Source organism: Watersipora subatra, chromosome 5, assembly GCF_963576615.1.
Source record: "Watersipora subatra chromosome 5, tzWatSuba1.1, whole genome shotgun sequence".
Classification (NCBI taxonomy): Eukaryota; Metazoa; Bryozoa; class Gymnolaemata; order Cheilostomatida; family Watersiporidae; genus Watersipora; species Watersipora subatra.
Genome location: NC_088712.1, coordinates 27,498,568 through 27,617,989, shown reverse-complemented (window position 1 = coordinate 27,617,989; position 119,422 = coordinate 27,498,568). Strand labels below are relative to the sequence as shown.

The following is a 119,422-nucleotide window of genomic DNA, read 5'->3' as shown; positions in this document are numbered from 1 at the left end:
CTAACTTCCTTAGACTGAATTAGGGAGAGTCTACATGGCTCACAATGCAACCTTTTAAGCAGTTTTCTGACAAGGCAACCAGATAAATATACAGCAATTTTACCAAGAACAGGATATAATGTAATGTTTAGCATTTTTTCGGGAAGCATAGTTTGTCTGTCAATAACATCTTCAAAATAATCTTCATTACCAACAGTTGGTGGCACTTAGGTAGTAGAAGCTTGTAACAATGCAGTGTCATCCATAGATATGACATTACCAGTAGCTCCTGGTGTAACACAACATCTTGTAACCAAGCGCCTAAAGATATGCTGGAACTGCTCTACTGATGGGCGGTTGTTCCAGTCTCCTGAAATAATAACAGCAATCTTTTGTTGCAATTGGAAATACAATGGAAATGGTGCTAAAATATGAACTGAATAATAATAATTTTTAAAAGAAAATTGTTAGGCAGTTAAGGTATCAGCCAAAATGTCTTCATTACAATTGAGCATACCAAGGAAATAGATTCATAGTCGAGCAATATCATGGTGTCCAGCAATATATAAATTGATTATATTTAGGTTTTGAAGCCCATTATCTTGAAGCTTGGTGATATCATTTTTGTATCATTCTCGATTGGCCCACTTGATCTATTTTGCTTGAAAGCAGCGTGTGGTCTGAAAAGCTATACCCAGCAGGTGAGATCACATACTGCAAAGCACAATATGTGCGTTTTCAGCTATACTTGGATGGGATGAATTAACAAGCACTGTACTACATACCACACCTCCGCACAGCATTATAGAACAACTCCAGATAGTCTTGTGAGAACTTGTACATCAGCAGGTAATCTAAATGACCAGGCTTCAGTAGCTTCTCAACAAAACCGAGCACTACATCAAGAGCACACACCAATCCAGTAATGCAAGCATGCCTACAAACAAACCATCAAAATATGTCAATACATAAACATTGCTCTTTTTTCACTGTGCATGAGGAATGCTCAAATAGTGGCCTGCAGTGACCCACTATCAAATTTAATGTGGCCCATCTTACAAAGTCTCAAAAAAATTACTTTTTGCACATATTTGGAATGCAACCCATTTTAGGCTGGTTTGTAAAGCTTTATGTCGAGTATTTCTCTATACAAATGGCGCACATAATCTGTATTCCATATTCACTAAAGACAACTAAACATAATTTGTTATTGACACATGGATGTAACTGTAAAATAATATAGTATATATAGTTATAGAAATACAATAATATTCTCAAACTTATATACAACTTCAGTTCGTATCATCATAAATCTTGTTGCCTGCCAAAATTCTCAAATATTAAGTACTGGCCCTCAATTAAGACATTTGGGCACTCTTGTAGTACATCAATATAAGTTAATGCAGGCTTATAACAATTATGCACTAATATCGCACCACGCTACATGATGCAGCTGCTAGTCTAGGAAACTAAAAAGCAGAACAAGACACACACTAAGATCATAAACTAGAAAAAGGAACAATAAACAAAGAATATTTAACCATAGAAACAAACTGAAATATTGTGAAAAAATAACAGATTATATCAGGTCACCAAACAGTAGATCATTATCAGAATATTACGTGTGCTCAATTCTGTTTCAATCAAAAATTTGAATTAGTATTTCAGTCTATTGTGACTATACCGAAGAAATAGAAATTGAACAGTAAAACAAACAACAATTTCAACAACAAAAATGTAGTACCGCCTAGTGTTGTATAAATGTGTATCATCCATCGTTCTCAAACTCATAAGATATGTCTTTGTGTCTAGTAAAAACAGAGTTAGACACTCCATACTAGACAACCGTATTATAGTCCGTTTATAGACACGACCTGCTACTGACCGACTATTGAGTATATCAAATAGTCAATCAACTTTCTGTAAAAACGAGAAACCACATTTACTTATGTTGACTGAATTTTAATATCTACAACTTATAATCTATATCTACAGTTATAAGTTAACCTACATTATTCCAGCTGTGATCACACTGCCAAGCATGGCATCAAAATTTCCAATAACAAGTCTTTGCAGTATCGACTCACACGCACTAACCTGAATGAACTCAACTGTGGCATCACAGTCCTGAAACTGTGGCAACTTCAACTCTTTCAGGATAATTAGGGAACCAGCCACTGATGCAGATAACGCCTGAGTAGCAAGAGCAACCTATATAAGTTATAAACACACAGATAAGCACACTAGCTAAGCTAAATCGGCTAACCAGCTGCTAGCAAGCTACTAACTAGCTACTACTAGCAAGCTACTACTAACCAACAGCTAGCAAGCTACTACTAACTAGCTGCTAGCAAGCTTCTAACCAGCTACTAGCAAGCTATAAATCAGCTACTAGCAAGCTTCTAACCAGCCACTAGCAAGCTTCTTCTAAACAGCTACTACTGTACTAGAGCTACTAATGCAGGAATAAAACGCTAAACTCACTTGTGAAATGATATGCCATTAACCCTTCGCGTTTCAGGGTTGTCGTAGTGGTAGCAATTAATGGCAAAACACTTCTTTCCAGCAGCTGAATGAGTTTTTTTCTTGGGATGACTATGATCCGCCATTTCCATAATTACAGTCGGAATCCCATGTAGCATTGTTCAAGATGGCACTCACAATGTCGCGCGGAAGTTCATTGGTTTAGATAGGCCAATGTGATTCCAGGAGTAGAATAATTCAGTGCGCAGCACCGTCTGCTCTGCATGCCCTATGTTCTGCCAAGCCCCTTGTCCCGCACAGGTTTTCTGCAAAAGAAAAGATAACTTCAAAGTTCAACTTCAGTTGTTGTTAGAGTAGATTTGCTGTATGGAAGTTTTAGCAAAAACAGATAGCAGTGACAGCATAGGAGAGATATGCAATATTGCAACAAACTGTTATATTTGACATCAGCCATGTACAATTAGACATGAATGGAATAACAAGCTAGATCACCATTGCAAATTTCATAACAGTGTCATAGGTGGATGTGGAGAAATTATGCGATGCGCAACTAATCCGAATCCACACACAACATCAGTGATGACATTGCTTTGGTAACTTATTCTAATTTGACTATGTTTAGTTTGTGCACTTTTGCTTAGCTTGTGGGAACTAACTTGATTCTAGTGAAAGTGTTAAGCTATTGTAAGCAATACTGATGTTTACCAGTAGAAGCTACTTCTTTATTCTACAAGTCAAACATTTAAATACACAGCTAACAAAATTCTAAAACAATAATATTAATGGTAATAGGTTAGAATAGCTAATGAAAGTTATACCTTTACTTGAACAGTCGTCCATGTTTGTTTGCTCAGTCCTGTATGGCTGTAAGTCTCGACAGTCAAACGAGAGTCTGGACGGTCCATAGGTAGAGAGTTTCAGTAGTTTGTTGTTTAGGATTGAGGTTTGTTGCTAAGGTAAGAATAATCGGTGAAAACTTGGTATCATCGACTGTGTCATTTGGTGTCATCAAAAGTTAGTTTTAGAAGTAGTAAGATTGTTGTATCTTGTTAGTAGGGTAAAAGTATACACAAACATTAAAGGCGTCGTATATCACCATAGACCATAGACCTATTAACTATTCTTAGTTAATAGGTCTATGCCTAAAACCATAGATCTATTAACTATACTTAGTTAATAGGTCTATGCCTAAAACAGAGAATTCAACATCCTCCATTTTCTGAAATGAAAAGTCTCAATTGATCGTGTTTACAGGTTTGGAGTAATGAACAACATTTCGCACATCAAATAGTCATTGCAGTAACGTGATGGTAACACATTTTGGTTAGACGATGTTAGCTTTGATCTAAAGCCAGAGGTGTTTCAGTTGGTGCTTTTTTAGATCTTTGCAATGCACCAGACATCCTTGAGATTTGGTCTGACATTAATGTTGGGACTCCGTTTATATTATCGCTGACTGCTCAAAGTACATCAGTTAGTCTATTACTAACTATTATTATTATTACTATTATTAGTTTATCATTTTTTATATTATTATCGTTTATGGTAGCCTACTGCTCGTCTTATCGGGTTTGAAATGTACTTGGTTTCTCTTAATCATGTTGGTTCCAGTTTCCACAAGATATGATCTTGATGTTGTGCGTTTCTCTACCACTTTTCCCAGAGCCTATTGTCCTTGCTATCCAGTCCCCATAAATAAATCTGAGTTGATAAGAGAACTTAGTTAATCTCGAGCAGTTTTGTCACACTGTTTTTTTTTTCCTGTGGTATTTTGTTCTGCTTTAGTTAACCTGTAACAAGCACAGGAGCTGATCTGAGATGGTCTTCCATGACTGGCATGCTAGTCATGGTGTCATGACTGAGTCATGGTGTCATGACTGAGTCATGGCATGACATCATGTCAGTCATGGTGTCATTCTGTGCCATTCACAGTGTCATGCTGAAATGACACCATGCCAGCCATGGTGTCATTCTGTGTCAATCACACTGTCATGTTGGAATGACACCATATCAGTCATGGTGTCATTCTGTGTCAATCACTGTCATGGTGGAATGACCCCATGTCAGTCATGGTGTCTTGATGCCTTTCATGGTGAGTCGATGTTTCCAGTAATCGGTGTTGCCCGATATATTAGTATGGAATGATAGACATCTTTGATGTAATGTTCACACTTCTTCAAGACCAACTAGATTGTCTAAACGTATTGCTCAGCCACACCATTTGTCTGTGGATAATATGGCCTTCAAGTATGAATGTAAAATGATCATTCTTTGACGAACTGCTGCATCTGATAATTATTGAAAAGCATTTTTCAGCCATAATAGAAATTGGCACTCCGTGAACAGTGAAGAAAAATTTAGTGCCATAATAACAACAGCAGTTGACTTTTCGTGAGCTTTCAAAGATCTGGAGAGTGTGTCATACAGCGGACAACAACAATGTAATTGATTTCTGTAAATTCCAGTATATTCATAGCTAAAAGGTTCCATGGTAGCTCAGGTAAATAGTGAGTGCATTGGGTTTCCTTTTGCTGGCGGTTACTGAAGATAGCACAAGTAGCACATGAACCCACTTTCAAAGAGATATCACAATTTATCCTAGAACAAAATACAGATCTGGCTGCATGATCCCAGCGTTTCTGTTTTCTTTGATGATCAGCATGAATCGTAAAGAAAATCTTTTCACTGTGAAAAGTATCACTAGCCTTATACCTAAATAATTTTTTCATCAAATTCTTGCTGCTCTGCAGAATCTATGTCAGTGAAAGCCCTAAACAGGGTATTAAACATGTATAGTAATTTGCCAGAAACGTACTGAACTTGGGATATATCAAATTTTGGCAGCCGTATTAAGAGTTGTTGCTGTCTGGGTGATACCTTGTGTAAAAGCTTGCTTTTGACAGACACAAGTGGTCTGTGAACAGTATACATGAATGAGCTGTTCATAGGTATAATTCTGAAATTTTTCTCATCCAAAAACAACTGCAAACAGCTTCATGTCTGTCAGAGGGTAGTTAGTTTCCGCAGAAGACAACTGGTTTTACCTTAGAGAAATGTAAATGGATGTTTGGAATATTTACATTCAAAAAAAGTGGTGATGACAATATGCGACAGTCTTCACTGTAAAATTTACAGATACGTATATGTACTAGTTGTCAGTTTTCCACGTTATAATTGAATTATCATTTGATTAATTTAATGAATTAAATTTAGTTCTCACTAGCCTGTTCACGTGTCCTTCTGAAACTGGAAATCTTTCAGAATTTTTTAATGTTTTCTATTTAAAATTACTTGCACTGGAGAGTCAAATATTTTCATGGGCTTTATTGGAGTATTTGTATTTGAAGGGAGTCAAATGTAGCAGTTTGACTGTACACTTTTAAGTTTGACTGTACACCTTTAGGTTTGACTGTATATCTTTAGGTTTGGCTGTACGGGTTTAGGTTTGACTGTACGGGTTTAGGTTTGACTGTATAGCTTTAGGTTTGCCTGTACATCTTTAGGTTTGACTGTATAGATTAGGTATTACTGTATAGCTTTGACTGTATAGCTTTAGGTTTGACTGTACACCTTTAGGTTTGACTGTATGCCTTTAGGTTTGACTGTACACCTTTAGGTTTGACTGTATAGCTTTAGGTTTCACGGTATAGCCTTAGGTTTGACTGTACATCTTTATGTAGGTTTGACTGTATAGCTTTAGGTTTGACTGTACACCTTCAGGTTCGGCTGTATAGCTTTAGGTTTGACTGTACATCTTTAGGTTTAACTGTATAGCTTTAGAGTTGGCTGTACGGGTTTAGGTTTGACTGTACGGGTTTAGGTTTGACTGCATAGCTTTAGGTTTGACCGTACATCTTTAGGTTTGACTTATACCTTTAGGTTTGACTGTATACCTTTAGGTTTCACGGTATAGCTTTAGGTTTGACTGTACATCTTCAAGTTCGACTGTATAGCTTTAGGTTTGACTGTACATCTTTATGTAGGTTTGACTGTACACCTTTAGGTTTGACTGTATACCTTTAGGTTGCACTGTAAATCTTTAGGTTTGACTGTATAGCTTTAGGTTTGACTGTATAGCTTTAGGTTTGAGTGTAGGACTTTAGGTTTGACTGTACATCTTTAGGTTTGACTGTAGATCTTTAGGTTTGACTGTATAGCTTTAGGTGCTAATCAGACAACAAATATACCTGTAAAAGAGTTTGTTGTTCAGTTTGCTAGCCGGTGTCTTGTAAGAAATAATGGTAACTGCACATGTGTTGTTATAACCCTGGCCCTATGGTAAGTGGATAAAAGTATCAACTTTCTATATTGACTTGTTGAGTGTGACATGAACAAGAAATCAACCAAAGAATTAGCAACAGATTGTAAAATGAAGTAGAGAGATCTGAGGCTATAAAGCATTAATGGTGAGGTGGCTTCTTGTGTGGGTCATGTTCGTGGTGTTCGTGGTGAGCATGCTCGTCAGCTTCAATTTGTTTTTTCCATGCCTCAACTTTCTCTCTCACATCTTCATAATGTTCCTTCAACTAGAGAGAAGATATTTTAGACATAAGAGCAGGACATAGGTTCTGTTGAAATTGTTAATATATTATATTATTACACAAGCCATATTCAATAACAATGCAGTTAAAAGACTAGAAAGAACCAACCATAAAAATCATTATTAAATTACACTTTAATAAAACTGGATTATTTATTACTATAAACCAGGGCTAACAATGCAATGTTAATCAATAAACAAATCAAATATCACTATGCAAAGCAAGAGTCCAGTCAAATGTCCCCACGCAACACATTCCATGTAGAATAATCAACAACACTATGCAAGGTATTAGGCTAATCCAATTTTCTCATATCAGGCAAAAGATCAATACAATTTCACCATGCAAGGCAGTAAACCAATCAAATTTCAACATGCTAGGCAATAGACCAATCCAATCTTCATTACATGATTTGTTTACATTAAAGGTTGACTTGCAAGAAAATTCACATTACAGTTATTTGATATCAAAAGATTCACCATGTCTTACTCTGTTGTGTTGTAGGTGCCAAATATGCGGAAATGTGATTACAAGCTCTTAAAAGCTCAAAAACGAACAGAAAATCGCAGCCACACGAGACCGCCGTAGTTTGGATTCTCTTTCCAAAACGGCTCATTGTGACATAACTGTGAAAAATGGTTTCTGTTTACACTTTCATGCAACCTTATTCGTCGAAATATTCTCACAAATACACTTCACGCATTCGATAAAACCATGTCTATTGTTCTTACGCGTCTGTTTTATCGTCATTGTAATGCTGTCACTTTTAGCAGTGATATCTTATAACTTGCCGTAAAAATTCATTTAATTTTCGTTTCTGAGCTTTTAAGAGCTTGTAATCACTTTTCCACACATTTGGCACCTACAACACAACAGAGTAAGACATGGTGAATCTTTTGATACCAAATAACTGTAATGTGAATTTTGTTGCAAGTCAACCTTTAAGCTCATGCTGCGTTCTAAAGCCCTAGTTGTCCTCTCTTGCTATTTACCATTTTATCAGCGTTGTGAAATTTGTCGTTCTCCGCCCTCGAGGGTCGCCCAGTTGGGTGACTGTCTCTCAACAGCTCCTCGGCTTCTCTGTACTTCTTTTCCAAGTCTTTCATGAACTGATGGACATCTGGTCTACCGGTTGGTCTCTTGGCAAACATGTCATCAAGAGCATTATTATAGCCCTGAACTTGTTTGTAAAATGGAGAACTAAAAGAGAAATAAACTTGAGAGACTCTGGTCAAATCTTTGAGTAATAAAATTAAAGATATGTGTAACATTAGGCAGTCTCAAGGGTAAATATACAAAAAATGACATACGAGTTTATGCTGATTTTTACTGGAAGAGTCATGGAGTTGTCATCTTTTTGATGCTTGTCCTTAGGAGCTTTCTTGTGTGGGTCACGTTCATGTTTCTCATGGTGTTCATGGGGCTCATGATGTTCAGGGTGTTCATGGGGTTCAGGGTGTTCGTGGTGTTCATGGTGAGCATGCTCGTCTGCTTCAACTTGTTTTTTCCATGCCTCAACTTTCTCTTTCACATCTTCATAATGTTCCTTCAACTAAAGAGACCCTTTATATATGTACAGTTCTGTTGTAATTACATTGCTCAAACTGTATTCAACAAGACAGTAAATAAAAGCTGGAAAAGGACCAATGCAATTTGTAGCAAAACTTCATCAACTAGAGACCTACAAGAGCTGGCTTATTTATAGCTTATAGCTATAAGCCAAGGGCAGTCATGTACAACATAATAGACCAATCAGATTTCACCATGCAAAGCAATAGACCAACCAAATTTCACCATGCAAAGCAATAGACCAACCAAATTTCACCATACAAAGCAATAGATCAACCCCATTTCACTATGCAAAGCAACAGACCAACCACATTTCACCAAGCAAAGCGATAGGCCATCTCCAATCCACCATTTAAGATGTTAAACATGTCTTGATAGTATAAGAATGAAAGACCAAAACTACGAAACTCACGTTGATATTTTTAAATGATTTGTACTAAATCACACTTGAGGTTTGCTCACTAACTCCTAAACATATAAAACATGAGAAATTGCCAACATTGCCAGCAACTCTTTATCTACATTTTACATCGAAATTTTATACTTATGGAATGACTTGCAGAATGAATTAATTTTGTAAATACATGTAAAGGTTTTACTGTATTTGAATAAATGCAGCCACAATATACGGTATTACATGCGGAATGATGATGATAAAGTGATTTATAGTGATTTAGTAAATTTATATCTTAGATAATATATAAATAGATAAATATACATGTATATATGTAAATATATGTATATATAATTATATATATTATATACATATATAGATAAAGTTATAGCCTATATAATATATAAATATATATAACCTATAGATTTACGGTAAATTTGGCTTGTAAATTAATCTGTATAGAAGACAAGTCCTTTAGTTTAAATATCAAACTTTTATCTTTATATACAAGATACATATGAAGACTTCTATAATGTATACCTTTTTTGCAAAAATGCTACATAAGTTCAAAGATTTATATAAAGTTTTCGCTATACATTTCATAGAAATTCTACATAAGGTAAAGCATCAATTCGTTGCGAATTTTAAAATCCGGTTTGATTAAGGAGAGCCCTACAATTAGCCTTAAAAATATCGCTCTTTCTCTTGCCACACTTGGGAAGAAAATTACGGATATGGGTACCTATTACATGTTTTTAAATTTATTTGAGACATGTACAGTATTTTTTCTCTTTCTATAGCAAAATGATGATGAGAAAATTTGAATTGAATTCAGATAAAAAGTGTGTGCTACCCTGAACTTAACGTCAAGCTGACGTAATTGTGGAGGCTAAACCAAGTGAAAGCGATGAAAGGAAAAAGGGGAAAGTTTTCATTAAAACCAATCATAACATATTTACTATACATCATTAAATTAAAAAGTTAGTTTTTTTATAGACTCTAAAGAGTGAGTTTGAGAAGATCTTGGAACAGAGGCTATTTACATACATTTTACGCTTCAATGAAAAAGTAAATACTAATAAATAAAATAAATAACAACAAAAAATTAATGTAAATGCTCTCAGAACAGATTAGTTATGTTATGAGGTGCCGACTGTAATGTTATGAGGTGCCGACTATAATGTTTAACCGTGTAAAGAAATACACCAATTAAAAGCCATGAACCAATCCAGTTTCACCGTTCTAAACAGCAGACCGATCCTATTTGACCATGCAAAGCAGAAGACCAAACAAACATCAATATGCAAAGCAATACACCCATCCAATTTCACTACCAAAGCGATAGATCTATCCAATTTCAACATACTAAGCAATAGACCAATCCAAACTCACCACGCAAAGAAACAGACCAATCCGATTTCACTATACAAGGTATCTAAGTTATACCATCTGTGTACTTATGCTCATGCTGTGTTCTAAAACCCTAGTTGTCCTCTCTTGCTAATTACCATTTTATCGGCATTGTGAAATTTGTCGTTCTCCGCCTTTGAGGGTCGTCCAGTTGGGTGACTGTCTCTCAACAGCTCCTTGGCTTCTCTGTACTTCTTCTCCAAGTCTTTCATGAACTGATGGACATCTGGTCTACCGGTTGGTCTTTTGGCAAACATGTCATCAAGAGCATTATTATAGCCCTGAACTTGTTTGTAAAATGGAGAACTAAAAGAGAAATAAACTTGAGAGACTCTGGTCAAATCTTTGAGTAATAAAATTAAAGATATGTGTAACATTAGGCAGTCTCAAGTGTAAATATACAAGAAATGACATACGAGTTTACGCTGATTTTTACTGGAAGAGTCATGGAGTTGTCATCCTTTTGATGCTTGTCCTTGGGAGCTTTCTTGTGTGGGTCATGTTCATGGGGTTCAGGGTGTTCATGGGGTTTATGTGGTTCAGGGTGTTTATGGGGTTCAGGGTGTTCGTGGTGTTCAGGGTGTTTATGGGGTTCATGGTGTTCAGGGTGTTCATGGTGAGCATGCTCGTCAGCTTCAACTTGTTTTTTCCATGCCTCAACTTTCTGTCTCACATCTTCATAATGTTCCTTCAACTAAAGAAAAGACCCTTTATATATGTACAGTTTTGTTGTAATTACATTGCTCAAACTGTATTCAACAAGACAGTGTAAATGACTGACAAGGCAATCATGAAATTCAGAGTTAAAATGTTGCCAATAGAAGCCTATGAGAGCTAGATTATTTATAATAACAAACCGGAGGTAGAATTATAAAAAATAATAAACCAATCAAATTTTACCAAGCAAGACAACAGACTAGAGTTGCCCCGATTTTGGTATCGGAATCGGTATCGGTGCCGATATGAGTGTCAAGTATCTGAATCGGTATCGACCGATCTTTTCTTAAAAAATCTGAACCTTCCGATACTTTTTACAGATCAACCATTTAGCAGAAAACTGTATTTTAGCCTGCTATACTAATAAAAAATCATCAGCTGTAAGCTTCTTACTTTTACTTAATGAATTTCAGGCCTGCCACACAATTTATTTCATGTCTATAGCCTGATCAACGCAGCGAAGGAAACTTTTTAGCCAGAACGTAAACAAAAAGTGTGGTATTTCCCAATTACAGCGATAGGGTTTATTGCAAGCAATCACAAACAAGATAACAAAAATGGGAAACAAGAACGCAGTGCAATATTTCTATTTACTAGCATTACGAAAGTAATTTAAACAGTCGACGCATAAAGTTATCTATCACTCTCTTGATCCTGACGATACAATGGATCGTTTGTATTGTACAAAAAACGGTAACCCCAGTGGCGTATCGGTATGTAGCCTGTCTTCCGACATCTGTTGCAAGGGAATCCCCCTTCAGTACGCTTGGCTACATTGATAATGATGGAAGAAAAGAGACGTCTTACTGAGATAATTGAATCACTAACGGTTTTTAAAAGAAACATTGATTTGCTCTAAACTTGTACAGGCACAGCAGTTCATCCAACAATAGAAGAGGGACTTCGTTATCACAGATAGAACTGTACCACTAACAGTAATTACCTTTATTTACAAATTACAAGAAACATGGACTGTTTTGTTACTACATGCACGGTATGTCAGTATGTGAATATGTATATATTTTTTTCCATAAATGCAAACAAATAAATACAATAATATTCATGTTTTCTTTGCATTATGTTTGTATTTGCATAATGAAATGAGCTACTATCTATGCAACACAAAAGATCTGAATCGGTATCTGAATCGGATTATTTTTCAATTAGGATCGGTATATCGGATCGGTATCTGAATCGGCTGGTGAATTTAGAATCGGGCATCTCTACAACAGACCAATCAATTTCACCATGCTAGCCAATATACCAATCTAAGTTCTACATACAAGACAACAGACTGACCCAATTTCACCATACAGGGCAACAGACCAATCCAACCTTTATTATATGACTAGCTGTGCTACCCGGCATTGCCCGGGTAATAAAAAATTCTTTGGACAGAAAATTGATTTGTATTTAACATATAACAACATTTGCCATTCTAACTTTTAAACTACATATTATGAGAAAAGTGTTTTGGGTAATTGAAATAATTTAAGAGAAGCTAAAAACAACTGCAAAGGTTTTCAAACTTTGCCAAGCAACTGTAACTTTTGAACTTCATATCATGAGAAAATGGTTTTGTGCAGGTTAAATAAATTAAAGAAAATAAAACGATTATCAAAAGGTTTAGATGTAAATGTGAAATAATTAGCAAGTAATAGCTAAATTAAGTCAGTTTTGCTACGATTCCAATAAATAATGATTTGGTAATGATACAATTAAAACGAACTGAAAAAACAAAATAAAAATCCTGAATACGTTGAATTAATAATAACAATTCTTGCATAGAAGTGTTTGTATATAAAAAAGGTTACTGTTCCACCAGAAGCTATCCATCAAAACTTTGAATAGGACAATACTGGTACCTCTCGATACTAGTCCGAATGTTAAAATGAGATATCGTATTGTCTTTTTCTGACCGAACGGAGAGAGAATGTCATGGCTTTTCCTAGGGAGATAATATAATTGTCCGCATAAGAAGAATTGGCCTTGACCCAAGATATAGTAATTGAACCTTACAAAAAATATTTCTTAACATGGGCATTGTAACGCGTGGGCGCAATGCTAAAATAATATTCGGTATACGATAACATCTTTGATAAATATGCCTTATATAGCTCAGTGGTAGAACGCCTGGATAACCAACTTGCGTTGCATTCGTCTTGAGTTCGAATAAATCAGTACGTGGAATTTTAATTGCAAGGTTTTAATAGCTATAGCTGGACACGCACACATACACACGAACAACTTTGAAAAATATATATATACTAGCTGCATTACCCGCCTAGAGGAGCAGATTCACGTGCAGCATAAGGTTTATTGAGAGTTGTCTTTCATACTGTAAAACAACTCCAAATATGCAGTCTACTGAAATTGTTGTCCTGAACAGAGAATGTATGCACATATACATGTCAATGTTGGGGAGAACAATGGAAATCTGCAATGTGTCTTACAGCTAGATGCGTGTAAAATCTAGTAAATATTCTAGATTCATGTGTCTAGATTCATGCATCCGTTCATACCCATCTACATGTATATTTGCAGTTGACGATCGCGCACTTCTGCCGCTGAGCCCCCGCCTCGGCTGACCAGTCTTTACCCGCCTCGCAGTTGACAATCGCGCTCTTGCACTCGCCTCGCAATCAATCGGTTTGCACTTGCAATCAATCGCCTTGCAATCAATCGGCCCACACCCGCCTCGCAATCAATCGGCCTGCGCGCCTCGCAATCAATCGCCTTGCACTCTCCTCGCAACCAATCGCCTCGCAATCAATCGCCTCGCAATCAATCGCCTCGCACTCGCCTTGCAAACACCTCCCACTCACCTGGCAATCAATCACCTTGCACTCGCAACCAATCGTCTCGCAACCAATCGCCTCGCAATCAATCGCCTAGCACTCAATCGCTTTGCAATCAATCGCCTCGCACTCGCCAACTCATTCATCCGGAAAGCTGCGCCTAGAGACTCTCGCTGTACTCGGGGCAAAAAAGGTCTCCCGCGCATCCCCGAGTGACGCCATGGCCCCAAGCCTAACTGTGCTACCCGGCTTTACCCGGGTAGTAAAATGGTCTTTGCACACAAAATTGATTTGTATTTAACATATGACAACATTTGCCATTCTAACTTTTGAACTACATATCATGAAAGAAGTGTTTTGTGTAGTTGAAATAAATCAAGAGAGAAATTAAAACAACTGTAAAGGTTTTCAAACTTTTTCAAACAACTACAACTTTCAAACTTCATATCATGAGGAAAAGGTTTTGTGCAGGACAACTGATTTAAAAATAAATAAAACAACTGTAAAGGTTTTCAAACCAATGTAAATTTAAAATTTCATAACTTTCAGCGACCTATATCTTTTGATAACGTATAGTGGAACCTCAGTTCTCGAACATAATCAGTTCCATAAGTTCAAGATCCGAAACAATTTTTCTCGTTAAAATAAAATAATGTAAATTTTAATCCACTTCAAGGCGAGAAAACCACTTCGGTAAAGTATATGTTAAACATTTTACACCATAAGCTGTACTTGTACCCGGGTAATAAAAAAGTCTTTGCACAGAAAATCTATTTGCATTTAACAAATATAACAACATTTGCCATTCTAACATTCAAACTACATAGGTATCATGAGAAAACATGATAGGTAACTTATCATGAGAAAAGTGTTTTGTGTAGTTGAAATAATTTAAGAGAAAATAAAAACAACTGTAACGTTTATCAAACTTTGTCAAACAACTGTAACTTTCAAACTTCATATCATGAGGAAAAGGTTTTCTGCCAGTCTAATGAATTAAAAAAATAAAACAATTGTAAAAGGGATTAGATGTAAATTTCAAATAATCAGCGAGCAATAGCTAAATTAAGTCGGTTTTGCAACAATTACAATAAAAGATGATACGGTAATGATACAATTAATACTAACAGAGAAAACAAAATAAAGTTCATGAATATGTTGAATTATTAATAGCAATTCTTGCATAGAGGTGTGTGTATAAAAAGTTACAGTTCCACCAACAGCTATCCATCAAAACTCTGAATACGACGATACCGGTACGACGATTTGTTATGTAAAAATAAAATATTGTAGTGTGTTTGTCTGATCGAAGGTGAGAGAATCTAGATGCTAGTGACCCTAACAGCGATTTAGCATTTGAACCTTAAGAAAAGCCAGAAATAGAGGTTCACAAAAACGGCATCGTGTTTCATAGAATTAATAAAATTTAATCGCCAATATCTAATATCGAAAGAGTCTATTGTCGATATCGTTTTGCTGAAAACAAATTAGCCCTAATACGTCGAGGACAAAAAAGCATCGCGTGTCATAAAGCTGAAAGAAAGCCATAGAGTTGAAATTATTACGTCATTTTTGTGTGAAAACGGCAAACGATGAATAGGTTATGTATAGAGGTGTGTATTAACCGTCGATACCCGTTAATGCGCCCTAGATACCTAGTAGCGGCCAATAGTCTGAAAAGTACGGTACGTTATAAGGCGGACACACACGCACGCACGCACACACACAACGATTGCCGTTTATATAGTAGATATAAATTGGTTTACTTATGCTAATGCTGTGTTATAACACCCTAGTTGTCCTCTCTTGCTATTTACCATTTTATCGGCGTTGTGGAATTTGTCATGCTCCGCCTTCGAGGGTCGTCCAGTAGGTCGACTGTCTTTCAACAACTCTTTGGCTTCTCTGTACTTCTTCTCCAAGTCTTTCATGAGCTGATGGACATCTGGTCTACCGGTTGGTCTCTTGGCAAACATGTCATCAAGAGCATTATTATAGCCCTGAACTTGTTTGTAAAATGGAGAGCTAAAAGAGAAAGAAACATGAGATACTCTGGTCAAATCTTTGAGTAATAAAATCAAAGATATGTATAACATTCGGCAGTCCCAGTGATAATATACAGAAAATTACATACGAGTTTACGCTGATTTTTACTGGAAGAGTCATGGAGTTGTCATCTTTTTGATGCTTGTCCTTAGGAGCTTTCTTGTGTGGGTCGTGTTCATGTTTCTCATGGTGTTCATGGTGTTCATGGGGTTCATGATGTTCAGGGTGTTTATGGGGTTCAGGGTGTTCATGGTGAGCATGCTCGTCCGCTTCAACTTGTTTTTTCCATGCCTCAACTTTCTCTCTCACATCTTCATAATGTTCCTTCAACTAGAGAGAAGACCCTTTATATATGTACAGTTCTGTTGTAATTACATTGCTCAAACTGTATTCAACAAGACAGTAAAATGACTGACAAAGCAATCATGAAATTCATGGTTAAAATGTTACCGACAGAAGCCTATGAGAGCTAGATTATTTATTATAACAAACCGGAATAGCACTATAAAAAAATAATAAACCAATTAAACTTTACCAAGCAAAGCAACAGACCAATCAATTTCACCATGCTAGCCAATATACCAATCTATCGTATATACTCAATTATAGGACACACTTTTTTGACCTGAAAATCAGCCTACATTTCACCTGCGTCTTATAATCGCAACATACCACGAGGGGCCATGTGTTTCTATGAAGCAGCACCGATTATCAGGCCACTGCTATACCGTATACCATGTATACGAGAGGGGAATGGACACTCGGTAGACGGAAGACAATCGCGGCGATTTTAACTGTTTTTAACTCCACTTATTGCTCGCAATATAAAAAGAATATCAGTAAGCCGGTCTTGACATTAAAGAATGATTTAATTCATTACTTTAAGACTATTTTTAATAAGCCTAGCTAGTAGTGAGCTGAAATTTGTTTTTTGACGTGTTGTCTCAAAAATCTGACATGTTTCTGTTTTCTTTTTGTTCACAGGTGTCAATTGCACTCGCGAGGTGGCAGCAGCGTCAATCACGGGGGACGCGTCATTTGATACTTGTGAGAGGGCGGAAGTGCAATTAAATTTCTTTGAAATTGATGATCAATAAAGGATTTTGACAACAATTGTTTTGAATTATTTTTTGTCAAAGACTAGTTGTGAGTTGCTAATCTTGATTTCAAGAGCTGCTAATTGTTTTGGAGCATCAGAAATCTTTTATCTTTACATCCATCAAAGATCTGTTGAGCGAGTACATTTTGCATTTTACGGAATTGTTCGTCGATCTGTTACTCTTTATTCCTATATAAAGCAAACTAATTTTACCATGAGATATCATTTCTTGATCAATTGTGACCAGAGTACCCAACAAGAATGTCTTCAGTCAACAAACGTAAGCGATCTTTAAAAGCGTTACAAGCGCTAAAACTTACCTGTCAGTCAGTCAACTGAGCCCTAAAAGTGAGAAAACAATCGATTGATCATGCGAAAATTTCACTTGTGAAGAGATTGATTGAAGTGCGTCCTATACTTGAATACATCCTATACCCTTTATTCTCAATAATTGGCTGAAATTTATGCTGCGTCTTATACTAAGGTGCGTCCTATAATTGAGTATATACGGTAAGTTCCCCATACAAGACAACAGACTGACCCAATTTTTCCATACAGGGCAATAGATCAATCCAACCTTTATTATACGACTAGCTGTGCTACCCGGCATTGCTCGGGTAATAAAAAAGTCTTTGCACAGAAAATTGATTTGTATTTAACATATAACAACATTTGCCAATCTAGCTTTCAAACTACATCTCATGAGAAAAGTGTTTTGTGCAGTTGAAATAATTAGAGTTTGAAACCTGTAAAGGTTTTCAAACTTTGTCAAACAACTGTAACTTCCAAATTTCATACCATGATGAATAAGTTTTGTGCTGGACAACTAAATTAAAAAAAACGACTATAAAAGGGTTTAGATGTAAATGTGAAATAATTAGCAAGTAATAGCTAAGTTGAGTCTGTTTTGCTACGATCACAATATGAGATGATTTGGTAATTATACAATTAATATGAACTGAGAAAACAAAATAAAAATTCTGAATACGTTGAATTAATAATAACAATTCTTGCATAGAAATGTTTGTGTATAAAAAAGGTTACTGTTCCACCAAAAGCTATCCATCAAAACTTTGAATACGACACACCTCTCGATACGGGTACGAATGCAAAAATGAGAGATCATACTGTCTTTGTCTGACCGAATGCAGAAAGAATGTCGAGGCTCTTCCTACAGAGATAACATAATTGTCCGCATGAGAAGAGTTGGCCTTGACACCAGATATAGTAATTGAACCTTACGAAAAATATTTCTTATCAGGGGCATCGTAGCGCGGAGCGCAATGCTAAAATACTTAGCGTGTGCATGCAGTATACAATAAAATCTTTGATAATACCGTACTATTCGGACTATTAGCCGCTACTTTTGTCTGATGATTTGAGCCATGCGGCTTATATAAGGGTGAGGCTAATCTGTGGCTTTTTATTTCACCGCTATGGCGCATTAACCAGAATCTCCTGTTAGTGTGCCTCTAGCGGTGAAAGAGAATACGAAACAATGCCTAACGGTACTGTTCCGTTAAACACTAGGTTAAAAAGCGTCGGTTAATACGAAACAGTGCCGTTAGGCACTGTTTCGTTTTAAACAGCAAAGTTGCTGCCGCGTTAAAAAGCACCGTCCTGAGTTCTGCGTCCTATACAAAGGTGCGGCCTATGTATTGTTTTATTTTTTTTTTTTCGAAAACAAAGCAGATGCGGCTTATATAGCGGTGCGGTTTATAGCCTGAAAAGTACGGTAGACCTTATATAGCTCCGTGGTAGAGCGCCTGGATAAAAAACTGGCAGTTGCATTTGTCATGAGTTCAAATCCATCAGAACGTGGAATTTTAATTCCAAGATTTTAATAGCTATAACTGAACACATACACAACCAATTTTGAAAAATTCATATATATATATACATGTATACTTGTTTACTTAAGCCAATGCTGTGTTATAAAACCCTAGTTGTCCTCTCTTGCTATTTACCATTTCATCGGCGTTGTGGAATATGTCATGCTCCGCCTTCGAGGGTCGTCCAGTAGGTCGACTGTCTTTCAACAACTCTTTGGCTTCTCTGTACTTCTTCTCCAAGTCTTTCATGAGCTGATGGACATCTGGTCTACCGGTTGGTCTCTTGGCAAACATGTCATCAAGAGCATTATTATAGCCCTGAACTTGTTTGTAAAATGGAGAGCTAAAAGAGAAATAAACATGAGAGATTCTGGTCAAATCTTTGAGTAATAAAATCAAAGATATTTATAACATTAGGCAGGCTCCATTGATAATATACAAGAGATGACATACGAGTTTATGCTGATTTTCACTGGAAGAGTCATGGAGTCGTCATGACCATGTTCATGATGCTTGTGGTGGTCGTGGGGGCTGCGCTTGTCAACATGATTATGTTTTCTCCATGCTTCAACTTTCTCTCTAACATCATCATAATGTTCCTTCAACTACAGACACAAATATTCCTTCTTTTGGAAAAAGTATATACATATTATATACATATATATTATATACATATATTATATATACAATATATATAATCTCGCGAACATGTCCAGTTTAAACTCATTTAGCTTGGCCAATTAAATTGCATCTTAGAATATGATGACTTTAAAAAGTTAAGCAAATGTGACAACACATTTCGTGAAACAAGTTATGGGTAGACAACTCCATTTCAATCAAACGTAATTCTTCATTAAGGAACTTTTAATATTTCGGTTTGCTCGCCATTGAGCAGAAAACTATGTAAAAAAAAGATATGAATTCCCTAGGGTTTTCCATATCTGAACTGTTTAAAATAGCTTGTGTAACCAAACAGTAGTTTAGGAAGTAAATTTTTACTATAATAAGTCATGCCTATTTGTCAATTTGAAGCTATGCTAAAAGTGATAGGAGAAAAAGAATGTACTGCACAAGAATCGAACCTGGATCTTCAGATTTTCGTGCTACTAACTGCACTACTCAGTTGCCTTGCTGTAATACAAGATAATTATGCAGATAGTTAATACACATGATGATGATGATATCTCATGGCACACGGGTCTGCCAGCGTACTAGTCTTATATAACCGTCGTAATACATATAAATCAGTGCTTCAAGCCAGCAGCGTTAACTGTATATTGACATGAACAATTAATATGATCAGTGAGGTATTTTAAAAATTAACAAAATTTATTACCTTTTCTGTTTAATTCAGTTTTGGTCAAATATATTTAAGAATGATAAAAGGGCCCAAAAAGTCTCAGCATTGCTTCCACTAATAAAAGTGACACAACTAACTTTTATACTTTCAATTTAGATGAAGTCAACTTTAAAAATTAACAGTTGGCAGTATTTCTTCAAAACCTATCAAGGCGGGGGAGACAAATCTAAATTCAATTTTAGCCAAGTTATTACTACATGTACTTGAAGATTCTAACAATTTTATCTTACACTCTCTCTAAAGCTATTCATGCCTATTCACATGTGGTTACAATGAATCCAATTATTTGGAGATATTGTGGAGCAAATAGATCAATACGATTGCTATTGATTATTTATTGTGCTGAATTGAGGCACTGCATGAGTAGGGGCGGTGTGACTGGAATTGTACAATTTAATATGATATGTTATAATTTACTAACATGGGGACAGCTGTGGCCTATTGGTTGAAAGTGATGTACCTGTGCGCTACGTGTTGGGGTTCACTTCCCAGTGAAAACAAAGAAAAACCACAGAAAGATATTGATAGTCCTAAGTTATAACTCACAGAGTTTAAAGGAGCAAATAGGCCTGCACATTCTAACACCAACTGCAACATTTAGTATCCTGAATTTTATTTTGATTTATACAAAATTTATTTACATATATTATGCAAGAAAATTATCCAAATAGTTTCTTTTCTAGGTATCAATACATTCATTAAAATCTTTGCTATATGTTGTGCAGATGCAGCCACAAAAGTTAAAAGGAAAAGTTGAAGATGAAAAACCTAAATTTAAATTTGATGTAAATTAAAATATAAAAAAGTTATAAAGGTCAAAGCTTGTAAATTTTAAAAATGTTATGCATGGCCTGCTTCATTAATATTACCAAAACAACCTACTGTTTTGTCAGCATCATGAAACATGTCATGCTTCTCCTTTGAGGGTCGTCCAGTTGGGTGACTGTCTCTCAAAAGCTCTTTGGCTTCTCTGTACTTCTTCTCCAAGTCTTTCATGAACTGATGGACATCTGGTCTACCGGTTGGTCTCTTGGCGAACATGTCATCGAGAGCATCCTTGAAACTCTGGACTTGTTTGTCATATGGAGAACTGAAAAAAGGGTCATTCTAAAAGATTTCCGATCAAAGCATCAAACAAAAACATGTGTAGCTTTAAATAAAGGACAAATGTAGCAACAGGCAGTATAACTGAGGAAATGACATACGAAGTCTCTTTCTCATCAGTTTTAGAATGTTTAGTGTGCTCATCTTCGGGGTGCTTCTTATGCAGGTCATGTTCCTTTTGGGGATCTTGGTGACTGTGGGAACCGTGGTGTTCATGGTGAGCATGCTCGTCCGCTTCAACTTGTTTTTTCCATGCCTCGACTTTCTCTTTCACATCTTCATAATGCTCCTTCAACTAGAGATAAGACCCTTTATATATGTACAGTTCTGTTGTAATTACATTGCTCAAACTGTATTCAACAAGACAGTAAAATAATTTGACCCTAGTAAAATAAACTATGTAAAGTTGAGTGATGAACTCTTGTTGACTTTGACCTTGCGTATAAAGAACGCTGATACATTGCAAATTCAGATAAGTATATCTCTATAGTACTAATAAGTAACATCCGAGTTCAGATAACTACATTTGTATATACTATATCTCATTTTTAAAACATTGCTGCTTGTAAGGAAATGTGAAAAAATCATGACTTGAAAACAAAATAATAAATAAAAGAATAAGAACAATAACCAATAATTAATCTTTCTCAGATGTCAAGGTTTGACTCTGCTCAACAATGAATCAGAATACTTGATGCAAACCTGATCCAATGATACCTAAACACATGTGCATTTAACAGCATAACATTTAATAGACAAAATTACCTCACTATATTTTACACAAACATATGCAACTTTGGTAACTTGTGTTCTTCAATTAAAATAAAAGTTAACTTAGAATTGATTTAAAATTTGAACATAAAATAGTTTAATACTCCAGAATCACTTACCCTATTGCCTGATATAAACATATAATGTACGTATGTTCAGTTGTAAACATGTCAGTATGTTCAGCTGTGAACATGTCTGTATGTTCAGTTGTAAACATGTCAGTATGTTCAGTAGTTAACATGTCTGTATGTTCAGTTGTAAACATGTCTATATGTTCAGTTGTAAACATGCCTATATGTTCGGTTGTAAACATGTTGGTATGTTCAGTTGTAAACATGTTGGTATGTTCGGCTGTAAACATGTTGGTATGTTCGGTCGTAAACATGTCTGTATGTTCAGCAGAAAACAAGTCTGTGAGATCAGCTGTTAACATGTCATTACGTTCAGTTGTTATGCTCTGAAACCCAACCGGGAGGAATTTACTATTAGCATGACGTAATGTACCAGCCTATCCGCATCATGGAATATGTCATGCTTTGCCTTCAATGGTCGTCCAGTAGGTCGTCCAGTAGGTCGTCCAGTAGGTCGTCCAGTAGGTCGACTATTCTTCAACATCTCTTTGGCTTCTCTGTACTTCTTCTCCATGTCTTTCATGAACTGATGGACATCTGGTCTACCGGTTGGTCTCTTGGCAAACATGTCATCGAGAGCATCATTGAAGCTCTGAATTTGTTTGGCAAAGGGAGAGCTGAATCGATAAGCACATAAGATACTTCACAATCATTTCAAGGTCAAGGTCATTTCAAGTTGATCCCTTGCCCAAATTTACTCTCTTAATAGTCAGATATAAGTCAGCGTGTTAACTGAAATTTGCAGAAAATGACTTTAGACCAGAAATGTCATTACACAGTGTGGGCTCAATTTACTGCAACCTCTTTATTTGCAAATGGAGCATAATAATTCTGCATGGGAGTTACAATATCGCTTTTCCAATCCATCAATTTTTTTACGTCATCAAACCGTCATCAACCGAACGAGCACACATGCGCTCGTTCACGAAAAAGTTGCCATATTTGTAGAAAACGATCGTTATTCTTTTATTTAATAGTACTTTTTGGTGTTGTTTGAATACTATAATAAAAGAATTGCAAACAGAAACATCATTTTCAAAATCTCATTGCAAAAGCTTCGTGTTTTTAATGATAAAATTGTCCATAAAGATGGCCTCACATAAAATGATGTCACAAAAAAACGAAGCCGTTTTTAACGGGTAAAACAAAGAAATTTAAAAGTGATTTTCCTGTCTCAAGTCGACTATAACTACAATACTTTGTGAAATATAAGTGGAAATGAGACTGACAGACAGAACTTAAAACAGTTGGCAGCAAGCCATTGGTGCTGCCTACTGGTGCTACAGTCAATTGACCAATAGCAGAATTGTGAATGGTAACCGGTAATTTTTCTTTATTAGTCACATGACCATGTGTTAACCACATGACCATGTGTTAATCACATGACCATGTATTAGTCATATAAGCATATATTACTCACATTACCCTATGGTAGCCAGATGACCATAAATTAGTCACGTGACCATGTATTAGGCACACACCTAATTTAATTTGAGCGAATGTTGTCTTACAAACAAATACTTTTTAAAAGAAAAACATGCTCAGAGACTACTTGGTGTTGCTATTAGCAACATATTCTATTAGCATTTTATCATGAATTTGATTGAGTAAAAATTGAGCCAGTCATGTTGTATCACACCTCACAGTATTGCCAGTATCACACTTTAACTTGCAGTGCCACTTCCTAACGATTTTAGCTGACAAACTGCTCCTCAAATAGCCTAACGCAAACCGGTCATTACTTAAGAATTTTCCTCGCTTCAAGCTAGAAAAAGCATCAATTCTTAAACTGCAAGCATGAGTGGCAGCAGCTTTTGTGTTGGAAAGTGAGTCGGAGAGGCGAGTCAGAGAGGTGAGTCAGGAGGTGAGTCGGAGAGGTGAGTCGGAGAGGTGAGTCAGAGAGTTGAATCGGAGAGGTGAGTCGCAGAGTTGAATCGGAGAGGTGAGTAGGAGAAATGAGTCGGAGAGGCGAGTCGGGAGGTGAGTCGCAGAGTTGAATCGGAGAGGTGAGTAGGAGAGGTGAGTCGGAGAGGTGAGTAGGAGAGGTGAGTCGCAGAGGTGAGTTAGAGCAAACAAAAACCTACCTTACAACTTTCCCTTTATCCGTTTCATGTCTGGCCCACACCTGTAAGCAGACTAATGGTATAAAACGTTCGCTAAAAAATCTGCTAGCTGGTCTTCCATTTCAGAAAATATTGTTGCAGAGTTTTGATGTCAATTGATCCAAGTAATATTTGAAATAGTTGGGCTGACACAAAATCATACATGCGGGTATATGCTATGCATGCTACATACACTCTGCCCTTTACAGTAGGCAGGTCTAGTAGTTTAAAAGCAATAAAATCCTATTGTTTCGTAATAAAAATGCTAACACGCTGTTTACAGTAATACGAAAATTGACAAAATGCTTTTAACGTATAGTTTCATAGAAGGTATTTGCATTAGCTCAAAAAATAGTAACCAAATACGGTGAGAGACTAGAAGTTATCTCTTCTTTGCAAAATGAAAAGGAAATAACTACTAATTTAATCGACAAAACAATTTGTAGGATATTACTAGTTGAATGCTCGGCGTTGCACGGGTAATAAAAAAACAGCTTATAAACAGTGGCAGGTAATTTAGGTGCCATTAGCTAATTCAGTCAGCTAGTATATGTATTGCTAAACATACCAATAAGAGCCGTGAAAGCAAGCTTTCGTTATGTTGCGCATAACACAGCGTCGTTATGCTTATTTTAACGCATGTAACGACTATCTGCCAATGAATCCATTGTATCCTGTGTAGCTTAATTGGTAAGATTGCCACCTTGTGGATGGGAGGTTCCGAGATCAAATATTCTGTGATGCAGATTTTTTATTGATAAAGTTCAATCACGATAGCTGGACAAGCGCACGACGGACTTTCAGATGTACGGTAAAACTTTTAATTGCCCGCCACCATGAAAGAAGGGTTAAAAAATAGAGTGCCACCCTTTAATTGATTGCCACCTCCATTTGACCGACACCTTTGCATTGATCTTTACAAACCCTTAAGAGCACATGATCAGTAGAAAAAGGTTCACAAAAACATACTAATAATGACTCAGTTACATCAATAACAATAAATAAATAATAATAATTGGTTCTTTCGTTGTTTTTGTTCGTATCGAAGTCTGTTTTGCATCTCTAAAACTTTTAGGCTTTTTTGTTAAAATTTTGAAAGCAACACCATAAAAATAATCAATAACTATATCAGGCTAATAGTAATTCCTTGTTTAAAGCGGCCCTTGATACTTGGACGAATGTGAAAAATAGTTTACGTTGATGATGATCTATGAACAACTAGTTTTAGGCTTAAAGTTGTACTTGGCGCCAATGGGACTGAAAGTTTATTATTATTTGTGTAAAATGTAAAGCCTAGAAATTTCGCTCGGCTAAAAAAATTGTTTGGACATTAATATCAACCAGTTCAGCTGCGCGAAAAAGGAGTTGAAGTCAGAAGACATTGTGGAAGGTATTAAACAGCCAGAATATGATTGTTCCATTGAATGCAGCAATCATAATAAACCTGGCAGAGCAAATGATGCAATTATTTTTGTTTCTGCATGTATTATAAGCATAGTTCAATTATGTCACTTGTCTTTGAATATATATTGTAGCATTTAATAGATTACCATTATACAACTTATAAAATTTGCAGATTTATAACATATTATTTGAAGCATTCTTGCATTTATCTTAACTCAGCTTACAATGGATCGACATATACATAACACCTCTTCCATCGCACATAAAAAGCCAGTTGTGGCTGCAAACTGCAGTGAACATATCAATAAGTGTAATGAGCTTTTATGCAACGTTGTTAAATATAATTATAAAATTAAAATATGCCTTCAAATTGAGGATGAAACAAAAAAGTAAAAAGCTCCAATAAATTGCAAAGCATGGCACAGGCTATAATATAATCACAGATTAATTGAGAGTAATAGATAAAGGTAAAGATATTTATCGGCTTCCAAATGCATATTTAATCACAGATCTTTGACAAGTTCGGGATAAGTTAACAGATTTATTGCATCCAAAAGAGTAATGACGCTCTAACCAAAGGAAAGTTCAAAACATAAAGGTTTAAATTCAGCTTCCTAAAAATTCTGACGAGCTATTTGAAAAATACAATGCCAGCTTCTATGTAAACGCCACCTCCATTTGACCGCCACTATAGGGAAAGGGTTAAAACAGATTGCCATGGCATTCAAATAGAAGTTTTATGGTAGATTTATAATTGAATAAATTTGCTGATGAGCTCGGTAAAAAGAGCAGGCAGCATTCAACTGTCAGAAAGTTCAAGCCCACAAATACCAAATGCTGTAATTTACATTTTAGACCTACCAGAGACACAGCCACGCAGGCAGTTAGGAGCAGCAGCTTCATGTTTAGACGAAGTTGGTAGGCAGGCGATGTAGGGCTCTTATATAGCCTGGTAAATGGAGCCAATGAGAAATAACATCTGTAGTTTTATCACAGACTCAACGGAATCCAATCTGAACAGCTCCATCTTGAAGCTGCTAAATTGAAATCAACCTTGAATTTGTTCTTTAATGAATTTCTTGAGCATGGTTGATACATCTGTGAATGAGTGGACAACTCCTACATAGATATTAAAACCTCATCACATACAGAATCTTAGCATTCAAGTCATGGAAATTTGCTGGTGTTTCTTTGTGCATGCTGCCAATAGCGGCAGCACTTTTTCTAGTTTGAGTTATGAAACCAAGTAGGAATAGTCAAGAGTTGACTGTTGTAGTACGCTGTTTGATTCTGTGTGTCCAGGTGTAAAATCTTGGAATCAAGAATCCGTATCGCAAAAGGCTTGATCTCGGAACCTCCCGTTCCCTAAATGATATGCTAAGCCATTATGCTACGCAAGATTGATAGATCCACAGGGCAATATATGTCATTTTATACTTGGTCTCATGGCTCTTAGTACGTTTAGAAATCATTATAGGTTACTAGCTTACACAAATTAGCCATTGGCAATGTGCCAGGCTACTACATTACCTGTCACTGTTTATAAGCTGACTTTTTAATACCTGTGCAATGCTATTAATTTCGCTAGTTGAGAATAACACAGATATTGAACAGTAGTTAGGAATTCAACTGGTTGAAGAGGTCAATAACGCCTGAACCAGTGCTTGTGATGTATCCAGAGAGGGTATACCAACCATAGCGCACAAGGCAAGCAAACAAAACTACATGTTTTATGTAACGTATGGCGTATCTTATCGAAGAGCTTGTCATGTGTTATTGACAGATGGTCTTACTCCCGCAGTGCTGACTTTGGTGGGCGGCAGCGTACAAATAGCCAACATAATTTGGATGGTCAGCTGCTAGGAAGCACACGCTACTGATATAAAGTAGCCAATAACAGGGACAGTTAGTCCCAGTTGAAGACATCTACTATGTGTGTGCAACTGTATAGCGGACGTTAGTTTGGCCAATCACAAGTTACTTTAGTAACTTGTGCTTGGTCAAGTTACTTTAGTAGTTAAGTTTTCATTTTTTTCATTTAAACAATATTGTAACTACATTTATGTTTTTGTTTAATTTTTACTAATTGATGCAATAAAACACATAATGGGAAACAGCAATATTTAAAGTAATGCATCATTATACAATACTAAAATGTGACAGATGGAACTGCTGTGACAGCAACAGGTCTTCACTGAGCAACGGGGTGTATGGTGTTGTTCGTCATTGTACTACCATGGTCATACTGCTATCAGATAATCACGAAGACCGATACAACCTGGATCATGGGTCGGATTTCCAGCGACTAAACTGTCAACACTAGTACAGTGGCTCCTAGCTGGGGAATGAAACTGGGCATTCTGTAAGAATAAACTAAAATAATTGACAATAAGGCTGGCTAGATTTCCCAAAAAGTGTGCACTCAAAGCATGTTTGGTAAATACCAGTGATATTTACCGATATTCACCATCCTGGGAAAATGGTGTTTAGTAGAACAAAGGTGGGAAAAAGTATCAATACTTAGTTTGCAAAAAGAAAATTTAGCTATAACTATAGTTTGCTGAATTGAATGCATTAAAAAGTTATGGTTTATAAAACAATTTTATAACGTATTTCCAGTAATAATATGCATATGTTGCAACAAATGTAAGTGCAACATATATATACAAATATATACCAAGTGTTTAGTCATCCTCAATGCTTATCTTTTCCAATTCTTCCAGTGGCCAGCCTTGTCCTGACATAGCTATGGTATACTCAATACTCAGCTATACTTGATGAGGCGAAAGTTGAGTTAAAAATGAGAAGGTTTGACCAGTGCTAAACAAGCTCAGTAACAGCAACTGAGTAAAGACCATTTTATCATAATATAAAAAAATACTATGATCTATTGTGATGAGCAGACTAGCATTTCTACCTAGCTAATCTCTGAGTTGTTAATCCTTTCTGGTCCTGGATAAATTGTATTTCATCTCACAAATTAAGCTGGCCTATTGAGTGATACACATCAGCGTCTTTACCTGACTCAAGACGATTATTACATTGTCTTAGAAATAACTACAAGTATTAAGCTAAACTGAGCGTATTTACATGTAGATATGTTCACTCATTAATAAAGTCTCAGACCAAGAGGAATTCGCAGACTATGGTTCAATCTGTTAACTTCTTAATAATCCACTAAATTGGGCCCAAGCCAGTATTTTCCGACAACATCTCTTTTCTGGTAGCAATAAACTCCACGCAAGAATTAAATTGCTGGCAATTATTTAAAATAATTAACTAATTCGCAATATAATTACAATTTTTTTACTTTTTTCTCACTTATTACCAATTTTCCCTATTTTAACCACTTTTTTTCCACTTATTCCTGAATTTTTCTGCTGCCCTGAGAAGTGTTTTTCTTGTCCAAAATGCCAACCCGGACTCAGAGGCGAGAATAGATAAACTCATCAACCAGCCGCTGCAGCAGATCAAAGATGCCGGTATGTTTAGACCTGTTCCTGCCCGCTGGATTACATCTCTGTACTGCTGATCTGAGAGAGAGACTTTAGACCTGTTCCTGCCCGCTGGATTACATCTCTGTACTGCTGATCTGAGAGAGAGACTCAAGTAAGGCAAAAGCTGGTGTTTATTAATATCTTTTGTATGTAGTTTTATGGAAATGACACAAATCAATGATATCGTACTGGCTCGACCGATGCCTGGCCTAAAAAAGTTCCGAGCTGTGGTACTCCCCCTCCAGTTCCAATACAAAGATGTAGCTAAGTATAACATGAAGTTGAAGGAACTGGACACAAACAGATGGTAATAGACGATGGAAAACTGAGCTGCATGGGAAGTCAGTGATTAAGCCTAAACCATGAGACAGTCATTGTCGAAATGACTGTCTCTCAGAAATGACTGTCTCTCTCTCTCTGAGAGCGAGAGAGAGACGCTGTCATGCAAAACAATTCCAGGGGGTTCTCAAATCGCAACATTAATTTGTTCTTACGACATGGTGTTACCACAATTTTGGTGTAAGTCGGAATACCATTAACAAATTACTCTAAATGTACAGCACTGTAATAAGATGTAACAAATAATATGAACAGTACTTTATTAGAAAAAGGAAACATTTCCTTACCACACGAATTATACAAATATGGTGGCACAAAATATGGAACCGCCTCAAATTTGTGTTACATAGCAATGAATTGTGAGTTGCATTCGTTTTTTTTATAATCAACAATTTAGATAACTATAGAAAATTATATATCATTTGAATCATCGAAACGTTGGCTTTTTGATGGAATTAATTTAGAGCCACATCTTATATTTTATAAAAATATTATTGGAGACTTACTGAACCGTTGTCATTTCTATTAAATAGCGTCTGAACAAAATTCATAAAACAAATTTTTCTTATCTTCAACAATGCATTTATTGTGAATAAAACTAAAGATAGGTTTTGATGGCCTTGAAAAGAGCTGTTTTGGTCCTTGAGATGAACAATACTTTGTCAATCACTGCTCGGCAGCGCCTGAATAGTGAATACTAACAAGATGGCGGAGAAGCTGGAATAGTAGAGCAATAATGAAGGTCAAAAAATAAAGACACATACAAAAGAGAGAATCGGAGGGTACAACCGAAATGGCGCATCACTGAAACTGATTGACACGACTGAAACTTAGTGACAAGCACAACAGTCGTTGAGGGAGAAACAAGTTGGCAATTGTTTCCGTTGCTCAAGACATAAATGACGTTAGACAAAATGACGCTTGATATCGATCGAAACCTCGAAACAGCGTAGATCGGCAGTAATGTAACCCAAGCACTTTCTGCATTTTAATTGCTCAACAACCACTAGACTTCTAGAGTTGGCCCATGCTGCTGAGAGCTTGAATATAACTCATAAATAGTAAGAAGCCAATGTTGTGGACTGAATGACTAGTATCAGTGAAGTAGACCTTTAGAGAAGAGGGCATAAAGTCTGTTGGTAAACTGGTACCTATTTCTTTTATTCCAATTTGCAATAAAAGTAACCATGGTTCATGGCAACAATTTTTGACCATATCAAAAAATTGTTATTTATAGCAATGACCTGTTGTCGATAGCAACAAACCACTGTTCATAGCAGCAAACCGTTGAGCATAGCAACAAACTGTTGTCTATAGCAACCAATTACTGTTCATAGCGTCCAACTGGTGTTCAGTGAGAGTCACAGTTACTAGTGAGAATGAGATGATACTGACAACAACTTGGCCTACTTGCCAGCAACCAGGTCTTTGTTGGAGAAGTCTTGTTTCCATACATACTCAGGTGCATAGCCTTGAATCTGGCACGACTTCTTGCATGTGTAGATGATGAGAGTTCCCCAGTCTAAACTATTCACACTAGTGTCTACATTTAGATAACTGAGGCACTGGGACATGACCTGCAGAACAAATCAGAGACATGTATAATGTATATTGCTAGATAACATCATAGGTCTGATGTCTGTTTATGAATAATAGATCATATTCTGATCAGATGATTTTGAGTGAGGATAAAACCTTGACAGAATAAGATGCAATAAACGTAGCTTTCTGAGTACTTAAAATCTAGATACTCATGGAAACCACACTCTGAACAGGAAATACTACTGTCACAACTCTGAACAGGAAATACTACTGTCACAACTCGGAACAGGAAATACTACTGTCACAACTCGGAACAGGAAATACTACTGTCACAACTCGGAACAGGAAATACTACTGTCACAACTCTGAACAGGAAATACTACTGTCACAACTCGGAACAGAAAATACTACTGTCACAACTCTGAACAGGAAATACTACTGTCACAACTCGGAACAGGAAATACTACTGTCACAACTCTGAACAGGAAATACTACTGTCACAACTCGGAACAGGAAATACTATTGTCACAACTCTGAACAGGAAATACTATTGTCACAACTCTGAACAGGAAATACTACTGTCACAACTCTGAACAGGAAATACTACTGTCACAACTCTGAACAGGAAATACTATTGTCACAACTAAAACAGGAAATACTATTGTCACAACTCAAAACAAGAAGTACTACTGTCACAACTCCGAACAGGAAATACTACTGCCACAATTCAGAACAGGAAATACTACTGTCACAGCTCTAGACAGGAAATACTGCTGATTCAACATAAGACAGGAAACACTGCTTACCTGAAACTCAAACTCTCGTTCTCCTCCGCAGGAATTGCAAGCTGGGATATCGAGAGGAGGTTTGCCTTCATCCGATACAAGCAGAGGTTTACCTCCTTTTTCATATCGGACAATCTGTCTCAACATACCCGTAATAATACAGTTTATGCTTGACTAGCAACCGACTCAAATGAATTTTTCAATATGCAACGTTAAGCTTGCGCAAATAATATTTCTCGACATGCAAAGTAATTTCCCACATACGGAGTCACATAATTTCTTGAAAATACTGTAAATCGGAACATATTTAGGCTACACAATTCTCTCTCATATAGTTTGGTCCTACAATGTTTAAATAATACTGGCCAGGCCTGTCAACTTCATTGAAAAAAGTTGACTGAAAAAAAAACACATCTGAAAGCTGAGAAAGCGGAGACACTGACCAGGTCAATTACAAAAATGTCACAAATATACAAAAAAAGTTGAATGAGATTCAAATAGACAATTTAGACTAGTTCCATATCTCTATCGGTGCATCTAACTAGACCCTCAATCTCTTCTATGGCCTAGGCCAGGGGACAGCAACCTGCGGCTCCGGAGCCGCATGCGGCTCTTTCATCCCCTCGCTGCGGCTCCCTCTGACTTACGACTTTTTATCTTTTTTACCATATGCCAAGTAATTCATAAAAATATAGAAGTTTTACCACTAGATTTTGTAATATAATTTAAAAATTGGTAATTATGATGATAAATCACACATTGTCGCTTGCTATGCGTCATTATTTATGTTAAATTATTATTAGTACCTTTTCACATGATCGTCACATGGCTTTAACTTTAAAATAAAAGTACAGAAAAAAGTACTACCGGATTAGCGCAGAGTGCCAAATCGCTATGAGATACCGTCTGATATTATGTCAACGAACTGGGTTAAACAATTAGAAATCTAGTGAGGCTGGCCAGCCACTTACGTCTGCAAATCGTCAACAACACTACTGACAAACAACAACAGTATTACAGGTAGTACACCATATAATAATTTATGCGCCAAAACCTGCCAAAATCTTTTTTTATGCATAAGTGTAATTCTGTTTTGTCAGCAGTTAAATCATTATACATGCCACACCTTTTCGTTTTATGATGTAAACATGGTATAAAAAAATCCAAAGCTAAACATAAAAGTTAAATATAGTATTTTTTAAATTGAAAATATCACTAGAAATTCCCCTGTCATACAGCCCACGACCTGATAATGGAATAAAGGATAATGGAAAAAAGAAATGGCAGTGCTGGTTGTTAAAAAAGTAGTTGTCAAAAAGTATGTTTTACAACAAAAAATCACACCTAATCACACAAAAAATCACATCTAATCTACTACTATCTTAAACCGATGTTTTACAACAATAAATAACACCTAATCACACAAAAAATCACACCATCAAATCATCATCTACTATTATCTCAAACCTATGTTTTACAACAATAAAATAAATATTAATTGAAGCTGTAGGCCTAACCTACTGTAATGTATGTAATTTAACAACAACCATAAGGAAATATGTTTATTATAACTCTGAAATGCAAAATTAGAAGTAAAATGACAAGCTACTGTGCACTATACACAATTTGAAAGTTGGTTGTGTTGAATGTAGAATGGTTTTGATAGCGATCTTTAACAGAAAGCAAGTATGAGCATTCACGTGTCTGGAAGTTTTCTGCAAACTGAAGCAAAATAAAAAAAATGTTCTTGTCATAAAGGGGCGTTGTAGTTCGGCCCTAGTTTGTACATAAGTTGTAAATAATTTCGGCTAATGTCTTAAATAATTTAATGAAACCTCCGGTAATTGGACAAAAAAACATAGGCTGATAAACTGTGTACCACAATTTCGTACCTGTAAATCGGTCTATGTCTCAAATGGTCTACCTTTATCCTACACCTCAAACGGTCTACCTTTATTACAGAAACCTTCGGATAAACTCGATTAATTATTCTTATAATTAAATCTAACAAAAATATTAGAAACCTTAGCAAGTAAACAATGCCATAGACTGGTGAAATGAGCACGTTTTTCTCGTGAAATGCGCACTGCTAAATAGTTCTACTATCTGTCGCACGGCTTTATTGGCCTACCGTAGGCAGGTCTTAACTATTATTAAACCAAGTTTTCCAAGCGTTTTGTGGCGATTTTTGGCCGAATTAATCTGTCTATTTATGTATAATCCGATCAGATGGGTAAGTTTTAAGATACTGTCGACACTTTTCAAAGACTTGGTAATATATTTAAATAGGTTTATATGTGTTTTGTATCGTTATTATACTTTAACGACTACACAGAAAAATGGTTAAATTTGTTGATGAGATTTCGGTACAAGGTTTTGCGATGTTGTTGATGAATAATTTTCATGAGTTGTGTGCACATGCATTTATCATAAAAACTCTCCAACATTCGCTCCGCTTGTTTGGTCGTGGGAAAAGGGGTTCGTGGCTCCCACTGCATTCTTATACGTAGAAAACGGGTCAAAATGGCTCTTTGAGTGAAAAAGGTTGCCGACCCCTGGCCTAGGCTATACTTAAATTTCCCAGCCTCTAAGGCAGAGTGACAGCCTAAACGTGTTTGTGTTAATTATTACTTTATTTATCTTTTTACAGATAATTTAATTTATATAGTTTCATATCTTACTTTGTTTTACAGCTATAAGTAATTGAGTAGTTGTTGTAAGATATTTTGGGCTGTGGAACAAATCAAATAAGATATATTCTTAAAGGTTGACTTGCAACAAAATTCACATTACAGTTATTTGGTATCAAAAGATTCACAAAGTCTTACTCTGTTGTGTTGTAGGTGCCAAATACGTGAAAATGTGATTACAAGCTCTTAAAAGCTCAAAAACAAAAAGCTGCCGTAGATTGGTATCTCTTTATTTCTCTGACATAGTCATGAAATTTATTTATTGTCTTGTCACGTGATGTTCTCACGTGAATTGAAAGGCCAATAAAAGGCTTAATATAAAACTTATCGTAGCACTAGTTTATGACAAACACTTCGGGTTTTCCGAAGACCCCGTATCAAATATAGATGCTCGCTACTTTACAGTTTTATTTTGGTTTGGTCTAATCGGCAAGTCGTAATCTGATCATGTGAGCCAATACTTCGCAAATAATTTCTGCAGTACTTTTCGATTATCACAAATGACCAACAGGCTCGTCATGATTATCAGACAATGATATGTACTCCTTCGAGCTAAGGTTAAAAAGTTTAACGATTTATTACGGTAAGTTAAAAGATATCAGTACTAAAAGTGACAGCATTGCAATGACGATAAAATAGACGCGCAAGAACAATAGACATGGTTTTATTGAATGCCTGAACTACATTTGTAAAAATATTTCGACGAATGAGATTGCATGAAAGCGTAAACAGAAACCATCCTGTAACAACTACGTCTCATTTGAGCCATTTTGGAAAGCGAATCCAAACTACGGCGGACTCGTGTGGCTGCGATTAACTGTTCGTTTTTTAGCTTTTAAGAGCTTGTAATCACATTCCCATATATTTGGCACCTACAACACAACAGAGTAAGACATGGTGAATCTTTTCATATCAAATAACTGTAATGTGAATTTTGTTGCAAGTCAACCTTTAAAAGAATACTGGCTCCATTGTATGACATTGGGTAGCTTTATGAGTTTTGCTTCATATGTTGTGACATATGAAGCAAATGTTGGAAAGAATTAGTTTTGTATGTCGAAGTTTGAATATGAAATAAATTGTAAAGACATGTGAAATTCAAATAGAGCTATTCTCATTTATGCTAGGAAAATGATTGAAAAACGGATCTTCTGATGAGCAAATGTAAAATTATGAAATTGGCAAAAAAAAGCTGAAATGGCTAAGAATTACAGCGTTAGGGAAAGATGGATTTTCAAGGTTGTTTTTGACAAATTAAATACAGTAGACACTCCTATAACGCAAATTCCATATAAAGTTTAAAATTTATGTGAAGTTTTTGCTTCTTACTACATATACAATTCCATATAACGCAAAGCGTCAAACCGAGCGAGTTCTCAAATTCGATTTGAATGTTAACCTATCTCGCTGTACTTGCAGAAGAAAAAATGAAATGCGTGAAGCGTTACATCTAATATATATACAACTTTCGCAACATTCTAATTCGTCGTAATAAATCGTCAAATGTGTCGACAAAACATAGAATAGGGTAGCTGCGCATAACTACAAAGGTTATCGATTAGTGCAGGTCATACAGCGCCGGTCTACCAGTCTTAATGTCACGAGTTGAAGTACTGTCGAACGTTTTCTTTTGTGCTAACTCTGACCCCTAGGTACAGATAGACGATGAACAGGTAGTACTGCTTTTCTATAGTAAGAATATTTTGTTATTTTGCATTATTGTAGACATATAAAGTATTTGTTTTTAGTTTTACTTTGCGGAATACACTTTGCAGTTTAGAAAAATTAAGCAAATTGTTGTAAATGAACATCGAAGATATGAGCTCTCCATCGACTTATTGCACAATGACTGCAATCATTTATATTTACCGCAATCGGTCTATAAAACCAGTGAGATTGATTGAAAAAGAAGAAAAGTTGTCAAGGCAAACCAATAATACTGCAGTTATGAATGATAGAAATTAAAAATATAAGTCTAGTTTTTCCTTTTTTACGGCCATAAGGGTGAGTTTGGAAAGACCTTAGAATGGATTAGACAATTTACATGTATTTTACTGTTTTCAAAATGTAAAATCTCTATAACATTAATGTTCCTGGAATGGATTATTTACATTATAGGAACGCCTACTGTATAAGATTTTCTAGTCAAATCGGAGTCAGTCATCAACTCATGTGTTTCGACTCAATCTGATAATTCCAACTCTGCTTATATTCTATCAACCCAGGTACAGTGCACCCTCGGGATATGATTTTGATCCGTTCCAGGGTTGGCATCGTATGATGAAAAAATCGTATGAAAAAGTATAGAAACTATAGTAATAATATAATGCAAACATCCCCTGGTAAAAATAATCAAAATTTTACATATAAGTGTTGCACATATTAACAATTAGTAACAAAATAGTATGCTAACCTTAGTAACTATACATGTAGTTACCTACAGTAACTTTAGTGTATTTATTGGTTACAATCTGCATTAAAATGTAACATTACAGACGCACGTATGACATAGACTTTGAATTCACCTTTATCGAATTAAGCTTACTAATTAATGAGCTCAGCACACACGCACGCACACACTTGAAACCAAGTTTTAGTATGTATTTTTAACTAATTTTCTTGATTTCCAATTTGATGTCACTAGAATTTTATCACTTATCAGTTTCTGGCTTCGTTTTCACTATAACTTTTAGTTGACCTCATTAAAATCTTTTTCAACCTAATTTGACAAAGCCAAGCGATGCAGTTCTCGAAAGCGGCCTTAAGCTAAAAAAAGTTGTTTATTCCTGACCCTTTGTTTGAAGGGATCGCAACTCCAACTTTGCTACCGGTTTTAAAGAGAAAATTTTACCACTTTTAGGCCCTCACAAGCGAAAATTTCCAGGAAGACAGCTTTCCAGTTGGTGCAGAGAGTGCTCGAAACCAACTTGGTGCAATGTAGAAAATTGCCTACATGATCACTTATTGAGGATGTTTGCTGGTGCACTGTAAATGCAGGTGCAATGCAGACAATTGCTAGATTGCTTATAAAAAGATCCAGACAATGTTGTAGTTTTCCATGGAATGTGCACAAGAATGACCTGAATGAATAATGGCTTTCTTCTTTTTGACAATTTGAATGTACAGTGGAACCGTGGTTCTCGAAGGCTTCAGTTTTCGACCAACTCGATGTTCGATAAAAAAATTTAAGATTTGTTCTTTTCGGATCTCGAACATAAATTCGGTTTTCGACCAAACCGGAGCATGCGCTTTGGAATTAAACGTTCGGAACAGCTCCGGAAACAGCATGGAAATACTCGTTACCATAAGTTATGCCTGATAAATCCTTTACAAAAAGAAAAGAACTATCTGGGACGACGTCTCCTTTACCGAAAAGATTTGCTAGAGAGACAACTCCTCCAGTCGAGTTACGCTTCAAATCCTCCTCCAAAACCCTAAATTGTTTTAGAGGACGATTCTTCTTCAAAGACGTGAAGTAAACATGCTGTTTATATTTTCTTTATCACACAATTTTTGACTTTTAATGTGCATTTTTTGCTGTTTCAATATCAATTTCTGCAATTTCTGGTATTGTATTTTAACCTTTAATGTTTTTGATGTTTTACGAGCAAAAGTGTATAAGTGTATAATTTTTGTTTTCTTTTTCCGCCATAATAGGTAGAAAATCTTTTATTAAAATTAAACATGATCTATATCTACCTGTTTTGATTTATAGTATGCAGAATACAGACAGTTTATAGTGTCAAATGTTAAAAAAATACTTTACGGAAGTTGTTTTCTCGACTTGGAACGGATTAAAATTTACATACACTAATTCTAAAGGGAATAATTGTTTCGGATCTCGAACAACTTGGTTTTCGAACTACCTTCTGAAACGAACTATGTCCGAGAGCCAAGGATCGGCTGTACATAATGAGCACACTGACAGCCAAATTTGAATTCGGGCGAAAATTTTGTTGAATTAGTATTGCGAAATAGGATTTGTATGGCGAGGGGGGAAAAATCGTCATGGTTAAATTCAAAATACAAAAAAATCGTATAGCAGGAAAATCGTAAACTGAGGGTGCACTGTATTTCAACTCCATCTAATGACTTCATCCAAACTTACACTCTCTCAACTCATGTACCGTAAAACCTCTAATTGAACGCCACCTCTATTTGACTGCCACTATAGGGAAAAGGTTAAAAAATAAGAGCGCCATGACATTCAATTCGAATGGTTTTACCGTACTTTAATGTAATTTGATGACTACAACGCAACCTAAGCCTATATCTTTAGATTCAATTCATTCGGATACGAAAGTTAGTTAATTGGACCCAAATCAATATAGAACTCTGATCAAAACTTTGTAGGCCAATGATCATGGATGGAGTAGGTTCTCATTTAGCTATAAAATATGTTATCTGGTATAAAACTAATACTAAATTATCGGAATAAAATCAGACAGAATGTGAGAGGATTTGGTTGAACCTTGGAAGTGTGTGACAATTGACAATACCTGATCTGGGTTGTCAGCTATTCGTTCTCGAAATGCCATGAACATTTTATCTGCTACTTGGACTTCACCAGCCGCCTCCCAGTCAGAAGAGCTCTCACGCTTACCTTCCGATTTTTGAGCGAGGTAACGCTGTAATAAAAAGACAAACACACTTTTTGACTTTATTGATCCACACCGACTGCGATGGTCTACTCTCGACTCTGTGAGATTGCTGATGATGGCAATCGATTCGCTCTTTGGTACACAAAATAATCTTAATGACACACAAATGCAATATTTTTGAAATCTACCGAATAACTTACCCTTGCACACAATGGCAGAGAGTAGAGTAAGATATGACAGCATGTTTTCAGATTCTAATTGAAATTAATTGATGTGTTCACACAAGTCTGTTAAAGGTCTTATAGTGCATGTAGAATGTAACTTAGGACATCTGGTTGGTTGTCAGAATAATTATATTAAAACAATATTGACCAGGTTTTAAGATTAGCAACAAATGTCAAAGGACAATTATAGCCCAAAATGTTTCCAAAGTTAGCTACAGCAAAAGGAGAATATTCACGGGTATGAAAGATCAGCAGATACTAAATATTAACTAGTGTCAAAGGTTAGCAGACATTGAATATGTCTAAGTGTCAAAGGACAGCAGAAGTGGAGTATTACTAAATGTCAAAGGTCGGCAGACGTTGAATAGGTGAAAGTGTTAATGGTCAGCAGACGTTAAATATTAGTAAGTGTCAAAGGTCAGCAGACATTGAATATTAGTAGGTGTCAAAGGTTAGCAGACATTGAAAATTAGTAAGTGTCAAAGGTCAGCAGACGTGGAATATTAGTAACTGTCAAAGGTCAGCAGACGTGGAATATTAGTAACTGTCACAGGTCAGCAGACGTTGAATATTAGTAAGTGTCAAAGGCCAGCAGACGTTAAATATTAGTGTCAAAGGTCAGCAAACGGTAAATATTAGTAAGTGTCAAAGGTCAGCAGACGTGGAATATTAGTAACTGTCAAAGGTCAGCAGACATGGAATATTAGTAACTGTCAAAGGTCAGCAGACGTGGAATATTAGTAACTGTCAAAGGTCAGCAAACATTGAATATTAGTAACTGTCAAAAGTCAGCAAACATTGAATATTAGTAAGTGTCAAAGGTCAGCAGATGTTGAATATTAATAATTAGCAAAGGTCAGCAGACATTGAATATTAGTAAGTGTCAAAGGTAAAAAATATAGTTCCTATCTAATGTCCTGGAGCCGAGGTATATGGTAAATTTTCTGCTGTCAAAAATCAGCTGCTGTTGAATATATGTGTCAAAGATCGGCAGTCCTTGAATATTAGTGTCAAAGATCAGCAGACATATTAGTAAATGACAAAGGTCAGCAGACTTCAAACAGCGATGATCTGACTAATCTTACTTTATATTCAGCCAATGCCTCTTCTTCAGACTTGGGCTTGCGATCAGAGATGTCTTCAACATCCATAACAATTTCATACTCCTTGAAGAAATATGATCCCAGTGTATCATCACTGCCTAAAAATTAATATATTGCAACCACAACAACAAACTACTAATAAAACCATTTCCAGTTGTTTTTGTTGCAAGGTTGTAAAATGAGTAAACACCATTAAAAATAGTAAGTAGTTAAGTTGAAATGACGAAAAATAAAAATTAAATACCGTTAACGATGCGTATATATTTTGATGATCACATGAATATCAGTGTCAGTGTGCATAGTATAGTAAAATGCAGTGTGTTGATTTATGGTGACTTATAACTAAACAAACTACTGATTTTGTTTACAATTTTCAAGAAAGGCTAACATACTTTGTTGAGAAATATCTAACGATCACAACGCACAAAACAAAAATGCTTTGCTAAACTCCTCAATATGCCAATTCTGTAGCTCACTTAATATAAAAAGTTAAACAGCTGAAGATATAGATATGTAATAATAGTTACTCGTATTATTAGACCAAATTAACATTTCTGACTTTCACGATTGTTTACCAGAACAAAAGTGTTTTTTACATAGTATGCAAGCCCACAAACCAACCCCTAAAAACTTCTGTTTATAAAAAATATCATTCTAAAAATACACAGAAAGCTGGACATACACGCAACAACTTGCAAAACCAATTTAAAAATGCATCAATTCATGTTAATGCGCCAGTTTCCTACGACTTATAAAAATATGCTTATAAGGGAAGGCGGGGCAAGTTGGGTCAAAATCACATTTATGCAAAATATGACTAAAGTAGAAACTCTAGGATTGAACAACTTTTCCAACTATAAATAGGTTAGTGTGTGTTCTATTCTACTGTACATGCACAATGGTTAATCCTCGGTCAAACTGACAAAATACTCATTTGAAGATTGATGGCGTCTGACCAAACTCACCCCAAGTTGGGCCAATCAGTGGGACAAGTTAGATAAATCAATGAGGCAAGTTGGGTCAATCGATGGGGCAAGTTGGGTCAGTTGATGGGGCAAATGAAGTCTGTCGATGGGGCAAGTTGGGTCAGTCGATGGGGCAAGTTGGGCCAGTCGATGGGGCAAGTTGAGTCAGTTGATGGGGCAAGTTGGGTCAGTCGATGGGGCAAGTTGGGTCAGTCGATGGGGCAATATGGGTCAATCGATGGGGCAAGTTGGGTCAAACAATGGGGCAAGTTGGGTCAGTCGATGGGGCAAGTTGGGTCAGTTGATGGGGCAAGTTGGGTCAGTCGATGTGGCAAGTTGGGTCAGTCGATGGAGCAAGTTGGGTCAGTCGATGGGGCAAATTGGGTCAGTCAATGGGGCAAGTTGGGTCAGTTGATGGGGCAAGTTGGGTCAGTCGATGTGGCAAGTTGGGTCAGTCGATGGGGCAAGTTGGGTCAGTCGATGGGGCAAATTGGGTCAGTCGATGGGGCAAGTTGGGTCAGTCGATGGGGCAAGTTGGGTCAGTCGATGGGACAAGTAGGGTCAGTTGATGGGGCAAGTTGGGTCAGTCAATAGGGCAAGTTGGGTCAGTCGATGGGGCAAATTGGGTCAATCAATGGGGCAAGTTGGGTCAAACAATGGGGCAAGTTGGGTCAGTCGATGGGGCAAGTTGGGTCAGTCGATGGGGCAAATTGGGTCAGTCGATGGGGCAAGTTGGGTCAGTGTAAAAGTATTCAAGAGTAGTTTTATGACACATTAAAACTTCACAACGACATTTTATTCAAATTTACACTTGAAAATATTTTTCACACTTTTAATTATCATGTGCATGTACATACATATGTAATATTATGCATAAGTAATATTAACACAAAACCTTAGAGCATATCTTTGTCAAGTGTAAAAACCATTATTAGCGTAATTCTACACAAATGTTCTACATATCTACAAGCATCTTGTCACAACAGCTGACACTTCCTAGCATTTTGGTAATTATTACTGTTGAAAGTGGGGCACCTAGTACTCTAACGATCTGGTTGGGATCTACTAGCGAGATGGTTTCTAGTTTAGGTTTGCTGTTCGATTCTTCAGGGGGTCTTTTTGTAAAAACCTACCAGCAAATTGAATCCCTCACCTCCTGTTACTATTCCAAAAAATGAAATTTGTGTTTTTCAGCAAACTACTAAAAGGAACTTTCCTATCTCCCCTTCTTCATTATAAGTCTCCGATGCTGGTGAACCACTGTCTGAACCAATCAAGCAGTCTGTCAAGATGGTATTTTTATTTGACCTTAAAGATGAAACTATTCAAATTTTTTTATTTTTTCCGTTTTACTCAACATTTTCTTAGTTAACGTTATCGGGAGTATCTGTTAGTGTTGCAGTCTTAGCTCTCTTTCTTATTTTTGCTTTTCTATGCTTTTTTATGTAGTGCCTTTGGTTTCAAAGATTTCAACTGTTGAGCGTGAAGCCTATATCGAGTGTATTAAAACTTTTTGTCTATAGGCCAATATAATTGTTAAGACTACAGTTTATTACCTTTTAGCGATGTCACCAAAAGTACAAGATCGATAAAAGCTGATGGGGCAAGCTGGGGTCAGTGACCCATCTTGCCCCGCCAAGGTTGAGCAACTTGTGCTAGGTGAGCAAGGTTGTGCTAAATGTTCCTTACTGAGTAATGGTAAAAAATGATCTTGGCCTAAGATGTTCTCAGTGACCTAACAAAAGAAAACAAACATGACAAGCAACTTCAGATATGTGGCACGGCCCAACTTGCTCACAGCCAAACTTGCCCCACTTTCACCTATGCTAAATAATCAGAAAAATAATAAAACAAATATAACTTTTTACTGTTGTTAACAAATAACAATAGACCGAATCACACAATATTAGTTTATATGCATGTATGCTAACACCTCTGATAGAAAAACAAATTTTGTCGATATATGGGAGCTTCATCACTAATAGCTGATGATTCCGGATAATTCATAGCGGATATTGAGGCCTGTTTCTAGACAAGTCAGAATTTATTTTAGTTGAATTTAGAATTTGTTTCAGTAGCATAGCATTCCAATAGCATAATGTTGCCTTTTATTTCTTTCACAACGGTGAGCGCCAAAATCATAGGTGATTGTACTCATGACATAAAACGAAACAAGTACATGAACTCTATTTGTATTCCATCTTTAACAATTGCCTACACTTGAGCACTCATTATGAGGCCTCAGAACATTGTAAAAAGTTGTTTTGGTCTATTTCTTTGTATGTCTGCATGAATCGGTATCGGTATCGGTATAAATAGATCCTGCAGATATTCATATGAATATATTGTGCAGGCCTCAAGTTTGTACAATCAAAAGTATAGACTAAAATTACAACCTCAAAAACAAAAAATAATAAAGCTTATTGTATGACATATATATCTCCGAGTTTCATATCTCGTATAGTTCTCGGAAGGAAGCTATTATGGTACTTGTTGTTATTTGCGGTTAAATTCATGGGCTGCGAGGCACGCTGACTTCTAGTGGTACAATGATCTTCATTTTTATTTTTACTAAAAAGCTCAGGAAACTTGTGTGATATTGCTCCTGGAGACTCGGAACAGGCGTCTCTGATCATTTTATATAACAAACATTTACGCAAGTTGGTTCTACGTTCCTCTAACGTCTCCAGGTTCATGTCTTTAATTAAGCCAGTTACACCAATATCGCGACCTTTAACATTGCAAATAAATCTTACAGCCTTTCTCTGAACCGCCTCAACCTGGTCAACCTCGTATCTCTTGTACGGGTCCCACACCTGGCATCCATACTCCAAAATAGGTCTAATAAAGGATTTATATGCAAGTAGTTTGAGAGCTTTAGGTGCACTAGATATAGATCTCCTTAAAAATCCTAGCATTTGACTGGCCTTTTTAACTTTGCAATCGATGTGATACTGCCACGAAAGGTCACTAGATAGCCACACTCCCAAGTATAGTGAATGGGTTTCAAACTGTAACAAACTTCCATTTAAAAAATATGGCAACTGGTCGTCAGAACATGCAGAACCTGAAAAACACATCACCTTACACTTTTCAATATTAAATTCTAGCTTCCACCTCTGAGACCAATCGAAGACAGCGTTTATGCTATTCTGAAAGTCGACAACAGTAAAGGAATTATCAATTGAGGCATAAACTATAGTGTCGTCCGCAAACAAACTAATATTACAATCAACACATTCAGACAAATCATTAATATACAACAAAAACAATCTAGGCCCCAAGACAGAACCCTGGGTTACCCCACTTGTAACACAACGACTCTCACTATTTACCCCTTTTATCGTAACTCTTTGAGTTCGCCCGGTTAAAAAATGTTTAATCCAGTCAATATCATGATCACCACAATATCGAGTACTTACTAAATTCACCTTGAGGAGGATTGGCGCATTTGTTTTTGTGATCAGTTTTCCAGTGCAATGCTTGGTGAGCTTTAGAACAATATGAGTAAAGCTTGCATTCACCACAAAGTTTAGTAGCCTTGCAAGAACAAACATGACAGACTTTTCCAGACAAAGGTCTTTTTGGAGAAAACGACGGATCAAAAGTGTCATAATTAGGAGGCTTGTAACTATAATAAGGATTAGTTCTTGGCAACTGGCTTCTGAAACATTTGATGGCTCGACTATTGCAAGATTCTTTTGCACAGACAAACATAAATAAAGATCTGTGAAACGTTTGCGAGACAGTTTCATCGCAATCATCTTCTTCCTCAGACCCAGGAGAGTACAGTTGCAATAAAAATTTAGATGTTGTCTGACAGCCGTGACATTTAAGTTCTTCATAACCAGGCAAACAATCGAACGAAAGCCATGCTGGAGCACCACCTAATTTTGAAGGAAAGTATTGACTATATAGCCGCCAGATTTGCGGGCAGGATTCCGCAAACCCTAAATCCATGTTTCACATTTACCGGAAAAGCGCTCGATTAATTTATATATTAAAATACTTGCATCGCTAGGTTTATACCTTTGATTCGGAAAATGTCGGAGCGTTCTTGATTAAGCCGGTGTTATCCTCATCAGTAGCTGACAGAACCGAGATTAGTTGACCCGCCTCTTTGTAATCGGGTGCAATCGTGAAGACGTATAAAAGCTGTAATATTACCGATTTTAGCTGTCGGATTGTTGCGAGACGCCGCCATTTTGTAAGGGTGTGCTCATAACGCGGCAGTGTTCGTCTAGTCGAGCTGGGGTTTACTGGAATGTCGTTGTTGTTGTTCATGAATTAAATTTACTATTAAAAACTCAACGGATTTTTTTTTCATTTGTTAAAGTTCAAGATATAAAAAAAATTTGAGCAACAGTTATAATGGTGCGACATTGCAGCGCACAAGGCTGTTTGAATACTAAAAGCAAATGCCCAGATAAATCTTTTCACAGGTGAGCAGAATGTAATCTGCTTTTTAATTTATGTATAGCACTATCAATACATATTTATATCAAACGTAAGCAACAGATTGAACGCTGTTGTAACACAATTATAAGCTTTAACACTTTACTTTTAACGGTTCAATTTAGGATAGAGTCCCTAGACCACCCAGAGGTGGAAGTGGAGACCATCAAACTCGTACAAGTATCAACTAAAATATTTGCATATCTCTGGTTGTTTTTACGAGGGCCAGGACACTCATCATTAAAACACTGCTCAATAAAATCATTTAGTTCTTTGAATGGTTTTCAGACTGCATTACGTTATGAAAGGATTTGACGCTCTGATTGTTCTTATGATTCTGTAATGAATCAAGTCCCAAAAATTCCTTCTCTGAGTAACACCCTCCCTCTCCTTCAGACCACTAACAAAACGAGCAGCCTTGTTTTGTATCATTTAAAGTAATTGAATAAGAGATTTCAGGCTGGTGTCACACACCTTTGATTCAAATTCCTTTAAGTCGAAAAAGAGTTTTATGCGCCAGCAGCTTTATTTTAGGTGATGCTGTTGAAAGATTACGTCTGAGCATGCCCATAACCTGCACGGCTTCTGAGTGTTTTTTATAGATGTGCTCACTCCAGTTAAATCACTAGTTATTAAAACTCTTAAAGGCTTGATACTATTACTACGATTTAAAACTACATTGTTCAGTTTATACTGTACACTACGAAAATCAACAATCTTTGAAGTTCCAAAAATTATAACAGAACACTTAGATGTATTACAAAACATTTCCCATTTTTTCAGCCCGCTTTTCCAAAATATTCCAATCTTCTTGAAAGACTTCAACAGAAGTGGCACTGGTAACTGGATGATGCAACAATGCATCATCGCCATATAGGCGAATAGTTGAAGTCAGAGATTGACTAATGACATTAATACACAGTAAAAAGAGCGCGAGGCCAAGGGCCGACCTTTGAGGAACGCTCGAGGTTACTGCTTTAACTTGTGAAAAAGAACTGTTTAAAACCACCCTCTTTGTTCTATCTGTCAAAAAATCTAAATTCCATGAAAAATTATCATTTGTAAAACCATATCCTAAAAGTTTATCCATCAAAAGTGCATGGGACACACTTTATCGAACGCTTTTAAAAAATCTAAAACGATTGCTTGCACACACTCTTCTTTGTCATCTTCCCTTAAGATAGACTGTGTGGTAGTGAATAGTTGACTGGTGCACGACAGTCCGCGTCTAAAACCGTGCTGTTGAGGTAAGAGTATGTCATTTAACTCTGAACTAATATGATGTCGAATGATCTGTTTAAAAAATTTTGAGTAAATACAAGTTAAAGACACAGGCCGATAGATACCAGCTGCTTGCTTACTACCGGATTTAAATATTGGAGCTACATTAGCTTGTTTCAATTGCGGGGGAAACCTACCCAGTGAATACCTCTAGTGAATACTGAAATATTAGTGTTAAAACCGATGAAATTTCATCAATAGCCGGAAAAAATATCTTTTTTGGAGCCTATCCGGCCTAGGTGCTTTCCCAGGTGCTTACCTAATTAACTTCTTGACTCCATCTCTGGTTATTTTGATTGCAGATTTATTAAACAAGGGATAAGGATTACAGTCTTGTCTCAGACCAAAACGCTGCGTGTTTTTGGTCTGAGACAAAAAAATCAAATGAGTTGAATACCAAAATGGTTATTCAACTCATTTGCCATGTCCTCGGACTCCTCCAAAATTTTTCCTGTGGTTTTTGCCTGTCTTGACCTTTCAAAATCGATAAAACATTTGCTGTTTCCCTCAGACAAAGGAGTAAAAAATATGTTTAGTTTAGTTATGTAGTGATTATGTAATTTTTAAGTTTGTTTGGGTATTTTTCTAAAACAATAATATTTTTGGAGATCTAACTCATTTCCAGACTTTCTGTATTTGTTATACAACTTTGTTTGCCTGTTTACAAGTTGCCTTGCAATTTAATTAAACCAGAAAGGCTCACCGCTTGGTCCCTGCTTAATTGTCGTGTTTGGGACTCGCTTTTCAATAGCTAACACCATGCTGTGTAAGAGAACATTTCACACATTATCAATGTCCTCCCACCATCAATCAAGGCCCTGATCTGACTTTCTGTTTTTCTAAGATCATTGTTATTTCTTCTTTTTCAGCCCGATTATATAGCTTAACTAAAATTTATGTAATTTCATCCTGAAAGGTTGGCTTGCAATAAAATTCACATTCCAGTTATTTGGTATCAAAAGATTCGCCATGTCTTACTCTGTTGTGTTGTAGGTGCCAAATATGTGGAAATGTGATTAAAAGCTCAAAATCAAAAAGCCGACGTAGATTGGAATCTCTTTATTTCTCTGACGTAGTCATGAAATTTATTTATTGTCTTGTCACGTGATGTTCTCACGTGAATTGAAAGGCTAATAAAAAGCTTAATATAAAACTTATCGAAGCACTAGTTTATGACAAGCACTTAAGGTTTTTCCGAAGACCCCTTATCAAATATAGATGCTCGCTACTTTACAGTTTTGTTTTGGTCCAATCGGCAAGTCGTAATCTGATCATGTGACCCAATACTTCGCAAATAATTTCTGCAGTACTTTTCGATTATCACGAATGACCAACAGGCTCGTCATGATTATTAGACAATGACATGTACTCCTTCAAGGTAAGGCTGAAAAATTAAAGGAATCTTTACGGTAAGTTATAGTATATCACTGCTAAAAGTGACAGCATTACGATGACGATAAAACAGACGCCTAAGAACAATAGACATGGTTTTATTGAATGCGTGAAGTATATTTGTGAAAATATTTCGACGAATAAGGTTGCATGAAAGTGTAAACAGAAACCAGCTCTCACAACTACGTCACATTTGAACCGTTTTGGAAAGAGAATCCAAACTACGGCGGTCTCGTGTGGCTGCGATTTTATGTTCATTTTTGAGCTTTTAAGAGCTTATAATCACCTTTCCATATATTTTGCACCTACAACACAACAGAGTAAGACATGGTGAATCTTTTGATATCAAATAACTGTAATGTGAATTTTGTTGCAAGTCAACCTTTAACAAGTCGAGGCTTAGTGTTAGTTCTTTAATCAAGTCTAAGTTCCAACTCAATCATGTAGTGATCACTTAAACCCCGACTAATAACCATAGGAGACAAATCATTACTTACAAAATTAATAAAAATCAAATCTAGTGTGTTACCCTTAACGTGAATTGGATGAGATACCAACTGATGAAATCCAAATTCATTGAAACAGTCCAAAAGGTTTTGATGCAGATGTTTGTTTTTGCCAGAAACGTTCACCAAAGCATCCGATTCCCACTCAATATCCGGCATGTTAAAGTCACCGGTGACATATATATTAGCATTTCGATATCTCTGTGTGAGCTTTGACAAAAACTCACTCAAAGGCTCAACAGCTAAATGAAATCCACTTGCTGGAATATATATACAGAACATTATTATGTGGGTGACCAGTCCTGCACTGCTTGGGAATAAAAGTAGCAACAACTTCTGAAGGAACATTTCAAAATCCCTCAAAACTCACTGTAGAGTGTCAAAATTGATTTGAGATCACTATTAGTACATCACCTCCATGCAAGTCCCTATCATTTCTATATATATATCAAAGTCCATCTTTTACAGAGACATCTAGATGAGTTTTAGTCACACAGAAATAAAAAGATTTGACATTGCCATTAACTCAATAATTTTACCTCTTTTTGATCGAAGGTTTGCCAGCAGCTATCTATGAGTTACATAATTATTTTTACTATTTGTCCCTTTACTATTTTGTATACATCCGTTGAATTTTCCTCTCTGGTCTTTTTCAACTCTGTTCGTAGCCGAAAATCCGCTTCCTTTGCTCTTTGTTGAGGTCAGGTTTAGCAAAAATTCCCTTTATTCTCTGACTGCTAATTCTTTAAAGAATGTCCCATTTTTCCTCTCTCACTTCAGTGCATAATTTTAAAGGCCTTGGGAATGTTTTTCCATGCTTATCCGTTTTAAGATTGTCTCTTTTACCCAGCCGGTATAAGCCTGAGCAGTCGGTATAAGCCTCGGTTGGCAACTTTAGCCTGAAGATGGCAGCTATTCATGATTTCCTGCACTTTATCTATGGTTTCTTGCTTAGTATTGTTTTCTGCCATGTCATAAATAATCAGATTCTTATCTCTTATTTGTTTTTGCTCAGTCTGTTTTATTGTTTTTTTTAACTGCTCCAGCCAAGACCGTAGAATTTCTTTCAATGTTCTTTACTGCCATTGCACTGAATTTTCGATGGATTCAAATTTTGGATCAATCATTACTGAAACCATGGACTTTATTTAGTCGAGACTCCTTTCAATACGATCTAATTGGTTGTGTGCAGTAGAACTAGATTAATTACATATTTTACAGGCCAATCTTACACCCTTAGTTTCAAGTCGATATATAGTACCTGCCTCGTCCTTAGTCAAATCTACACATTTGAGATGATACCACTGCTGACAAAAGTCACACAGGATAAAGCTATCGACCTTATCTTTGAAAGAGACATTACAATGCCCACAAGGCACAGCAATGTCTTTATCACTATTAGCAGCACTTTGTAAACTGCCACTCTGTTTTCTAACATTACCCTGAGCCCCCTTAGGTGTTCCTGCTCCCGACCTACTATTTTTATTTGCTTTACTAGCAAAACGTCCACTCGCCATACTCCTAAGAAACTTTTAAGTTTATATAAAAAACTAAGGTAAAACCAGGGACTTTAAATAAAATCAGGTAAAAAGTTTCTACTCAGAGTCTGTAAGAATAAAATACTCACAGCAGCCCCTTAAGCGACTGAGCTGCCCAACTCCCAACAAAATAAAATGACACTATTCAGTTTAGAAAAAAAAATAAAATGTTGTTTCTAAACTGAATTTAAAATAAAACTAATTTAAATAAAAGTAAAACTAATAAAATGTCTCACTCCGTGTCTAGGAATAAAAACACTCAGAGCAGCGCCTGAAGCGGCCGAGCTGCCCAAATATCAATAAAATAAGATTATTTTGTTATGTTAATGTGAAACAAACAATTAAGTCAAGAGATAATATAGATAAAGAAAGGAAAGTTTAAGAAAATGTCTAAAAATATAAAAGAGGGTACTGTAAATTGAGAGCACTAGCAGAAACACGTCCGCAATGGTCGAACAATAGAATCAGAAAAAAGAGTGAGCAAGTAAGGGAGGTCAAAAACGACGCAATGGTATATGGGAGTCTATAAACGCAATAACTAATAGGCTAATACAAGTAGCAATGCATTTGAATTATACAACACAATTATGTTGTGTACTGCCCGGACTACTGATATGCGTTCTCAACAGCTGTAGTCTCATGCATTTGATCTTCTGGAGCTTATTTGGAAATTTTCCTGTTTCAGGATGTTCCAAATTTTTATAGGCCCAAACGTACATTTCAACTTCAAACCTTCAATTTGTTATCAGATATTTATACTATCTGGATCTATTTTGAGAGATCTATCTTGGCTTTTGTTTTTTCTAGTTGATTGCAGCCGCCAAGAGGTTATCTAAAATATATTATATATCTATTAAAGAACAGCATTGAAAAAAGCCCCTTTCTCTGTTTGACTCTGAATAATTTGGTACTGAAGAATTTTGAAAAAGTTCCTTTTTTTTAAATTTTTTGAAAAAAAAAATTCAGCTATTATTTAAAAAAAAGAGAAAAATGTTGGGTTTTCAAAATTATGTTTCTCAACTAGCTCACTTCAACATACCTGAAGTAATAATCAATATGTATGCCGCTTGTTACTATATGTTCACCGGTGGCTGATGGACATAGAAATGTGTACATGTATTTCCTTATCCCACTATTTGTCAAGAAATTTCTGTCAGTTTAGTCAACATGTTTTAGGCATTGTATTGGTTACTTGATTTCGTTTTACGTGCCATTTTCTTTTATGATCTTTCCCAGCCTAGTCGCATGTGATCTCAAAGCTAAATACCATTGTGCCCTTTTTGTACCAGTGGTTCAGCACAGTTTCTGATATTTCAGGTGTTTTTATTGCCACACAGCAAAAACCGGTTTAGTTTGGATAATTCATTTTTTCGTGTCTCACAACTTTGTGACCATTGCAAGTTTTCCAGTCACTTGTTGAGAAATCTATATATATCTTTATATATATATATAAATTGTTTCCTCACCCCAGTTAACCGGTATGGGTGGTAGTTTCTGCTCTAACTCGGGTCTCCTACCAGAGACCTGGGAGTTTGAGCACTCGCCTCAAGATCTTAGCTGTTCCCAGTAGCGCACTTTTCTGCAACTCAACTGAGTTGATTGCTGTTGGTATCCGGGCAAGCCACATTTTATGTGCCGGTGTTATTGCACCCAGTGCCCCAATGACTACTAGGATTACAGTTGTTCTTACATCCCAGCATTTTTCAATCTCTTCTCCAAGAGGGAGATATTTCTCTATCTTTTCTTTTTCTTTGCTGGCTATATTGTAGTCATTGGGTACTGCTAAATCTATTATAGTAGCTCTCTTGTTCTCTTTGTCCACCACCACTATATCTGGTTGGTTTGCCAGGACATGCTTGTCAGTCCGGATGTAGAAGTCCCAGAGGATCTTAGCGGGTCATTTTCATTGACCTTACCAGGAGCTTCCCACCAGTGATGTGGTTTATTAAGGCCATATTCGTCACATAGACTATTATACACAACACCTGCAACATGATTATGCCGCTCAGTGTATGCGTTTCCTGCTAGCTGCTTGCATCCACTGATGATGTGTTGGATGGTCTCAGGTGCATCTTTGCGCAGTCTGCATCTAGGATCGTCTCTAGTGTGATAGATTTTTGTCTGGAGTTGCCTTGTCGGGATCACTTGCTCCTGGGCTGCCATGATTAGCGACTCTGTATTGGTCGTTAGGTTTCCTTTGTTCAGCCACATATATGTCAGGTGAAGATCGCCAACCTTAGATATTTGTCGGTGGTAAGCACCATGAAGAGGTTTCGTGTGCCAGTCAATTTCCTCATCATCAGGGCGAAGGTCCATTGTAAGAGCAGCCGATTGAAATTCAGCTAGCATATAAATATATATATATCTATATATATATATATATATATATATATATATATATATATATATATATATATATATATATATATATATATATATATATATATATATATATATATATATATATATATATATATATATATATATATATATATATATATATATATAGTGCAGTCTCAACCATTATCTGTATATATATATATATCTAGGTTTGTCTCTAGTTCCAGCAATTAATGTCTTTTGTCAACCCAAATATTTTCAATGGCAAGCGCAGATCTAATAATACACTAATAGTTCAAGTGCAAAACATGTTCCTTTCCAACAGTGGACAAAAACAAAGTGCCATCACCTAACCACTAACTCGTTTTGACGTGTTCTACTATTTGCATGATGTCTTGTTTTAGTTTGTCACTGTGAACAATTATGCAAAAACTTACAATAATATTTTTTTCTGAATGTATTTTTTTCTTCATAATTTTTCTACTTGACAAACAAAAGTCACCATTCAAATTATGACTCTTTTTTCATACATGAGAGACACAGACAATAGGACATCAGACACAGTAAAAAGTTCTGACTCATTCTTCTCAGCTTTATATATTTTAGGCCTAATACTAAAGATAAGGTTAAAACCCTGGGATGTTATTTCATTAAAAAAGTTGCAAAGCGAAAATAGCTTACCTTCCAATGACAGAGAGAGAGAAGAATTACCTTACTAAATATTTGTTTTCTTACTGTGTGACCTTCTTAGGTTTCCACTGGGTAATGACAGCATTCTGCAGAAGTGGGTTGCAGTTTTAGGAAGAAAGAACTTCGTGGCCACCAAGACATCCTACATCTGCTCTGATCACTTTACTGAGTCAGACTTTCAAGTGCGGCCGGAAGCCTCTCATCGTATGATCAAAGCTCATGCCGTTCCATCAATATTTCTGTCATTGGACGATGTGCGGGTACAATTATCTGTTGCTATTGTATATTGTTACGCTAATAAACTATAATATGTTGATATATTTAGTTATTATATTGTTATGCTAATAAACTATAATATGTTGGTATATTTAGTTATTATATTGTTATGCTAGTAAACTATAATATGTTAGTATATTTAGTTATTATATTGTTACACTAGTAAACTATAATATGTTGGTATATTTAGTTATTATATTGTTATGCTAATAAACTATAATATGTTGGTATATTTAGTTATTATATTGTTATGCTAGTAAACTATAATATGTTGGTATATTTAGTTATTATATTGTTACACTAGTAAACTATAATATGTTGGTATATTTAGTTATTATATTGTTACACTAGTAAACTATAATATGTTGGTATATTTAGTTATTATATTGTTACACTAGTAAACTATAATATGTTGGTATATTTAGTTATTATATTGCTATGCTAATAAACTATAATATGTTGGTATATTTAGTTATTATATTGTTACGCTAATAAACTGTAATATGTTGGTATATTTAGCTATTATATTGTTATGCTAATAAACTATAATATGTTGGTATGTTTAGTTATTATATTGTTATGCTAATAAACTATAATATGTTGGTATATTTAGTTATTATATTGTTACGTTAGTAAACTATAATATCTTGGTATATTTAGTTATTATATTGTTACACTAGTAAACTATAATATGTCGATACATTTAGCTATTTTCTTCCAGGCAGACTGGAAGAGATTAGCCACAGAGAATGCTGAACCTGCTGCAGGAACAAGATCAAAGGATGTTTCTCCTGAGTTTGCATCATCTCAAGCTGCTCTCTGTGAGTGTCTAGTGTCTCTACCAGTTTTTGAATGATCTCATTAGGTTTTTGAATGATGTCATTAGGTTTTCGAATGATGTCATTAAGTTACATCTTTCCATGTTTGTTTCTTAGACTTTAATGAGATTCTTGATTGCCCCTTTTGCGGTTATCAGGTTGTTCACCTCTGAGTCGTGTTACGCGTACGATTTAAAATTGATGCTGAGCTAAATATCCCCATTTGTTTGATTTATTCAGCTGCTTCTGTTTGTTTTTGTCTTCTTTCCAATCACTTGCAATTTTTTTTAACTTTTGCTAGAGTTTTTACTATATAATTAGTTGAACAACATGCAATTATTTGGTAGGTCTATTTGTTGCGCTTTATTGGTCAGCTCAGTTTGTTACTCTTTGTTTTATCTATTAGCTCCTTGCAAGCTTCTTTTCTCAGTCATCTTTCAGCTGTATCACTTTGCTCTGTATCCAATAGCAAAGTTTTTTGTAATGGACAGAACTGGATTTTGAATCTGTCCCACACATAGCTCTTCGGTGCGCTGATCGGTTCTGAAATGATGTCTCATGATGAGGTATTGCAGACTCTCATCGCGCTTGCAACTATGTTTATATTTTCTCACAACATCTCTTTGGGAGCATTCGTTTTTATCAAAAAGTATTCTGTTATGTCAATGCGAAGAGAAATGCAAAGGCGTTATATTTTGCAGAGACCTGCAAAATATAACACCTTTGCAGGTAAATTCTCTCCAGTAAAAGTTGTTAATGTTTATTGATTTTGCTTTTATGGTAATATGTAATTTTTCATCATATTTACTTGCATTGTCTGTATGTATACATGAGTCCTTCTTTCTGTAATTATATGCATAGGATTGTGGGTTACGTTCCCGACTAGGGACTTTAGTTGGAGAAATTATTTCTTGTTGGTGTACGAATTTAGCTGACTATTTTTGTTGAGCTAGTCCATGCTGTATCATGTCATTTGGAATGATGAGATTGCTGCATTCTGTAAAAATAATTACATGAGCAATATATTAATCAAAAAGTTTCTAGCCTTTTTGTACTTTCTAAAATACAACTTTTGATGAGCAATGCTATTATACCAATTACATTGCCCAATTGGTAATTACATTACCAATTGGGCAATGTAATCGCCCAATTGATATATTGTATCAATTGGTAATTACATTACCAATTGATACAATATATCTATGTGTATATGCGTGCTGGGTAACAGGCTGAGCAGCAACACCATTTGGAAGTTTTAGTCGCAGAAGGTAGACAAGCGAATTTTATTTCCTAATAATATATTACGCTACTATAAGGGGGCGTGTTCCTGTTGCAGCTGATTGCCCAGTTATCGTTGAGTTGTCACTCGTTTCTCTTAGTCTTAGCGCCCAATTGGCTAATAACAAGCACGTTCTTCGGTTTTGCATTGCTATCGGGTCGGCTGGTTGATTGATGCGCCTCGCTAGTGGTGTATATGTAATTCCTTAAATCGCAGGCGTAGTAGTATCAAAGCAGCGCGTAGCCTTTATTGTGAAAGTCATTGGAAATCCGCTGGAAATGCGGCTACGATCTTCTCAACCGCAACTTTTGTTACGATTTTACTCTACCGCACATATTTTTAAAAAGTAACCCTATATTACTCATTTGTAGCTTTCTCAAGAAGTAATTCTACAAAAAGACAAGAGAGTGTCAAATCCATGACTATGTCTGTGCTAAATCAAGCGCATGTAGAAGCTATTTGTTCTGCTACCTATTTGGAAAATTATCTCGACTGTCTCGAGGCTTTACCCGATGACTTACAAAAAATTCTCACACAGATTAGAGAAGTAGATGTGAGGTTATCAGGTACGTTGAACGCTATAAACGTAATACCTTTGCAAATTCTGTTGCTAGTGAATAGAAAAAAGTCAAAATATGCCGCCTAATATGGTTGATATTGCAACCTGCGTGTGTTATTTAGCCAAGGTAAAGTTAGCGGTTAAGCTGATAATTCCTATTAAACGTCTGTATTGGGACCACATGATAGAAGCAGGTTTTTTCATCGTTCTTAATTGTCATATCTATAGATTTAGAAAAAGACACCGCACCTTTTGAAGAAGTATTCGTAAATTTAAAAGATGGAGAAATACCTGACAGTTCTTTTGTTTCCCAACTGCATCGAATGCTTTTAAGAATGCAGGTGAGTATACTACTAATACTTTCTACGTTTATGCAAATAGTTAATTTAACTATAAATTCATTTTGGTGATGGTTTTTTTATAACTTTGTAAATCTTTAGCAAATTATAATTTGGTAAATTTTGGTAACGTGCATTTGCCGTTGCTAGGAAAAGTTCGTGAAATAGTTGCAAGTGATGCATTTTTTGTTGAAAACATAATGCAAAGAGTCACTAGTTTACAATTTAGTTGTTGGGTACCCCAGCAAGTCTGACAAGATATTGCAGGTTTTACTTCTGTTAAACAGATCACTGCTTGGTTACTGAGCTGTTTTGTGTGCTTATGTCACAGCCTTACAATCTTTTTAAGATTGCGATCAATTTTGTAGGAGTTTGAAGATGAAAAGATTCAGCTCTCCAACTCTCTCATGGAGTACATAGAAAACAGAACAAAACAGTTGGACGCAGACCGTGAAAATCTAGGTAACCCCTTATGTGCTCGAGTCTGTCTAATTATGTTTAATTAATCAGTTTTAATTATGTAGGATAACTGTCATGAGGTAACACTGAGCATCATATAGAATTCAAGTGATTGCGAAGGTTGCCAAAGTTTTAGGATTTCTACCCTGTTGTTTCTTTTTAGTTTTTAAAAATTACATTCTCATTGGGTACAAAACGAAACAACCCACTTTTTGCTATGGGCAACTTGTCTGCAGCTCATCAACTACTTTATCACTGGCCTCGTCATGCTAAAAAACTTTGACAAAGCCAAAAAATGTGTCATTCATTTAGTAAACAAATTAAATTTTTGTCTTTACAGTCTCCTGTTGTGCTGCAAACAAAACATGAGACTGTCGACTTGCGTGAGTCTGTAGTCTATTCTCATTTCCACAATGCATACATTTGTAAGTACTCATAGTTTACATGTGCTGCAAACAAAACAGGAGACTGTCGACTTGCGCAAGTCTATAGTCTATTCTCATTTCCACAAAGCATACATTTGTAAGTACTCATAGTTTAAAACATTTAAAGATCTCAACAACAGTAAAGTTAGAACGCAACAGCTCAATCTCAGCCAAAGTAACTGTTTGGGTCTTTTAATAATGTGTACTTGACATTTTTATTGACGATCATGTTTTTATAATGCACCTTCGGCCTCAGCAGTTCGACACATTTTAACAGTGAAATTTGCAGGTAAACAAACAAACTCGCTCAGTTATTTCTCAGTTTTTCTCTTTTCACTGTTTACTTTTCTACTTAAAAAAATTTTCGAGTTACAAAACATGTTTTGGTAGATATTTTGCTATTTCGGAAAGAGATTTTTAGAGGCTTTCGCATCTAGAAATTTCTTCCCTAAATGGAAGCAAAATGTCTAATTTGGCGTGTTCGTTAGTTTTATGCCTTGGCCCGTTTGTTTTGCATTAGTGCGACTTTGAGTGCGCTTCACTCAGTTCCTAGCGAATGGACAAGTATTTTGTTTTTGTTCATTGTATAATTAGGAGTTATCATATATCGCATACTTGGCAGGACGATGTTTGTTTCTTTCAATTCAAGTGGTGTGTATTCTGTAGGATGGCGTTTTTCATTTAGTGCAAATGTAAAATCTTTTTATGTTTACTTTTGAAAATATTTACTCTGAGCAAAACAAACCCAAAACAACAATACAACACTCCTTTGACCCTCCATTCTCAAACTTCTCCTCGTCTTCTCGTAACATAGTCTAGATGGCCAATGATAAGGATAAACAAACCATTAGTAGTTTTTATTTCTTATTTTTCTGTTCATTTTTCTTGTTCTGGATACTTTTTCTAATTATTATGTAAAATATAATTGGAACATGTATCTCTTACAGACTTTAACCATAGCATGTATTTACGATCTATACAACTCTTATGTCTGAGTTTTGTGGAGGCTTGTAATGGATTTGTAAGGGAATTTATATGGTCGGCTTGTGCATACAAACCTTTTTACTTACGAAACACCTTCTGGAACAAATTTCTGTTGTAAGTAGATGTTTCGTTGTACTATAAGCTGTGGCCATTCTCAGGTTCACCCTCGATGGTGCCACAAAACTGAAGATATAATGTGTGCCTGTTAAATAGACTGTTATTTGAGCATTTCTCTGGAGTCTTTGTATACCTCTATAGATCCTGCCAACCACACCCTCAGTGAGGCACCAGCAAGGACTGGCAGCGCTTGTAAGAAACCTAACAATGATACAAAGAACTCAACAGTGGTTCACTCATCTGCATCTAATCAATCTCTGGAGAGCTCAAAAGAGTTGAGCAAACAGGTTTGTAGTTGCTTACTCTCGCAGTTTCTCAGCTCTGAATTTGTTGTCGGTTCTTCTCCCTCACTTTTGTTAATCATACGATGCCAGACGTGTCTGATGTAGTTATGCATAACTACAAGTGAGTTAATTTGATAGTCTGCAGACGTCTGTCTAGTGAGTCAGCTCTGACGGTCTGTGCATATTCGCGGATGCATTACATAGAAGTTTTTTATTAACCGAGTTTAGATTATCAGCGTTTGACTGGCACTGACTGTATGAACTCAACTTACCTTAGCAGGGTTTTGGCTGACCATATGACCATACTCTAAATGTAACTTATTAAATAGTAGCGCTATAAGTATGGTGAGGGGAGGTGAACCTGACTATTGGTAAGGCACCCATCAAATTGTACAAGCCTAAACAGAAAAGTTTCAGAAAAAAGTAGATAACACCCCAAATATTATTACATCTGGTATTTTAGGTCAGTCAACAGGGTTGACCTAAGATGACCCAAGTTGGCCGATTCAAATCAATGATTTAAATCATCCTAAAAAAATCGTGTTTGAAGATTTTTTGATTTTTCCGTGTCAAAAAATGGTACTTATAGAGGGGCTACTGTGAATATGAAGCACAACTTGGTAAAAATTAAAATAAAGACAACTTTTAATAAATCAAAGTGATGCAAAGTTGTTTTGTTATGTTGCTAATGTTTTCATGTGGCACACTTGAATAAAATAATATTATGTTAGCGGTTATCAAAAAAAGTTGGTAATTGATGTTTTCAAAAAGTCCGATCCAAATAAAAAAAAGTGATTCAAATAAAAAACTCCGATTTTTCTTTTTAAAAATCATGATTTTCTCCAACCCGGTCAGTCAAACTTCTTAAAATCACTTTGGCTGATCTGGTGCTGACCCTAGTCCATACTTGACTGACTTTAGTAATTGACCCTGGCCGTGCTATAGAACCAAATTTAAACACTCCGAGTTCACGGGACCTGTTATGTCTAGGTTGAGCAGCGATTGGCCGCTAGTGCCTCTAAGAAACGCAAGCCCAAAATGGATTCACCTGTTGTGAGCAAGGCTCCCTCGACTGGCTCCAAATCTGCTAGCTCCGCCCCATCAAAATGTACAAGCAATGCTCCTTCCAAGACTGCTAACTCCACCCCTAATAGCAACAGCAACTCTTCTAATTCGCGGGAGATTAAAGAAGATACTCCCGCTAAAAAGGTACAATCTTTTTTCAAACTATCACCTGCTGCCTCCCTTCATCCTTCCGCAAGTAGTTAGTCATAAAAGGCCATGACATTTGCCACCTCAATGAAAACAAACAGCTTTATTTTAAACCAAGTTGTTTGTGACTTTTGGTGCAGCTGAAGCTGTTAAAATTGGCTGAATATTTTATTTTTTTTCCATTTCGGTTATAAAAATGTTACACGTGTAAAGAGTCTCCTATTTTTAGCTACACTAAAGGTATAAACACAAAGCAGTTCCTTACTCTATATACTCTATATACTTACTTGATGCTTGGTGTGAAAAACAGCTAAATAAAAAGTCCGTACCATGACAAAATTTTCTCTCATAACGATTTACAAATAATACTTAACTGGTAGCATAGTTAAAAATAAATGAAGTAAATAAATATTTTTCAATATTTATTTATTGAAAAATAAATAAATATTGAAAAATGTTGCTAGATTTGTTGTGTAATGCTTCCTTTAATAAGAGCTTTGTTATTTCTTTTTAAGCTGACAGAACTCTGTTAGCACGGTGGATAGAATTACAGGGAGCAATTGATAAACCAATAAATCCCTGTTTAAAAATATGTTATAAACCAATAGTTATCAGGTAAAAGTAGGACAACTCCCTTACTATACTCCCTGAGTCCTAACTCGTTTCTCTTTTCATGTTAGCAATCTACTGTAAATGTTCAACAAGAAGCGCCATCAGGGGTAAAAAGGAAACGAAGAAGTCGAGCTGGTACTCAGGCTAAATCTCAAAAAGAAATATCAACTGAGCCCATCGAGCCTGAGGAACCAACGTACTGCATTTGTGATCAGGTAAGGGTTTCCTATCATTTATTTTCGACATTGTTTTCTTTTTACTATTGCACTAAATAGTTATTTAGCTGGTAGGAGTTGTGTTCCTCCATTAACGAAATGTCCTGGGAAGGCACATAGAGTCAGACCTTGATTAGTTTCAATAATTTCATAACCATCTTTGTACGTTGAAATCATCGTGTGTCGGATCAAATATCCACTAAAATTTGTTTAATTCATTCTATGAGTCTGAATCTTGTGATAACTCTATAATAAATACTACACATAGTTGTGTAGCATTTATTATAGAAAATATTTGAAAATACATTATAAAAAATGTATATGAAAAGGGCTAAATTATAGAAGTGATAATTAAAAGAATGTTTGATTGCCACCATAGAAAAGGATGAAACAGACAGGTGAAAGCTTATCTGAAAATGTAATTTTTCTTCGCTGTAAACCTGTTTCGCGGTGTCGTTCGTCAGGTGTTTTTGTTTGAAATCGTTCAAGCAGACACCTGATGGTTGACACCACGAAACAGATTTGCTGAGAAGAAAAATTTGGTTTTTCAAATGAGTTTTAGTTGATATATATACATTGATATTCCCTTTATATGTAGATGCATACTCTCTAGTAATGCCCACTCTATTATCTTGTTTGGTTACTTCTGTGTACTTGTAGATTTCCTATGGGGAAATGGTTGGGTGTGACAACGATGCATGTCCGGTTGAATGGTTTCACTTCGATTGTGTTGGCGTGCAATGCAAACCGAAGGGCAAATGGTACTGTCCGAAATGCCGAGGTGACAAACAGACAGTGATGAGAAGAGGGGCAGATAAAGGTCGTTGACCTTGCCATCTCGACAAGATATACTGTTTTTTATTTGTTGTATATAGCGTATCATACTGCATGTGTACATAGCCTTTGTAACTATATTACACTCCGCCTCCCTACTCCTTTACATTGCTTTGGAACCTACCAATATAAAAAATTTGATGACTTCTTTTTTCCTTCTATCTTATTAATCAGGTGTCCATTGAGTTTCGCTTCTTTTAATGTAATGACACACCCGGTGCGAGTTTGCAAACTATTTGCTGACGTATTGCAAATGGTATTGTACGAAATGCTGAGGTGACAAACAGACAGTGATGAGGGGGACAGATAAAAGTTGTTGACCTAGCCATCTCGACAAGCCATGTTCTGGTTTTTATTTGTACTAAATAGTCCATCATACTGCATGTGTACATAGCCTTTGTAACTATAGTATAGTCCGCCTGTATTACGCTTGTATGTAATAGTTTGACATGTACTTTCATACCTCATACTCTGACATAAAATAATAGTCTGACGTACATAATAGTCCGACGTATACAATTGTCCAACTTAGACAATAGTCTGCCGTATACAATTGTCCAACTTATACAATAGTCCAACGTACACAATACTCTGATGTATACAACTGCTCGACATGTGCGATACTCTGATGCATATAATAATCTGACGCATACAATAGTCCGACGTATGTATACAATAGTCCGATGTATACAATCATCTGGCATATACAATCGTCTTGCACGTATGTTGTAGTCTGATATATACAATAATCTCACATATAATATAGTCTGAACTCTAAAGTATACAATAAAACTAAACATGCAATAACTCTGTGTATATAGGCAAGTTTAATGGATGCAGTACTCTCATGCATGCTTCAAGCTTCAGAGATGTTGAGATAAAATCTATTAACAATCGTCTTACCAGGGCTGCGTAGCATTTTAGATTTATAAACATGACCCAGCTAACAGGGCCACCAGAACATAAATAAAAAGTATATTATGAAACCACAGGGTAAACTGCAGGTGAGAATGCAACGGTAGTCTCAATAAAATAAAATGAATGAAGCAAAATCCCTTGAGCTGGAACTGTATTCGAATAGACCTTGTCATTCAGTACAAATATTGAACCATGTTTTACATACACCTTATAGACGCCATCCAGATGGATAGGACTATTGCAAACAGCACAACAGAGACAGGCCTTTACTAAACACATGTAAAAGGATTCACAGTTTTATAGGGATATTTATAGTTCACCATACTTTCCTAAACTCGGGCATCACAGGACTAGTTCACAAAGCCTAAAGATCTCCTATCGGAAAGAATCCCTGCAAAAGAGGCTGTAATCATAAAAAATATCGACATTTCGCTTGATTTAGTAACAAGCTTGCTGTCAAAAAGCCATGGAAGTAAAATGAAAAGCAAGTTGAAACTTGGGCAACAGGTACAATAACACATGATAAAGTAGTTCACACTGGTGTATCATAATCTGTACTCGGATGAGGTATATATGTTGACCAATCCGGTACAGCATAGTTTAATGCCTCGAATTCGTCTCGTGTCACAGAGTACTGGTCCAGACGACCGGAAGCACCGAATATCGCACCTGCAACAGCAGCTTTCATATATTACCAATAATACTGGTAACAAAGATGAACAAGTGTCTCAGTTGCGAGGTTGTAGACTTAAACCAAATATACTGATTGTCCGTGCGTCCACAAAGAGGAGAAGGTAAGAGCTACACATAACAGCAACTAAATAAGACAGCTCAAACCTGGTTACCATTGGACTGTTGCTAAAATTACATCGATATCTATTATATTGGGGAGTTATGGCCACATAGACTAGGGATTTTTCTTTGACTGCCTAGTTAGGGTACTAATCTAAACACTGTCGGGGAAAAACGAAGTTCTTAATAGGTAAAAGGTGCCGAGTTTCCTCATATTTAAAATCATTAATTTTACAAAGCTACAAATAAGATACAAAAAGGTGGGTGTCACCTATATGGTATAACGGATGGAAATAATGACAGTGTTAATCGGTATTTCCCAATATGAAAATGCATGTAGATAACATATGGGCATTGTTCAGGTATATATGTGACGTCTGCAAAGACTTCTGTCTTTAAAATGTTTAGCAATCAATTTAATTCTCATAGAACGCAAAATGAAGAGAACAAATATACTTGGAACTAAAATTTAAAACAATAAAACATCGGAGTGCCACCCACTGTGAGGTTATCAATGTTTCTTTTGGAGTAGGAAGGTTGAACAGAGCATATATATATACGTCGTATGACAGAAGCATGTCTATCAGGTTACTTGTTACACTTAGACCCTATTAGGTTCATGTAACCCAGGTTAACATCGACAACTTGATAGACTTAGTCAATAGACTATCACTGTTTCCATTGAGTAGATTTGGAGTTGTGCGCACATTGAGTTACAGTGTGATAAGTGTTTCTATGGACATTAGCATGTCGCAGCTTAACGCAGGCTCTTTGTCGAAAAAGATAAGGAATTCTATGCCAGAGGACATAGTGCTGCACTATTGCCTATTTTAGCAGCATGATTTCAAAATAGAAATGACCGAAGTGTGGAAAATGTTTAAAATGGAATAGTTTGCGCGGCATTTTTGTGTGCATCATTCGCAAGTGTCATTTCCATCTTTCCCGAAACATTTGGTAAAAATTTGCTAGAAACAAAACTCGTTTAATTTGTGAGTTTTTCCGTTACCATCTCGCGCATGATGCAAACATGTAGACTGACCACATCATGGAGACATGAAAGGATCTGAAAGTAGACTCAATCCATGACATCCTATAACTACAGGCTGGTTTATCTGTCTCTCTACATTAATCACTCATACTACTGGTGACTGGGGTGACTGACCATCAGAGTGACTGACCGTCAGTATCAGTGACTGACCGTCAGAGTGACTGACCATCAGAGTGACCGACCATCGCAGGGACTGACCATCAGGATCAGTGACTAACTGTCAGTATCAGTGACTAGCTGTCAGTATCAGTGACTAACCGTCAGTATCAGTGACTGACCATCAGTATCAGTGACTGACCATTAGTATCAGTGACTGACCGTCAGTATCAGTGACTGACCAATACTGTAGTATAATTCTACTGACCTCCGAGCCAAGCAGCGTAGTTCTCAGTTACAGTCTTGTGGAAAGCAAAGTCATCAATAACCATGCGGTCTGCATATTGTGGCTGTTTACACAGCGATTTTAATTCTTGCTGAAGTCTATGCTTGAATCCCGGCAGCATGGTGTTGCCACCTATTAGGACTATGTTACCAGCCAGCTTTCGTCTGCTGTCGATAGGACACTGCAAATTAATTTGTAATTTTGCAATAAACCTGAAAAGTAACCAAATCATAATTCAATGAGCCCTCGCCATACAATATTATATGTGCCATTGTTACAATGGGCCCTCACCATACGACATTAATATGTGCCAGTGTTACAGTGAGCCCTCGCCATACGACATTAATATGTGCCACTGTTGGAATTGTAAAGCGAAAATGTCATATGGAGGAGTATAGAAACCCAAATTAATTATCTAATGCAAACACCTCTGGGAAAATACATCAAAATTTTATATCCATACTGTACATATTCAAAATTAGTAACCAAATAATATGTTAACCTTAGTAATTATAGTTGCATACAGTCACTTTAGTGTAATTAATAGTTTGACATTAGTGGTTATAATCTGCTTATGGTCATGGGTACGATTCTTACTTCTTCCTTTAGCGTCGTTAACAATCTTAGGACCCATGGCTAAGAAATAAAGACACTTATGTAGTTATATAGTTACAATATATTGAAATTTATAGTAAATATTACATTAAACGCTAAAAAGCACAATAAATTTTCACTTTTGTTTTTCACTAATGTTCGATTCACTCAAGCAATATCAAGCATTTACGAAACGCGAAAAATGTTGAACTGAGTGTGTGCAAGCATGGCATCTTTTTCAGGCATTCTGGGAGAGACTTTGGCGAATATCACATCTGCGTCTTAACTAACTCTACTATGGACTATATACACTTGTACTAATAACTCTACTATAGACTATATACACTTGTACCACTAACACGACCATAGACTATATACACTTGTACTACTAACTCTACTATACACTATATACACTTGTACTACTAACTCTACTATAGACTATATATACTTGTACTACTAACTCTACTATAGACTATATACACTTGTACTACTAACTCTACCATAGACTATACACACTTGTACTACTAACTCTACTATAGACTATATATACTTGTACTACTAACTCTACTATAGACTATACACACTTGTACTACTAACTCTACTATAGACTATATACACTTGTACTACTAACTCTACCATAGACTATACACACTTGTACTACTAACTCTACTATTGATTATATACACTTGTACTACTAACTCTACCATAGACTATACACACTTGTACTACTAACTCTACTATTGACTATATACACTTGTACTACTAACTCTACTATACACTATATACACTTGTACTACTAACTCTACTATAGACTATATACACTTGTACTACTAACTCTACTATAGACTATATACACTTGTACTACTAACTCTACTATTGACTATATACACTTGTACTACTAACTCTACCATAGACTATATACACTTGCACTACTAACTCTACTATTGACTATATACACTTGTACTATTAATTCTACCATAGACTTTATACACTTGTACTACTAACTCTACCATAGACTATACACACTTGTACTACTAACTCTACCATAGACTATACACACTTGTACTACTAACTCTACTATTGACTATATACACTTGTACTACTAACTCTACTATAGACTATATACACTTGTACTACTAACTCTACTATAGACTATATACACTTGTACTACTAACTCTACCATAGACTATATACACTTGTACTACTAACTCTACCATAGACTATATACACTTGTACTACTAACTCTACTATAGACTATATACTCTTGTACTACTAACTATACCATAGACTATATACACTTGTACTACTAACTCTACCATAGACTATATACACTTGTACTACTAACTCTACTACAGACTATATACACTTGTACTACTAACTCTACCATAGACCATTTACACTTGTACTACTAACTCTACCATAAACTATATACACTTGTACTACTAACTCTACCATAAACTATATACTCTTGTACTACTAACTCTACCATAAACTATATACACTTGTATTACTAACTCTACCATAGACTATATACACTTGTACTACTAACTCTACTATAGACTATATACACTTGTACTACTAACTCTACTATAGACTATATACACTTGTACTACTAACTCTACCATAAACTATATACACTTGTACTACTAACTCTACTATAGACTATATACACTTGTACTACTAACTCTACCATTGACTATATACACTTGTACTACTAACTCTACCATAAACTATATACACTTGTACTACTAACTCTACCATAGACTATATACACTTGTACTACTAACTCTACCATAGACTATATACACTTGTACTACTAACTCTACTATAGACTATATACTTGTATTACTAACTCTACTATAGACTATATACACTTGTACTACTAACTCTACTATAGACTATATACACTTGTACTACTAACTCTACCATTGACTATATACACTTGTACTACTAACTCTACCATAAACTATATACACTTGTACTACTAACTCTACCATAGACTATATACACTTGTACTACTAACTCTACCATAGACTATATATACTTGTACTACTAACTCTACTATAGACTATATACACTTGTATTACTAACTCTACCATAGACTATACACGCTTGTATTACTAACTCTACCATAAACTATATACTCTTGTACTACTAACTCTACCATAGACTATATACACTTGTACTACTAACTCTACCATAAACTATATACACTTGTATTACTAACTCTACCATAGACTATATACACTTGTACTACTAACTCTACCATAAACTATATACACTTGTACTACTAACTCTACCATAGACTATATACACTTGTACTACTAACTCTACCATAGACTATACACGCTTGTATTACTAACTCTACCATTGACTATATACACTTGTATTACTAACTCTACTATTGACTATATACACTTGTACTATTAATTCTACCATAGACTTTATACACTTGTATTACTAACTCTACCATAAACTATATACACTTGTATTACTAACTCTACTATAGACTATATACACTTGTACTACTAACTCTACCATAAACTATATACACTTGTACTACTAACTCTACCATAGACTATATATACTTGTACTACTAACTCTACCATAGACTATACACACTTGTACTACTAACTCTACCATAGACTATATATACTTGTACTACTAGCTCTACCATAAACTATATACACTTGTACTACTAACTCTACCATAGACTATACACACTTGTACTACTAACTCTACTATAGACTATATACACTTGTACTACTAACTCTACTATTGACTATATACACTTGTACTACTAACTCTACTATTGACTATATACACTTGTACTACTAACTCTACTATACACTATATACACTTGTACTACTAACTCTACCATAGACTATATACACTTGTACTACTAACTCTACCATAGACTATATACACTTGTACTACTAACTCTACTATAGACTATATACACTTGTACCACTAACACGACCATAGACTATATACACTTGTACTACTAACTCTACTATACACTATATACACTTGTACTACTAACTCTACTATAGACTATATATACTTGTACTACTAACTCTACTATAGACTATATACACTTGTACTACTAACTCTACCATAGACTATACACACTTGTACTACTAACTCTACTATTGATTATATACACTTGTACTACTAACTCTACCATAGACTATACACACTTGTACTACTAACTCTACTATTGACTATATACACTTGTACTACTAACTCTACTATACACTATATACACTTGTACTACTAACTCTACTATAGACTATATACACTTGTACTACTAACTCTACTATAGACTATATACACTTGTACTACTAACTCTACTATTGACTATATACACTTGTACTACTAACTCTACCATAGACTATATACACTTGCACTACTAACTCTACTATTGACTATATACACTTGTACTATTAATTCTACCATAGACTTTATACACTTGTACTACTAACTCTACCATAGACTATACACACTTGTACTACTAACTCTACCATAGACTATACACACTTGTACTACTAACTCTACTATTGACTATATACACTTGTACTACTAACTCTACTATAGACTATATACACTTGTACTACTAACTCTACTATAGACTATATACACTTGTACTACTAACTCTACCATAGACTATATACACTTGTACTACTAACTCTACCATAGACTATATACACTTGTACTACTAACTCTACTATAGACTATATACTCTTGTACTACTAACTATACCATAGACTATATACACTTGTACTACTAACTCTACCATAGACTATATACACTTGTACTACTAACTCTACTACAGACTATATACACTTGTACTACTAACTCTACCATAGACCATTTACACTTGTACTACTAACTCTACCACAGACTATATACACTTGTACTACTAACTCTACCATAAACTATATACTCTTGTACTACTAACTCTACCATAAACTATATACACTTGTATTACTAACTCTACCATAGACTATATACACTTGTACTACTAACTCTACTATAGACTATATACACTTGTACTACTAACTCTACTATAGACTATATACACTTGTACTACTAACTCTACCATAAACTATATACACTTGTACTACTAACTCTACTATAGACTATATACACTTGTACTACTAACTCTACCATTGACTATATACACTTGTACTACTAACTCTACCATAAACTATATACACTTGTACTACTAACTCTACCATAGACTATATACACTTGTACTACTAACTCTACCATAGACTATATACACTTGTACTACTAACTCTACTATAGACTATATACTTGTATTACTAACTCTACTATAGACTATATACACTTGTACTACTAACTCTACTATAGACTATATACACTTGTACTACTAACTCTACCATTGACTATATACACTTGTACTACTAACTCTACCATAAACTATATACACTTGTACTACTAACTCTACCATAGACTATATACACTTGTACTACTAACTCTACCATAGACTATATATACTTGTACTACTAACTCTACTATAGACTATATACACTTGTATTACTAACTCTACCATAGACTATACACGCTTGTATTACTAACTCTACCATAAACTATATACTCTTGTACTACTAACTCTACCATAGACTATATACACTTGTACTACTAACTCTACCATAAACTATATACACTTGTATTACTAACTCTACCATAGACTATATACACTTGTACTACTAACTCTACCATAAACTATATACACTTGTACTACTAACTCTACCATAGACTATATACACTTGTACTACTAACTCTACCATAGACTATACACGCTTGTATTACTAACTCTACCATTGACTATATACACTTGTATTACTAACTCTACTATTGACTATATACACTTGTACTATTAATTCTACCATAGACTTTATACACTTGTATTACTAACTCTACCATAAACTATATACACTTGTATTACTAACTCTACTATAGACTATATACACTTGTACTACTAACTCTACCATAAACTATATACACTTGTACTACTAACTCTACCATAGACTATATATACTTGTACTACTAACTCTACCATAGACTATATACACTTGTACTACTAACTCTACCATAGACTATATATACTTGTACTACTAGCTCTACCATAAACTATATACACTTGTACTACTAACTCTACCATAGACTATACACACTTGTACTACTAACTCTACTATAGACTATATACACTTGTACTACTAACTCTACTATTGACTATATACACTTGTACTACTAACTCTACTATTGACTATATACACTTGTACTACTAACTCTACTATACACTATATACACTTGTACTACTAACTCTACCATAGACTATATACGCTTGTACTACTAACTCTACCATAGACTATATATACTTGTACTACTAACTCTACCATAGACTATATACACTTGTACTACTAACTCTACCATAGACTATATACACTTGTACTACTAACTCTACTATAGACTATATACACTTGTACTACTAACTCTACCATAGACTATACACACTTGTACTACTAACTCTACTATGGACTATATATACTTGTACTACTAACTCTACTATAGACTATATACACTTGTACTACTAACTCTACTATGGACTATATACACTTGTACTACTAACTCTACTATTGGGCTAGCTGTAGGATTAGCTTCCTCTTTTAACTATCACAGCCAATACTACTACCTGCACCATAAACTGCACAAGTATTTTATGAACAACTAAACCAACCTGCAGGATGCTATCAAGCACTAAGCAGGCGAGATTATGTTCCGAGTTTTCCGAGTCAAAAAGTTGTTCACACGCCGTCTCCCTCAAACGTCCCGGTATATGAAGAACCATGTTCCCTGCATATTATAAAAGGTCATGTCAGCACATAGCCAGTTGACCTTGGAATCACTCCGTTAGCATATTCAACACTTCATGATGCTCATTTTACTGAGCCCATTTCATTCCGTGATAAAACCTAAAGCTCTTGAAGGTGATAATGCAGACATAAATAAATCGGCATGAACTGAAAAATGATGGAATAACTGCGTTTAAAACAGGGGTTCCCAACCAAAAAAGAATTCCCACCTAAGAGAGAATTTCTAATATACACGGGGGAACAAAGAGGTGTCTGAATTGTTAAATTTTAAATTTATGTCTTGCAGTGTGAGTTTGGGTTTCACCCTTTAACATTTTGGTTTTATTTATAACACTAGTTGCTAATAATGAGCTACTAGTCAGAACCCAGATATCTGTGAACACATCCATCTGGATTTCAATTGGACAGTAAGTTAAGCTAGTCATAAACCAGTGCATCACCATGCCGAATGTCATGTTTTGTTGTGTGTTGTATGCGGGCGTATAAAAATTTGTATTATGTTGATGTTTAGCTATGTACAAAAAAATGGGATTATAATTTGTATTGGTTTTTTTAGTCATATGAGTTAAAAGTGTATGGAGAATCAAATTTATGAAAAGGCAAAAGGTGCAATTGAATAAAAAAGGTTGGGAACCACTAAGGCCCTAGTTTCAAAAGCCATTTCAAAGTAGTATATTCCCAGGGTATTTTGCTTATAATTTAAACAGATAACATGACTTATTGCAATGAACAATACACCAATAAATTAAACAAGTGCTTGGTTTACTCATCTCAAACACTACTACAGCTAGAATAAAAAATAAGATAAAAAATCAAGCATAATTAATTATCCTAAAAACATTACCAGATACATTAAAGCTTATCATTAACTTGAACTGTCACTTTTTTGATACAGTTGAAGTGATCTCAGGAAAAGGGAAGTCAGAGAAAGAGGGTGTTGTCTTGAGTTTGTTTTTAAAAATGTGATTAGAACATTTATTTATATCGGCATGAACTAAATATTATGTCACAATAAAGGAAACGAAAGTATTGCTAGAAACGAAAGTTGTCTTACTATGTATGTGATATATGATAACTCAAAATTATACAATGATCAAACACAAAACTCTTGTCATTTATTGACATTCGTTAGCAAATGAAACTGAGCGAAACGTTTTGTACATCGGTACTAGGGATGTAATCTGTTGTTTGAAAAGGTGTTATCGACTATCGTTGGAGTTGTCCCACTGATAACGATAGTGTCAACTTATCAATGAGCAGACAAAGTTCACCGATAGTTATCGCGTTACTTGGCAGCTGATAAAACTACCATATTATCGAGAAGATAACTTCAAACTCACAAGACATTTTAGTGCCATATTTTTGTACAACTTTACTAGCCAGATCACCACACGTGCCTGAAAAGATCGAGGATTGTGAGAAGGGATGGGCAGAGCCGTATAGTTTCACAGAGTCCTGCATCAAAAACCGAAAACAAAAACACTTGATTCCAAACAAACCCGATCGACATACTGATCTCTAATGGAATATTCACACCTCGCTCTCAATACCGCTCATTTTTGTATTTACTATACGTTTTTACAAAAAAGTTATTAGTAGCTTTCTGTAGGAAACTTTGTCTTCTTTCAAATGGTGTATGGTACAACAATCAATTTTAAAGCGACTGTCAATGGGAGTAGTTTTTGTTGAGTAATGTTGCGGCCTCTCCATTATAACTTATATAAAAATAGTAAACGTGGCCTGTTTGTTTGGAATTGAGCGAGCTCCCATATACGCTTCTGTTGGTCGCGGGACTCTGTGGAAACTATACGGCTCTGGGGATGGGAAAAGGAAAAACTGCAGAAAAAATCTGCAGAACAAAATCTGCAAAAAAAAACAACAAAAACTATTTGCAAAACTATCGGAGTTTATTCTTTTTTATTATTCGATAACGATATATAATTTTTGGATGTTTCGATAGGCTAAAATAATCAACATATTCATATCGAGAAGACAACTATCGACCATCGAATTCGACTATCGAGCAACCCTAATCGGTACCCACGAGAAGCAAACAGGCAAAAATACAAAACAAATGGGCCAAATTATAAAAGACCTTCCTTACGAAGTATCTTTCGCAAATCAAAACGAAATTTCTACCAAAAATGTTTCGTAACTGAACATTTCGCATATGGAGCCTTTTGTAAGTAGAAGTTCCACAGTACATGTACTTTGAAATTTGGTAAGTTACTTCTCATTGTTGGCTCTACACCCAGTTGGTTGTTTATAAGGAAAAAGCAGTTTTTATAGTTTTTACACATTTGCCTGGTTTTTAACCGGTTAACCAGACAACACAATCATAACAATTGCATACAAAGTGTGCGTTGAATGTTTTCTCTTTTTTTATTTTGAAATGTGATAAACTACTTCTCACGGTTGGTTTTTCCTTGAAACCAGCTTTCCGCGATTCTTATTATTAACAGAGAACTCATCTCTACACCAGCTAGTTGTTTATAAAGAAAAAGAAGCTTTTATAGTTTTCACACAGTTGTTTGGTTAAATTAGTCTTAACTGGTAGACACCAGTTTAACAATTTCTACTGGATCCTAAAGACCACCCATGAGAAACAAGATTTACTTTTTGAGTATCAAGTAATCCCTCGCTAGTTCACGGTTCACTATTCGTGGTTTCAGGATTTCGCAAGATCAAAATATCCATAAGAAATTAAAGGAAATAAATATAATAGAGAATCCAAAATAGTTTAATTGACCCGATAAAATGTAATGATTACCTGTGAGAGGGTAAAGGATGTCAGAACCAACACTAGGAACTGCTGACTTGTTTCCATCTGCTTGGTCAGCCGCTCGCAAGGACTGCGCTCTGTCAAACCGTGTCACAAAACAAGTGCGCACTGCAAACAACAAGAAACTGTGATAAGTCTGAGCATTAGTTTAAACTCCACTACAGCTGACAATCACAGACAGGTGCTCTTATTACACAAACTCAACGATTATTCGACATGAAGCAAATTAGTTAGAGATTGAGTAAACACTTGGTCAGCTCATAAAACAAACTCTCTGGACAAATTGAATAGCTATAAGCTGAAATGGTAAGTCAAACAGCTCGCGCCTTTCTCAGCATGTACATTTAAAAACAAGGTCATTACTGTTTTAAAATGTACATGTAAATTTCAGCTCCTACAGCCTCAATAGCTGCACAGAGAAAACTAAATATAGTTAATGAGTAGAAATGATTAGTACATCTTGTACATATGTAAAATAGAAAAAAAGAAATTTTTTAGTAGTAGAGATTGAGTTGTCAGCTCAATATAGAAAGGACAACCCCTGAAATATATATCGTCTCCTAGAATTTAGAGCCAGAAAAAAATTATTATTACTAGTACCCTGGAAGTAGATAAAGTGCAAAGAATAAGTATATACACAGTAATTCTTATAACCTGGAAGGCGAATTATCTGCGCCAGTGGTAGCGTGCTTGGTGGTGAAACTTACTGTCATGGGTTCAAAACCCATATGACGCAATCTTTTTTCCAAACATGGCTTTGGATGGACACTGTTCTTATTATAATTAAAGAACTATTATACTTTGATCACTATTTAAACTTTATATAAATAAACACATAAGCTCACTCAAACTTTCAATTTAAAAAAAAGAATTGAAGCCAGGTTCCCTTGCTCCATACACCACAGCCAGTGCTAGCTGCGTCTCTAGAGACAATGATTACTGAAAGGAAAAAGGCTCCAGCAACTCATAGTAACACAGACAAATATACCGATTATCTTCTCATCATGAGAGGATAATCGGAAAAAATCCAATTCAAAGGCGCATTAAAGTTTAGCATATTAAAAATCGTTTCTCACAGCTCCAAATAATTGCAACTCGGATTATAAGATCATAATTATGTTAACTCCAAGCAAGATATATCCGTTGGTAGTACATTTTCAGCCTCTCAATACACAATCATTGAATGTCCGCAGCACAAATTGTGATGCTGAATAGAATAGTCCTTACAGCATATTTATTGCACTCAGTCATAAAAGGTCAACACATGAATTCATGACTGCAGAAGGTATTGCAGGATGCACCATTGTAATCTTTGGTTGTCAAATGAATATTGTAACAAATAACTTTACATGCAACAAAACGTTGTTCTATTTATAAAATGGCTTGCTCTGTAAACCTTTGAAATTACTTCATATAAAAATTGTATGTTTGGCAAGACTTACTCCAGACATAAACTACCATGATCATATTCAAAAGGTGCAATCTCTGCATTAAATACTATTTTATAAATTAACTTACTATTCAAAGGCTCTTTTGATAACATAAGTTGAGAATTCGACCTTGACCCTCCAGGAATAACTACGATTTATGAAAGTCTGTTGTTAATATTTTACGTGCATGGATTAAACAGATGAACTTTACTTGCAGTTATTCCCTCTTGCACAGTTGGCATGTTAAGAGAATATAACTCATAAACTAAACTAGGGGTCGGCAACATTTTCCACTCAAAAAGCCATTTGGACCCATTTTCTGCAAGAATGAACGCAGTGGGAGCCACAAAACCCCTTTAATAATTTAAATTAAAAAAAAACTACATGTAATGTTTTTGTTTAGATTTTACTGCTTTTATACCATGTTTACACAATAAAATGAAAAGGCGTGGCATGTATAATGATTTAACTGCTGAAAAAAACAAAATTACACTTTTGCAAAGAACAATAAAATGGCTAATAATAACTTGAACATAACGTAAGAATATTACGTTGTTTTTAAGGTTACTTTCAAGAAAAATTGCTACTTCATGTTTAATTCAGTCCTTCTTTTAACAAAATGCTAGACAGGCAGACAGACAGACAGACAGACAGGGGCATATATCTGAGTTTTTGTGTAAGTTCAGTCTTAATTTTAAAGTCCCTCAACAGATGCTCAGAAATCTTAACAAATGATTATTTTATATATTCTCCATCGGTGAACGGCTTTCGACGTCTGACTGTTTCTTGAGTAGCCACAAAACCAGCATATGTAGTTGAATTTGTGGACTTCACCCACTTCTTGAAATGATTTTCGCTCAGTTTGCTTCGGAACTCAGCCTTACACATCAGTTCGAAACGGCAGTTTTTTTTTCATCTCTATCTGAATATTTTTCAGCAAAGGATGTGTGTTTATTCTGAAAGTGTCTTGCGACATTTTACTTTTTGTTGTTTTCAAATTTCTTATTACATATTAGGCAAACTGGTGAACCAGTTTCATCCGCAGTGAAAACAAACGAATCAGCCCACGTAGGATTAAGTGTTCTATTTTTCTCTGTCATCTTTCTTTCATTAGTAGTCGCCATAGTTTGCCTACCTGGGGTAAAAAAAATCAAGAAGTGTCATGTTGGCTAGCGTAATTTTGGTGGTTTTATTGGAGCATAAATAATGATGCATAGCAAGCGACAATGTTTAATTGATCGACATAATTACAATTTTTTTAATTATATCAAAAGATCTAGTGATAAAACTTCTATATTTTTATGAATTACTTGACATATGGTAAAAAAGAAAAAAACCTACGCCAGGGGGAGCCGCAGCGAGGGGATGAAAGAGCAGCATGCGTCTCCGGTGCCACGAGTTGCTGACCCTTGACTAAACAATTATTTACATTACAGATTTTATTGCAGATGATATTGTTTATCCAACACCGCTGTTCTTGCGCTACGACCATTCAATATTTTCTGTTCAAACACAAGTTATTGATCAGTTGGAGACTTGTTTATTATTAGTGAACTGACGAAACTTTACAATTTAAAAATGATAACTTAATCATTATCAAAATTATTGAGTGCAGAGCTGTAACTTCTGGTTGAGTAAATAAAATAAATAAATAAAAATATTGATACAGATGGCAGAATATGAAAGATTAAAGATTAAGAACTGTGGATTACTAGCCATCAGATTACCACCAGAAAGAGAATTAGATCGCCTTAATGCAGAGGACCAAAACAATTGAACAAAGAGGTAACCAATCAAAATGCGTATTCATATAAATGCCAACTTTTATTGGTCAATGATTATGTCTTTTTTGTTACGCAGTAACATTAATAAGCCTTTTGCAGTTTCATGTTTCAAGTGTGTTTGGAACATCGTTCAAACAAGAACACCCTTGGGGACTTTGCTAATAAAACTCTACTCTAGAGAGAATAATACAATAAATAAATACAATAGCAATAATATACACCAATGGCTGAGGACTTACCCTTAATATCTTCTAGCTGCTCTCTCGTTACCACATCTACAATGTATAACAGACATACCTCACAACATAGACTTATTAACTATACTTAATATAGTCTAATTAATAGGTCTGTGCCTCACAATGACCCAATCTGGGCCACCGCAACTCCTACAGGTTGCTGGGAAACATTTGTAATCAAATCAGATGAATAAACATTGTAATAAAACATAGAAAAAAACGATACCAACTTTTAATATCTTCAATAGGTTGGAGTTCTCCTCTCACGTCTACTCGTCCTGTCTCACTTAGCTGCGAAGAAATATTCTCCTCAATGAATTTCCCACCAACCATCATAGATTGGCACGCTCGCAAGAGCACCTGATTGCAATGTCATGTTAAAGTTATGATCTAAGAAAGATGCAGCGGACTGAGGTAAAATGGACACTTGTGTTTATAAGGGCACATACCATATTTTCATAGATTGGAAGAATGAGTGTCTCTGAGTGACCAGAGTGGACCACGAGACCTGTGGTAATGCCAAGAGTGTAAAGAGATAAGAGATGCCGGGGAGCGAAAACAACTGCTGGTACCTGTCAATATAAACAACTGCTGACACCTGTCAATATAAACAACTGATGACACCTGTCAATAAAAACAACTGCTGGCATCTGTCAATATAAACAATTGCTGGCACCTGTCAATTTAGACAGCTGCTGGCACATGTCAATATAGACAATTGCTGGCACCTGTCAATTTAGACAGCTGCTGGCACATGTCAATATAGACAACTGCTAGTACCTGTCAATATAGACAACTGCTGGCACCTATCAATATATGAGACATTCAACGCAAAGTGACACGACGATATGGAAATTCATACCCTGTTCACTGAACATTCAGCAATTGTGTGGCTGACAAATTTAGGCAACAGTTCAGCGAACAATAAGCATGTCGGTTCAAAAAGATAAGACTTGGTATTTAAAATGACTTAAAATCAACAATATGAAAGAGCAAAAAACTTCTCTTTTAAATTAAACTTAATTGAGTGCTTGAGCCGATGAACATGAAAGTCATTCAGTCCAAACATCTGGTGAACAGTTTGCAAGTTTGTTTCACCAATTGTTACGGACCAGTGGATAGCTGTACTATCCACTGGCTTATACTTGGAACGTAATTTGAAAATCAACATAAAACAAAACAGAAATTAAAAAGAAAACAACTCCTGCTTTGTCGATTACCAGAGACTTGTTTTTCATTCCATATTCTTAGAAAGAGTTTACTCCATTTTAAAATAAAATCCAAAACTTCTAATTAAAAACTCTTTACGCATGATCTCTCGGAATCATATAAGTTCACTTTATTTATACGTGTCACCTGATGGTCTAGTGTGCCATGAGAGATAGACAGGTGTAATAACTATAGGTAAAATTATTTCAAAAATTGAATATTTGGTTGAATAGAGCGGTTGTTAGGGAGTTGGCCTACCAGCTGAAAGAGTGAGTTTGAACCCCATAGGAAGTAGAATTTTTTACTCAGTGACATAAAGCCATGGCAACAACATATCAACAGCCAGGGCATGTAAAGCGTTCCACCTTCAATATGACACTTCAACCTAGTTGAAACCTACATAATGCTTCTAGAGACATTCAGATGAGTTAAAATAGCCTGCTGAATAGATGTTATTACCATAAAAAGAATTGAAGATTATGCAGTATATTCATTACAAAACCCGGACAGACAACTTTAGCTTTAGTGCTCAATGAACACCGACCTCATAGTCTATGAGTAGGACATGTGCCAAAGCATCTTTCCAAGAACGAGGACATAGTAGCTGCTCACAGACTATCACGCTCCTGTCACCCATTGAAACCAACAAATGTCTACAAATCATGACAGAAAATTAAAAAACCATTTTCTACGGATAGGTGCCTAAAAGTGCCCGATGAACTAGAGAGAACAGGTGCCCTGAACTGACAGGTCTTACCAAAATTGACAAGCTTTCAGACTGATGACATCGAATCAGTTATAGGTGTTCTCAAGCAGTGACATGAGTACACAAGTGTCTGCAAGCGGTATCAAAACTGCTGACAGATATTGACATGAGTGAAATTAGCGAATAGTGTCAATTAAAAGCATCAGCGACTTGTGCCAACAGGTATTCATGAACAACAAAGTAAGAAAATCATTGTACCAAAATAATAGAATTGAGTACACAGTGCTAATGCTTATTAGTATTGTGGGTCTATTGGCTTTACGCAATTTATATTGTCTAGGCACTAAACTAGCAAGTTAGTCGTTGTTTGAAATGATTTATTATCGTTGCCTTCTGATTGGCTAATTATGTTCTCTTCTGAAAATTAATAGAAACAAAGAGCTTGCCATTACAAGAAATTTTGTGCGCCTAAAATAGAATATAATCTTTTAAAAGTTTGTGAATGTAAAACTGGATTATATATCGCTAATGCAGTATTTCAAGTAATGCGAGACTTTCATTCTTTGAAAAATTATCAGAACATATAAGACAAACATTGTGATAAGCTAATAAAATACAAAAGCATCATTAAAAATTGCCTCAAATGCTAAACATAGTTGTTCAGTAAACAGCTAAGGCAGGTATTACCATCACATGGAGAAAACAACGACAAGCTTACTAAAATGCTTCCTGTGCCCTAAAGCATGGCTTCAGGAGCTGAATATGTCCACAGTAGTAAACAAGCTTCAACTACAAGAAATAATTAATTTCTTTTATTAATTATTCAATTAAATTAATGAAAGAAATTAATTTGATTACATCAAAAAATAACAACTCTACAGATTTAGTTCAAAGTGTTCACTAACCACATGAACAGTTTTGGTTGAAACTTCTATGAGGTTTGAAGGCTTCATTAAAAAAAGGTCTGACAAACTAGAAATGTTTGTCAAATTCAAATAACAGTCTCCCTGCCAGCAACTGAGTCGTATAAACAGGAAACGCTACAACTGAGTCATATAAACAGGAAGCTCTACCTTAAATATATAATCCGTAGGAACTTTCTGAGGGCTCTCCTTAGCTCTTGAGGACATTGGATATCCTTCAACCATTGTTCTCCTTTTACATCATCCAATTTACTACGCACTATGCATATAGGCTTGTCATCCCCTGCATAACCTGCTCTAAAATTTGAAACATAATTTACAATTTTATTGCCAAACTTCACGTAATTCATACAAATCAAGTTTTTATATACCATTATTTAAAAATTGTGAGCAATGGCAGACATCTGTACAGGTAAGATCGAAGATGATTGGTTGGTATTTTGAGAAAGGGTGGAACATATAACTGAATAGCACTTTTTTACGATGCTAAATAATCTCAGACTCCCTAAATAGTTCCAATTTTATGCTATTTTTCCTTTCAGCCAGTGGACCCATACTTTTTTAATTCTAGATGCATTTATTTAACAAGCTGGTCCCGACAGCAGAGAGGTATATCAGCTTGGATGTGTAGCTATAGCAGTTGTGAGTTAAGTTGTTTATTATCAACTCTTAGATGGTAAACAAGTCATCCTAATCCATCTGAAATACTTCATCTTCTTTAATGTTTACCATTGGATATATATATATATATAATAATATATATATAATATATATTATTATATATAATAATAATATATTATTATATATAATAATATATATTATATATATAATAATATATATTATATATATATAATAATATATATTATATATATAATAATATATATTATATATAATGCATTATATAGTTGAGATAGAATATTAGACATATTATTTTGATAACATTTAAAAGCAGCAATAGTTAGGTTTTAGCTGCACTCAATACTAGAAAATCAAAGAGCATTTGTCTTTTGATTAAACATTTTAATGTATTCATTGTGTGTATCTACTAACAAAACTAAGCCGGGTAAACAAAACCCACTGTCACTGTAATTTAAAACATACACGTCAATACTTACTTGGTGAAAGCGGTTCCTATATCCAACACCACAGATGGCTTTTTGTCGCTACTCTTGTGCACCACCATGATCAAAGTGAAATAGGCACAAAAAATAAAGTCACTTCTAACATCACACTACAAAACATAAAATCACGATAAAATATCAATCCACCCAAAATGAGTCCTTCTGATTCTCTCTTGTGGATAACTGCGCCCAATTTAGATCTGATGATATAAAATGTTACTGAGAGGCTCTCTATTAAAAAAACTAAGATGCATATATACTGACATGGTTAGTTGACATTAACCACTTTGAAGTACGATGTAAGCCTACCTAAAATGTGATTAAAATTTAGTGGTTCATAGAAAATGAATGTTTAATAGAGTCCATATTAATGGTGGGTCTAATATTAGACCCTCTTGTGTTGTAAGATGTATTGAGGATTAGAAATTTAATATACTCAAATATATTGTTTAAGGTAGAAATGTCCTTATCCGCTCTTCTTGAGAGCAGTGTGGGCATTGGCAGTGTGGGAGATGAGTGTTTTTTTTTCTGCATTTTAATGAAACGTTATTATATTTTCAGAAAAGTAAGTCCATCTAAAAACTTTTCATTTAATTGTTTTCAGCTCGTCACTCAATGATTTATTAAACAGACTCCATATTTCAAAAGCATACTGCATTAAAAGCAAAGAAAAGCTAAAAGAGGAAACAATTCTTTCAGAGCATGAGACAACCTTTAGAATTCTCATTAGCATATATGGCAGAACATCTGCCTTTAAGATATTGATTTTAATATGCTCATTAAATAATAGAAATGGCTAAAAGTATAAAAAGCTATCTGAATGCAATTTCACGGGCGTGCAAGCGAGGTGACGTGAGGTAGGGTGGTGTTGTGAGGTGTTGTAGCGGTGAAGTAGCGGTGTTGGTGAGGTGTAAATATTTATCCCGTATTCGGAGGTGAGAATTACATTAATTTCATACGAGTGGGGTAGAGTGAATTGGTAGCGAGAGATATACTGTGTTGGGTAGAGATGGAGAGTGGTTTTCCGAAGCTGGTGTTCGGTGAGCACGGTGATGGGTCGTGGGAGAGATTTATAGAGGAGATGAATTTGTGTATTGAGAGTGCTGTCGAGAAGAGAGGTTATGTATATGTAGCTGATGAAGATGGCAACAGAGTGCCTATTAGAAGAGGTAGAGCTAGGTTAGTGCCACTATTGAGAGCTATTGGGTACAGCGGTAGAGAGGTATTGAGGGGTGCAGGGTTTAATGTAGAGGGTGGATATTCCACTTATGAAAAGGCAGTGGATGTTTTGCAAGGTTATTATGGTAGACAAGAGAGTATGTTCGTAAAGAGGCATAAGTTTCTTACGGCTAGGCAGGCACTTGGAGAAAGTGATAGAGAATACTTACAACGGGTAGAGAGTTTGAGCAGATATGCTGAGGTGGCTAATAACAATGATAGAGTAAGGTTTACCCTTATAGTGGCGGTTAACGAGTTGAGAGATAGAGAAGTAAGTAGAGATTTGATGAAGAACGCCAATCTGACTTGGGAGTTGTTACATGAGGCATTGAGGGCACGTGAGATGGTGAATCATTCAGACAGGTTCGTGAGAGCGGATAGTAGAAGTACCGATTCAAAAAGTGAGGTTAAGAGAGAAGTAGCAAAGGTATCAGAGTTTGATAGCCGAGCGCAGTACAGGAGTGATGATAGAGATAGAAGCTATGATTCAGCGGGTAGATCTTCCCCTAGAGGTAGCCCTAGGAGTAGTAGAAGGTATTATGGTAGTGAGGAGCATGATACTAGCAGATATGGGACAAGAGGCCGGGAGTATAACAAGGACAGTGGCAGTAGGAAGTATAGAGACAATAGCAGGGAAAAGTATGTCTCTAGACATGGAGAAAACAGTAAAGAAAGCAGAGATAGAGTTTGCTATAATTGCAGAGGTGGTGGCCATGAGATGCGGAGTTGTCCCCACATTAAATGTCTTTCTTGGGACGGCGAGGACATGTATCTCGTTATTGTAGGGATAAAGAAGGAGATGTAGGTTACGATAGACGAGGTAGCAGCAGGAGGTCAGGAGGTAGCCGAGATAGTAGCTATGAGCGATATGGCAGCAGGGATATTAGTAGGGAGAGGTACAGGGGCCGAGAAAGCCCCTGCGAGACGAGAGACAAGTTGAGTAGATACAGGGACAATGGTATAGATAGACTTGAGGGGGAGAGGTATAAGGAGAGGCACGAGACGAGTCGGTATGATGAAGGGTACGGGATAATAGTAAGGGCAGAAATGTTAGATTCTCTGGTTATAGAGATAAATATGGTGAAGATCAATGACTAGGCAAGGGAATTGTGCAGTATTTAGAAGTTAATGGAGTAAATGTAGAGTTTACGTTTGATACTGGCGCTGAGGTGTCTATGGTAACCGAAGCAACAGCCAATAAGTTGAACCTACGGTTAAAGAAACCGTCGACAGTTTTAGAAACTGCTGATGGTAGTGAGTTAAAAGTGCTTGGAAGTGTAATAGTTCATTTGGAAAGTAAAGACAGGCATATGGATGCTGAAGTTCATGTGGTGAAAGGATTGAGAACGAACTTCTTGGGCATAACTGAGTTGAGGCAGCTTAAATTATTTGCTGTTGTAAATGCGTTATGCGAAAGTAAGTTTGAGGCTGTTAAGGAGTGTAGAAGTATTAAGCCAGTTAAGCCGTTTCCGTCAAGAACCATTATTGCTGGGTCAAGTTATGTTTCAGATGATGTCGAGTTGCAAAACCTGACAAATAAGTCCGACAGAGAGAGCGAAGTTAGGAAAGGTCACACAGGTCAAGATTGGTGAACTTGTAAAACTAAGGGAGTGAAGAGTAGCGAATACGTAGAAATTGGTAGTCAACGGGGGACAGCCCAAGGCACCAGAGATGTGCAAGTGTCTATGGGGTATGATAGAGAACACAGTCACGATGAGGTAAGGGAAGGTGCTGAGAAAGTAGCTGAACCAGTGTCTGTAATGGAAAAGGTTTGCTCTTTTTTAGCCGAGGTATCCAGCAATGGAATGTTAGACAGAAAAGGTCAGGAGAAAAAGGTAGCAGAGATTGAAAGAGAGGAAAGGGAAGTGCGGAGGAAGTCGAAGAAGAAATTGGCTAAGCTGAAAGCCAAACGGGAAACAGCAGTCATGGAATTGGAAAATGTCAAGGCATTCAGGGTAGTGGTGCAGGAGTTAGCCGAGGTTCAGAGCAGAATTGCTGGTAGCAGACCTGCACTGGTTGCAGGTTAGGTCGAGCTAAATAGGTCTGGGCCTATGCCAACTCCCAGCTCTGTGGTGCCATCCCCTGTGCAGCCGGTTACGGCCCAGGTAGAGACCTCCCACAGGAAGCCTGTCGAGCCTGCCTCTTACTGGGGAGAGCGAGGTAAAGACGGAAGAGACGGAGATGAGGTTGAGGAGTCATTATTGACCCAACCAAAAGACTCCGGGCTAGTCAGGGTTGGTGGAAGTAGTGTTGGAGATGTTGGTGGAAGTAGTATTGGTAGTGACAGTGGTCACGGTAAAAGTATTGGTAGCGGCGGAGGTCAGGGTGATGGAAAAGCCAGTGCAGACTGGCAATGGAGCTGACAGTAACGAGAAGAGTACTTTAGACGGTGGCACAGGGTCAAACAAGCCAGAAGCATAGCCTATAGAGACTGCCCTAACGGAGTCAGGTAACGAGCAACACAAGTCAGGTAAGTTACTACGTCTGCTTGTTGGTAGTGATGGAGTGGCCCAAAACAAAAAGAAAAAAAGAAAGGGCATGTTGTATTATGGCACTTGTTAGGCTCAGGCTATATTGGTGTCTGAGCTCAAGGCAGTACAGGTGGTCTTGGTAATTACGGTGAGTGCATAAAGCTGGATAAAGCTAGTGGGTAAAGCTAGTAGATTAGCTAGTGTAAGGCAGTATGGAGAGGATATAAGGAAGTGTAACGAAAGACGGCGGCTCTTCTTCATCTTCACATCAGTACATGTGAGTACATTGCTTTATACAACAAACACTGTTCAAATGATACGTTTTATGAGTAGTTATGGTAGTCACGGCACATCTGCAAATATCATGTGAGCTTTTTTTCTCTTTTACCTATCATAAAGTTCAGTAGCCAAATAATTTTGCCCATGGTCAAGTTTTCGCCGACTAATAATTGTTAAAACAATAAGAATATATTGAAAAACACAAAGGGCCTTACATTTACCTTCTCTGACTGTTTTCAATATAATTGATGCGATATAGTATCGGATATGACACTTTTAAAACTGGATCGCCAAAGCTAGCTGAACTTTTTTTACGTTTAAAAGTTGGTGCGCTCTTACATATAAGACCCTCTCCTATTACGGATAAAGGGCTTAGTCCAGTATTTCGTACATATATTATGCATTCGTTCATTTATTATTTCATTCAAACTTAGTTCGCCGGTCGTGAAAATACATCTCCGAATGCTAGGCACCTTGAGCATAGCATGTCTGTAATTAATTTAAAAAGGTTTTCTAGAGTTTTTAGTTACCGAATCGTTGCGTCTCCTAAAACCAACTCAAATATACAGGTATATGTGCAAGGTAAAAATATAACAAACCAACTTGATGTCATTGTTTATTTTTATTTTGAATATTGTTGTTCCACTTATCTTTAAGCAAGCAAGCGGTACATCTTGCAATACTGAACTCATGTATTCAACTGACCCAAATAGGTACATTATACAAATGACAGAGAGAAGGCGTAAACACTATACAATAAGACAGTTATGCAATCAGAGGAACAATAGGCAAAGAGGAGAAATAAGCAGTATATAATAAGACAGTTATCCAATCACTCGAACAATACACAGAGAGGAGGTAAAGGTATAAACAATATATTAGAAGAAAGTTAGGCAACCACAGAATATTTAAGACAAAAGACAATGAAATCACTGCAAGAAAGTATTATGACATATTTTCTCAAATAATCTGTTATACTATGATGAAGTAATTGCAGTCAACTAAAGCACACAAAATGTATGCAACCACAATTGTCACACCACGATTGGGCAGAGCTTAGTTTGGTCCTCAACAGGAAGGTGAAAGGATTAGATATGACAAGTTGGGATATTGTGAACTGAAAAACTGAAAAATTACCTGACACTTACTCAGTGTTCAGAGGACATTTTTAACCAATGTAGCCATTTTAGAAAACAGTTAAATACAAATAAAAAGCATTGGTAAGAAGAACTTTTGTCTTCAGATTTTTGCCTCTAAATAATTTTATGTGCATATCTTAAACACCACTAAAACGTTTGTAAAGTACTCTTGTTTTTTGAAGCAGTGCCGCAAAATACAATTATTAGTTATTTTACACTCTATCGTAGCCTACTAAGCCCTGGTTGTTATAGCCAGATTAGGGAAAGCTATTAAGACAGTATTTACATTAGTGTCAATATGTAAGCTACAACAAAACTATGTTTTGTATATTTGCCAATAACTGATTGATACCCATCAGCGGCATAATCTTGTATTTAACTGCGGATCAGCCTCAATACTTGACTGATAAACCAGAGCTTGATGGTTTTTTAATTGCAAACAAAGTTGTACACAGTTAGAGATTAGTTTTCAAACAAACTGTCAATAGGTAACCAGGCCAAATATTGCTAACATAAGGAGTAGTCTAGCAGTTCATCTGATATTGAAAGCTAGTTGTCGATCCAAAATCCCTGAAACAGTGTCGCTCTAATACTTTTTGGTTCTGTGGATTTCAATCACCTGCATAAAAATGCCACTTTCAGTACATAGATGCCAATTTTCTAAAAGTGAAGCATCGTAATTGTTTTTAGGTACCTCAGCATGTTTGGACAGATTGAAACAGTCTCGCTTAACAAAAACAAGAATAGTTAGATGAACCGAAAAAACTCAGAAACTCTCAATCAAAAAACAATCATCTCCCAACAGGGTTGGCTCGGTTTAAACTCGGTTTAAACCAGCGGAAAAAACCATAAAAACCGATTTCTCGGGTTTTTTATTATTTTTTGTGAAAAACACAATATTTTAAGCTCCTAACGGTTCATGTGTGGTAGAAATGCAATTATATGTAATTATCAGCTGTGGAAGTTTATTTAGAACACAGTAGTAAATTGATGGCAGAGCTCAAGTTGAAACTACAGGAAATCCTAGCACAACAATGAATTAGTGAATTTTATTTTCAATTGGTTTTATCAAGTGATATGATGATCTCTTTACTGATGAAATATAAAAACCATGTGAAATATACTAATTCAATCATCGTCTCTAATAATGACTGAATACTTTCTCAAGTCTGGCCAGTGAGAAAGGATTACTTACAATTAGAAATTACAACAATAAAATCCTTTTGGGCAAAAGCTTCAAGTTTGCTAACTAATATTTCATTTATTGGGCACAAGCCAAAGTAGTTGGATTGTTAGAATTCAGTTTATCAAGTTTTTTGTGTTTTGAAAAGTTAAAGTTGTGCCTCAAATTTCCAACATGCCTCGCAAACAGGATCCCGTTTAGCAGTTTTTCACTCGAACTGCAAAAGGCAAAGGTTTTAAAGCAAAACGTAATAGGTGTGCTGTCGTAACGCGAGGTCACGCAGATACGCTTAAAGCTCACTTAGCAAAATGTCAAACTGAAAACACCAATTTAGACAGTGATGCTAATACTCAGGTGATATTCAAGATATTCAGATATTCCAGTTGAGTCATCTGCCACTGCTCCAAACACTAGCAATGCATCTGCATTATGCTCTGCTCTACACTACCACATGACTAATCACTTGGATTGAAGTTCCTACTTATACATAGAGCTGTATGTAAAATATTCACTTTATGTGATAAGATTTCTGCTCTGTATTTCATCGATCATGTTTGATTTAAGACTCATTCTTAAATTTCCATATGTTTTCTCTTTTTTTTCCCATAGCAACTCTCACAGTACCATCTTTAACAGATGATTACACATATATATGTTCAATACTCAATCATTCAGCTATAGTAAGTGGTGTTAATTAGACTTAAAATTGCAAAAACCTTGGTAAAATTATAAAAAGCATAAAAACCGGTTTAAACCATAAAAACCGGTTTAAACCAAAAAACCTGGTTTTTTCGGTTTTTCATAAAAACAGTGTTTTTTTCCAACCCTGTCTCCCAATCTTTAGCAGCTTCACAAATTCTACCAAATATAAGGTACCATAAAGATATGAACACGCGATCACTAGTCATGATTTTGGACAATGATGGTGAAAATTTATCTACACTATTAAAAGAAAAATAGATGTTGGGTAAGTACTTCATAATTCCAAAATTCAAGAAATCATTTTCACCAGTGCTAGCTCAGGTATCATAGAAAACAATTTGTTGCATATCTATTTGAGGATTTAAGAGCCACATCAAGTTGTTTACCAGTTTTGTACTTTTATTGTTTGCCCTATGTGTATTTCTGCAAAAGAATTTCCGTTCAACTAGAAGTTTAATTTTTTATCAAAAATGACTAAAACTTTTAAATAAAAAATAAAAAGCAATATATAAAGATATCAGAGATTTTAGGAGTTATTAACTAAAACTATAGCTAAACATTAGGAGAGGCTAATGCCAAGATATTTCACAAATACAAACCGAAAATTAAAATCGACAAATTTATAACAACATTTTAAGGATCCACAATTAGATCAAGAGCTAGTATTGGCTGACCTAAACTGTTATGGCACTAAAACACAATTAGTGTCTATATGAAGTGTTGCAAAAACAAGCTAAAATTTTACCTAAGCCATTATATGGTTTTTATTATTTATATATTTTTATGCATACTTTAGGTTTTCACTATTTTTCACAATTTGGTTTATAAAACTAGGAAAACCGCTTCGGGTGTCGAGTCCAAGATTTGCAGAAATTTTACCCTCTTTATTTGTAAACTTTGTATGTTAAAGCAATAGTAAGTAGAAATGTGTATGTACTCTTCCAGGTAAGCAATACCTCGATAGCAAGCAGGTCAACCAAAACTAACTAAAGTCATACAGAAACATAGTCAAGGATTCAAGTTCATTCAAATTGAACTTGTCTTCCAATATTGATTTCAAGTGCAATTATTGATTACGAATTTCAGATCTTTGAACACTGCATTGTTTGATTGTAAACCAGCCCAAAGACATTGCTGACAACATCAGTCTTGGCAAAGTTGCACACAATTACCACGATAGCGTGACGAACCAACCTTATTATCAACTCATAGAAAGTCACCTACACCTCAATGCTACTCGATATGACATCACCTAGCCCATTTCTCAATTAACCTCATCCAATTTTATGAGCTCTACAACCTGTTCATGTAATAATCAATTGCCATATTCTTGCTAACTGATGTGGAACTCCAAGTTTTTCGCTATGCAAACTGAGCAAGTTATTATCACGAATACAAAGCTGTAAGCCGCAATTTGCAGTGCATGCAAACGTATTTGTTATGAATGCAAAGCTGCAATTTACATGTATTTTAAATCCCCATACCGTATACGTTCCGAGAACAAATTATTTACGTTGTAGGAGCGTTTACTATAATAACTTTTTGTAGCTACCCATATTGGAAATTTTAAGCAGCTGAACATTTTTTCCAGTCATCAGTGGAATTTACTAGCAATAAGGAATCTGAAATCACCTTTGTTGGTTTTACAGATTACATGTAAATGGTTCTGCCGTTCAACATTTTCAAGATGGTGACTGAATATAAACCCTTTCAGGACCAATTAAGTAACTCTATTGCGCGCATCTAGGCCCAATTAATCCATTGGCTGCTCACAAGTGTTGGACTCAGTTTTGCTAAATTGCCCGTATTTTTTTCTGTTAATTTTATCCTAATTCGGTTTTTATTGAGGAAGAAGACATCTCAAGCTACATTTCTATATTAAAATAATGTATTAATGGACAAGCAAAAAACTATATGAGCACAATAAAAAAGCTGTTTCAAATCACTAAACAATTCAAAAAGGTACTAGTTGCTAAAAGCATGAAAAATCAACCCAACTTGACAGGCTGTAAGTTTAGGTTGTGGGCGCATCTGTTAGGATGAACAGTGAAAAAATTATTAAGGTCCATGTACTACAAGCTGAGATAATTGTCATTATGTAAAACATGGTTGGTCAACTTCCGATTGTATTCAGCTGCTATTGAGTAAATATTATTGTCAATTCTCCCAATTTAGCAGCAAGTATTAAAGCTTGAAACTTAAAAATAAAATCATACTACATCAAAGTTTATTCAACTCGCAAAAAACTGCTATCGCAGCTGTCAGACTCAGTCAGATAGTAAAAGCTATCATTATTCTTTGATACGTCTTGCTAAGCCTTCATTCAGTCTTGTACTCACCTGTAAGTAAATCTTATTATCACATCTGCTCTTGAGACTTACTTAAAGCTAGTGGTAAAGTAATAAAGTTGTAGAGTTGGAATATAACATTTAAATTTTAATAGTGCTACCGAAACAAACGATCTTCAAACTGACAATATGGCTGCTGAAAAAACGAACCACATATTTTGCCGATGTGGTTGATTGTTTTACAACAGTCTGAGAGGAAAAGTCCTATTGGTCTGTTTATGCGAGTTTCAACTTGAACAAACTGGTATTCATTTAAAGCTTAGAACGTGTATTTTCGGAATATTGCAACAGAATGGCAATCTAGTAAATGACTTGTACAAATTTCTTGAAAAGTCGATCCCAAACAAGTTGGGATTCGGCTCGGGGGATAGCAACTTCTTGCCGAATAGTTCGGGATTAGAGTTGGAAGGTTTAATGGTATTGGCTTTTGGGTTAATGAAATGGGCATTTTTAACTTTCGTTGCAAAAAACAAATACCGCTGGTTATGTATATGAATCTGACCGCTGTCACTTCCTGTCTTTGGTAGTGTGCTGCCTAGTCCTATAATAAGGTCTGTTTTTCATCATTTTGCGCAGGTTCTGCCAGCGTTAATGTATGTAAAAGATGCCAGTCTACCTTTCTACAAACTGTCGATGCTTCTCTCCAACTCGGCTCTGCCAACCCTCTCTATCAAGCTACTAGCGGATTATTTGAGTTTGTTCACACTACAACGGGTAAGGTAATAGTGAGGTCGCGGTGAGGTTATATATTAAAATACAATAGCGCAAGTGACAATGTCTAGCGTAAAATACAATAGTTTGAGTGTGCTGGGAAATTCTTGAGGCTGGCCTTGCATTGGAGGCACCATTTTATTGTCTCACACTGTATCTGTTACTATTTTTATTGCTGGTTCAATAAATATTTAGAAAGGATAACTATAAGGATTTGAAACATTACAAATATAATAGATATTGGTGAATTGGTTTTTTGGGGAGCTAAGAAATATGTGTTAAAGTAGTTATCAGTTTCTGTTTTTTTAATTTATCTGCATGGATACAAAATACATTGAAATTTGCAGTTGCTGCAATTATGATCACTTTTGTGATTTATTTTTATATTTTGCGTGTGTAAGGACCACTTTTATCAATCAAAAAGACTCCTCCTCCGGTTGTGAGAGCTTCACAATCAAAAATGGAGTGGGGTTTAGCGATCTCAACACGGCAGATCCTCCCTTCACTCTACAAATATTTCTTGTTAATTTGCGAAGCTTAAAGACATCGGGTTAACATCAGTTGTATAAAATTGGGTTTGCTGCTGTGTTATGAGGTCATGCAAGACCTTGACCTTGACACATGAAAAGTTGTTCAAAAATTTATGTTTTGGCTTTTTTATTTAAATGTATTTTTATTTATTTATTTTTATTTTATGTACTTGTTATTTTAGTTCTGACTGTTGGTTGGTCGAGAAGTGTAAAGATCAGGTTTAGAGTGATTGTGGTATTGTTGAGTGAAATAAACTAGTGAAGATTTTTGCCAAAAGTTATAGTTGTAAGATATAGGTCAAATACAATCTCATAACACTTCATTTTCTTTATCTTACGACACTCATACTATTCATAGAGAAGCTTAGTATCATTTTAAATGTTGACTCGCAAAAAATTCACATTACAGTTATTTGGTAACAAAAGATTTACCATGTCTTACTCTGTTGTGTTGTAGGTGCCAAATATGTGGAAATGTGATTACAAGCTCTTGAAAGCTCAAAAACGAACAGTTATTCGCAGCTACACGAGACCGCCGTAGATTAGAATTCCTTCATTTTGACACGTGATGTTATCATGTGAAATAAAAGGCTAATATAAAACGTTTTGTAGTACTAGTTTATGACAAACACTACGGGTTTCACCGGAAAACCCTTATCAAATATAGATGCTCGCTACTTTACAGTTTCACTTCAGTTTGGTCTAATCATCTAGTCGTAATCTGATCATGTGACCCATACTTCCTGCCAAATGGCGTGAACAATTTCTGCAGCATTTTTCGACTATCACAGGTGACCAACAGGCTTTTCATGTTTATCAGAGGATGATATGCACTCCATCGAGCTGGCGTTAGAAAATTTAACGAATTTTTACGGTAGCTTTTGAGATATCAGTGCTCAAGGTGACTGCATTACAATGATGATGAAATAGACGCGTAAGGACAATAGACATGGTTTTATTGAATGTGCGAAGTATATTTATGAAAATATTTCGACGAATGAGGTTGCATGAAAGTGTAAACGGAAGCCATCTTGTTCAGCTACGTCCTATTTGTGTCGTTTTGGAAAGGGATTCTAACCTACGGCGTTTTTGTGATGGCTGCGATTAACTGTTTGTTTTTGAGCTTGTAATCACATTTCCACATATTTTGCTTTTACAACACAGCAGAGTAAGACATAGTGAATCTTTTAATACCAAATAACTGTAATGTGAATTTTGTTACAAGTCAGCCTTTAAGATTCGGTTGGCTGTCGCTGCACAATTAATACATTGGAGACGTTTGAGTAGATGTCACCACCTAATTGATACAATGACGATATTTTGCTATTGGAACGTTAACCATAATGTGGCTTAATGTTTATGGTGCCATCAGAAGGAGGCAAGAATATTTTCTTCTCCATATTGTTGCAATCGAATCTGTTATCTTGTCACATTGGTTCCGGTTTGCCATTAACATCCTCTTGATTCGTTAGGTGTCTGTGTGTTTTGTGTCTGTGTGTCTGTCTGTGTGTCTGTGCAACCTGCGTAAACATAAATGTTTTTATATGTAATGAATTGTTAACTCGGTTCTGGACTTCCAACGGTTTGTATGAATGGTATATAAGACTGTGTTTTAGAGTCAGTAATATGCAAATTAGTAAGCAAGTTAGCAAGTCATGGAGAGTATAGCACAGTTTATAATAAAGTTTAATATATTCTATGCACTTTTCTCTGGATTGATTCAAAGATAGTTTGTAGTTTAAATACACAGCAACCAATTATCACACATTTCTCTGTAGTTACATTCATTCGTTCTGGTTTATCCACTCACAGTAGGCGGACGGATCCTTATTTTCAGTTGTATGTCAAGTCCCTATTTTGTATTTTAGCCCTTCCATGGTGGTCCAGTGTGATCATAACCACTTTCTGCCTTCGAACAGTCTTTATTCTCCCTCTGATGGTAGCGGCACAACGCAAGCAGGTAGAGTCTTTACTGAGTGCTATAATTGTATACTATTACCAGTCTAGTGGAAGTGCGAATCCGATTGAATCCATAAGTGCGAATCCGATTGAAAGCAATCTTTTTTGTAACTTATAAATGTCAGATGGCTCTTATTATAGCAGAGATTACAGTTGTTCAAAAAAAGTGGTGCCAACCGGCAGACTTCATGCCAAGCTACTCGCTATAAATATCTTACATGCTGCGAGCCACTATTAAATTTTAATGAATTGTGGAAATGACAGAAGCTATTTTTAATGTAAAAATTTGGCGTCATGATCAGCATGCGTTAGCTCTTTTTTATGATTTTTTAATTTTTTTCTTGTCATTCAGTCATTCATTTGCGATGATCCATGAATATGACATGCGTATATTGAAAAAAGAGCGCATCAGAGTTTTTGCTGCTCTGCTGTTCTGGCACAAAATAGATTCATAAACAGTTTATTTTTTACAGGATGTTACTAAACTGTGCATTAAACTGGTGCCTGTGAGTGTTAAATGCGACAATGGTATATTATGTAACTGCTGAAGAGGGTATCTCTTTGTACTGTATTCACTGATTGTAGTGCAGTCAAGTAGTGCAGTCAAGTAGTGCGGTCAAGTAGTGCGGTCCAGTAGTGCAGTCAAATAGTGCAGTCAAGTAGTGTTTCTGGAATGTTCTCTGCAATGCCTTGTATTGTGACTGTAATGCATCGCTAAAGCTTACTGTGTAGCAGTCAATCACAGAGAATTCTATCACCCAAAACGTTGTTAAGGTATTTAGGCTGCAAAAAATTACAGTTATCAGTGGTTTTTACTAGTCGTTGTTATCAGTCATTGTTATTAGTCGTTGTTATTAGTCGTTGTTATTAGTCATTGTTATCAGTCGTGGTTATCAGTCGTTGTTATCAGTCGTGGTTATCAGTCGTTGTTATCAGTCGTTGTATCATCTCACTGAATATTCAAAATGACGTCATCACATAAAGTCAGCTTTTTTCATCTTTTTGATTCTATGTTTATAATTAGATACTTTCTACTCTTTATGACTTCAAGTTGTTAAAACTTGGTAAACTTTAGTATTGAATGTTAACAGCTCGTACACTCGTAGCTCCATCTGAGTCTCATTTAAGAAAGCTGGCGTCTGATTGGTGTGTATGACTGTTGTCAGTATTATCTTTCTTATTAGCATTAAATCTTTACTATAATAAGATCCGTGCTTGTCCGAAGCCATGCTTACAGGTTAGAGAAATTATTGCTTATAACGGAATTCGAACTCACGGCTTTCAGCTTAGTAGACTGACGCTTCACCACCTGCGCCAATCGTCTTCCTTACCACATTTTAAAATGATTGCCTCGTTGGTTATTACACATGACGATCTCCCATGGCGAACTAGGCTGCCAGTGTCCTAATAGTTTTACCTTGACCCTCATAAAGAGATAACAATGGTCTAATTGAAAATTTGGTAAATAGATTAAAAACAATAAACTGTATATATATCATATTTACAACATTGAGAAAGTTCATGTCACTGTCACAGAATGCTTTTAACAAGTTAATATGCCCATTAGAAAAATAGACTGAACTTACTTCTTACAAAATTGGAAATTGCCTACTACTGTATAAAATTGGAAATTGAGCAAACAACTCCTCATCACCCAGGAAGATTTCATTTGTCAAACGTAATGTGAAAGCTAATATTTTATTAGAAGTTTTAAATATTTGAAAACAAACAATAAGGTTTTTTATGGATTATAATACATGTGTCGACTGCAGAAATGCAGATGTATCAAGCAGATCTTTACCATAATGTGAGCCATGTCTGTCTGTCCGTCTTTCTGTCCGAAGAGGTTAGGATAAAATATTGCTTCTAACTGGACTCAAAGTCGTGACATTCAGCTTATTAAACCAGCACTCTAACACTTGCACCATTCGACTCCCTTCCGGTGTTGTAGAATTATTGTGCAGGTATTTATTCTCTGTGCTCTGTCTGTACGTCTGACTACCTCTCCCAGCGCACTCGGCCGCCAGAATACGTTTATATGTATATGAAGATGCAGACATATCCGATGTCGCTAACGTTATGTAGCTCAGTATAGTAGTAGTGAATAGTTTATAGCAGACCCTGCATCCTGTCTGCATGGTAGAGAGTTTATACCTTCTCCAATGTATTGTGAATGTGCCAGGCCCGGCTTGAAAATTTGAAAACAGAAATGAGAGCAGAGCTGACTGCTGTCATTGATGCTATGGAAAAAGAAAAGGTGGATAGTCAGTGGACCCCTCGTGAATATCACCGGATACGGAAGGCTCGTATGAAACAAGTAAAAGTCTTTTCATCCTTCTGTTAATTTTAATATGAGTTTATTTTTCATTCCTACAAACACAGCCCATGTTAACATCACTGTAGTTGTTACTATAAGCACAGTATGTGTTCAAGCCAGCAGGTTGGTACCGTATGCAGAGCTCTTGCTAAACACAATATGCCTGTCAATATAGTTAATTTATTTTATTAAAATGATCAAATTTTTTTAAGGATTTATGTTTATAATGAAATGTCTGTGAAGTGGCACAACTCCTTATTTGTCGTAGTGGAATTCAGACCCACTTTTGTGTTTTTGTCCCCACATGCTGTATATAATTGCTTTGCCGTTGTCCATTGTATTCTCAATCTTGTATGACTCTGAAAGTTTCTCTCTGTTTTCCAGCTGTCGCAAGACTTTTACAGCAAGCACAACGTCCACCCTCTTCACTCACTTGTCATCATGACCACCCAGCTTCCCCTCATTGTGCTTGTTTCTCTTTCTCTGCGCAACATGGCCGGTTACTTTGGTGAGCCATGCCTCGAGGGCTTCACAGCAGAGGGAGGAGTCTGGTTCAGTGATCTCACAATGGCAGATCCTCTCTTCATTCTACCGATATTCCTTGGTTAGTTTGCAAGTTTTAGAGGCAACAGGCCATCTTCAGTTGTATAGAAATGGGCTTGTTTCTGTGTTATGAGGTAATGCATGATTATGACACATTAGATGACGTTCAAAACGCTTGATTTTGGTCTTTCCATCCTTAGTAGTAAAAGCCAAGTTTCAATTGAATTGTTGCAAGTGTTTCTGGAGTACTTATTTGTACCCTCTTAGGTACCTGCCACATGTCTTTTGCTGACTGATGGCATTTGATAATACATATATATATAGATATGCCGCAAAACCTGTAGTTGAACGCTACCTTTTTAATATGTTAACCAAATCACTGGCACAGTGTTTTATGGAGCAATGATTATGTCATCCTCTTTTTTGTGGAAAGCATGAAACTTTCACTTCCTTTGTTAACTCTTGTATGGCGCAACTTGGTAAACATTACTCTTGAAAGTGAAATTATTCCCAATATGAATATATATATATATATATTCATATTGGGCACATGATATATATATATATATATATATATATATATATATATATATATATGTATATGTATATATATAAAAGGAAGTGAAAGTTTTATGTCTTCCACACAAGAGTGTATGACATGATCATTGCCTCGTAGTCCGTAGAGCAAAGAGTGCCAGTGATTTCGTTAACATATCACCCAATATTTATTAAAGAATTGAGCCTTTTTAGCACGTTTGGTTGAAATCGAGGTTTTACTTTTTTGTTTTGGTCAAACTGTTGCAAAATGCTCACAATCATCTAATTAGGCCGAATTGAGCCTTTTTAGCAAGTTTGGTTGTTTAGCAAATGATAAGCAATCAGTAAATGTATTTCACTGGCAGCTCGTCATTGGTTGGAATGTTAGGCCACACTCCATATTAATTACTCATTATGTCTGACATCATCACTGTGTTTCTATTGCGCGGATGATAAAGACTTGGAGTTGTGTGCACATTGATTTACAGTGTAATATTTGTTTCCAAGGACATTCACGAGATTAACAGATTAGCTTCAAGGGATTAACGCGGGCACTTGGTTAAAAAAGGAAAACATTTCTAGGTCATAGCGGCGCATTCGGAAATACTCAAATCGACATAGAAATGACTCAAGTGTGGATAATGCTTAAAATGAAATAGCTTTTTTACTGCATCTGTATCTTGCGCATCATTCGCAAGTGTCATTTCCTTTTCTCGCAAGTATGAAATGTAAAAATTTGCAAGTAATAAAATTTGCTTGACTTGCCAGTTTTTTGCTGTTTCTATTCTGCGGATGACCCTTGTGAATTGAGCACATATCATGGAAACATGAGACCAGAGGAACTTCCTGAATCTCCTGTCATTCAAGTAAAATATTAGGAGAACTATTGAATTCTTCTGTAATTGTGATGAAAACACATGATTGACATCCAATTGCAATACGTTTACCCCGTGTGCAAACCCTTATGTCAAGTGAAGCCAATTTTACTAAAATTAATGAAATGTGGCTTTGTTTGCTTTGCACTGAGTAAAGCGGATACGTGTAATGTATTTGTTTTTCTTTTATACATGTGCGCTTGCAAGAGTGGTATACTGTCGACAAGTTTTATCTGATTCAACTCTTCGAAGCCCAATCTTATATATACACAAGACTTGTATGCGTCTTGTACTTGAATATACGCAAGACGCACAACTTTCCTTCAACTGTGAAAGTACTTAGGAGAGCACAACTCCTTTTAAACTAAATATCATTGAAGTTCTACGATTGTAGAACTCGATAAAAAACAAAAATCAAATACAATAAATAGTTTTTTTCACATTCTTTCAAGAATGTGGATTTTTAGAGGTTTTTTTAGAAAAAACATAATATCTGCCTAAGAGAGTGTGTATATTGCTCATGAATAGAAGAACAAATATTTTAGTGTAAAACTTTTGATGCTGAGTAGAAGAAGCTTTTTAGCTTTGCCTATTTTTTATTGTACTTTCTAAGATTTTCGGTCAGTATCTCATTAAAAACTAGTGTTCTAATGGCAGCCATTTTTCATTTCTTGATCGGTTAGAAGTTCCCTCGGTAATTCGGTTGTATATCAATAGCTAATCGTTCAATGAACTTGAAACCCCGGAATTATATTGTAAAAAATAAACCAAACAATGCAATCAAAATTTTAAAATTCTTTGTAATCTGAAAGTATGAAAAAACAAAGCGAAACGACTTGAGTTTGAAACAAAGCGAAACTACTTGATTGTGAAACAAAGTGAAACTACTTGAGTGTGAAACAAAGCGAAACTACTTAAGTGTGAAACATAGCGAAACTATTTGAGTGTGAAACAAAGCGAAACTACTTGAGTGTGAAACAAAGCGAAACTACTTAAGTGTGAAACAAAGCGAAACTACTTAAGTGTGAAACATAGCGAAACTACTTGAGCGTGAAACAAAGCGAAACTACTTAAGTGTGAAACATAGCGAAACTACTTGAGTGTGAAACAAAGCGAAACTACTTAAGTGTGAAACTACTTGAGTGTGAAACAAAGCGAAACTACTCAAGTGTGAAACATAGGAAAACTATTTGAGCGTGAAACAAAGCGAAACTACTTGAGCGTGAAACAAAGCGAAACTACTTAAGTGTGAAACTACTTGAGTGTGAAACATAGCGAAACTACTTGAGCGTGAAAGTAAGCGAAACTACTTGAACGTGAAGCAAAGCGAAACTACTTGAGCGTGAAACAAAGCGAAACTACTTATGTGTGAAACTACTTGAGTGTGAAACAAAGCGAAACTACTTAAGTGTGAAACATAGCGAAACTACTTGAGCGTGAAAGTAAGCGAAACTACTTGAACGTGAAGCAAAGCGAAACTACTTGAGCGTGAAACAAAGCGAAACTACTTAAGTGTGAAACTACTTGAGTGTGAAACAAAGCGAAACTACTTAAGTGTGAAACATAGCGAAACTACTTGAGCGTGAAACAAAGCGAAACTACTTAAGTGTGAAACTATTTGAGTGTGAAACAAAGCGAAACTACTTGAGTGTGAAGCATAGCGAAACTACTTGAACGTGAAACAAAGCGAAACTACTTGATCTGGTAACAAAACATTTCTCTTACACAGTGTCTCTTACCTGAAAGTGCCATTTACCTGAGAGTAACTCTTACCTGAGAGTATCCCTTACCTGAGAGTGTCATTTACCTGAGAGTGTCACTTATCCGAGAGTGTCACTTACCCGAGAGTGTCACTTACTTGAGAGTGTCACTTACCTGAGAGTGTCCCTTACCTGAGAGTGTCCCTTACCTGAGAGTGTCACTTACCTGAGAGTGTCACTGCTGTATTTTCATTAACCAGGTATCTCTAATCTGCTGAGCATGAGGCTGTCTAAGCTAACCCACCCAGCCCTCTCCTCATTAGAAGCACAGTCTGTGAGGATGGAGAAGAGGGTACGGCTGACAATGACGCTGCTAGCAGTTCTCATTGTACAGATCTCTGCTTCTCAACCGAGTGCTCTCAGTCTCTACTGGCTGTCTACTGTTTCTTACACCATTCTTCAAAATCTTGCTCTTAGTGTGCCATCGGTGCGACGGGGTCTAGGTAGGATCTGTTCAAAGCATCTTATAGTTATTTACTAGCTCTATACTCTACTGCACTGCTAGCTCTAGGTAGTGTACACTCTATTATATACTGAACTATCAGCTCTAGGTAATGTATGCTCTATGATATACTGACCTACTAGCTTGAGGTAGTTTAAACTCTATAATCTACTGCACTACCAGCTCTAGGTAATGTTTGCTCATGATGTACTGATCTACTCGCTTTAGGTAGTTTAAACTCTATAATCTACTGCACTATCAACTCTAGATAATGTTTGCTCTATGATGTACTGATCTACTCGCTTTAGGTAGTTTAAACTCTATAATCTACTGCACTATCAACTCTAGATAATGTTTGCTCTATGATGTACTGATCTACTCGCTTTAGGTAGTTTAAACTCTATAATCTACTGCACTATCAACTCTAGATAATGTTTGCTCTATGATGTACTGATCTACTCGCTTTAGGTAGTTTAAACTCTATAATCTACTGCACTATCAACTCTAGATAATGTTTGCTCTATGATGTACTGATCTACTCGCTTTAGGTAGTTTAAACTCTATAATCTACTGCACTACCAGCTCTAGGTAATGTATGCTCTAGGCCAGGGGTTCCCAACCTTTTTTTGCTCTAGGTACCCCTTGGGAGTCATATGGCAAAAAATGTACCCCTTTGGAAAACACAGTTCAATCAAGGGTATTATTGGTTTAACTTCATTAATATGACAAGTGTGCATTATTAAAATGTGTCACTTAAACAGGTAAAGAAATGTGGTATGTTATGAAATTGCTATTTATTAAAATAATGATAACTATGCTGTACAACTTTTATACATCGCAGTGTTTTGTTACATTCCCACTTTATTTTGGCCAGTCTAATGGGAAGGCTGTGCCTGCTTCACATCAGTGAGCTGTTTGAGGTCCTGTTCAGTAAGAAATAATGAAACTCTGATAGTGATAGCCTTTGATAGTGACAATTTATTTAGTTTGGCTTCAGCACTATCTCCAATAATACAAAGAACTATATCCTTACAACAGGGTAGTATTAATCTCTTCCCAATTGTATGTGACTTCTTTTTTGCCACCCTGAGCACCACTAGATAGGAAGCATGTACCGCTGTCTTGTGTTCCTAAGCAAAATGACCTGACTCATCCAAGCGGGCCATTTTAGCGATTTTTTCGTGCCTCAAAAAATATGCAATATCCTTTTTGGCCTTGTCAGCATGTCTTGTTTCTAGATGGCGTTTAAGAAAGCTTGGTTTCATACTAGATTTAGAAAAGATCTTCAGACATTAAACACACTGTGGCAATTGCTTCCCTTGTATTTCAAACTTTGTGAAACCATATTTAATGTACTTGGTGTTATATGAACGTTACTTTGCTGGCATTGTGTTGTATCGTCAAATCTAAAAATTGAAAATGAATCTAAAAATTTATTTACTAATCTTTAATTTTAATACAAAAACTGCTGGTAAATATTGTGAGTTGGGTTCAATAGAATGTAACAATACTACCACTAGTAAAAGGCCAGAGCTATTAGTAAACTCACCGATCACCAGAAGCCTTAAGAGTAAACTGCCAGCCTACCACTTTTGGGGTGCAACTTGATACGCCGCTGGAAATTATGCTATGACACAAAGATCTACCCTTTGTCTACTTACAATCATAATAAGCATTGTACCATTCATGCTTAAGTTTGCCTGAATGGCAAAACTAATTGGTTTTAAAATGATACCAATAATCGCTCTATAGCAGTGGTTTCAGCAAAGTTATTAATAATTAAAGCCAAACTAACAAAAATTTATTAGGTTTATAACTTGTATTGTACCCCCTAAATTTCTAAAATGTACCCTCAGGGGTACTTGTACCCCAGATTGGGAACCCCCGCTCTATGATATACTGACCTACTCGCTTTAGGTAGTTTAAACTCTATAATCTACTGCACTACTAGCTCTAGGTAATGTTTGCTCTATGATGTACTGATCTACTCGCTTTAGGTAGTTTAAACTCTATAATCTACTGCACTACTAGCTCTAGGTAGTGTACACTCTATTATATACTGAACTATCAGCTCTAGGTAACGTATGCTCTATGATATACTGACCTACTAGCTTGAGGTAGTTTAAACTCTATAATCTACTGCACTACTAGCTATATGTATTGTTTGCTCTATGATGTACTGATCTACTCGCTTTAGGTACTGTACACTCAATAATATGTTCAACTAATAACTCTGGGTACCGCAAGCTTAACTAGGCTTATGCGTTGCTGTGATATTGTTGCGGGAGTTGTCATCTCTTTGCCAGCCAGTTGCTTATACAGTCAGCTCGTGGGCAAAGTAAGGGCGGAGCACATGTAACTTGGTTATATAACAAAATCTTTTATGTTTATGTATTGTTTCGAATTATACATCTGATACGAAGCATTGTGGTAGAAATTGTGACACCCAGTATTGCCCATAAACCCATTTCGTCCTGTTGCAATTGAAGTCTTCAAATACTATGAATTTTATAGATTGAAGTGGCCTGTGTAGAACCTTTGAAGATAACTAGCTGTCATAGGAAATGCTTCATTCCAAGATGAAAATCTGCATATTTGCGTAATTCCTTTCATCAAAGGATTCTATGAAATGTTTGAAGTCCTAAATTACAATGTATAGTGATTAACTGATTATATATTTCAACATATTTTTGGAGAAGTGGCTTGCTAGTTTTCATCTAGTAACTAGTTTCCCGTGTGGGTAGCAACAGAGAACTTCGCTGATGCAAAGGCCCCTATGAACTAAGTTTTTTGACCACCTAATTACCGTAGACTAATAGAATCGTAGCCAGGTGTTCGTGTTTAAACTTTTAAAGGAAATGAATGGCACAAATTTTAATTACTTTATTTGAGACACCTATAGCAATTTATATCGAGCTAAATTTAAAACTTTATTCCAACAATGATGAGAATACGAGAATGTTGTGAATACGAGCGAGAGACAGGCTGCCACGTGGCTATATGCATCATTTTGGGCAAATCTAGGCACACCTTTCTCTTCGGAGCGTTTAACCGCGATCAAGTTCTGTCAATTTCAATCTTCAAACATCCTGGCAGTCAGATCACATCAAACATCAAAAACAATCGCGAATGATAGAATAATACTGATACTTTCTGATAAAATCAACTAAAATTTTGTTCAAGTTCAGCTTTAAGCATGTGTTTTTTAGGTATTGAGAAGACGTCACGGGATCCTGACATAGCAAGACTCTTCTCCAGGCGCACTTGACACAGTCTGAAGGACACGCTATACTTCCTAGCAACTGCATTTTGTCTTTAATAGGAGTTGCCTCCTCTTTTTACTGTACAATTTTTGTTTACCTTCATTATGGCCATCCAGTTTTCCATATTCTCTTGAGATAATCATCTACCATTGTTTTCACGCTCTCTTTTTGTATTGGCTCTATTTTCTCTTTCAGATCATTTTGTTTAGAGTTCAAGGACAAGCAGACTAGAGTACGCGTTATATTCAGTTTATTCATAATTGATTGCATTTTTTAAAGAATAGTCTCATGTTCTGATGAATGTAGCTGAGAGGAGGTTCAGAAAAGGAGCACTGTTTTGTACTTTTCTAGCAAAATGTCACTTACCCCTGTCACTTACCTCTGTCACTTACCTCTGTCACTTACCTCCGTCCCTTACCTCCGTCACTTACCTCTGTCCCTTACCTCCGTCACTTACCTATGTCCCTTACCTCTGTCACTTACTTCTGTCACTTACCTCTGTCCCTTACCTCTGTCACTTACCTCTGTCACTTACTCCTGTCACAACTGCTGACAGCAAGCAAATTTATATCATTCATAGAATCTAAGTATTCAGCAGTCTATAACACTTCCCTTCAATGCAACCAAAAGCTTTTGCTGTCAAGGCCTCTTCTCTTGTGAATACTACTACCACTCTGAAGGCTATTAACCAGACGTGGTTCTACCACAGGAATTATCGATAAGAATATATGCTACATTCATGGAGGTATTTGATAAACATAATAAAACACAGGCTGAAGAACTTGTACAATCTAGTAGAATAATTCTCTTGTGAAACTGATCAAAGATCCTGCAATGGCAGTGAGCTGATAGCATATGAACGTATTAAGAACAAGCTGTGAGCTCCGGCACCGAGTGAGTCTCAAGACTTGTCCTCTGTCATGAGTCGACCCCGAGAGGTCATTGTAGTGGCCTCTCAGAGACATGAAGAATGCTTATGGCAGTTATGTAAGCATTCTGACCAGGAAAGCAGGTATGCAAAAATAGATGTGGAAATTGGGTGAGTCGGGTTTGGGCTTAGATACACGATCGTGAAATTCGTATTGAAGATAATTCATGTTGTGAAAAAAATGTGATCGTATTACAGCTTTTTGCATGCTGATTCGGCAGGTAAGGTGCAACTCGACTAAGTATGGGAGCCTACTCTCTTGACTGGCAAAAACTATTAAAATTGAGCACTTATATCGTCCAATAAATTTACTTTATGCATCATGAACAATGAAAGAAGCTCAGTGAGTGGACCTCAAGTGGAACTGTTAGACTGTTCATAAAGTGTTTCATTCTTATTTTTCACTCGCTAGTCTTGACCTTCAGAGGCTTCAGGCCTGGATCTTTCTATAAAATGTTTATTATAGTAAGAGCCGTGTTACTCTGTCTCTCCGAAGCTTTGAATGAAAATTAGAAAAAAATTGCGTCCTGCGGGATTCGAACTCACAACTACTATCACTGTAGACAATGGCTCTCACAATTTCGCTGATCAACGATACAGTGACAATGAGAATATTGCCCATGTAGTTATTACACCTGACGACCCATCACGGCACGCTAGACTGACTCGTAGTTGTGAATGTGTAAACTTATGACGCAATGCCCGACCGAGAAGACAATTTTTTTTTGTTATTTGCTTTAAATTTTTTGTTTTTGGCTCAAAGTGAGAAAATTTTGAAGCACTATGTATGAAAAGCCTCTAAATAATCTTTGAATTGTTCTTACAAACACGCATTCACTTAGCTCTGCAAATCGTGATAAAACAAGACTTAACTATACAGAGAGTTGTCTGCTCGGGCAGTGAACATTGAATGACACTCAGTTTTAGTTGTACACTAAATTTGTAATGTATTACACTATATAAGGTGAATTCTTTGTGTGTTTGTCTGCTCTATTCTGATTGGCAGAACTACACATCTTTCAAAGACCAAAACGCAAACACGAATAACATAATTGCTTCTCAAATAAAACATTTTCCATGCTTGTCATTCTGACTTTTTCATCATAAATTTTCAAAAGATGATACACAGTAAAATTTGTCAAAGCCAAAACAAGCTAAAAGTAGCCTCTGCACTTTCGTAACACGATGTAATTAGAAACTAGTTTATTCCATATAACACATGTTCTTCAACAGTGTGCCGCATCAGGAGGCTGGTGTTCTGTATAGAGAGAAGACTATATCGCCCTGTGCCTGGTCCTTCCTCTCTGTAATATGGTTATACGGCCCACGTAGTCCTAATCATGACCTCATGTTTTCCTTGTTAAACGCGCACGCGAAGGGAGGAGTAAAGGAGCACCTGCTGGCACTGTCACGTATTTGTGTTTCGAATCATTGTGCCTATTTTGAATAGTGAATAAATTTACATAACTTTCAATTACGGCCTATGATTATTTATAGATAAAAACTGTCAGAGAGAATCTATGGCTTTAGAAGTGGGCTTGCATAGGTAAAACATAAAATCACTTCTATTTTAGGAGGCGCTTATGACCGTCTCAACCCCGCAACCCGTGGTCTCGTGGTTGTGACCATTATGAAAAATTCTTAACTGCGCATTTATAAGTACTCATTGATATGTCCAGATGTAAAATGCATTATGGTTGCAGCAAATATTTGCCTGGATATCTATGTAGTTACAGTAGTAAGCATCTCACAGCTATACAGTATAATTACATTTCGTGCTTTTGCTACTGCCCAGTACACAGCATTTGTGCAGTACAACTATTTTTAATATGCAGTACCGCGGTATTACCTACCGCGCAGTGCTATATATTGGCGCAGAGGTGGTATTACCTACCGCGCAGTGCTACATATTGGCGCAGAGGCGGTATTACCTACCGCGCAGTGCTACATATTGGCGCAGAGGCAGTATTACCTACCGCGCAGTGCTACATATTGGCGCAGAAACGATATTACCTACCACGCAGTGCTATATATTGGTGCAGAGGCAGTATTACCTACCGCGCAGTGCTACATATTGGCGCAGAGGCGGTATTACCTACCGCGCAGTGCTACATATTGGCGCAGAAGCGATATTACCTACCACGCAGTGCTATATATTGGCGCAGAGGCGGTATTACCTACCGCGCAGTGCTACATATTGGCGCAGAAGCGATATTACCTACCACGCAGTGCTATATATTGGTGCAGAGGCGGTATTACCCACCGCGCAGTGCTACATATTGGCGCAGAGGCGGTATTACCTACCGCGCAGTGCTACATATTGGTGCAGAGGCGGTATTACCCACCGCGCAGTGCTATATATTGGTGTAAAGGTGGTATTACCTACCGCGCCGTGCTATATATTGATGCAGAGGCGCTATTAGCTACCTCGCCGTGCTATATATTGGTGCAGAGGCGGTGTTATCTACCGCGAACTGCTATATATTGGTGCAGTGTCAGTATTACCTACCGCGCAGTGCTATATGCAGTAGGAGTTTTGCTTTACATTGTACATACATCCCACTTTCGTGAAAGCACATAACAGAATCAAGTATTGAGTTGATTTGGGCGCGTCACAATTGCAAGATGTGAATGCTGCTCCAACTTGAGTATGAGTGAGCAAACAACTCACAATAAGTATGGTGTATAACATTAAAATGAGAATATGCTACAGTTTAAATGTATACTGTTAATGAAAATACAATAAAAAAAACTTAAAATTTATTGAAAAGACGATGAATAGTGATATTGCCTGACACCCTATTCTGAATTGTTATGTTAATTAAAGTGCCAGTTCATGACGTTGCCCAACACAGCATTTAATAATTTTCTACAATGCTGTACAGATGTTTGGAAAGTCTGCTGTACCAGTTGATTCACAGTATCACCTTCATAATAATGCGCAGTTGCAGTGCAGTGGAAGCAAATGTGCAGTAAATCAGAGTGGACAACTTGTAGTAGGAACGCAGTAGCAGTAAATCTACTGGTTCACACTATATCGCCGTATCTCGGCGTTGATTCCACAATACTTTGGTGATTGTCGATGATAACTATGTTCCCACTATCACAAACCCATCGGCAATTGCATCAGTGATGTAGTGTTTTCACAACTGGAATACTAGTCCAGCAGCAACGGTCATAAACGGAAATAAATAAATCGCGCTATCAGTGACCGCGAATACAATCGCTGAAATGGTTCATATTTGAAAGGCGGTCATCGATGCCTGGTTATATATCGGGAAATTTTGACAAACTTTCCCGATGTGTCCTCATTGCTTCGTCGATTCCATCGGTTTACGGGTCACATAATCGATGGTGAGCGTCGAAAGGAAAACGCCAACCTGTGGCGATATAATGTGAACCAGCCTTAACTGAACCGGGCTTCAGAAAGTTGCAATGGACACAAAAGTACTGAGTATTGCAGAGTAATGACATAGTGCAGTTTAATGTGTTACAACCCCATATTCACTCTAATTACTTGAAGTTATCAAGACCAAATCGTGGTCTCATAGAAGGTGAAAAAGAAATGAAAAATTGACAAACTAGGGGTTAATAATTTTGTTTTTAAAGCCAATTTATAGCTCCATAAGCACTGCTATACATTCTTCAGCTTATCAAGCATCTTACATGGTCTAAATATATTGACCATGTTTGCAAAAAGCCTTCATTAAACACGTTTCTTTTGAGGCTATGCAGATATTTCATAAACAGAAAGATGTTGTTTTATTTTCAGTTTGTGCATTGTCATCTTATCCATGTCATTAATATATATGTCTCTGCTTCACCATGCGAACAGCAGAAAAGGATATTTCTCACAGGAATCTATACTAAAACATTAATATTACCAATCACGTATTTAGCTTACCACATTTCCTCCAATGATATCACACAATCTTTGAACATCTTGCCTTATCCCTAACTTGATCATTTCCACGTTTTCATCACAGACTTTAAAACCCACGCATGAACTATGCCCAAAATATTTGTATTTGTGCTTCCACACATGACAGACATTATTTTTTTAATCTATGACACCAGCATACTACATCCACTATATCCATACCACATATATTTCAGTTTATGAACTCTCTGTTGCTACAACCTACAATTCACTATCCCGACTCCTCTATGTCAGATTGTATAGACTTGTATGAGATTACATGTCACTCTACAATACTATAATAATTAGATTACCAACTTAAAACACTATTATTCATCTCACTCACTTTCTAATTGTTGTCTCCTCATTCTTGTTTTGATATGTCATGGAAAACATTATTTTCTCGATGACTACTACTGCCAATAAAAAGTTAAACACGCATACATCTGAAAAATGAAGGCAGTTTGAAGTGCTGTCAGCTTTCGCACTTCTCAGCCTTTTCAGAGCGACATGAAAACTGTTGGTTTTCCAATTACTGTATAGAAAAACTGCAGCTTCAGCTCCTAGTGGGCTTTTGAAAGCGAATTATCCTATTTCCTTGTCTACTAACAAAGCTAACACAGTTTGAAAGGCATGATGTAGCCAAATTAAAGTCATTCTGATGTTTAAACTGTTTCTGTCACTGCTTTATTACATGTATCTACAAAAGACATTTTAGTGTCTCGCAAATAAACAAAAAAAAATTCAAGTCCTGTAGACTCACGCCATGAATTAATTCAGCTTTATTTCCCTGCTTACTTTTCTACCCCCGGTAAAAAGTAAATCTTATAGGGTTTAGTTGCAGCACGAATCATTTAGCACAAGTTCAAATCCCGTACGCCGCAATCTTTTTTCAATCTCACACGTGTTCACGGACGAACATGGTTTTTTGTATAGTAAAGAATGTAACAATACTGTACATAAAACTTCAAAAAATCTATTTGCATTAATCTGACATCAGTTTTTTGCATTTTAAACCAGCGCTGATGAACATTGCAGGGACAAACAATGAATGGCAAATAAGATCTGGATGTTGCTAGCGATCAGTGTGTACTTGTAGACATTTGACTGATAGCATCCGTTATATCAAACCAACTGAACATTTAAAACTATGTTCAAAAAGTTTTTATATAAAATTTTTAAAAATTTGGTTTTTATCGATTACACATTTATTCGCGTTATCAAGTGTTCCTGATTAAAAACACGACAGAAAACAAAAAATTCTTAATTACTGCATACTTTTCTCATGAAATTCATTGGCAAATTCTAAAAATAAACAAATTGCTTACAGAAAATCGCTGTCACAAATTTGCTGACTTAAAAGAGGTTTTTTTTTTCGAGATTTCTCGCTATAAAATTAGATTTATTGTGATTCAATACCAATAAATGGCTGCGTAGCGGCCCTCAGAGCCACAATTGCATTGTTGAGCATTACTGATAAAAGCTTTTTCTTTCCTCTTATTCCCGAGTGTTTTGGCACAGTGCATAAACTGCATAGTCATCACGTTGGCTGACTTCCTGCACATGACTGGCTGAGCATTATATCGATTGTATGTATTATGGGGTAAAATATTCAGTGTTGGAAGCCTTTCCAGAATGTATCTACAATAGTGCAAGTCATCCATGCCAGTGTCATGATGATAATATGCAAATAGTAGTATATCCTAATGTCCACCAACCTATATTGTTAGGCACCTGCATTCCTTCCAATAGACCATTTCTAGTCGATAGTTTAAAAATCTCGGCAAATCCTAGTTCATTTTCTGACACCCAAGGGACCTTTGACCCCGTTTCTTAATGCTAAGGAAACTTTTCTAGTTTTAAAGAGGAACTTTCACAAAATTTTAGTAGATGTTATCCAAAGATATCGGCATTTTTCTATCATCTGTGATTGTTTTTTTATGTTTTAAGTGATCTGACTGCCAGGATGTTTCAAGATTAAACTGGCAAAAATGATCGCATTTACAACCTTGACAAGAGAAATATGAAATGAAATCACTTGTTGCTATCATGGCGATAGTTGATATCGGCTATTGCGTTCAAGTTGCAGTGTCACTCGTCTCTATTTGGTTGGTCTCTGCAACTGTCGACATCATAATTGTACTTTTGCTTGGTCTGAGTGTTTAACAGCGATCAAGTTTTGTCGATTTTAATCTTGGAACATCCTGGGTAGTTAGATTACCCCAAACATAGAAAACAATCACAAATGATAAAAAATATAGTACAAAAAAATGTATAAAAATATCGATATATTTAGATAAAATCTACTAAAATTTTGTGTTAGTTCAACTTTAACAATAGTTTGCTTTACCTAGCCTCAGGTAGACAAAATCCCTTCTGTTCAGTTTATGATGATAGCAGCTATTTGTGATTCTTACTATCGCACAGGCTTTAAAGATTAACTGTATTTCCTGGCACCACTAGGGAGTTTTTAAAATGCTTTAAAACATTATGAAGCCTGCGCTTGAGATGAATTTAAGAGTTGTTTCCCCCAAAAATGTTAACGCCCTATTAAACCGGCCGCATAGTTTTGCTATGTTTTTCTGTATGCCTGGTTAAATTAGGATTACCAAATTTTTGTTGCTTTGTGCGTAACATATTTTCAATACAATTCCAATCTCCCAAATTGATTGGACAAATTGATTGGTTCATTGAGATATCTCCAAATTACCGAGGGCACTTCTAAGTCAAAAAATTGTCAAAATAAGTCAAAAACTGGTCAAAAAATACCAAACGCCTGTTGACAGAACACTAGTTTTTAATGACACGCTGACTGAAATTCTTACTAAAGAGAGATAAGAAATAGCAAAAAGCTAGAAAGCTCCAACAACAAGAACTTTACATTAAAACTATTAGTTTTTCTATTCATAACAAACACACACACTCTATTAGACTCAGTGTACTGCGATCATTATGTTTCTTCTGTTACCACTAAACTATCACATTAGAAAAAGCGTGTGCTGAAACAAACTATTTACTCTATTTGATTTCTGCTGTTTTGTTGAGTTCTATAAACTTCAGCTTCAACATGGTATTCCATTAAAAAGAAATGTGTTATTCTAAGTGTTTTCACAGTCAATGGAAATTTGTTAATAAGAGTCTAGGATCAGCAGACCTTCTTGTATATGCATGAATAAGGTTCAACGTGTTAAACCTGTAGCTTGTGAGCTAAGAATATTGACCTCTAGGCCATTTTACTGATGCGATAGTCTGTAATATACCTTCTATTAACATCTTCGTTATCTTTTTAAAACCTATTATCTTAAGACTTCTTATATTACCTGTGGTGGGCGTGTCTTAATATCTCCTGTGGTGGGCGTGTCTTAATATTTCCTGTGGTGGGCGTGTCTTAATATTTCCTGTGGTGGGCGTGTCTTAACATCTCCTGTGGTGGGCGTGTCTTAATATTTCCTGTGGTGGGCGTGTCTTAATATTTCCTGTGATGGGCGTGTCTTGCTATCACCTGTGATAGGCGTGTCTTAATATCTCCTGTGGTGGGCGTGTCTTAATATCTCCTGTGGTGGGCGTGTCTTGCTATCACCTGGGATAGGCGTGTCTTAATATCTTCTGTGGTGGGCGTGTCTTAATATCTCCTGTGGTGGGCGTGCTTTAATATCTCCTGGGATAGGCGTGCTTTAATATCTCCTGTGGTAGGAGTGCCTTAACATCTCACATATGCGTGAGGCTACATGGTCAAGCATCCTCCATACCCAAAGTTATTAGATAGCTATTAGAGGTTTCCATTACTTTTATAAGTGTTTTTGTTGAAGGCTTAAGTGGCCATCCTTGCCCATCAAGGTTGCTGTGATACAAATAATAATTTATGCCTTTAAGAAGCTTATGAAAACTCTATCCGCATGTATGCAGTTCTTCCGTATGCGGCCCCTTCTATCACCATAAACAATGTGAACTTAAAAATACCGACAGCGTCAAGCTTCTAAGCATACATACATTTAGACAATAATTTACAGTTCTCGAGCCGTATCGACGTTATTATCTTAAAAATTGGACCATCAACTCATCCTCTAATTCAACTTAGAAAGATAAGTGTAACACAAAAAGGCTAATTACTTATCTACCAGAATATCGTTTTTCTGTCTATCTGCTCCAAGCTGGTATCAATTTGTGTCGAAAAATTTATAAAAAAAAATTAGAGCGATTTCAAAAATAAAACTTTAGAGTTATGCTACCTGATATGGACAGTTATGACCAGCGTCTAAATGCCCTTAATGCTGAGGAGCTTAATGTGTTTCTAGATATTCGATGTCTAAAATGATCAAATCATTTCTCTCATCTGTCTGACCATTCATTACATTCCAACTTCTGCAAAAAAACGGTACACCTTATACCAGTCACCAACAACTTGCCAATTTACATTATAAATTAACTAGTGTTATGCAAAAAAGGCTTTTTTTTAAATAAACTTAATTTACTATTTTTAGTTTTGATTTTTGTCGTTTTTGGTCTCATGCTCTAATTAGTTTAAAACGCCATCAGTGAAAGTTCATATCTATATATCTATCTGTCTATATATCTATCTATATATCTATCTATTTATATATATATATATCTATTTATCTATCTATATATCTATCCATCTATCTATCCATCTATCCATCTATCCATCTATCCATCTATCCATCTATCCATCTATCCATCCATCTATCCATCTACCCATCTATCTATCCATCTATCTATATATCTATCTATCCATCCATCTATCTACCTATCCATCTATCCATCCATCTATCTACCTATCCATCTATCCATCCATCCATCTATCCATCTATCAATCTATCAATCTATCCATCTATCCATCTATCCATCTATCCATCTATCCATCTATCCATCTATCCATCTATTTATCTATCTATCTATCGATCTATCTATCTATCTATCTATATATCCATCCATCTATCTATCGATCTATCTATTTATCTATCTATCTATCTATCTATCTATCTATGTATCTATCTATCTATATATCTATCTATATATCTATCTATCTATCTATCTATCTATCTATCTATCTATCTGTCTATCTATCTATGGTGGCCAACTTGAGTTGTATCTTGCTTGAACAGTTGGCCTTGGAAGAAATAATACGTGAAGTGTCATTTCTAACTTGACATATGAAAGCCCCAGAACTAATTTTATTCTGATCTATTGCAATTGACTCATAGTGTCCTCAGGTCCGCATTACAAAGCTTATGACGCCGTAGGTCTCAAATGCTAATATTGCGGTCACATGACCCGATTGCCTATCCATCATTTACTACTTTTCATAGACACACGGAGCTTCATGAAGTCCTGACAACAAATGAAAGTTTCACAACTACACAGGTATAACAGATGTCTTTGACATAATAAGTTTGTGTGATTTAAAGAGGAACACACAAAGTTTAAGTGGTAGATTTTATGAGAATGTATCGGCATTTTTCTATCATTTGCAATGTTTTTTATGTTTGAGATGATCTGACTACCAGGATGTTTAAGATTGAAATCGTCAAAACTTGATCGCTATAAAATTGCTCGCAAAAAATGCGCGCATATATGATGTCACTAGTAGTGCAGCTGTCTGTATTTCTCTTTATTAATATTGTCTACTGCATTTAAATGGCAGCATTAAATGTCTCTATTCTGTTGGTCTCTTTGCCGAAGTACAACTATAAACGTCATATTCGCACTTCTGCTTAAATCAGCATTACAAAAAAGGACCTCATTCAAACTGATTGTCCTTGAACTCAGTAGGTCTACTGAGTCTACTGAGTAGGTCTACAAAGACAAAAATTACATCAAATTCAGTCTTGATGTCTTAGCTTTATGTTGATACTAGTGCGCTTGACACTCCTATTTGCTGAGAGAGATCATAATGGGTAATTGCTATATGCATAATTAATTCGTGCAGTAACAAGGCGGCTGAGTGGTGTTGAGACTCGCCGGTCAGTAAACCAAAGCATCCGAATTTAATATCTGTGCAAATCATTTTTTTTCTAACACTTTTAGTGGTGCGTTGAACAGATGAACAAAAGAACAGACAGACACCGCTCTTATAACAGCAGATATTATTGTCATTTACATCACTTCATTGTTGTAAGTTCACCTTTGAACCCTTACTCTAAATGTCACTCTTTCTAGTTCTATATCTCCATTTATTTGGCTATAAAGCCTGTGGCTCTAGTAACTGAAAGCTCTTCTCACTCAATGGTAACACAAGCTCCTCCCACATAGCATAGCACTGTTTATATCTCCTCCTATTTAACTACCGTCCCGTCTCCGGTAGCTCCACTATCTAAAAGCTTTTTCCCTCAGCTGTAACACAAGTTCCGCCCACTTAGCTATAATAGCGCTGTGTATATTTCTTCTAATTTAACTACCGTCCTGTCTTCAGCATCTTCTTACTGGGTACGAGTGGTTACTACCGCTAGTCAGTTTTATGAGAAAAAGCGAGGAAAGGTAGCCGTGTTTTTGATCTCGAAGAATATCATTCCTAATCACTTAATCCTAGCATAATCTCACCATAAATCCTTGCTGGGCTAGCTCGCTCCTGTCCAGAGCCTTCGTTGGAGAGCAGAGGAGAAGCATAGCCGGTAGCATGCTACTCATTCTGATTTTATCTATCCACATATGGCCAGTTATCTCTCAGACACGAACCTTCAGACCAAGCAGACCCGTTCTCTCGCCTCGACTCTGCTTCACTAGACAACCAAGTAATGGGAGAATTGTAAGTGTTAATTGTCTTTCACTGATATATTTATAAGTCTATGTGCACTAGTACCATATGTATATGTAAAGTCTGTGTTCCCTATAAACCGGTGACAAAAGAATATTTGTAGCTTTTATACTTTAATCAGATGTTCTTGAGTTGAAAATCCTGTTTACCACCTATTTTTGGGCTCTGGAAAAATAAAAGGGAACTAAGTTTTTATCCTGGCGTTTTAATGAGTTTTTTGTTAGTATTGTTGAAAGCTCAACCTAAGAAGGAAATCAATTGGTAGCCACATGTTAGTAGGAGGTAATCAGTCGGGTGTTAGTGTAATAGAAGGAGCGCAATGTTAGTGCAATAGAAGGTAGTTCTATGTTAATGCAATAGAAAATATTGCCATGTTATTGCAGTAGAAGATACTGCCATGTTAATGCAAGAGATTGTAGTGCCATATTAGTGCAGTAGAAGGTAGTGCCATGTTAATGCAGTAGAAAGTATTGCCATCTTGGTGCAGTAGAAAGTATTGCCATGTTAGTGCAATAGAAAGTATTGCCATGTTAGTGCAATAGAAAGTATTGCCATGTTAGTGCAATAGAAAGTATTGCCATGTTAGTACAATAGAAGGTAGTGCCATGTTAGTGCAGTAGAAAGTATTGCCATGCTAGTGCAATAGAAAATGATGACATAGACATATTCTTGCACATTGTAAAGATGAAGTAAAGCAGTGGTATTATCCTTGATACGTCTATTGACTACTTTAAAATATGGTATTTTTGGACACGATTAAAAACAAAAGCCAACACGTGTCCTTAACAATACTTGCCTATAAACTAGAGAACAGCTGTTCCCATCACTTCAATTTTCTCACAAGATGTGGCTGGCAGGCTGAGACTTATTCCTTGATCAGGTGGTTCACCAACGTTTCGGAAAAATCTTCTCATGCAGCCCACTTAGTAGGCTACGCCAGTCTGTCTTGTTTTTGAGTATTTCATGTAACAAAAAGTGTTATGTTACTTTTAGCTGGTTCGGGCTTTATAATAGAAATTTTGTTGGAGCAGTTGACTCGGACAGTTCTAGTGACAGAAAATTTTTCTATTACTGCATACTTTTCTCACACAATCTATTGGTCAATTTTAACCGTAAATAAAACCGCATGCCAAAAATCGCTGCCAGGGACTAGCAGCAGCAGCTGTTGACTAGTCTGCTGAATAATGAAGGTGCAATTAGATATTTTTATTTGATACAGTATATAACACAGTTAAAATATATATTTCAATATGTACTCAAGCCGAATTAGGATTTATCTCCCTTAGCTGACCCTTGACCTTTTGTGTTCAAATGCTGCTGACTCTGTATTATTGCTGCTTTCTACACAATATTTCGTGTCAGAATATATAGCTGAAGATTGCAAAAGTTATTCGTTTTCAAAATCCTTAATCGGTAAAAATGGGACATTTTGCATGTGCCATTTTTGTATTAAAAAGAAAATGCCAGAAACAAGTTGTGGAATTCAAGTTTTAAAATGCGAATAAAATCAAACTTTTGCTGACTTTTGGTCTATAAAATAGCTTGTGAGCGACAGCTGCACACCATAGACCTAAATTCTTTAGCAGTTATCATCCAAAAGATTAGGTACGGTTACTATCCAATCGCAAGTTTTTATTGTAGTCGGGTTTACTTTTGTGACTTTCATTAGGCGGCCTTCAATAAAGTTTTTCAAAATCTTCGAGCTAAAAACCTGATGAGCTGTATTAAGTTCCTTTAGTTAGCCAGTTAGAATGTTGGCTATGTTATTATAGTGAGTTCTTCAATGGTCAGTGCTGCTGCTCGGGTACCATGAGAACATTACTTCCGATTGTTTGCACCGCAATCATATTTGTGAAATGCATGCACTCAGTTGCTTAACCCTCGTTTGAAGGTCTAGTATTCACATCAAAGAAAAGATTAGATTGCTGTTGAACCAAGGTGTTAGTTTCCAGTATCTCATATGGCCCCTGACGAGTCCAACAAATCTGGTCACAGGAAATCTAGGCTGTCTGTTCCACTGATGGAACACACAGACAGTGACAGACTGTCTGTTCCATTGATGTTAGTATCCCTATGACAAGTCTCTCTATGGCCACTACATAAGCAACTCAAAAAATTTAGGTTTCTGACACCATCACATCTCTGAATCATTACCATAGGTATGTAGATGAGAATTATTAATTAGATGGAAGTCGGTGACCTCGTGTCTCTCCATCCCGCTGGCACGCGTCCAACATTCCCCGTTCTTAAAGGTGGAAGAGGCTGCAACACCAACCATTAAGCTCTTAGTTGGGCACATTTGACATCTAATTAAATTTTTTTGATATCTCAAGCACGTGGCTACAACCGAGATAAAATTAATAGCTATCATTCCTCCTGTAGAATGTCGTTATTCGGCCATTTCTGTTCTCATTTTAATTGACAAAAGGAATATTCACAAGTTTTTAATAAACATGTTACTTTTTTATTTTAAAGTTTAGTTGAGGAGCAGTGCGGTCGGTTTCAATAGTCAGCAAAAGCCATAAAAAAAATAAAATAACTTGTATAAGACCAGCGATAATAAATCCTTGATCAGCTCCAATCAATTTCCTTACATTCCAAAGATAAAGATCGATATTTGGGAAAGATATAATTTACTAGATGTTGTAAGAATGTTGAAGACCTTTGTACCGGTTATTACAGATGGGCATGACGGATACCGAGTCAAGTGGCTTATCAGCCTTGTAATCTTGATGAACTATTGGAAATTTTTCAACTGAAAAATGATCGCATGACATGATAATCACTGTTTCCAGGACTCGAATGGGTTTGGAGTTGCCTCCACTCCAAACCATAGAAACGGTAAAATATGAATGCATTCGGCAACATTTCGTTTCGCCAAATTTGCGCGAAGGCATTCATTGTGAATAAGCGAGTCTACTTTAAAAGCTTTTTAGGGAGCTTGGAAAGAACGATATAGGAAAACTCCAAATCGATGAAATGGTACGAGGCAAATTCATCGACAGTTGACATCTCCAAACTTATTGGAAGCATAAAAATACAGTGAATATGGCATTGCATTTGCAGCCATGTCATTTCATTTTATATAATGAAATGGTTCTCTTTCAAGTGACACAGTTTTTAGGTGGAAGTAGCCAATTTTCCTGGTTGATCTCTTTTTTCTTCATCCTTGAAATATCTTCTCTTTGACTTCTTATCTATTATTTTTCAAAGTAATTAATATTGAGATTGGTTATTGATATGTTGAAGTTTTGTTTTGATAAAACATTTAAAATTCAACTTTTTAATTTTATCTATAAAAGCCTGGAATGCTCTACAATTGGGAGTAGCCTAACAATTATCTCAGCAGGAAAGTTTTTTGCGACCAACATGGAAGCGTGTAACTCATGAAAACCACAGAAGTATGCGATATTCCTTGGAATAACCCAGTCTTTAGACAGCTGCCAGGCTTAATGGAGTTAACCATGCTATGCTTTACAAATAATTGTTTTGATGAAATTTGGTACTCTCACAGGTTTTAAAAGCGGGTTTACACTACATCGTATTTGGCGATTATTTATCGCCTATGCGAAACGTAAATCAAAGGCATTGCCGAGG

The 119,422-nt window shown here is 36.1% G+C and overlaps 6 protein-coding genes across 9 annotated transcripts in view; 3 read left to right on the top strand and 3 right to left on the bottom strand.

The window, feature by feature from the left end:
* Window positions 1–6,854: 6,854 nt before the first annotated feature.
* On the bottom strand, window positions 6,855–22,803 carry LOC137397237 (glutamic acid-rich protein-like). Its single transcript, XM_068083525.1, has 12 exons — window positions 22,609–22,803; window positions 21,435–21,628; window positions 21,112–21,319; window positions 19,323–19,474; window positions 19,005–19,212; window positions 16,027–16,268; window positions 15,710–15,917; window positions 10,794–11,071; window positions 10,476–10,683; window positions 8,315–8,556; window positions 7,997–8,204; window positions 6,855–6,989 (listed from the first exon to the last, which is right to left on the bottom strand). The coding sequence occupies exons 1-12, from the start codon at window positions 22,801–22,803 to the stop codon at window positions 6,864–6,866; spliced, it is 2,469 nt and encodes an 822-aa protein (XP_067939626.1). The 3' UTR covers window positions 6,855–6,863.
* A 7,914-nt stretch (window positions 22,804–30,717) lies between these two features.
* Window positions 30,718–45,462, bottom strand: LOC137396413 (programmed cell death protein 2-like). 2 transcript variants are annotated; one of them, XM_068082680.1, is made up of 5 exons: window positions 44,910–45,462; window positions 40,505–40,620; window positions 39,094–39,222; window positions 31,926–32,039; window positions 30,718–31,154 (listed from the first exon to the last, which is right to left on the bottom strand). In XM_068082680.1, the coding sequence occupies exons 1-5, from the start codon at window positions 45,445–45,447 to the stop codon at window positions 30,984–30,986; spliced, it is 1,068 nt and encodes a 355-aa protein (XP_067938781.1). In that variant the 5' UTR covers window positions 45,448–45,462; the 3' UTR covers window positions 30,718–30,983. The 2 variants fall into 2 exon arrangements, with proteins under 2 accessions (XP_067938781.1, XP_067938782.1); XM_068082681.1 differs by having other exon boundaries at window positions 44,919–45,462.
* Window positions 45,463–45,832: 370 nt separating this feature from the next.
* Window positions 45,833–62,245, top strand: LOC137396435 (inhibitor of growth protein 1-like). Its single transcript, XM_068082716.1, has 10 exons — window positions 45,833–45,929; window positions 53,751–53,949; window positions 54,687–54,786; window positions 56,434–56,628; window positions 56,850–56,962; window positions 57,328–57,421; window positions 59,086–59,231; window positions 60,219–60,437; window positions 61,121–61,267; window positions 61,928–62,245. The coding sequence occupies exons 1-10, from the start codon at window positions 45,859–45,861 to the stop codon at window positions 62,093–62,095; spliced, it is 1,452 nt and encodes a 483-aa protein (XP_067938817.1). The 5' UTR covers window positions 45,833–45,858; the 3' UTR covers window positions 62,096–62,245.
* A 908-nt stretch (window positions 62,246–63,153) lies between these two features.
* LOC137396453 (actin-related protein 10-like) lies at window positions 63,154–86,166 on the bottom strand. 3 transcript variants are annotated; one of them, XM_068082737.1, is made up of 11 exons: window positions 86,119–86,166; window positions 81,924–82,039; window positions 80,959–81,105; window positions 79,724–79,832; window positions 78,420–78,542; window positions 78,201–78,330; window positions 77,974–78,009; window positions 74,509–74,628; window positions 71,603–71,718; window positions 65,224–65,422; window positions 63,154–63,688 (listed from the first exon to the last, which is right to left on the bottom strand). In XM_068082737.1, exons 2-11 carry the CDS (start codon window positions 81,989–81,991, stop codon window positions 63,552–63,554), a joined length of 1,185 nt encoding a protein of 394 aa, XP_067938838.1. In that variant the 5' UTR covers window positions 81,992–82,039; window positions 86,119–86,166; the 3' UTR covers window positions 63,154–63,551. The 3 variants fall into 3 exon arrangements, with proteins under 3 accessions (XP_067938838.1, XP_067938840.1, XP_067938839.1); XM_068082739.1 differs by having other exon boundaries at window positions 78,201–78,261; XM_068082738.1 differs by lacking the exon at window positions 86,119–86,166 and adding an exon at window positions 86,007–86,098.
* A 142-nt stretch (window positions 86,167–86,308) lies between these two features.
* Window positions 86,309–104,523, top strand: LOC137396803 (cytochrome c oxidase assembly protein COX18, mitochondrial-like). The gene is made up of 7 exons (XM_068083113.1): window positions 86,309–86,479; window positions 91,846–91,983; window positions 94,379–94,470; window positions 96,652–96,786; window positions 97,171–97,390; window positions 100,702–100,944; window positions 104,153–104,523. Exons 1-7 carry the CDS (start codon window positions 86,383–86,385, stop codon window positions 104,209–104,211), a joined length of 984 nt encoding a protein of 327 aa, XP_067939214.1. The 5' UTR covers window positions 86,309–86,382; the 3' UTR covers window positions 104,212–104,523.
* A 10,963-nt stretch (window positions 104,524–115,486) lies between these two features.
* Window positions 115,487–119,422, top strand: part of LOC137396613 (fibropellin-3-like) — a 22,281-nt gene continuing 18,345 nt past the window's right edge. The window contains exon 1 of the mRNA XM_068082929.1: window positions 115,487–115,816. Within this exon, the coding sequence (XP_067939030.1) occupies window positions 115,688–115,816 (129 nt within the window). The 5' untranslated portion in view covers window positions 115,487–115,687. The remainder of the gene's footprint in view (window positions 115,817–119,422) is intronic.

Excerpts from the sequence above, each read along its gene's own strand:
- LOC137397237 (XM_068083525.1), bottom strand. The coding sequence starts at position 22,803 with ATGTTTGCCAAGAGACCAACCGGTAGACCAGATGTCCATCAGTTCATG. Across the intron at positions 19,213-19,322 it reads GTGAAAATCAGCATAAACTC|CTCTCCATTTTACAAACAAG; the intron begins GTATGTCATCTC and ends TTTCTCTTTTAG. Across the intron at positions 8,205-8,314 it reads GTAAAAATCAGCATAAACTC|TTCTCCATTTTACAAACAAG; the intron begins GTATGTCATTTT and ends TTTCTCTTTTAG.
- LOC137396413 (XM_068082680.1), bottom strand. The coding sequence starts at position 45,447 with ATGGATTTAGGGTTTGCGGAATCCTGCCCGCAAATCTGGCGGCTATAT. Across the intron at positions 39,223-40,504 it reads AGGCATTGGCTGAATATAAA|CGTTACCTCGCTCAAAAATC; the intron begins GTAAGATTAGTC and ends TTTTTATTACAG. Across the intron at positions 31,155-31,925 it reads AACGAGAGTTTGAGTTTCAG|GTCATGTCCCAGTGCCTCAG; the intron begins GTAAGCAGTGTT and ends TTTGTTCTGCAG.
- LOC137396435 (XM_068082716.1), top strand. The coding sequence starts at position 45,859 with ATGGTGCGACATTGCAGCGCACAAGGCTGTTTGAATACTAAAAGCAAA. Across the intron at positions 53,950-54,686 it reads TGTCATTGGACGATGTGCGG|GCAGACTGGAAGAGATTAGC; the intron begins GTACAATTATCT and ends ATTTTCTTCCAG. Across the intron at positions 54,787-56,433 it reads ATCATCTCAAGCTGCTCTCT|CTTTCTCAAGAAGTAATTCT; the intron begins GTGAGTGTCTAG and ends ACTCATTTGTAG.
- LOC137396453 (XM_068082737.1), bottom strand. The coding sequence starts at position 81,991 with ATGGTGGTGCACAAGAGTAGCGACAAAAAGCCATCTGTGGTGTTGGAT. Across the intron at positions 78,331-78,419 it reads TTCCAATCTATGAAAATATG|GTGCTCTTGCGAGCGTGCCA; the intron begins GTATGTGCCCTT and ends CATTGCAATCAG. Across the intron at positions 71,719-74,508 it reads CATCCTTTACCCTCTCACAG|GGAACATGGTTCTTCATATA; the intron begins GTAATCATTACA and ends TATAATATGCAG.
- LOC137396803 (XM_068083113.1), top strand. The coding sequence starts at position 86,383 with ATGTCTGTAATTAATTTAAAAAGGTTTTCTAGAGTTTTTAGTTACCGA. Across the intron at positions 94,471-96,651 it reads TAGCGGCACAACGCAAGCAG|GCCCGGCTTGAAAATTTGAA; the intron begins GTAGAGTCTTTA and ends TGAATGTGCCAG. Across the intron at positions 100,945-104,152 it reads ATCGGTGCGACGGGGTCTAG|GTATTGAGAAGACGTCACGG; the intron begins GTAGGATCTGTT and ends TGTGTTTTTTAG.